General features: G+C 41.4%; 2 protein-coding genes across 3 annotated transcripts; one reads left to right on the top strand and one right to left on the bottom strand.

The window, feature by feature from the left end:
• The first annotated feature begins 39238 nt into the window (after positions 1 to 39238).
• On the top strand, positions 39239 to 90794 carry STK26 (serine/threonine kinase 26). Its single transcript, XM_026520601.4, has 12 exons — positions 39239 to 39389; positions 39489 to 39639; positions 69860 to 70090; positions 77885 to 77941; positions 82206 to 82314; positions 82396 to 82553; positions 84563 to 84748; positions 85898 to 86046; positions 87096 to 87189; positions 87634 to 87696; positions 87779 to 87915; positions 89013 to 90794. The coding sequence occupies exons 2-12, from the start codon at positions 39598 to 39600 to the stop codon at positions 89035 to 89037; spliced, it is 1251 nt and encodes a 416-aa protein (XP_026376386.1). The 5' UTR covers positions 39239 to 39389; positions 39489 to 39597; the 3' UTR covers positions 89038 to 90794.
• Positions 90795 to 92028: 1234 nt separating this feature from the next.
• Positions 92029 to 110092, bottom strand: FRMD7 (FERM domain containing 7). 2 transcript variants are annotated; one of them, XM_044391640.3, is made up of 8 exons: positions 109839 to 110092; positions 101707 to 101821; positions 101375 to 101522; positions 98448 to 98543; positions 96903 to 97066; positions 95240 to 95308; positions 95029 to 95104; positions 92029 to 93956 (listed from the first exon to the last, which is right to left on the bottom strand). In XM_044391640.3, exons 1-8 carry the CDS (start codon positions 109858 to 109860, stop codon positions 92874 to 92876), a joined length of 1773 nt encoding a protein of 590 aa, XP_044247575.2. In that variant the 5' UTR covers positions 109861 to 110092; the 3' UTR covers positions 92029 to 92873. The 2 variants fall into 2 exon arrangements, with proteins under 2 accessions (XP_044247575.2, XP_057171083.1); XM_057315100.1 differs by having other exon boundaries at positions 92057 to 93956; positions 101707 to 101818; positions 109839 to 109920.
• Between the last annotated feature and the right edge of the window lie 13525 nt (positions 110093 to 123617).

Here is a 123617-nt window from a genome sequence, read left to right as displayed (position 1 = left end):
CAGAGCAGTGTTTAGTCTAGAGCTAATTCTTCCCCACTGTTGAGGCAAGATGCTTCTGAGTAATCTACTCAACGCCTTGTGAATTATGCAGTTTTCCAGTCTGATTGGTTGGGAGCAGGCACTATCCTGGCCCTGTATGACAGGCAAGCACCGCTATTTCTAATCGTTTCAGGTGGTTCTTTCCTTGGCCTTGCTATTTTCTGCCCATGCATGTGTTGCTAGGTATTCTACTAAATACATGAAGGAGACCCTCTGAAGATCTCCATGGTTTGTGTTTATGTTCGTGCACACACGCTTGCGCGCTCTCGCTCTCGCTCTCTCTCTCTCTCCAGTACTCTGTCCTGCCACCTTGGTCTCCCAGGACTCTAAGTTCCATTCCCTCAGCTCAGGGAGTCTGCCAGGTTCTGGCTGTAATCCCCCTCCTGGACCTGGAATCTCTCCCCAGGCAGTGAGTTGGGGCTATCCTATGGCTAACCTTGTTCCCCATATCTCAGGGATCCCCGTCCTTTGTTGCCTGAAACTTGGTGCATGAAAAGTATTGTTTCATATATTTTGTATAGTCTCTTAGTTGTTTCTACCAGGAGGGCAAATTTGAACCCCTTTACTCCATGTTGGCCAGAAGTTGAATTCCCAATTGAGTTCAAATTCATAGGTCATGAACTCTAATTTCTTTGGACTTTAACTCACAAAAGCAAGAGAATTTGACGTCTAATTCTAATTCTTCTGGAGTTTTATTTCCTTGTACTTTAGCAAGCAGGTTTGCTTTTTAGACTTGAATCTTCCTAGAATCTTCAAAATGGAAGATTTGCATTCCAGTTCAGACCATCTCTATGATGCTTCATTTTTTTGAAAAGATTTTATTTATTTAAGAGAGAGAGACCACGACTGGGGGGAGAGGAAGGGGGAGAGGGAGAAGCAGACTCCCTTCTGAGCAGAGACCGACAGAGGCTCAATCCCAGGACCCTGAGATCATGACCCGAGCCAAAGGCAGACACTTAACCAACAGAGCCACCCAGGCACCCCTGGACTTTTCATTTTGATGTTAAATCTCATTGCAGAAACTCTAGCGAACTATATTGCTTAAACTGGCTAAACATAAATTTTGAGGGGGGAAAAGAGATTTTAAAGTTTAAAAGTCTTGGGGCTTTAAGTCTTGAGTTCCTTCAAAAACCACATATTTATTAAGTATCTACTATATGTCATATATTAAGGATAGAACAGTGAAGAAACAGATAAAAATCCCTGCTCTGATACCTCAAGTAACTTATATGATGGGAGGAGGAGATGGAGAATGTTAATAAACAAGACAAATGAGTAAAATATATAGTGAGTCAGACTATACTATGTGTTAGGCAGAAATAAGGAATGCAGGAGGGAAGTGGTTACATCTTGGATAGGACAGTCAGGGAAGGCCTCACCGAGTAGGTGACATTTGAGCAAAGATCTGAAGGAGATGAGAAAGCAAGCCGTGAAGATAGCTGGGATAAGAGTGGCCCAGGCAGAGGGAACATTAAGTGCAAAGGCACTGAGGTTAGGCTCAGGGAGTTTGAGGAAAAGCAACATGTCCTGTGTTGTTGGAGAGGCGTGAACAAGGCGAAGAGCAGTGAGAGACAAGGGCAGAGAGGTAACAGGGAACCAGTTCATGCAGGCCTTGAAGTGGACAGATGGCTCTTTTACTCTGAGGGTAATGGAGGTTTGAGCAGAGCAGTGACATGACATCACTGAAGTTCTAAGAAAATCACTTCAGGGGCGCCTAGCTGGCTCAGCCAGTAGAGCATGCGACTCTTGATCGTGGGGTCATGAGTTCAAAACCCCACGTTGGGTGTAGAGCCTACTTAAAAAAAAAGTTGGAGGGGGTGCCTGGGTGGCACAGTCAGTTATGCATCCAGTTCTTGGTTTGGCCTTGGGTTGTGATCTCAGGGTCATGGGATTGAGCCCCAGGTCGTGAGATTGAGCCCCACATCAGGCTCCATACTCAGAACGGAGTCTGCTTGGATTCTCTCTCCTTCTCCCTTTGCCCCTCCCCCCCGCAGAGTCTCTCTCTCTCTCTCTCTCTCTCAAATAAATAATCTTTAAAAAAAGAAAAGAAAATCACTCTGGCTACGATGTGGAAAATAAACTTTGGAGGCAAGATGAGGGGCAAGAGAGAATGCCAGAGACAGCTAATAAGCTGCAATAATGCAGGAAAGAAATAATGGTGCCTTCCACTACAGTAGTGACAGTAGAGGCAGTAAGAAGTGATTAGATTATGGACATCTTTTGAAGGTAGAGAAAATTGGGTTGCTGATGAACTTTTTTTTTTTTTTTGAGATTGTAAGATAAAGACAGAAATTAAAGATGACTTCAAGGTATAAAAGGCCTGAGCAACTGCAAGAATGGAATGGCTATTATTAAGGTAAATAGCTAAGACTAGGAAAAGCAGTTTTAGGGGAGTAGGGCAAGAGTTCTGGACATGCTAAGTCTGAGCTGTCAATCAGACATTCAAGTGGAGATACCTGGTAAGTGGCTGGATATATGAGTGTGGAGTTCCATAAAGAGGTCTAGGCTACAGGTATACATGTAAGAGTTATCAACATGAGTGTAGCACTTACAAAAGAGAAGAGGCCCCGTGATTGAGCCCTATAAATCTCCAGTGTTTAGGTGTCAGGAAAATAAGGTGAGAATAGCAAAGATGCTGGAAAAAGAAGAGCCAGAGAAGTAGAACGTGGTGTCCTGCAACCAAGTGAAAAGAGCATTCGAGGAAGACAAAGTAAGACATTTTGTCAAATGCCGCTGATAGGACAAATGAGATGAGAACTGATAATCAGTGATTGGATTTGGCAATGAGGAAGTCGCTGATGGCTTTGATAAGTGCAATTCTGACAGAGGAATAAGGGCAAAAGGCTAATTAGAATGGGCTCATGCAGGCACCTGGGTGGCTCAGTTAAGTGTCTGCCTTCCGCTCAGGTCGTGATCCCAGGGTCCTGGGATGGAGCCCTACATCGGCTCCCTGCTCAGAGGGGAGTCTGCTTGTCCCTGTTCCTCTGCCCTTCCCCCTGCTTGTGCTTTCTCACTCTTGCTGTCTCAAATAAATAAATAAAATCTTTAAAAACAACAAAAGAATATGCTCTTGAGAAAACAGGAGAAACTGGAGAGAGGGAATATAGATAACTCTTCCAAGGAGTTTTGCTGTAAGCAGGAGAGAGAGACAGAACAGTACATGGAGGAAGTGGAGCGAGGTTTTTGTTTTGTTATGTTTTTAGGATAGAAGAATGTTTCAGTATGGAAAAGCTCCAGTAAACACAGAAAAATTGATGATGTAGGAGCATGAAGAATTGCTTATCCTTATGGAGGGGGGAAGTCACTGGCTCTCACATACAGGGAGAGAGCCTCTCTTAGGAGCAGGGGCAGTGCGTCCATAAACAAGGCACAGTATAACGAGCACAGGTATAATGATTCGAGCCTATAACAAATCTCTGATGAGTGCTTCTATTTTCTCAGTGCGATCGCAAGCAAGGCCATCAGCTGAGAGTGAGAATGGGAAAGGAGATATTGGAGTCTGAGAAGAGAGGAGTATGAAACAGCTGTCTAGGGCGCTTGGGTGGCTCAGTCAGTGAAGCGTCTGCCTTTGGCTCAGGTCATGATCTCAGGGTCCTGGGATGGAGCCCCACATTGGCCTCCCAGCTCAGCAGAGAGTCAGCTTCTCCCTCTTCCTCTCTGTGATCTCTCTCATTCTCTCTCTCTCAAATAAATAAATACAATCTTTGAAAAAAAAAATCTTAAAAAAAAACAGCTGTCTAGGAGAGTGGGAGAATGAAGGGACTAGGGAAATGAATTATAAACTGGCAGCAGCAGTAAGAACCCACTTGAGGTTCATTACCATGAATATAAGGTAAGATAATTCCCCAGGGTTCTGCATTTTTCTCCAGCCATGTTGATCCAGGTTTCAGGCTACCTATAATTAATGTATGATTCTTAACTGTTTCTGGAAGTAAAACAATTGACATTGTCCACCATTAATCCTAGTAGATACCCCCAGTGAAAAGTGTATCGGGAAATGGCTCCATGAAGGAGAGAATCTCAACAGGCCACCGATCGCCTTACCCAAAGGGCAGAGCTATATCCCCAGCTTGTCAGATGTTTAATGGTGAACAGAACAAAAAGCTAGGGAAAGCTGTGGGGAGGGGGACACTTAATCTCCTACCATGCATGTGGAGAGATTTCTTAAACACTCCTAGCTTCTTTCTTCACCTCTTACTCCTTGCTCCCCATTGGAGAAGAGACTAACTTAACTGGTGAGCTTGCATCAATAACCAGGGCATCTTTGCCTTGGCCTCCTCCTTTCTTCTCTTTCGGGACCTGCCTGCCTGCACAGGCTGGTGCTTTCCCATCTGCTTGTTCCACTTTCCCAGAGGCTTAGTGGGGCGGGCGCTGCCCCTGTGGGGCAGACCTGAAATGTCGCAGGGGGTAGTTTCAATTAAACATTGGTAAGGTCCTCAAACCTCAGCTAAGTTCTCCCATCAGCTGTATGATAGTAAAGCTGAATTTTTTGATTTCCATTTACCTGACCCCTGGTTCTATCTCTCCATTGGTTCTAACCTCAGATAGGAGCACCAGGGTATTTATCATTTCCCTCAAACCCCAATAAAAGTGTTCACATTGTTCAAAATAAAACCGATTATTTAAGGGGATGGGAAATAGAACCATATATTGGTAAACTATACAGCTATATGATAAAATAGAAAATTACAGATGTGCCTGAAACACAGTGAGTGCTCAACAAATATATGTTGAATGGATTTTGGACAGAGGTAGGGACAGCAGTCCAACCAGCCCAAGATCGACTACAAGCTTCATTTTGGCTAGAACAAAGATTTTGGTGACTTTTTTTTAAACTTCATTGCTAAAATGTTTATTGCAAACATAAAATATAAAGCATTTCCCCACAACTCCCCTTTATAAAACAGGATGGAATCTAACAGAGAATTAGGTATGCCTTCACAAAGGGCCCTAATAATAATAGTGAGCCTAACGCTAATACTAATCCTGATAAGAGCTAACATTTATTGAATGTTTGCTTTACACCAAGCACGGTTTTCAGTGATTCACACCCATTATCTCATTTAATTCCCACAACAACCACACAAGGCAAGTACTATTATTATCTCTGTTTCAGGCCAAATTAATAACTTGGCTAAGGTCAGACAGCTAGGAAGACGGAAGAACAGGAACTCACACTCAGGAAGTCCAATTCCAGAGCTGCCTTCTTAACCATTAAATGACACTGCTCCAGTCGTCAGTAACTGAGGAGGCAATATATGCTCTCTAGCAAGAGCACCAAAGCAGAGCACCCACGGCGGGGAATTACGGAAATCCACAGAAACAAGCCCTGGTTTTCAATGGCATTCATAATCTACTCTCGCAACAGGAACGTACATTCCATGGATAATGAGGCTATGTGAGCCTATTTGCTGACATTCACTCCATATTTCCTTGTTGAATAGGCCCAGAAATAGAAATTCTTAAGTGGATTTAAAGGGAGACTCTGACCTCTCACCTTGAGTCAAAAAAGTGAGTCCTAATCTCCCAAATTGATAAAACGCCAGTGGTTGACCTCTCAACCTTATGGATTGGATCAGTGCAAAGTTGGGGTCTACCATAGTGTAGGGGAAATGAACGGAGGCAGGAACCCTGCTAATGCAGCCGGATCCATGGCCAGACCCTCTCAGAAGAAAATCTCCTGTGGTCTGGAGCAGGCACTGTTCTTTGCCCTTTCAGCAGCAAACGGCAGCAGCCTTACTCTGTGTCTCCACACGCTGCCCAGGGCAGTGACATCACCACACTTGTTTGTAGCACTCCACTGACAGTAATTTATGGCCGCACAGAGCAGGGGAGAAAGAAAGAAGACGAGAAAGAAACTACTAAGTGCTAAGTTCTAATGCTAGGCTAGGTGTTTTCTTGTATGCTCTCTCATTTAATGAAGCAGGTTTCATCTCCAATTTACAGATGGGGAAACTGAGACGGGGAGCAGTGAACTGATCTTGCTCAGAGTCACAGAGCCACCAAGTAGCAGAGGCATGAATGAAATTTGCGTTGATCTGTTTCAAAGTCTATATGTTTTCAATGTCATCTCTTTGAAGGCACCTGAGTCCTCAACAGGTCCAATTCCCTTATTTTAAAAACGCAGAAATTGAGGCCAAACACATGAATCACCTTGCCCAAGGTCACAGACTTCACTCACTCTCCTGTGGGTATACACTCTAAGGAAGCAGAGTGAGGACATTCCTAATCCCTGCAGGGCCCTAAGTAGTAGGAAATTTTGCTGTCCCCTTCAGAGGGCGCACATCATCCTCCTTGGCCCCTGGGGCACAGTGGAAACAACAGTAATATCTGGACGCCCTTTGGAAATAGTTTTTCTCAGCATCATGATGAACACTTTCCATGTGTGACTCACAGGCCAGTATTATTTTCCCATTTTCTGAGGAGAAAAAGACACTGTGTGGCTTGAATCAAATTTTAACTACAGAGTCCTATTTAAACTGAATCCCAAGCCATGGACAGCTCTGAAAGACCAGGGCAATGAAGGTCTAAGCCAGCTCTCACTAAGACAGGGAATAAAAATGGAGAAGGGCCCCTTCTTATTTCTTACCCCACCCCAAGTCAAGCTGTGTTTTGCACATGCTTGGCATGGGCCTTGCTGGACTATACCTTGGGATTTGCAGAACTCTCTAGAAGTGGATCTAGGGCAAAGATTTTGCGAATTTGGGCCATGAGATTTTTAGGACCTGGTGAGGACCAGGCTGGGTCTCAATGCTGATCAGAATCCATGACTCCTTTTAGAAAATCCTGAGATTTAATAGTTATTTAGGGACCAAGAAGATACCATGAGCCCCATTACATTGAACAGGAAGTGGAACAGTGGGCTTCATAGTTAGTCAGGGACTTAGAATACGTTTACGGAGTGCTCTTTCGGTACCAGGATCTGTGCTTGGAGGATCAGATTAGATGACAGTGAATATTACTGATGTGTCCTTATCCTCATGGAACTTTCTGGAGAGCATGTTTATCACCACTAAGACAACTGAGAAGCCCCCCTTTTTGGGAGGATGATGGAGATAAAATTGTGGAGGTAAGAGTGAACTCACTGGACAGCGTGCCAGAGAGAAAACGTGCTTTGCAGAGAAACTGAGGTCACGTAACACCACCAAGGACTTGATTCAGGCTGGAATGACTGGGGGAAGCGGTGAGTTTAGAAAGGCCTCAGAAGAGGAAGTTGCTTCTGGAGGCAACTTTGGCAGGCTAAGAGGAAGGCTCTAAGGAGAGTCTTGTTAAGAGATGCTAGCAAAAGCTCTGGAAGGACACAGCCGTGGAGTTGAGTTTAGCTGCCAGCCTAACAAGCAATCTGACTGAAACTCAAGGGTTATGGCTGGGGCTGGCCTAAGGAGAAAGGATGGAGAGTCCTCTAAATCAGTAAATGAGTAGGGAACAGCTCACCAGTATGAAGGGGAGGGAAGGAGCTGAAAAAATCTGTGGTTCGAACCTCATTAGCATGACCTGAGCTAAAGTGAGGGAAGTCAGGAGACACACAACTTGTCTTAATGGCTCTCCTCCATGACCTCATCCCTCTGGCCCAGAGGAGCAAAGAAGAGCATCCCTTCCTGTAGCCTCATGATACAGACAAGGCTAGTACTGGAGAGAAAAGAAAGAGGCCAAAGTCCAAAGCTATGTGGTCTTTTGCGGAGAAACCTCTGTGACCTAACATGGTGGCAACGGAACTTTAGCTGCAGGGTGCCCTGGGTGTAGGCCGTCCAGATCCTTCTATATCAGGGGGCAGGGAGGCAGGCCTTGGCTGTCAGGTCATCCCAACACTTCGGATACTAGGCATTGTATTTCACTAGCCCCAAGACTAACTTCAAACCATAGACTATCACAACTGGAGGGGTTGTTACAAACCTTACAGAACCATGGTTCTTAACCTAATGCTTCCTCTCAATAAAAAGTTAACTCCTCCCATTATCCTGAAATGAAAAAACATCAGTGATTCAACCTGCCTACACATGTAATTAAAGAATAAAAAATAACATCCTATGATGTAAATGAGGGGAAAATGGAAAAGTGATTTATTATAAAACAATATTTATTTCTACATGCAAAGGCTTGGGCAGAAATACATGAGAAGACAAACATGCCCCAAGAAATTTCCAAAACCTCTTCTGATGGGCAGTACTAGCCTGCTGAGGACCACTGTTCTGCCCTGTCCTCAGTTCCCACATGGACAGACTGGATCCCAGAGAAAGGAAGCATCACATCACGGGGCCCTTCTTTTGCCGGGTCACTGCAGCCTTTCAGTGGGGCCCACCAGAGTGATCCTTCCGTTTAGTCACTGAGCTGTATGGTAGCAGGAGTAACTAGAAGCAGGCCATCACCTCTCTGATTCTGTTTTCTCGTATGTAAATTGGAGGTAAGCCAGTACCTACTCCATAGGATCAGCACAATGTATGAACGAGGCCGGACACATACTACGCTTCAGTAAGTGGTAGTTATCACTATTAGTACTTGGGGCGCACTGCTAACTGCTCCCTGCGCCCTGTTCATACAACTGTCACCACTTCATTACCACCGTTGTTGCCATTGCAACTGCTACTGGGGTCTCCCCTGGGGAGCATCTCTTCCTTTCAGTAACACTTGCTTGGCCAGCCTAATGTGATCTATTCTTATAGGCATACCACCTTGTATTAGGAGAGGTATCCTGACTATTTTGGTTTTGTTCTTTCCTTTGCTATAGAGTAAGGTCCAAAAGATCAGGCCAAAGGGCATATGAGGGTCACCCTCCAGTGCCCCATTAAATGCAATTCTCAATGCTCCCAGACTAGTGTCACAAAAAATAGCACAGGGACTGCACTTTCTCTCCTACTTTCAAGTGAGTTCCTGTCAACCCCCAGTGCTGGAACAGTCTTTGTCTCCCCTGCTTTGTTCACGTTTTCAATCCTGCTATGGTGAGAGCCTTCACATTTATCCCAGGAGGCCCGTGTCCTTACACAAATAAGACTCCTGGTAGCTTATCCTTCTTATCACAAAGTTCCCAAAATAGAAAATTGGATTTGGTCCCCATTGTGACCTTGTCTCAGTAATTTGGATAAACCCTATGGTTCCTTTCAACAATAATGAACCTCTGACTTGGGGCTTAGCCAGCCTGTAAGCCTGCCAGGCTCACTCTCTGGGGTCTGGAGCCTCACAACAGCAGAGGACGGGGAGGCACAGTTAGATATACCTTGGCAAACAACTGACTTCCACAAGCAAGTATGTTCTTCACACAGCTGCTGAGACACCTGAACACATACTTTTTCTCCTCCAACCATTTCTGCCCCCCATGTGAAAGCACATTTCCCCAACAACTAATGTAAACAAGGGGTCTTGAGAAGTGTTTGCAAGCAGTATGCGTGGAGGAGGGGTGCTGTCTCATCCTCTCTAATGTACACTGGCTAGAGATACCTGCATGAATTTTATATCCATCCATACTATTATATCCTGAAGGCCCAAGTAGATGAAAAATAATTTCTTCAACATGACTTCTCAAGTTTCTTTTTCACAACTCTGAGAGTATCACACTACCAGTAGCCCTCAGGGTACCTGCCAGCTTCCTGGTGGGGGCTACTCTGTGATGTTTCAATCACAGCAAAGCACAGGGGTGGGTAGAAGCAGCCACGCACATGTGTATGCACGCAAGAGCACATGTATGCGTGTACGCACGCACGCACACGTGTACGCACAACTCGGCATAAAGCCATAGTTCGCATTCCATACTCGGAAGCAGCTTCTCTACACCCTTAGAAACTCCCAGACAAAAGAAAAAAAGAACCTGAAAGTCAATTTTTAATGTTTGAAATATGCGAATCATCATTAAAACCCCTCAAGCATGCAATATCACACATATTTGAACTGAGCATGGTTGAATATAATTTCTCTATCAATAGAGATATGAAACCAAAGAGAAATAAGCAGGGACCTGCGTGGGCACCAATACACCCATGCCTCCAAATCATTACCTGAATTTTGTCCCAATGGGACCCAGAACTGCTTGGGAAAATATTTAAAAATGGTGATTTAAGCTTAATGTAAATTGTACTTGGATGACCAGGAGGAGAACAAAACTGGAAAGTCAAGACTGACGGGTTTTGTAAAAATCAGGAAATCAACACAGTATTGAAGAAGATGGCAGCAGGAGATAGAGCAGCTAGCCCCTTTAAACTCACAGAAGCCACAGACCAGAACATGCCACTCCCCATACAGCATCTCCTTCTCAAATGGCATCATTCTCCCATGCTGTCTCCATCATCCTTGTAGTCACTGAACAGGTTCTCCGCCCTCCCTGCAGCACCTCATCACTCAGTACCTTCCACTCCATTTGAATCACGACCACATGATCTAGTCGCAACAGGTCGCACTTCCCGGGTCGCACTCTCTGGTCAGCTCGTTTAATGGTGCCCTCCTCACTACCTTAGACTTGGACTCCCTTTTGTTCATAAGTTTCAGCTGAGCTTGGTGCAACTATTTGACTTCCTTGCTATAAGAAGCTGCAGCCCAGCATGACCGTAAAAAGTTCAGGCTCTGGAATCTGATGGAACTGGTTTTGAAACTACTTGCTAGCTGTATGAGCTTTAGCAAGTTACTTAACTTCTCCAAGTCTCAGCTTCCTTTTCTGAAAAACAGAGAGCATGATAGCACTGAGATCACAGGATTATTGTAAGAATAAATGATATCACCCATGTGCAGTGTCTGGCCCAGAGTAGGCATTTGGTAAATGCCAGCCATTTTCTTTGTCACCCTCGCCATCATCATCATTGCTATCATCATCATTGTCACCATCATCATCATCGTCACCATCATCATCGTCATCAGTCCTGCTCCCAGTGTGATAAACCTGTTCAGGTGACCCTTACACAGAAAGCTCCTTCTGTTTAACTCTGAAATATTCTACTTATAAAACCCATGGAAATAAAGAAATGTCTTCCTTTTCATCCTCTGATCTCATTTCAGTTGCTATTCTATGCCCCAAGTCTTCCATAGTTATGCAAATTAATTCGAGGATTTTTCTGATGATTACATGCCTGCCCCATGGCTGCAAAGAGTTGTGGAGAGCAAGATACTGGCCCTTGAGCTACTGTAATGAAAGGTAAGCACTGCCGCCCACTAGGACTGCACACAATGGAAAATTCCTCAGCGGCAGACTAGAGAACTATTAAGGAGTTCAGTGGTAGATAGCCAAAGCATGGCAAATGTCTACCATACCTAGGACTGCGGTGTACAAACTACTGACCCAGACCTTCTGAAGACAAAGCTTAATAAATGTCGGCCAACTTCTCCATTTTCCTAACACCCACCCATCCACAGGAAGAAGAGTAGCATAGCAAGAGAGTCACTACATTCCAGGACGCTGATCCACTGTGCTAGGACTTTGAGGGTCTGCCTCTTTCTTGGGATCTCCTTTCCAGGCAATCTCTTGCTTCCATGATATTGGGCAGGTAACAGCTCTGTTATCTTTGTCTCCCTCTTCTCACTCTTGGACTTTTGGCTTGATTCCTTGCATGAGGTAAGGCATAAGAGGAGGTCAGGGGTGCAGAAAGATGGGCCAGTATTTCTAGGTATAGAGGAAAACGCCCTTGCTCTGATCCTCTGAATCTCTCTCCAGTTTTTGCCCCCAAGGTCATCTTCCATTGCAAGAAAGTACATGTCAGTCAGTGGCAAGTAGATTAAAAGATTAAGGCAACAGAGTAAGAGAGCCAGAACCAGAGTCAGAGCTTAGCCCAAACCTTAGTCCGGTAGCCTGACATCCTGTAGGATAAAAGCCCATTTGATCTTCTCCTGCTATAACAGGTATTGTCAGAGCTCCCCCAATGTCCCTGATCTCCATGCTGTCTCCATGTGCAGCAATACAAAAAAGGCTAGTGAATTAACCTCCCTGCCACCCCCCAGAGTGGTGAGGTGTGGCTCGTAAGTTGGTGTATAAATACTGCAGCTGCCTTGCACCTAGAGTGGGATAACTTGGAGGCGTGGTGTGTGCTGCACCATTTTCCATAGTTGCCCTGTCTGATTAGGGTCGGTGTACCACAGTGGTGGCTGGCTTAATAGCACCGTCTTTGTTGAGCGCCTTCATTTCCTTTATAATGATCCCATTCCCTTACAGGTGTTACCCGCCATTCCCAAATAAACCACATCCATTCAAATCCTTGTCTCGGAGTGTGATTCCTGGAGAACGCAAGCTAAGATTCCATGATTATCCTTGAGTTAGTCGATAAAGAACCCTCAATGAGACAGTCTTTACCAAAGTATTTTTGCTATTGTGTCTAACAATGATCTAACGAGACTTTGGTTCTTAAATCATAGCCTAATGAGGACTTGATAGCCAAATGCGATACAGAGAGTAACTACAGATCAGATATAGTATAATATACTTAAATAATTTCCTCTTGAGAATATCAATCTTCTAAATGTAAGGGATGTGGAAAATTATCCTTTTTCTATGAGGTAGGAATGTTGGGATCAAGGGTCATTTTCACAAATTGGCAAATTAAGGGGATTAGGAAAAGCCACTCCTGATCACTAAAACATGTAAACTTTCTCTGAATAATCCAAATGCTTGCCAAGATTTGTTTCAAAAAGTTGTTGGAAAAAATTAAGGATAAAGATTTCTGGAACAAGCTGAATCCATTTAAAAAGAAAGTATAAATGGAACAATATCCTATCAGCTTCAACAACAGCCGAATGACAAAATCAACAACAAAAATACAAACTCATTTTTTGAGCACTTATGTATAGACAGTTTGCTAAATGTCTTATGCATAGTATTTCACTTAATCCTCACAATAAACTCTTAAAGGTATTACTTTTTATCCTCATTTTACACATGAGAAAACTAAGGCACAGAAAGGTTGAGTCACACAGCTAGTAAAGGGTATAGATAGGACTTGAAATCATGTTTTTCTACTCCAAAGCGTATGCATATTCTAATTTACTTCTTTGCTTTTCGCTCATATACATTTTTATTACTGTATTTCTCTTCATGTGTGTTTATTATTTTCGATAAAGATCAGTTATACAACGTAGAACTGAATGTGATTTAAAGCTCAAATCTCAGAATAGCTTATAATAACTATGTAAATAAATTCAGTCATGAGGAAAAAAATCCTTAGTTGGATCATGTATCTAACCTGGGATTTGTAAATTATAGTTGCCATATTCATAATGAGTCTACAGCACATCATAGGTCCAACCAGGCCTGGAGATTCCACACACTTGGCTTCTTGACAGAACCCAATCTGGTATGGTTTACACTCTTGATACGGCTTTTGTGCTCCCAATAGTCACATTCTTAATTCAGAACCTAGCAGAGTGCTTTGCACATAGTAGGCTTTTCATAAATGCATTTAATTGAATCCCAAGTCTCCTTTGGACTGGTTTCCAGCCCCAAGGCCCTCAAATAAGATTGCAAGTACAATCAACCTGATGACCAGGATTTGAGGTAACTGCTTTCCCCTTTCTGAAGTCAAGGATGAGAAGCTCTTTGCTTGACCCCACCTCCCCAGCACTGAACAATTTTCAGTTTTCTCCTGGGTCTTGAGGCTCGATTCTCAGGTCCTCAGGTTTCTGTGTCCTCCCATGTTCCTGGGCATGAACAGTACATCCCCCCTCTTCCTCAGAAGTGCTCTGTGCCTTCCTGCCTCTTTGCCTTTGTTTGCAGTATTCCCTGAGCCTGAGATACCCCCTCCCCCATGTCTTGGCTTCTGCCTGGCTCTTGTCTCAGATTCCTGAACCTTGCCTGAACCAGGTACAGATGTAATTCCAGCCCCAGTCTCCAGTCCCAGCTCTCCAGACCAGCTGGGAGTGCTTACTTCAGCCTACTGGGGTCTCCAACCTTGACCTGGCCCCTCAGATCTGGTGGTTGGCCAGCGTGAGCCTGATAAGAGCCCTGAAAAGTCATGACCAGTGTTATGTGTGTGTGTCAGCTGGAGGCCCGGTTTCCAGCTTGCGCCTGCAAATATCTGACTGATGTACGCGTCCTGCCTTTTGTTTGAGTTCTTTGAACACAGCAGGCTCCCCCAAATGATTTCAGACAGCACAGAAAGAAACCTGCCCTCATCAGTCCAGGAGTGAAATGGCAAGTCAGGCCTGTAAATAGGATTCTGGCCTTTTAAATGGCTCCGCTGCCTGTAGAGACATGCAGCCCCGCAGCACACCCCCACAGAGAGGCATGGCCCAGATGGGAGGTGGTAAGATGAATACTGACATGGTTTGTGCACCTTTAGATCGAGGATTTTATTTGAAAGGGACACTAGGCTCAGAGTCCCGTTGACTCCATCAAGGAGAGCAGTGATGTGATGTGTTGTTAATGAGGGTCTCCCTGGCCATTTAGGAAATCCAGTCACTTGGCCTGAACCGTGCCAGCCCTCAGCACACATTGTAAACAAGTTCTCTACTTTCTTCCTTTATTGCCTTTAGACAACTGAGCATGCTTTAGATACATTTCTGGAATAACAGAAAAGCGAAGCACTCCTGTGTTTGCCTGAGATACATTTTCACGCAAGGTTGTGAAAGAGAAGTCTGAGACACCCCCCCCTTCTTGCCACACTTGCACCCTCAGCTGGAAATGAAAGCTCCAGGTGGTTGGAACCCTAACTGTCCCTGCTAATGGGCCAGCCTCGCCCAGCACAGGGGTTCCTTCCCATTACCGTGCCGTGCGGGAGCACAGGTCCCCACTTGCCTGGACGTGTGCTTTGTAATTACCCGACCCTGACCACCATCCCTTCCCCTCCTCACCAGCTCTTCAACCCCCTGCAAGTCCTCATCATCCCCATACTTCCACCCATGCTAGTTAAAATTATTAGAGCACATATATAATGGTTGCTTTCAGCTCTATGAAAACATTTCTACCAGTAAAAAGAGGATCGCCTGTTGATTTTGTTTCCAACGTGTTAGCATATTTTTCCCAAAAGAGTTGAATCCATTTGTTAATGCTATTTACTCTATTGATTGGAAATACCAGGGGGTCACGCTCCCTAAAGCAGTCTTCACACAGTAAAGGGCAACCCAAATTGGATTAGTTTATTTAGCAAGGGTGTCAGCTCTTCTCAGACATCAGTGCCTCTGAGACAACCCCTTCCATTTTAAGTTACTGTTCTTAAGAAAGTTAAGATCCTTTTGAATAATCTGAGATGTGTGAAATAAGGTTAGTCACAGGATTTCCTGCCACCAGAGCTCACAAACAAACTTTCCTCACTTCCTCTTTTTTAAAGTTCAATTTAGACTCACTGATCTAGTTGCTTTTGTTTTAGTGGTTACAGTCTCCACCCTGTTACCAATGGTTAAAAAGGTTGACAGACTCAAGTTCTCTCTTTCTCTCTCTCTCTCTCTCACTTGCTCTCTTGCTCTCCCGCTCTTTCTCACTCTCTTTCTCTCCCTCTCTCTGTCACTCTTTGCCTCTGTTTCACTCTGTCTCTGTCTGTCTTGCACGCAGACACACACACACACACACACACACACACACACACACATACCCTAGAGGCACTGAAACAACAGACATTCTTTCCATCATAAACGTAGACTCAGAAAACTTAGTTTCCTCTAGTTTTGGCTTCTTCCTCTCTCTTCCTTACAGGCTTTGTTATCTGTCTTCCAATCCACAGAACCGGCCATCCTCCCGTGCTAGCCTTTCTCTTGCTAGCGGCCTCTTCCCACCTCCTCAGTTTAGGTTGTCATCCCCCACAGAGCTCCAGGCTCTGAACTTTTTCTAGCCTCCTGCAAATTCTCTCTCTTTCTCTCTCTCTCCTGTGTAACATCATTCCACTTACACCTCCCCCTAAGGCTGACGTTCCTACGCCATTGTCACGTAAAGCCCCGGCTCAGCTGAACTGCGAGCTTATTGAAGGAAGGGATTCGGTTTTATACATGTCTGCATCCACCAGCTTTGCACCAGGCCCTCAATATTTGTTAAATAAACGGAGACAAAAGTTAACAAATCAGATAAGGTGTTATTCCTCCCAGGTAACAATATCTTAGTTCAATTAAAGCATATGTTTCCACAAGGCCATGAAAGATAGAATCTCACGGTGGGAATTTCAGACCCTGAGGTATGGTTACCCCATTTGGACATATATCTCAGGTTTTTAAGACCCTATGTGTGATGAGGCTAGAGATCTCTTTTTCAGAGTTGGAGGTTCCCCATTTTCACCAGACTGTCCAGATTTTCCAGCAGCATTCCTCTCCTTCCACCTTATCCACTGAGGACCAACACAACAAGTAATTCAAGTTATAACTAAGTCTCTCTCTAATGTAAAGAAATTCCAAGCTATGTACTATGTACCAGTAAAGTTTCTCCGTGTACAGTTCACGTGATGCATTTTGCTTGGATGGAAGCCATGGGTGGATTCCATGCAGGATCCATCTGCTGGCATTCCTTATTAATCCACAGGTCTTTTCTCAGAGTGAGGGGATTCTAATTCGTTCACTTTACCTCCGCTCTCCAGTCCAGAGTGGATCTATTATCTTTGGTAATCATTCTGGTTTCTGGAGGAGTAAGGTTCTCTTTTGTTTGAACCCTAGGTGGAACCCATTTGCTCCCGGAAGAACCCATTTCTACGTATGCAGCCTGCATCCTAGTTACCAACACAACTGGTGTGTTCTGACTGCTCTGTACTATGAATTATGCTTCTTTTTACCTCCCTCCCACAGCCGATGATATAGGCCTTGCTCTCTCCATGAACTTTCCTATGTACTTCTCTGTCTCAGGAGGCTCTGCCTGGCATTACCCACTATACCATGCATCTAGAATCCTTTGCTTTGGATCTTCCTTCTTTCCTTTCTTAACTCTTCAGCCAATCCCTGTCCCCCAGCCTACATTTTCCTTCTATAGCTTGCCTGCTCTTTAAGTTTTCTGAAAATGCCTCAGTTAATTCCTCATCACTTGTCAACTGAGGGTCAACTTCTTTCTCCTCCCATCCCTATCCATGTAAAGGGACCCCTCTGCCACCTAATTAAACAATTTAAGAGCAAGGACCATGGCTTATGCTTCCACATGTCCCACACCACAACAAGCACAGGGCTTTGTACATAGCCAACACTCAATAAAGATTTGTTGATTCAGTTTTCTCGAATGACATCCCCCACTTAGCAGCCCCCATAGCACATCCGTGTTGAAAAGACAATTCGGAATTACTTCAACTTTACTGGAAAAATACTTAAGGCCCCACATTTATAAATGAAAACAACTACTTCCAGCTCTCTGGAGTGGTGGTTGGGTAGCAGTTCAAAATCACTTTTGAGGGAAGACACGTAGCTTCCCAGTCAGCTAGCTGAGAGTGGAGAGGAACATTTCTACAGGTTGCGCTATATTATCACAGAGAGTCTAAGCCATAAGCAGGAAAACCACTGGCATCACATTCTGTTTAAGTGTAAGGGGAGACTTGGCAGTGCTGACCTGGGAAAGGCAGCCCAATGGGCAGCACCAAATGTCCACTTTGATTTATTCAAACTTTGACAGGTTAAATGAAAAGCAAGTGTGCTTTCTTCTCCTCAATGAAAATAATGGATATGAATTCCCTTTAAGAAGGTATTCCAACTATGTGACATCCCAGCCAGGTAGAATTCTGCCTCCTAACACTTGGAAGAATTTAGTTTCAGTTTCTAAGTAGTTTCCTTAAGTCAGTCTCCTGGGGGATGATATTTCTCCCTAAATAACAGAAAACACCTTCACCTTTAAAAGGACTTGGGTTTATTAAATCTGATTTACAATGAGTACTGTGACAGTTGCCAGATGGCAAATATTCAATTGCTGTTGGCCCTTCATAAGTAATCATCGTTTCTAAAGAAAAAAGGTGCCTCCCTAGTTTCAAATCTTCTCCTGAACTGCTATAGACTTTCAGTCGTTACAACACAATATCTCAATTATAAAATGTCGTATGTTGCTCCTTAGCAAAATGAATTGCAAAATTCTCCTTTCAGTAAGGCTTGGACCTAGTACCTCTCTACATGTCACAGAGTTGGGCAGATGGCAGATAATGAATCCCTGCTTATGAGTTTCACATCATAAACAGCTTTTACTCCCTACTATGTTGAAAATGCTGTCATAGGCAAAAAAGGCTGGGGATACATTTCATCAGACCAGTCTTTGGCCCTTATCGCAGAGTCCAGTGCATCAGAAATGTAAATGTAAATCAATAATTATAGCCAAACTTGTTAAATGCCATAACAAGAGTTTAAACGAAGATGAATGGGAGCACTACATCAGAGTTGGCATATACCACTGAAGACATTTGGTCAAGGCTGCCCCTACATAATAAGGTAGACAACAGAAGAAAGAAATTTTTCCAATAGAATGAAAAGCACAGAAACAAGATAGGTCCTGAGAGGTTCAAGGAGGAGAAGAGAGCTAGTTCTAGCCAGAGCATACAGTGTATAAGAAAGAAAAGAGGGAAGAGATGAGGCAGGGCCATGCTAAGGAATTAGGATCTCATTCTGAAGGTGCTGAGGAGCCATCGATGGGTGAGTGTTGTGTTCAGATTTGCACTTGTTACACAGCCCACTTTAGCAGCAACAGGTAGGACAGACCAGACAATCATGAGCAGACCAGTTAGGAGACTACTGCCACCATCCAGGTGAGTAACAATGATGCCTTAGGCGAGGGCCATGGCAGTGGGGACGGGAACTCAATAGTGCATAGATTTGAGAAGTACTATGGGGGTAAAATGAACACCATCTCATGACTAGTAGAAGAAAGAGTTTGAAGGAGAGATCAGACGGGGAACCCCGGTAGATAGTGATAGTGTTCATCGAGATTAGCTGTAAAGTCAAGAGCCCAGAATTTGGAGTCAATGCTGGAATGTTCATCACTTAGCTATAAGGAAAACTCGGTTTCCTCACAGGAGAAGTAAAAATAGCTATGACTTACCTCACAGATCTGTTGTAGGAGTTCAGTGAAATCATGCAGGAAAAAGTGCTTTACATGCTGGAAGGGGCTACATACAAATGTTAATTGTTATCCTATTGACTTGAAAACTCTTTGAATCCAGCAGAACCAAACTCTGACCTTTTTCCCTAGAACTAGTTACTGACACTATGTCTCTCATAATTAAAGAAAATGTTGCTTGTGCAGGACAGGTAAGCAGAAGGGCTTATTCAAGTCATAATGACGAGTCAAGATGACAAGTCAATCACACACACTCCCCAGCCCTCTCCCCTATGCTGCCAAGCAGGAAATGGCTGTCAGGGGTTATTGTGCAGGTGACAGTTAACAGCCATACTTTTAACATTCCATCAAACCTAGTGCTTTGGCCTGCTTTTAGTCACATAGGTAAGAACTCATTGTTTATGTCCTGAAAAAGCAACAGTTGTAACTTGGTGATTTGAGATTTGTTTATACCAGCTAATCAGTGGATTCTGAACAAGAAGAATGTCCTCAGGCCCAAGGAGGACACCAACACAAATGTTATTTTCTCTGAACTGTCAATTAAAAGTCTAGATGAATAATAATAAACATGACCTCAGAGCTGGTCACCAGTGACGTCTGGCCCCTAAACTCCTATCTTGAAAAGGGGTTGCACTTTCATTGCCTTCCTCTAAATGGTTTTTGTGAAGGAAACCACAGCTTGTTTGTACAGGTTGACCAGAGATCACACACACAGTTTCTACGTGAATAGGTAACATGCGCTTCTGCCTCTAGCTCTGTTTCACCCGTTGACCTTCCACACTGCTCTGAATTCTCAGGGTACTTATTCAGTTGTCAACTACACACATTTGATTAGACCTCATCTTCCCGAAGTATGGCTTCTGGGTCTCTGTTGGAACACAGGGACCTTCCTGTCCTTGTGTAGTTGTTGGGCTTATTTCTTAGGTTATTTCAGGTTTATTTCTTTCCAGCACCAAAGACATTTGTTAGAGTTTTGATGTTGAGATGGCATAAATCTGAATTCACTGAAGTAGGAGTCCACTAAGAATATATTATATATATTTGGGAATAAACTCACAACCTTAAATTTTTATTTATATAGTAATAGCTAACATTTCTTGATCATTTATGGTGTCCCAGATATTCGACTAAAGGCTTTACATGAATCATTCCATTTAATTCAAGACAACCTTGCATGGTATGTACTATTATTACCTTTAAAGATCAGCAAATCCAGGCTCAGAACAGTTAGAAATTTGCCCAAGTCCACATAGGCAAGAAAGTGGCAGATCTATCATTTGAACCCAAGTCTGTCTGATGCCAGAACTTGGTTTCTTAACTGTTATAGAATGGTCTTTATACGATACCATTTCATGTACTCTTATTACTGCTGGCTGAAAGCCAAAAGGGATGCAAGAGAAGCTTGTCTTCTGGTACTGTTCTGCTTCTCTCTTCTAGGAACTTCCCTACTTCATCCCCACATGTCCCATCCTGTGTCCTTATAGTGCCTCAGCATCTCACCTAAGTCTGTTCTTTGGGAGTATGAACCTTAGCCTCCACTATATTCCCATTGATATATACCAGTCGGATATCTTTCTTAAAGCATCTTCTTCGGTTAAGTGTTCAATGGAAAGGATCTGATAAAATTAATTTATACCTGGAGGCTAATGACTGAGAATGATTGATTATTCCTTTCAGACGTATCTGCATTTTCACAATGGAATCTTGCCTTAACCCAGAGTCAGTAAGAGGGGACCTGAAAATTTCAAGTCAGGGTCTTCTCAGTGCTACCATATTTGTCATGCCATCTGGACACAGGGTAAGCGTGCTGCTCATCACATCTCGGAATGAGAAAGCTAGTGTAAGCTGTACACTATTTTGTTATTCATGCAAGAGAAAATGTAGAAAATCGTATGTGGGATTACTACAGGATTTATCTGAAGCTATGTTAACAATTATTACCCAAGTCATCATTAGAGGTAGCATTAGCATTATTGGACAGGAATTGTATAATTAGGAAACTACTATTGGAATGAGATATTTGCTAAGCGTTCTTTGGGGTCCTCGAAGTACCATTTAGGAGAATCATATTGTCTCTTTGTCTAGATGATTATTACTAAAACTTCTTTGTGTAACTGAATATACAAAACTCTATATAACACTAAGGAGTTAGCATTATATTCAAGTTTTCAAGTAACAGGGATAGAGTCATGGTGTAGATTTATCCATATTCTGTTACCCATGTTCCATTGGGACGTGCAATTGTGAAATAGCTGGCTGAGGTTAGGGTTACAAACTATCTCCTTGAAACCGAATGAGGCTAACTTAAACAAATGGGAATTGACCTCAGTAATTACATGCTCTAAACAACTGAGATTTGCCAGTATCCGAATAAGATTTAAGAAATTCATTCTCTGGAACTGAAAGTTCAACTTTTTTCAGGAGGACTTAACCTACTCACTTAGCCAAATAGATCCAATACATAATTTGTAAATATCTACCCCATACTATGTACCATTCACTATACATAAAAGTTATATTCTCTCTGTAAATATAGAGAAAAAATAATAGCTGAGTCACAGGATTAATGTTTTATAATTATATAATAGCTGTGGAAACACTCTAAAACACATTAGAGATATAGTAGATCAATACTATTGTCATAATTAGAAGAGTCTGTATTCTAGAAAACCAGAATCATATATATAGTAACAATCTGATACATACATGGAAATGAAAAGTATTAAGAGGAAGAGTAACACGATCAAATCTGCTTTAGAAAGATTACTTTGGCAGAGGTGTGAGGAATGGATAGGCAGGGGATGAGAAGCATGGAAAAGTGGGATGGGGAAAAAGAGACACTGTCCATAAGGAGACCAATTATTAGGACACTATTGCAAACAGCTCAGGCAAGAGAGGATGAATTCAAGAGATGTTATAGAGGGTAGACTTAATGAGTCTTGGCAATCAATCAATGGGTGGGCCATTGGGGGCAGGTGGATATGGAGGAGAGGAAAAAATAAATAAGAATTCTTCACATCTGAGAAGCAAGAACTACTAAAGAGTAGCTGCTATAAACCATCACTTTACTTCCTCATTTACTTTAGGCAATATAGAAATTCAGTTGGCTCGTTGGTAGATAGCGGTTGGGCAATCAAATTCCTTCCTTTCCATTTGTTTTCTGTTCCTTCTGAGAGCATTATCAAGGAGCCACAAATCTCTCAAGTCTGAGTTCTGCTCCCAGGACTCAGCATATGGGGCAGGGATATCTTCCACGGGGGCCTGTGTAAAAGTCCCAGGAAGTGGGTTGGTCCCAGTTCAGGGCACTCATCCACGGATGCCACCTGCAGTCTAGCCAAGTGGAGAATCTGATCATTGGCCAAAGAGGACTGCAAAAGGCTCAAGTCGAAGAAGTAATAGCAAGTGCCAGGTCCTAGGGTGAGGCAAGGCGGTAAGAGGAAAAATGAGTCACAAGGTTAGAAATGAGAACAGACTGAGGAAGGGTTAGGAATGAGTGTGAGATAAGCTGGGGTGAATGGTTCAGGACAGAAGCCATGAATTCTGAAAGAATGAGGGAGGCCTGTTTTCATGTAACGTGGGCAGGTTGGTACAGGCAAATACCTGATAGCTTAAAGGCACTGAACAGGCCCAGACACCTTATATGGAATCCCAAATCTAAAGTATCTCTGCCTCAAGAGCTAAAGAAACTTACATTCTTATAATTATAGCAGAGTTTCCTATTTGTGTTTCAGTTTCCGAAGATTTGCACTAGAAATAGACATTCTCAGTAAGTGAGGCCACAAGCTCTTTCGCCCCCTTGGAATTCATGGGACAGATGATTTCTAATCCTGAAATCTAAATGCAAGGCTATCCATCTTTCTTATTCTATTGGGTTACTATTTTGAAAGACAAATCCTCTAATCTATAAACACAGACTGCTTCATTAACTGTGTTTAACAGGTAGCGGAGGCTTAGTTACTGACAACTGCCAGGCGGTGACTTGGAATCCAGCCCTTGGTTTTCGAATTTGCTGTAACATGATACAGAGCACAGAGCACATATTTTGCTTTAAGAGAGAAGTCTAATTTTGTTCAAGTTTGTACTCAGGCTGCCATCATCTGTGCACGCTGCTTTAGGCTCTGCAAGAAGTTCACACTGGCCTTGTGGTTGACAAAGAGTAAAACAAGGAAGTAGGAAAAGTGCAAGAAGAAACTATAGTGAATCCTTCTCCCACCGCCCCCCACCCCCCCACCCCTGGCCCAAATATAGTAGTAGTTATAAAAGGGATAAAAAGCTCAAGTAAGAAAAAGCTTGTGAGGGAAAATCCAAGCTGGGAAAGGCTTCGTAATCACAGCTGTCTCTGACTCTTTCCCATCAGAGTTTTGACCTTTGTTCTACTCTAAGGCTGCTCCCAGCCTTCTAGCCCAGGCCCCCACTGACACCGTCATGCCTGCTTTCCAGCGGTCCTCCTCGACTGGTGATGGGCCACTCCCTTTCTTCTGCCAGAACAGGGGAAGCATTTTTCACATGGATTTTTACTGAGGAGAAAAGAGGAGACAAAAGCAAGGAAACACTGATGCCTAGAACTGGACAGGATTCTTTAAGACAATGATTCTCAAAGTGGGCTCGCTGGGTCTATCAGCAACACCAAGGAACTCAATAGAAATGCACATTCTCAGGCCCCATCCCAGACCTTCTGAATCAACTCTGGGAGTGAGGCCCAGCCATCTGTCGTTTAAGAAAGCCTTCAGGTGATTCTAACCCAGGCTCAAGTTTGAGAACCACTGTTCTAAGGAAACCACAACCTAGTCCTGGGTAGCCTCAACCAGCCCCCTCTGTAGAGTACACAGCCTCCTCCTTCTCTCCATGGCGTCAGCCATGTTTGGTTCTGTTTGCCTACAGCCTGGTCTCTAGTGGCTAACTCTACATTTGGGCCAGTGGACTCCATGTTCTGGGGTAGCATATGAGCCAAGTATTACTACTACTAACCATCATTCCAGGAGCTTCCACATCTTTTGCCTGTTGCTCACGTGCTCTACCCTCTCCTAAGTGTATTACACTCGGTGTTACATTTAATACTCGTAACATTCTTATCTGCATCTTCCAAATGAGGAAATGTGGAGTCAGAGAAGGGAGTTGCCAAAGGGATGCCAGGTCATAAGGGACAGGGCCAGGATTCTTACCTAGGTATCTATGACTCCAAAGCCCATCCGCACAACCTTGATATCACACTGCCTCCACATGGCCACGTGGTTCCTGTGTCAGGCACCACTGTCTGGGCAGCTTACGTAACTGTGTGTCAACTCACTCTCTTGGCCCCCTGAGTCTTCTCCTTATGCACTGACCCTTCACATATTATCCCAGGACAAGCTACTTAACCTCACTGAGCTTCAGTTCCCTTGTCCGTCAAATGGAGAAATAATCTTTACCTCAGAGGGCGGATGAGGATCCAATAGGTAAATGTATGTGAAGTATTGTCAATTATAACAGAAATAAAAGACCTAATTATCTCCTCTCTACAGATGAGGAAACCTATGGTCAGTGTGGTTACCTGGGAGACACAGGCTTTCCACCTGTTATTTGAGGTTGTGAGGAGGGCTCTGCTCCCCGAAGCTCCCTCTACTTGCACTTACAAGTAGAGAGCCATATTTAATAAGTAGTCTCTATTAAGATGAAGATGTTCTCAGGCCAGGGTAACGAAATGGGCAAAACACAGATACATTTGGATCCAGAGAGGTGAGAAAAGCCTAGAACCAGGGCACAGCCTGGGAGAGTACTGGCTCAGCCACTAGCTGCCAAAATGGGCTTTGGGCAGCCAGGGGACACAGGGTCAGGGGAGTGGACAGAGAGCAGAGACTCGGCTGGGAGAAGTAGGAGAGCGCAAAGGATCACACACTTTATCATTTTGCTTATGGCCCAATTATCCATATTAGCATCGAAATCCACATTTCAGGGGTGCCTGGGTGGCTCAGTCATTAAGTGTCTGCCTTCTGCTCAGGTCACGATCCCAGGGTCCTGGGATCGAGCCCCACGTCAGGCTCCCTGCTCAGCGGGAAGCCTGCTTCTCCATCTCCCACTCCCCCTGCTTGTGTTTCCTCTCTCGCTGTCTCTCTGTGTCAAATAAATAAATAAAATCCGTTTTTTAAAAAAAGAAATCCACATTTCATCCTCTCTCACTTTTTACATGATTTCCATTGCCTTCAGAGCAATCCTATCTTTTCATTTGTCCTTTTCCCTTTCTGTGTTTCTCAGCTTTCCAGTTGTTTTCATTGTTCTTTTCATACTTCTTTCCCACAGATGAGGTGAGTTCTCTGTGAACCAGACGTTCACTCTTAGGCTTTCTTCTCTTCCCCATTTCTTTTTCATGGTGTGTCTGTAGCACACCTAGTGTTTCAATAAGGAAGAGGTCACCAAGCCAACGGAGGACGTGGGTGCATTTTGTGGAAACTAACCATGTTACACCATGAAGACAGAAGAAGCCCCGAGCAACCCTGGATGTCTCCATTGTTGGGTTTTGTGAGCACTGATGTGACAGAGGAGATACTATGTATGTTTTCATGGGAGGTTTTTTTTTTTTTTAAGTAATCTCTACACCCAACATGTGGCTTGAACTCACAACCCCGAGATCAAGAATATAGTACACTCCTCCGACTGAGCTAACCAGGTGCCCCTACAGGAGGGTTTTTATACAGGGATATTCTTTAAAGCTATTTTTCTGTTTTTTCCTTGCATGAAATATATTTTCTTTGAAATGGAATTTCTTAAAGAAATATGGGCATGAAATAACCCCAAATGAATGCTGACTGGAGAATGGGTGTTAAAGGAAAACTCTCTACCTACACTCTTTGGGGCAAATTATTCTTCTGCAAGTAATTTTTTTTAAAGATTCCATTTCTACATGGCAAAGCTGCTTTCAACAAGATTCTGTGCATGTTAGGCTATCAATGAAAACAACAGGCTCAAGCATGGGATAAAGTACAACCATCTTGAAATACCCACAAGGAATTCACATGCCATTCCCTACTTAGGTCATAATTAAAAAGGAAAAGCCACACTTGACCAAATTTCTGGTCCATCCAGCCCTGAATTTTTATAGGACGACTCAGAGACATGTTGGCAGTAGGAGCGGAGAGGGTGTGGTTGGCCTCTTTAATGACAACCTGAAAGGTTAAAGACATTTCACAAGATTCTCTTAGTAAGCTATCATGGTTTATCTTCTACAAATATAGCCTAAATCCTTCCTGAATCTGTTTTCACCTCAACTTGTTGCTTGAGGGGGTGAGTTCCCTAGGTTTTACTGCCCACTGCATGGAGTCTCACTTCTTTTCCTTTGTCTTGAACTTGATTCTTTTGAGTTTTAAGGTCTGTGGTGAGTTCTAGCCAATAAACACATTTGATCATTATTTACTCTGTACATATCCTTCATGATGCTTTTATAGTGTAGATAATACGGGGACCCACCTTATAGGGGTAATAGGTATTGAATGACTCAGGACATGTCAAGTCACAGAGTAATTCTAAATAAACGGTTATTAGTAGCACCAATATTAGTATGGACATTGGCCATTGCCTCAAATCTTTTTCTTTTTGGATTAAAAACTACTAATACTTTGTGTCTTCTCATTCCTTTGTTCTGGCTGCCCATCTCTATACCATCTTGGGTTCCGTTTTGCCTTTCTTGATTTATGGCCCCCTGAATTAAACATTGTGCTCCTGCCCCAAGTTTTTTTTTTTTTTTTTCAAAAACAGGATAATGTATCATTCTGTTTCTAGTCTGTTTTCTATGAATGCACAGAATTTTGTTGACCTTTATGGCCCAAACGGTGCAGTGAGCTGAAATTGTTCCAGAAATATCTGCAACTCCTAGATCTCTTTCCTGAGCCATAAATGACAACAATCTTATCATTTCTACGATACAGTTAGGGTTTTTTTTTCTGTAGGTGCTTTACCTTACTGAGATAATCTACTGTTCATTTTTCCCACTCTCCCAATTTTGAAAGACTTTCTTGCCATCTATGCTATGTCAGTTTGGCATTTCACTACTGAGAAGAGCTTAGTGCCAGCTACAAACACAGAAATACCACTGTGTATACCTTATTTTATACCACTTGTAACACTTATATAAATCTGGGACCATAGAGTATTAATGCTGACATTTCTCCATCCACAGAAGCACCCACTTTTTCTTACCCTCCATTTCTTTTTTTTTTGAAGATTTTATTTATTTGTCAGAGCATGAGCACAAGGGGGGGAGCAGCAGGCAGAGGGAGAAGCAGACTCCCCGCTGAGCAGGGAGCCCAATGCAGGACTCAATCCCAGGACCCTGGGATCATAACCTGAGCTAAAGGCAGACACTTAACCGACTGAGCCACCCAGGCGCCCTCTTACCACCCTCCATTTCATTCTGTAAGTTCGCTTGCCTTCCATGACAAAATGTTTCCCCAGATCCCACAGCGACTCATTTAACAACAAAAAAAAAATCAACAGTATGGAAGCTTGTCAAGGTTTTTTTTTTTTTAAGTCTATGTAAATGCTATCCTCTGGTTCCTCCTCGTCCGTCTGTTATTTACTCTCTTGAGGAGCGTTAATAGATTAGTCAGACATGATTTTCCCTCACAGAAACCCTGCTGTCTTCCTTCTGAAAGGTCATGTTTGACTCTGACTTTAGATTTATTATTTGGCTATAAAAAATTGTTCAGAGAGTTCCAGATTTTGTTTTTTAAGAATTTTTAAATATAATCATTAAATGTCAGTGCTTTAAAGAACCTTACAGATGGCTCAATTCTCTTCCTTTTACAACGAGGAAACTGAGGCCTAAAAAAGCTTCTGCCAAATGCATTTTCCATTTCTTGGTCTCTTAACAATTCGAGTAAAATTCTTATTTTGGCTCATGCTAATATGTTTGGGGCTAGATCACATGTGGGGCTCGATCTCACGACTGAAGCCAAAACCAAGAGTCCATCGCTTAACAAACTGCACCATCCAGAAGCCCCTCCACAGCCCATGTTCTGACTAAGCACACTATATGCCACCTGTCAGAATTGAGTGTTTTCAATAGCAACGTTAGCTCTTTCCTAATCTGATGGCAACTTTGTATTTGATCCTAACTGCACTTATTTTTGTATTTTCCCCTCATTATTTATTACCATCCCTTGCTCCAATGCATATGCACACGCACGCATGTATACACAGGAAAATGCTTTAATGACATAATTTCCCTGCCCATGCCATCTCTTTTTCTGCCCCTTTGTGTGCCTCAGAGATGTCCATGGTAAGTTTCCCCATGGACTAAAGTACATAAACCCTAATCTGAAATTAAAAATATTCTCATTGTTAAAGAAAAAAAAACCCTAAAAATTCTTACAATTAATCTCTAAGGGCAGAAATCACACTGTAGGGACGCCTGGGTGGCTCAGTCAGTTGGGTGTCAGACTCTCGATTTTGGCTCAGGTCGTGATCTCAGGGTTGTGGAATGGAGACCTTCTTTGGGCACTGAGATGGCTTGAGATTCTCTCCATCTCCCTCTGCCCCTCCCACAGCTTGTGCCCTCTGTCTCTCTCTGTCTTTCTAAATAAATAACTAAAATCTTTTTAAAAATCACACTGTAATTTTTTGTTGTAACCTAAACATTTTAGGGATTCAAAAAAAAATCACGGAATGAAGGAAAACATTTTAGGCACTCTGGATTCCAACTGATGCAACCCCTGATTGCTATGTAACTTCGGAGCAAGTGAAGATGCTTTTGTAAATAAGCATTAGATTTCCAAAGATTCACAGGGGTTGTTGAGCACAGTGGAGGCTCTGGGGAAGAGGCAAATGGACGGGGGAACAGGAAATACCACTATTCACCAACGGTCAGTTCTGTACCAGATAGCACAGCAGAGCAGTTTATGTTCATCATCTCATTTAATCCTCATGTCAGCATTCGGATGAGGCATTAACAACTCCCATTTTGCAGATAGAGAAAAGGAGGCTCAGACATCAAGTTCACGAAGCTAATAAGGTCTGTCTGGCTCCAAAGCCCAAGTTTTTTTTTCCCCATTAAATTGTACTACTTTTCAAAAAGTAGATGCCCCTTAGCCTGTTTTAGAGTAAAAATTTCAAAGTAAGAAGAAAATGGTGTGAGTATATCCTATATTTTTCTTTTAGAAAGCTCTTACTGAAAGAAAGCCCTTACTCTTTATAAACAGCACAAAGCTGCTTTGTGAAGGAAGAAAAATGTGTTTTGAACAACAGTACTTATCAGTTAATTCCGTTCGTTATAGTGAAGCACACTTTTTCTTTAACCTCTCCTATTGGAGAACAAGGAAGGAAAAATTAGTTCAAAATGTTATAGATCTTATCACCTTTAGAACAAAAGTTCTCACTAAAAATGCTGCACCCAAATGATATTAACAACCAGAGTAAGTTAAAAGAAATTCAAACTTGTAGACCTGTGATCTTGCCCATGAGGTATTCATTAGTCATGATTTTTTTTTCAATATTCCACATAGAGAAAATGAAGCTCTCTACCTTCCATTTCTTATAATTAGTAGAAGCATAGCAGTTAAAAGCATAAATTCTGATGTCACACTCCCTTGGTTCAAATTCCAGCTCTATCCCTTAAGAACTATATGACCTTGGGGGCGCCTGGCTGGCTCAGTCTTTAAGCATCTGCATTTGGCTCAGGGCGTGATCCTGGAGTCCTGGGATCGAGCCCCGCATCGGGCTCCCTGCTACTCTGGGAGCCTGCTTCTTCCTCTCCCACTCCCCCTGCTTGTGTTCCCTCTCTCACTGGCTGTCTCTCTGTCAAATAAATAAATAAAATCTTTAAAAAAAAAAAAAAAGAACTATATGACCTTGGCTTAAAGAGTTGTCAGATTGAGTAAGTAAAAATACAGGATGACCAGTTAAATTGGAATTTTAGATAAATAATGATGTCTTTCAGTATAAGTATGTCTCATGCAGGATTATTCAACACTTACCTAAAATTCAAGTTTAGGGGGTGCCTGGGTGGCTCAGTCGGTTGAGCATCTGCCTTTGGCTCAGGTCATGATCCCAGGGTCCTGGGATCGAGCCCCACATTGGGCTCCCTGCTCAGCGGGAAGCCTGCTTCTCCCCCTGCTTGTGTTCTGTCAAATAAATAAATAAATAAAATCTTTAAAAAAATAAAATAAAATTCAAGTTTAACTGGGCATTGTGTATTTTATCTGGCAATCCTACCTTAGGCGAGTTACTTCATCTCTCTGCGCCTCAGTTTTGTCACCTATAAAATGGGAATGATATTACGATAGTAGTACCAAGCCCATGGAGTTGTGGTGAGAAGGACATGGAAATATATGTAAATTGAAACCATGCCTGACACAGAGCAAGCATTATATGAATGATAGCTCTTATAATTACCTAATTTTCTAGTTACATTAATACAAGTTGGGCTTGGGCTCCTGCTTTAAAAAGGACAACGCAAGAATTGTTTTATATCTCATTTACTAGGTGCAGAACCACAGTGGAAGAGCAATACTGAACTGTATTGTTATGCATACTCACATTGAATACCTTACTTTTTTACTAGGAAACATATTCAATAACTCAGCACTTTACAACCCAGACACTGTTTCTTCTGTTATTGTTCATATAAATGACCTTTCCATACAGCAATAACCTTTTTATGCTTTTAGAGTCTGGAAAAAAAATAAGAAAGTATCTTTTTTTTTTAGTATCTATTTCATTAACTAAATCCATCCTTCACAACATAGTAAGCACTCATTTCTCTATATTTGCATAACAGGAATCTGTATATTGTCAGATGCAAAAGTAACATTAAAATTTAAGAGCTGGTATGCTTCAGTTTCTTGTAGCACCTGAGAAAAACCCAAACACATAATAAAATGCACTGTACAAAACATTTAGAATATAATCTATTTGTATCTGCTTTCATGATTTCAGATTGTAAATGTCTACCACTATTTTCCCAATTTATATGAAAAGCATGATTTATCTATGTTAATTTCAAGTTGGCATTTAGCCACTTGAACGCTTACGTTCACATATGGTAAACTATAGGGATGTGTGAAGTTTCAGAAAAGGTCAATAGCACAGAAAGAATGGAAGAACCAGAATAGTATGAATGATTCTGAAAAATTGGGGAAATATTAACTAAAGTTGCTGTGCACTTTCACAGCAGGCAAATAGCATAGTTTTGCCAGTAATCTGTGCTTTAGATTGCAATAAATTCTTCCTGTTTTTCTTTCCACTGTAGAAGACACTAACTTGGCTTCATGCAACCAGGCATGCATGTCATCTCCCACCTCATTTTCTTTTGAGTGTAGGAGGGGAAATATAATACAAACTGCCCTGGCGCACAATAATCTATTTTACAGTTGCATTCAAGAAAACCATCCCAGAAAACCTGGCAACATAGCATTCAGATCTCTTCACGTCACTCCTGTCCTTTACTCCACTCTTTACTTGGCTGTCATTATCACGCATTCAAAGGGTAATCTATGTATGCAGGGACACAGCAGAACTATTTAGTAATATAATCTTATAGAGATGAAATTAATAATAATTACTTTGACAAAAATAGTATGCTTTCTGCAGATAGATATGATGTCAGTAGGCACAGGCAGCATCTCACTGGACCAAAGTATCGGACAATTATTCAAGAAGTGACTCTCTAAATGGGAAGTGAACAGTTCCAACTTGGTTTCTATTTTTCATGTCCTTTATTGACGACTTGCCATCAGCTTACAAAGGATTCCTCTCTGCAATTCTCAATCTATATTTGCAATCTGACCTCTTGTTATTTTTAACTACCTTCTGGACATCTGCGCTTGGATATCGTACAAGCACTTCAAACTCTGCACCCAAACTGAACTCCTTATCTTTTCCCCAAAGCTGGTCCTCCTCCCATATTCCCTGGCTCAGCTCCAGGCATCAACATTTTACCCATTTCCCTAAGCTAGATGTCTCTGGCATTTTAAACGTCTCCCTCTGGTCTTGGCCACTTCCAATCAATTGAATGCTGTTGATTCCACCCCCAAATTGTTTCTGGAATCTATCCCCTCCTCTTCATTCTCATAGCCATAAATTTAACTCAGTCCTTCTCCTGTACTGTTACAATGGCCTCCTAATGGCCTCTTAATAGGTCCCTCTGCTTCCAGCCTCTCCCATATCGAATCTATCCTTTATGTACTAACCAGAGGGGCGTTTTGTTTTTGTTTTTTGAACATACAAATCTGGAGCAAATTCCTCTCTTCCTTAAAACCACTCAGTACTCCTAGGAGCTTACAGGATCAAGCCCAAAGTCTTTCGCATGGCACACAAAGCTCACCGTCTGCCCCTCACTTCCTTCCTACCTCATTACTAGGATGCTTCACGTACTCTGTATTTTGCCTGTTAAACCAAAGCTAGCTCGTCCTCAAAGAAAGCTTGTCATTTCTCTAAGCTAGTGATTCACAACCAAGAGGACACATTATAATCACCCAAGGAGTTGTGCTTTTTTTTAAGATTTATTTACTTATGGGGGTGAGGGGCAGAGGGAGAGAATCTTTCAAGCAGACTCGTCGTGGGGCTCCAGCCCACAGCCCACGAGATCATGACCTGAGCCGAAACCAAGAGTTGTACGTTCAACCTACTGAGCTACCCAGGTGCCCGGTTTTTGTTCTTTTGTTTTTTTAATAAAATACACATGCCCTTTCTCTACCTCAGATCTACAAAATCAGAATCTCTACAAATGGAGCACAGTATGTAGATTTTAATTAGATCATCAGGTGATGGGGGATACGCATGCCCGGCTTAGGCATTTGTTTGTGCTGTTCTTTCCATCTGGAATGCTCTCTCTACTCCCTCGCCCCGAGACTTTTCCTGGCTATCTCCTATCCATTTTTCAAGGCTTAGTTCATATGTCACCTCTTTTGTGAAACCTTCCAGGATCTACACAGGTAAAATATATTTCTCTCTGGTGTCTGTTGTAGCATGTTTAAATGGAGTGCTACTATTATAATGTAGTGCTTTGAGTACTCCTTGTTTTTTATGGTGTTCTCCTGCAAGAAAGCAAACTCCTTGCATTTCTTTGTATTCCCAGCTCTTAGCACAGTTCCTAGCACTGTGCTCAAGAAATATGTGAGAAAGAAAAGAATGGAGGAGAAAGCAAAGGGAAAAGGGAAAGGTGGTGTGGCCTCGGCTGTCTCTGGACCCCAAGTGCAAGTATAAAAAGACATTCTGTCTTCTATTTCTCAGCAAAACCCCCCTGTTACAGTCTACACTTGGACCCTTGTGGTGGGCCTCATGGGATAAAATTCTGACTTTTTACTAATCTTAAACTTTCAATTTGGCACAGGAAAAAAAAAATGAGTAGGGTGGAAGCTTTGCTTCTCTACAATGTTGAGTTTCTGCCCCCAGAAACTTCTGGTAGTCCCTGATAATAGTCCTGCAAGGGCTGCCTGTTATTCTCCTGCTCTGTTCATGTCCTCTTGAGAACAGCAGTAACAAAACTATGGGAGCTTTTACCACAGGGTGACAGAACCCCAGCAAGCAAGTTGAAGGGTGGTAATTTTACACAACTGCCTTTCTTAGAGGTCCTGGCAACAACTTCCTTTTCCTCAGTGTGAGCTGATGGCATAGTCACTTCCTATTTGGTCTCAACTGCCAGTTTTTTTCCTGTTTTTAACTGCCACCTTTGACTAGAACTGTTTTCTTGAGGAGCCTACAAATTAAAGAACAAGTGGTCAATTCAAACCATCCTAAAAAGTTAATTCAGAGGGGGAAAGAATCACCCTGATTGGTTGTTCAGCATCGTTTCACAGTAACACATGAAGGGTTCTCCTGTGGCTAAAACCTGCACTCTGGAGGGCATAAAGAAGTTACCTGACTTCATTACAAAGAGCCCAATCTCCCAAAGAATCTCTCCTAAGGAACTCCCCAGTCTTCACGTTCCCAATGGCAACACAAAACTATCATTATGGGATGACTGGTGTGGAAAGCAGTGGCCCTGTCACCACTGAGGAGGTTGGGAGGGAAGGCCTGCAGGGTTCTGAGGGCCTTCGCCTTAGGTCCAAGGCCTGTAAAGATCCCCAGGGGAATTCTGTGAGAATTTAGGCAGGCAGCACAACAGAAACTAGGAGGAAACCTCCTACCCTTCCATCTTTTGACTCCTGCCTCGACACAGGCATGACATTATCTGGGCCGCATTTACTGCTCTCAGTTCTCTAACTCATCGGTGAGGGCAAAGAGGCAATGAGCTCAATTCTTTTGCTACCTAAATGCAAATATTTCGAAGTGAGTAAGCATATGTGTAAAGAAATCTTATAAGCAGGAAACCACTTTAAGCAGCATCTGCTTCACCCACGTCCTCTGTGACTCTATTCCCCTCAGCAGCATCAGGAAGCAAAGCTAGCAAGAAAATTCGGCCGGGCTGAGTCTTAGACACTAGTTTTTGTTAAAAATGATACTGTGGTAGAATCCTGTGCAAGCCCCCAAAGGCTTAACGCTCCTTGACCGAGAACTGAGTCTATAGGTTTTTCTCAGGACACTTTGCTGGAACAATAGCGAGGATGCAACATCTGCAAGAACTATTATGTCGTGGTTTCCAATTTGATACCCACAGAGAGTAAAGAGGAGATCTGAGGTATTGCATATGTTTTTACATATTTTTAAAAAGGACCCTTGCACGTCGTGCTTCCAAATATCAGTACAGAGTCTAGCACCTTGAATCAAAATCTTCCTGTCCCTGGATGGTGAGCTTCTGGAATTACCAAAATAATTCCCTTTTGTTCCCAATATTCAGATAATTGAAAGAAATTCAGATAACCGGATCAACTTGTCCTTGTACTTCATACATTTATACACATTAAACATTTCAATGTAGTTATTAAATAAGGCTCAAATTGTAAAAAGTCCAAAATGTGAAACCCTACGTCTAAATTTTGTCAAGCGAGGTAAGAGGTCAAATTTACCTTGACAAGGTCACATATTTGAAGGCTCCTAGGTAATACCTAGTACATTACAACCTGCTCCATGATTAAATATTTTTAAGCCAATCATTAAATTTTTCTTAAAGTTATTCTCTGTTCAATATTATTTTTCATTAGGTAGTAGTCACTCTTTGGAGGAACATGATCTATGGTTTCATACCAAGGTAACAGAAAAATAACTGCCTTGTTTCCAGTATTCCCCTGATGTGGCCCAATATCTTTTGGAGTATTTTTTGTTGGTGGTGGCTTTTTGGGTTGGTTTTTTTGCTTTTGTTTTTGTTTTTTGCCCCGACCACTACACTGAACTGAAATCCTCAGGGAACAGTGTTTCCCAAGTCTGTTGCTTAGTTAGTAACCCTTAATGCAAAGAGTACGGGGCATGGTTTCTCAAACCTAGGCACCATTGACATTTTGGACTGGACAGCCCTTTGTTGTGAGGGCTGTCTTGTGCACTGGAGTATGGGTAGCAGCATCTCTGGCCTCTACCAACTCCCGATAGCATCCTTTCTTCCCCATTTGTGACAACCAAAATATCTCCAGGAGGCAAAATTGCCCCTGTTTGAGAACCAGGACCCTATTACATCATTACCTCACTATGGCCTTCATCAAAGTTTGTCTGGCCATTTCTATCTACCTACACTTTAGCTATGAACCAGTCCACTCAGTAAATATTTATAAACATGGGTAAAGTTAAATGTTTAATATGGAGGGTATGACACATGTCAAGAAATTGAAACCACAGACTGTACATTTAAATTATTAAGTTTTCTTGGGCTCAAAGACAATGTCTAACTTGGAATTCACAGACTTTGCTTAATCTGTATGTGATCTTACTTTTTTAATATGGTTATTAAATATTCATAGCCACTCAGGTCACATCAATCAAGCAGGTACCAAATCCGATCTGAGGCACAATGTTGCACTCAATCGGGCCACCAAAGAGTATAAGATGTGGTATCTCCTCTCAAGGAACTTCTTCCATCAAGTTGTGGGAATATGTGGTAACATATTATTGGACTCTGGGCTGACATTTTGAAGTAAAATATTCAAGTGTCCTTTTTGGTGGGCAGTAACAAAAGCCCACATGAATTTGTCACTTTATTTAAATTAAGAAATATATATATGTATATATGAAAAAGCATAATCAAGCCACAAGGAACTCCATGTCACAACTCAAGTGATCTCTATCAAGTATAATTACAACAGATAGTTTATTTAATATCAGCAGACCAAAATAAGGGTCAGAAAGTTTACTAAGATCTCAAAAGTGGTGTTTTTAAGGAAATGTCTCAATAGTTCAGGTCTCAAAATTTAGCATTCAGTCTTCCACATTCTTACATAGCTCTGGCTCAGAAGGATGTCAGGGAAAGTCACTTCTCAGATAGGCATAATTTACTTATTTATTAAAATTACACAACTCACTCTTAGTTGGGAAATTAAAGTAACTGGAAAGAATTTAGAACACAAAAAGATTAACAGTATAACATATAGTAAAGTGAACAATTTAAAATTCAACAAGAGCAGTGCCCAGGAGTTTAGCCAGGCATCAGTAAAACATACAATGTACCCATTAGTTGCCTAGCACTATACTAACCTCAGTGAGCAACTCAAAGGAAATTCATTCATTCATTCATTCATTCATTCAACAAATACCTATTGAGGGTTTATTATGTGCCACACACTCTTTTAGGCTCCAAGGATACAGCAGTGAACAAACCAGACAAAAATCCTGCCCTCAGAAAGCTGGCGTTCTACCTGAATAATTCCTATGTAAGAGAAGCTGGATCGCTGGCCTCAGAGAGTTAATCATCTTGTTCGGCAGACCGAACAAATGAAATAAGAAGAAAGAACTACAATGTTGAGCACTACTTCCACCAACATTCAAGAGGAGGAGTATCGAAGGAGGGTTTAGAGCAATGAGGAAGGTTCAGTGGGGCTGGGACTTGAGATTTAGACCCTTGCTACTCAAAGTGTCATCTGAGAATCACGAGTATTGGCACCACCTGGGAAACTGTTAGCAATACAGAATCTTGGGCCCATTCCAGACTTGCTAAATCAAACTCTGCACTTTGAAAAGAATCCTACGGAACCTTTTTTTCTTTACGATTTTATTTATTTATTTGAGACAAAGAGAGAGAACACAAGCTGGGGGGGGGGCGCAGAGGAAGAGGGAGAAGCAGACTCCCCGCTGAGCAGGGAGCGGATGGATGCAGGGGCTCGATCCCAGGACCCTGAAATCATGACCTGAGCCAAAGACAGATGCTTAACTGACTGAGCCACCCAGGCGCCCCAGAATTCTAGGGAACGTCTAAGGACATTAAAGTTTAGGTGGTACTGCAGGTTTCTGGCCAGGCACGCATTAAGTATGAGCTGGGCTGGTGGGAAATAAAGACTGGATTGGGGCCTATCATCAGGTTAGGGGTTGTGAGGGCCTGGACGTGGGGAACTAGGAGTAAGGAGAATGCAACTATATCCTTTATCATCTGAATGGATAATGAAATGTGATGGATACACATGCAATGGAATATTATTCAACCATGAAAAAGAAAGAACTCCTCCCATTTGTGACAATATGGATGGACCTTGAGGACACTGTGCTGAGGGAAAGAAGTCAGAGAGAGAGACTAAATACTGTATGATCTAAAAATTACCGAACTTACAGAAACAGAGAGTAGACTGGTGGTTGGCAGGGGCAGGTGAGAGGGGACATAGGTGAAGGTGGTCAAAGGGTATAAACTTCCAGTTAGAAGATGAGTAAGTTCATGGGGCGCCTGGGTGGCACAGCGGTTAAGCGTCTGCCTTCGGCTCAGGGCGTGATCCCGGCGTTATGGGATCGAGCCCCACATCAGGCTCTTCTGCTATGAGCCTGCTTCTTCCTCTCCCACTTCCCCTGCTTGTGCTCCCTCTCTCACTGGCTGTCTCTATCTCTGTCAAATAAATAAATAAAATTAAAAAAAAAAGAAGATGAGTAAGTTCTGGGGATGTAATGTACAGCATGGTGGCTATAGTTCACAATACTGCATTGTATCCTTGACAGTTGCTAAGAGAGTAGATCTTTAAAGTTAGAAGGACTTGGGTTTGGATTCCCAGCTCTACCGCTTCTTAATTGTGTGATATTTGGGTCAAATTTAACCCCACAGAGTCTTTTTCATCACCTGTAAAATGGGGGGTGGGGGAAAGCAATATGACCTCAGCGGGCCCTTGCAAAGATTCAATCAGGTAACATATCTAGCACTTGGCAGCCCCTGGCACGAAGAAAATGACACCCATTAATAATTATATCGATAACTACAAAATGCTATCTTTTGAGAAAGATTCAAAAGCAAAAAAAGAAACTTTTAATGAGTGTCTACCAGAGCCCCAAAACTGTGTTGAGTACAGACCTGTAACAACCTGCAATGTAATGAACTTCATCCTCATCTTAAACTGGCACTTGGATATGACATTTTTAAATGTAATTAACCCCTGTTGGTCCCCAAAGGTGCCTTCATGATGAGATTTTCTGTAATTGTTACGATTATCATTGTTACTGTTGTCATCATTAGGATATTCTCAAAAGGACTTGTTTCCCTGCTGGAGTGGAACTTAACAGAGAGCGGAGGCAGGGAATTGCTGAAACCACTACTGCGTATATGCCAGTTCAATAAGGCTTACTGCTAATGATCCAGTCTCGTTTTCCATGGCTCTATCATCCTCATTAATTTTTCTGCTGATGTACTGTTTTCCAATTTCCCTCTCTCTCTCTTCCACGTGCAAACTTGGAAAGGGAAGCCCCAGTCTGGCCGCTCTCCACCAAGTGACAGCACAAGAGACAGGGGTAGCTTCAGGTTCAATCACCTGAAGCATGTCTGGGGGCGGGGAATCCGGAAAGCAGGCAAGCCGCTACGGATCCGCCCAGAGGCGCGGCCCCACCCAGGGGGGAGCAGACCGCGGGAATGAGTCGGGGTCCACTAACTCGGCGGCTCCCTGTGCCCCACCCTCGACTAGGTCGGGAAACCGAGAGGGACTTCCAACACTTCCCAAGTTTCAACTCAAGTCGTCTCTGAAGCAGCCCCAGCTTCGAACGCCTGCCTGCAACGTGGCCGCGTCTGGGACTCCCTCCTACCCCCAGGGTCACCCAAACTCCTCCGTTCCCTCCCCAGGCCGAGCCGTGTACCGGGTCCCCCAGCCCCCGGCTTCTCCTCTCCGCGTGCGGGGGGAGTCCGCCCCTTCGCCGGCTTGGGCGAACCCAGCCACAGCCCTGCACCGCGAGAAGCCTCAGACCTCCTGACACCGCCCGGCGGCAGGGCGGGGGCAGGGCCAACGGCGGAACCGCCCCCAACCGCCTCCCGGGCCCGGCGGGCGGGCGGGTTGCTGGGGCGCCTCCACCTCCTCTTCCTAAAGCGGCGAGGCGCAGACAAGCGGCATCACTCGAGCCCAGGTCCCAACCACCGCCACACGCTGTGCCCCGCGTTCGGGAGGAGGAGCGGCGGCGGAGGCGGCGGAGGCGGCGGCAACAGCGGCGGGCGGGCGCCAGAAAGGTAGACTGAGTCCCAGGCAGCGGCGCTGCCAACCGCCCACCCCCAGCCTGGGGCGACGCGCCACCAGTCCCGTCACCCCACTTCTGTATGTCCTTCCAGGCCCCGGTCGAAAAGCCTGGGAGGGCCGCCGAGCTACCCCCGGAGGAGGAGCCAGTCCGAGCCCAAGGCGCCACCGCCGCAGGAGCAGTGCGAAGCAGCAGTCGCCTTCATGGCCCACTCACCGGTGGCTGTCCAAGTTCCCGGGATGCAGGTGAGGAAGCCCAGGCCGTCTCCGCCGACCACGTGACTGCCCCGGAGTCCGGAGCGTGGTCCCCCGCGACCAGTGGCGGCCCCGGGACTCCCCTGAAGGCAGGGCTGGGCGCAGGGGCCAGGTGACCCGGGAGTCGGGCTCGAAGCGTCTCCCAGCGTTTAGGCTAGCTGGTGCGCTGCGCGGGGAGGGCGGGGAGAGACCCGGCGCGCGGCGAGGTGCGGGGGGAGGGGGCGGGGGAACGTAAAAATAGGCCAGATCCAGACACCTGCGCCTGCCGAGCGTGGTCCTCGTGGGGATTGGAGGTGGGAGGTCTTAACTTGGGAGAGATGGAGGTGTCCCGGAATTTGTGGGGTAAAGCTCAAGTCGCCCCCCCCCCGCACACACACAAGTTGGGGCGGAGCAAGACAAGGGGGTGTCGGTGGCGGCGGCATTGAATTGGGCTCTTCCTGTGTGCGTAGAGCGAAGAGCGAGGTGGCTTCTTTTCCCCTTTTGGTGTTGCTTCTTAAGGGCGAAGTTCTGTCTCGCTCCCCCCACCTGGCCCAGCCCATAGTGTGGCGTGAGAAATGCAGGGTCCTGTGTCAGAGTGGCGGAGGTGATGACTCCCCAGCCCCCTCCCCCTGCCACAGGACGACTGTTGCATGTGGTTAAAGGAAGCTTTTTGTCCTGGACAAGGGACTACTGATTGGGACCCATCTTCTTACTCCAGATTTACCCAGACCCCTCCCCCCCGTTATATTTTCATTTTATTCAAGAAGAAATAAGCGATGTGTCCCTACACTTTTTAAGCGGTTACGTTTTTAAATCGGTGCATTTCCAGCTATCTACTAAATGTTATACAGGTCTACTAACTTTTTAGCATTCACTTTTTGTTTTCCTTTGCTAGTCTAAACAACCCATTTATGAACAGATCAGAGACTAGAAACACTAAAGCCTCAGTCCCTCATTATCTTCTAAAAATGTGAAAGCAGACTTTTTCAAGTTCAGAAAAAACGTTTAGAGTAGTAAATAGCTTGTTTCTAGTAAAAAAAAAAAAGCGCTGTGGATTGGGGCCTCAATTTACAATTGATGCATGGAATTCATCCTTTTTTTTTTAAGCAGTTGGTCATATTTTATGCACGGTCACAAAAAAGTAATTTTAAAAGTACTTTCCCACAAAAGGACCATTTGTGTGGGACATATATCAATCCTAGGACTCCCGTGTGTACTAAGCATCAGGCCTTGTAGCTGAATATAGGGCACGTCTGTGTTGAGTCCCAGGAAGTCGGTGTGTATTTAATTTAAAAAAAGAGAGGAAGAAAAAGGGAAATGAGAAATATTAGGACTTTTTAAAAGGTTAATCCATTCAGGCTTTACAGAATGCCTCAAACTTTTTTCTCAGACCACCCCCCTCCCTCCCTCACCCACTACCCCATCCACCCCCATTCATTCAGTCTGCCTTTGATTGTAGCAAGAGATTAGTAGTTTGCAATACTAACTCCAATTTTGCTCTGTCTGTTGTGGGAGAAGTGTGAAAAACTTCTCACCGTGCTCTCCTTTTCATTATGTGGAGAGTAGAATGGTACAGATGGAAAGTTTGTCTCTGAGGGTCTCCATGCTTCTGTCTCCATTGTGTGCGCGTGCCTCGGCAGAGAGAGTGCCTCGCGTTCATCAAGTTTGTGATTCTGGGGAACTCTTGTGTGCTGAGGAGAAAATGGTTTCTGGTCCTTATGTGATTTGTCTTTATTTGATTTATATGGTTTCTGGTCTTTATTTGATTTGTCTTTATTTGATTTATATGGTTTAGGACCTGCTTGCTGTTCAGTATTTCTTGTTGCTCCCTGCTTTGTTTAATTATCGGAGTTCCCTATTTCTTGAATTTTTAAAATCCTAATTAAGGTGGTTTAGAATGTGAATCACATCTTTTAATTTACAAGTTCTGCCTTGCAGTGTATGCCTTCCCAAAGTTGTGGTTACTTTGTCCCACATAATTTGGGGAGGGCAATCAGCTCCATATTAGCAAAGAAGAGAGGGATATTTATTTGTCACTTTCACCATCTTAATGAAATGGTAAGTTCTTAACTGCTTATTTCCACTTTATTTGTAGATGTGGTTCTTAAGCATTTGATGCAACACAAAAGTTTTCCACTGTTAAAATTGTCCAGTACCCTAAAAATAAATTTGATGGCATGCAGTGTGACTCTTGAGCCTAGACTACTTTTACTATTCTTTTGTTCAAAAATATTGCAGATGAGATGCAGAAATATATCATGAGCTTGTAAAATTCTCCTAGACTTTTGTTCAAGAGTTAGGAGCAACTTTTAAACCCTTAGAGTAGTAAGAAAACTTGAGTTAACCATGTGTTCTTGAAATTAATGTATAGTATTTCCACAAATCAGGGTGAAGTGGTCGACCGGCCTATAACTTTTTAACAGTTTATTTTAGAGAATTATGAAGATTGATGGAAAAAAATGATTTTTCCAGAAATAAAAACAAAATTACTTTATCCACAGTGTTTTTCTCCCCCTGAGGAGAGACGTGAAGTAGAAGCCGAGCTACCTGTTCTATCACTTAAGACTTCCAGCATTCCTGACTTTCAAACAAAGAAATTTCTGTTGCCACTAGTTTAAAATAGAAAAGAAACTTGTAGTGACGAAAGAAAACCCAGGATTTGGTCCAGTTCAAACTCTTCCCTATGAATTAGTTATTCAAACTCATATTGTTGATGTTTCTTAATATTGTGGGAATGAACATTTTTGCCCTATTACACCAGATGTTGAGGGTATGAATTTGTTTTGTACTTAATTTGTGCTTACTTTGTTAGTGTGTATCTAAAGGAATTTTCCATACCAGGAGCTAAACTCTTGAAAAATGTTTAAAGCACAACTTTAAAAGAAATAATAAACCTATAAACCTGTTTCTTTCCACTCAAATATTTACTCTTTAATGATTTAAAACATATTTTTTCTTTGAAGTTTTCAGTTATAAGTTATACTTAAGTTTAAGATATTTTCCCTTAGAACCTGCATTAGTATTATTAAGACAAGTACTCTAAATTGGTTGTTAAATCTTTCATAAAATGTAGGTGGGAGAATAAAGTTAAATGTTGAATTGGAGTACTAAGTGGTATTATGTTATGCTTTATGTTAGGTCTCTTGTGAAAGTTTTTTTAAGTTTCTATTAAAGAATTTAAAAAGTAGCCATTATGTATCCTTAAATATGATGAAGGTGGTACAGTTTTGGGTTTTGTTTTTTTGTTTTGGGGAGTTTTTTGTTTTAAGTCATCTCCACACCCAGCGTGGAGCCCAGTGCGAAGCTTGAACTCACGACCCTGAGATCAAGAACTGAGCCGAGATCAAGAGTCAGATGCTTAACTGACTGAGCCACCCAGGCACCCCTAGGTGGTACGGTTTTTAAGTGTTTGTTATTTGAGATGTGAAATGGAAATGAAGTTTAAGAATTAATGAACACTTTATTAAAGACTTTTATCTAATGAACACTTTATTAAAGACTTTCATCTAAAGAGATGGAAAACATTGCCTTGCATTGGTGAACCTCATTATTGGATTCTGGGAAGCATACAGAATTCTACTACATGATCTCTAGCCCTTAAAGGTCTTAAAATGTTGGGGAATTAAATTGAGTACATGAAATGTAAAATAATGCAAAACTCTGTAAGGCTTATTCTAGAATAGAACTTTCTGATTGGAGGAGTTGAAGACTTACAGAAGGTAAACTAACCCCTAAGGATTATTTGGGTCCATACTGGGGAGGGCATTTCCAGGCAGGGATGTACCTACCCTGAGCAAAGACACGGGGAAAGGCACACCCTCCACAAGTGCACATGCACACACAATCTTGGAGAGTGAGATGAAATCATTTGGATTATGATGAATTCCTCTGTAGTAATAGTAGTTAAGATTGGAAAACATGATTGGGTCTAGATCTTGGTGGTTCTTGAATGCTAACGAACGACTTTGGCCTTTGGACTAGCCATGAAACATTTCTGAGTAAAGGAGGCTCAATGTACAGTTACATATAGGAAGAGAAATCTCAAGATTGGATGAACCAACAACCCGGAGGATTGAGAGTCTTGAGGCAGTTGGATCTACTGAGGCTATTTCAATGGGATAATCATATCTGTACAGAGGCAGTGGACCTTGCATTGACTAATTGCTTTCCATATGCCCAGTACTGTGAAGAAAAAAAATATTGCTAGACTTAATAATTAGCTAATTACGGAAGGAAGAATCAAAGGTTTTGTGGTGTTGAATATGGGAAACTGGGAGTTATGGTACATATGAAAGAAATTGGAAAATCGAGGGAAGAGCCAGATCTGGTAGGAAGTTAATGCCTTCTGTTCTAGAATTGTGAAGTTTGAGGTTAACAGTGAGATGATGAGGTGAAAATGTGGAACAGTAGTCTATTACCTTGATTGTGGTGATGATTTCACAGGTGTATATATATGTCCAAACTCATCAAATTGTATGCATTAAACATGTATAATTTTTTTGTAGAACAATATGCCTCAATAAGGCTGTTTTAAAAAGTGTCCAGGGGCGCCTGAGTGGCTCAGTTGGTTAAGCAGCCAACTCTTTTTTTTTTTTTTTTAAGGTTTTATTTATTTGACACAGAGAGAGAGGCAGTGAGAGAGGAAACACAAGCAGGGGGAGTGGGAGAGGCTTGCCGTTGAGCCAGGAGCCTAATGCAGGGCTCGATCCCAGAATGCTGGGATCACGACCTGAGCCAAAGGCAGACACCTAACGACTGAGCCACCCAGGCGCCCCTAAGCAGCCGACTCTTGATTTCAGCTCAGGTCATGATCTCGGGGTCCTGCAATTGAACCCCATCTGCAGCTCCATGCTCAGCGGGGAGTCTGCTTGAGATGTTCTCTCTCCCTCTCCCTCTGCTCCCCCCCTCAAAATAAATAAATAAATAAATCTTTTTTTTTAAATGTCCAAAAAATATTTGAAGATATAGATCTGGAGCTTTAGCCATTCATCAGGCATTTTTTGAGCATTTACTTGAAACTGAAGAGGAGCCACCAAGAAGGGAGAAGTTGCTAATGTGGAGGTGTGGGCCCTCAGGAGATAGGAAGTGTAAGTGAAGGACTAGCTTGTAAGAAAAGGAGGGGTGACTTCTAGATGCATGGGAGAATGAGAAAATGTGTCAGCACCAAGAAGGGGTAAACTGGGGACAGTCCTTTAACTAACTCTGATCATGAAAAAAAATTGCTGATCATGAAAAAAATTGGAGAGGGAATTCAGTTTGGTGCCACAATCTAGTATGTGGAGTTCTTACCTCCCTCACATCTTCCGAGGGTGTAATTTGAGCTTTGCAATTTGAGGTGGAAAGAGGTTTGAAAGCATTGCCATGCATTGATAAAGCCGAACCATTGTCCTTATTGGTGAGTGGTTGATACAGGATGTTGAATATGCTAATGATAATGGCAAAAGACCAGGGTGAGCAGAATCATCAGAAACAACTGTTAGCTGGGAGAGTTGGAGGTAATTGAAAGGTATGGGGTTAGAGGGCTGGGGGGTATAGGGAGAGTAAACAAGAATGGGGCATGGTAGGACGTGTGCCTTGAACACTAATGAGGGTCTGGAAATGGCACTTGAGGACAAAGGTCCATCATGTACCTCCCTTGCTTGAGTCATAGAAAATAAGAGAACATAATTTAGCTGGTACTTAGGAACCGATGAACATCATGATAGTGTGGTTTTTTATTCTGCCTTTCATTTATTCAGTGACCTTAAGCAAATCATCTCCAAAATGGGGAATAATAAAAGCTGCATTTCCTTTGCTTCAATGAGATGTTATTAGGATGAATTAACCATCATCTGTGGAGTATATTTTGAGCCCCTTTATAAAAGGTGTTATGATGTATATGGGCAGTTCATCCCTCAAAACAATGCTAGGCTAATCACGTGAAAACACTCTCATTATCTCATCTCTCTCCTGCTTGATAAACTACGTTTTTCTATTGAAATCCTGTCTTCCTCTCCTCTTCCCCACACTACCAGTACCATACCCAAAGTCCTCTACTCAGCTTTCCATACTTTTCTGTTATCTGGCTCCAGTCTACGGATGCAAACTTTGCATTATCGCTATTTCCCAGCAAGAAATTCCTTTTGTTCTACCATGCCAGTTACAATTTGGCAATCACTGGCTGACCAGATCCTACCTGATTTTCAAGGTCTAAAAACATACTTTCTCTGCGAACTTTCCCTGAGTGGTCCAGGCTACAGAAATCTCTGTTATTTCCAAGTGCATATTATATCTCTTGTCAGGAATAGACAGTCCAGTCCTTGATTCATACGCTGCCTTAGATTTTCTCTAACATACTTGTCTTCCAAATGAGGTTGTAAATTTCTTGAAGGTGGGAACCATGTATTTTACTTTTCTTATATCACTAGGCATGAATTATATATAAAAGTGTTGGCTAATGAGTCCCATATAGACTAGACTTTTCTAACTTTTTTTTCCATTCTGTTTCTTTAAATATATTGTGTAATGCTTGAATTCTTACAGATCATGGAGGTTGATTTATGTGTGCATAACGTAGACTTTTTATACTTACTAAAATGATTTTAATACATTATATGTAACATGTCTAACAATCTATACTTGTAACTAATCAGCTGTCCACACAAGGAAGCTCTCATTCTCTTTACCTTCCAGGGCCTTTGAGAGAAAAAGGGGACTCGTTGCTTTCCTTGTAACTAGGGCTGATTGCAGACAAATTTGTGTCTTTGTGAGAAATAACCTCTTGTCCCTTCCCTCTGTTCCCATCCCCACCCCCCCAAAAGCCAAACAAATAAATAAAAGAAACTGTTTTACTTCTCTGTCCCAGCTGTCACATTAGAAAGAATCTGATAAATTTGATTCATATTAAGGTGTTTTTGATTAATGGCTCAGTGAGTGACCTCTCCCACGGATGTTCACATTTTACAGGGAATAATGTCTAAAAAACAAAAAAAGGAAATCCGGTAGTGGAACTTTAGATGGCTTGATGATTGTTTTTGACTGAAATGTGTCTTCTGAATGAGTGGTGGTTTTACTAATTTTATTTGTTTTTAGGAAATGGAGTTAGGAGAATAAAATTAACAGCAACAAACTCCTTTTCATTTCTTGTCATTAAGACCCAAACAGTTTTCACCATACGTACATGTAAAGCAATGTCTCTGGAAGAATGCCATGAGACAACTCTTTTTTAAGAGTACAAAAATCAATAAAATAGGTGCAACCAAAATTTGGACTGCCATCTTATGTTTCTCATTTTGTCATCTGCCATTTTAGACTATGGTGTTACATGGTCAGGAGGGATCACATCTTTGAATTAAGTCTTGTGAAATCAAACATTTTTTAAAAAATATTGACTAATTTGGGGCACCTGGGTGGCTCAGTCAGCTAAGTGTCTGCCTTCAGCTCAGATCATGATCTCAGGGTCCTGGGATAGAGCCCTGCGTCTGGCTCCCTACTCAGTGGGGTGTCTACTTCTCCCTCTCCCTCTGCTTTCCCCCCGCACCCCCGCTTGTGCTCTCTCTGTCTCTCTCTCAAATAAATAAATAAAATCTTTAAAAAGATTTAATATATATCAATGAATTATATATATTAATATATATTAATAATAATTAATTAATATATATTAATATATATACACATAGAGAGAGAGAGACTAATTCCTCTCAACAGTCCTGTGAACTGGGAAGAGCTATCCAATTGGAAAATGCCTTTACATTTGGATTTTAAAACAAAACACATTGCTAGCCAAATCTACCCATCATCCTCTTTGATGTCACTCCCCCAAATCCCATCTAATTCAGGCGGTTTACTTGACATGCCCATTCAGAGAAGCCAGGAAACCTAGTGCAGCCGGTTCCCATCCTTCTCCTCTATTCCTGCCTGTCTGTCCCCACCACCTGTCACCAGTATTTACCTAATTGGAGATGGAGCTACACACCCCCTCAGCCTGTTCTGGACTTGTTCCAGCATTTCCCTGACTGCACCCTGCTGGCTTTCTTTTCTTCATTTATCATACCATCATGGATTAGAATGATGTGTGTCCTAAAATATCAGATTAGTCATTGGTATGGCATAGCTTCGGCTCTTCTAACAGAATCAGAACAGAATTTTGGTTCATACTTCCTGAGAACTAGTGTAAGCAAAATTGTAGACAGCTTTAGGTGAAAGAGTTGAAAATATCCTTTTTTTAAAAAAGATTTTATTTATTCATTTGAGAAAGAGAGAGAGAGCACAAGCGGGGGGAGAGGCAGAGGGAGAAGGAGAAGCAGACGCCCTGCTGAGCTGGGAGCCCAACGCAGGTCTCCATCCTGGGACCTGGAGATCATGACCTGAGCCAAAGGCAGATGCTCAACCATCTGAGCCACCCAGGCACCCCAAAAGATTCTTTTTTTTTTAAGTAGTTACTTTCCTCCTCTTCGGTCAAGTCACTACGAAAATGTGCTGCTAAGAAAATGGAAGACATGTTTTTGTCTTTTTCTCAAGAAAAATGTTTACAGAAAAACTTTTCAGTCTTTCTTTATGATCCTAGTAACAGACTGTGTGTTCTTTGCGGTGTTTTTCTGTCCTCTCCTCCTTTCACCTGTTTAAAAAATAAGTAGGGAAAAGAAATCTGTAAAACCCTATCAATTGAAAATGTAAAGAACAGAGAAAAGTAGTGTTCAAATCAACCACCATTGGAGTTTTCAGTTTGTTCATTACAGAGCAATAGAGTGTCTAGCTGAAGAGTAACAGTTGCTTTGAATTCTAGAAACAGCTTACCAGTATCAACTTAATGAAGTTTTACTGCATTTGAAATCCACACCACACTAGATATGTTAGGGAATTTCTAAGCATACTAGTGAATTACTCTACCAGGTTTCAGTAGTGCCTGGTAACACAATCCTAGGAGTGGATTTTTGGCAGGTGGAGGAAATACTTCAAGGACATCTAGACGCATCCAGATTTTTCTTTGAAAATGCATTTTTGAGTTGCTCTGTTAGTGCCTTTTTATCCCCCTCCCCCCAGCTTTCCATTAAACCTTTGGCTTTGCAACATATCACTTTACAGTATGTTATATTAAGCTAGGACTTAACTGCTTGATGCAGTATAGTATAAATAACAGCAGTGCGTGACAGGGAAGAGGTGAACGATACAGATCATCAGGTGGGGCATAAGTTGTTTTTATAAATGCAAGAAAATTTGGGGGAGCCAAGCCAATAGAACCCGTAAAGTCATTCTTTCTTCCCAAAGCCTCTGCCTCCTCGGTATCACTGCCCACTAGACCTGGGAAAGTTTCTAGACTCCCTGGTCTCAATTTCCTGCTGCCTGCCTTCACTCTGAGCAGAAACACAAAGGAAACCAATCAGCAAAGCATGCACATATGCTACTAAGTATGGTGACAGAAAATAGAACTTTGACCTCTTGTGGTTAAGGAGACTACAGTCAGTGTGTCTGGCAGCCTCAGGGAAAGAAGCATTTTTCAAATGTATGCTTTTAAAGTGCTACCGACCCCATGGGAAGAACAGTTAGCAAGCTCATTAATTAGGGTCCTGTTTGCCTCTGTAGTTTTACTTCAAATCCTTTGTTCTAACTTAACGCTGAGCTTTCCTGTGTGCTAGTCAGTAAATGGTAACATAGTAGATAGACCTTCCCACGTTGGACACTGGCGATCCAGGTTCAGTGTTTTTCCACCCTTAGTTGTCATGAAACAACTGGGTGTGATTTAAATTCATAAACTATCAGCAACAAAGTTTAGAAGACCTCCTTTGCATAGGACATGGTACTTGAAGCCTATCTTTGAGGTACAAAAAGTATAAAAGAGTCCCTGGCCTCAAGAAGTTTTTGCTATACCTGGAGAGACTAGACACCTACAGATGTAGAAATCTAGCAATGCAGAGCAGTGGCAAGGAATCACAAATGAGATAGAAACGGACACAGGAGCATTCCGTGGCAGAGCAGACTAAGGAAGGGAACGGTCATTTATAGGATACCATTAAAGGAGAATGGGAGACGTGCAAGGGAAAAGGTATAAAGGGAGATGTACCAGATTCCCTCTATCACAGAGATTTGATGTAGGTGCTCACTGGCATGAACTCTTAGGGCCAAATTGTGAAAGGCCTTGAATGCCAGACTGAGGCAGTTACTTTTTTTTTTTTTTTAACTCAGTCTACAGCGAGGACTTTTTCAGCAAGGAAGTGAACTGATGAAAGCAGTGGTTATTTTGTTTGTTCTTTGTTCTTGGAAAGTTTCATGAAGCTTCCAACCCAACAGGATGGGTTGGAGAAGGGGAAGGCTGGATATAATAAGCAGATGTTGAAGTAGCCCAGGCTTTCGATTTAGGGCAGTGATGGTCCAACTTGAGCATGCATCAGAACCACCTGGAGGGTTTGCTAGTGTGCCAGGCCCCATCGCCAGAATTTCTGATTCCGTAGGTCTGCACTAGGGCCTGTGTATTTGCATTTCTGATGCATTCCTAGTTGCTCTGTTGATCTGGGGACCACTCTAAGCACCACTCAAGGAAGACTAACAGACCTTGGTGAGTAATTTGGTGTAGAAAGGAGAGAAACATGATGGGAGAAGCTGAATGCAACTTTGTGTTGAAAGTGCTACAACTTCCAAAATCTCACCATCACCCATCACTTCTGTTTCCCTTAATCCAGATAGGTTTGACAACTCAGTAAATGCTCTTATCTTCAAATGCAAATACGTTTACCAAGAACATGAAACCTGTTTATGCCTATAGTTGTGAAAATGCAACTTGGCCGAAGTGAAATAAAATGCCAGTATCCTAAATGCCAGCAAATGGCAATATTTCCCCCCAAATATTGATATTCTTAAAAATTTTGATGCATCGGGGCACCTGGGAGCCTGCTTCTTCCTCTCCCACTGCTTGTGTTCTCTCTCTTGCTGGCTGTCTCTCTCTCTGTCAAATAATAAATAAATAAAATCTTTAAAAAAATTTGATGCATCATATCAACTTTTATTGTTCAGAATCCCCTTTTTTTTTTCCACCCCGCTATTACCCCCTCCCCCGAAAAACCCTGCTGGACTTAATAACTCTGGGTGGCTGTTGTGTCAAAAAATGCCCATTTGTGGTCATGGCAGTCCAAAGCCAACTTGTGTTTACATATGTAAATTCCTGGAGGGGAGAGGAAGGTACTTCTGAATCCTTAAGGAAATATCAATTCCTAAATGGCCTTTCTGGGTCCAGCTATTGCTCTCTAGATTGTTCTCTGTACCTGTCAGATTAATATATTCCCATTTGCCAACAGGTACCATGTAGAAAAGCTCAGAGCTTAGTTCAAACAAAGGATTAGGAATGAAAATAAGAGAAGCAAATAGGGCCTACTTAATGAGTTTGCCAACACCAAACAACGTGAGCAAACTTGATTGTTCACCTCATTCACCGGCCTTGGATCTAAATCACTTTTCAATTTTTAAAATGAACACAAAACCAACAGAAACAAAATTATCCTTCAGAATCAAAGATTTGCCCCCAACAAGCCTGTTCAAAAGCATGTACAGAAGTGTACCTCGGAACACATTTAAAGAAATAATTATGAGGGTAAATTCCTTGGGTCCCTAGGTAACTTGCTCCCCCTTGAGGGAATTCAGTTTGTTTGGGTGTAAAAATTCTGATATTTTTACCTTATACTTCACCTCTTATGTGGTAGCTGTCTCTTTTCCAGAATACTCAGTTACTCTTGTGACCCATTTTCTTCATTATTCTGTTTGGTAGATTTACTTTTTGTTGAAGAAAATTGATAGGGGGTAAATATGCATTCACAATGTGTGTGGTGCACAAAGTATATTTTGTGTTCAAAAACACTTTTATTCTATTCAAGAAGATAAGGCTCAACGTTTGCCATGGAATTTTTAATCAGTGGTATCAATTTTAGATGTACTGTTTTTAGAAAGTAGAAAAGTGGGGCACCTAGGTGGCTCAGTGGGTGAAGCATCTGCCTTTGGCTCAGGTCACGATCTAAGGGTCCTGGGATCAAGCCCTCTGTCAGACTCCCTGCTCAGCGGAAGATCTGCTTGTCCCACTCCCTCTCCCTCGGCCCCTCCCCTGCTCTCTCATATAAATAAATAAAATCTTTTTTAAAAAATAAATAATAAATTTTAAAAAGTAAAAAAAGTATGCTGTTGAAATAAAAATGGGTAAATGACAGGATGGTCACTAAGTTCAAGAAGCAGGAAATTATTATTTGGCAATATCATTTAAGAAGGTCTGTGTATGGGGCAGCGGGCTGGCTCAGTTGGTAGAGTGCACAACTCTTGATCTGAGGGTTGTGAGTTCGAGCCCCACGTTGGGTGTAGAGATTACTTAAATATTTTTATTTTTAGAAAGAAGAAAAAGAAAAAAGAAGGTCTGTGTATAAGGGGAGTTCAGTAAAATATATGTAAAAATTACGTGCTCAGTAAACATGATATCCATGGATTTGCTAAATATTTTTTTAGACAGAAAATATACAGGATTCTTTACCATCTTTAAAAATATTTAAGGTAAATATGTATGTATATATGTGCCTGCGTCTAAATACATAACAGGGTTATCAGGATTTTTATCATGGCCGGTTCTTCTTTCTGCCTTCTTCAACTATTATTATTCCTGAAGAAATTGGGCTCACAGCAGTCTATTCCATACAGACTACAGATCATGGGAAATGACTTTTCATGAAATCCAATGCCAGTGTTAAGCTGTTTTAGTGAATTAGAATTGAATTGAACATTATAAAGGATTCTATTTATCAAGATTCTCAATTGTCTGCTTAATTTCTCCCATAGAGTAGTTTGACAAAGCATCATTGCATCAAAGGCATTGCTTGGGAGAAATATACATTGGTTCACCTGTGAGTAAAATCAGAGGCATGTGGGTAGTTACACAAATGACTTCTGGTTAACAGAAACTTGTGAGCACGGTGTGTAAGCTCTTATTTTGAAGCTCAAATTGCTATAGGTCCTTTGCACTAGACATTCGGAGGTGATAGGGAATGGAGGAGTCGGCATCGGATTGTTTCAGTGACAGACAAAATCTCATACCCAGAGAACTGCTTTTTTTTCTTTTTTTTAAACTATTTATCTCTTCATGAAAAATGTGACTGTCCCTGAAAGATCTTTTTTTCCTCTGTCACAAGCTTTCCAAAGGGCACATAAAATGAAAACGTGGGATTTGACTAGTTAAATAATGAATCAATTTCGAGGCTTTAGCATAGGTGACATCTCCATGGTCGTCTTGTTGGACTGTGATTTCTGGTAATAGCAAGTGAAAAAAACTATCACCGCTGTTGCTATGGCTCTTGTGTCTGCTGAGGTTCGGGCATCGTTTTGGAGGCTGCAGTGTAAACCCTGCTTAGGGAAGGTAGAATTTCATAATACCAGAGGATTACTGCTGCCTCATGAGCAAACCGAAAATGTAGGTGAGGGAAAAGGTGTTGGACTCTGGAAGAAGAGACAGTATTTCCAAGGAAGGGGGAAAAAAAGTAGCCTCCTGCTTTAAAGATTGAGAATTCTGTCTCTATTTTTTAGAATGGGAAATTTCTCTACTTTCTGCAGAGAAGAGAAAAAGCTAACAGAAAAGGAAATTGGGGAGGTAATTGTCATTCATTTCTTTCTTGTTGCTTGTGACTTCTGTGATAAAAGTAGCATTTACATAATTGATTTGCTGTGGCAAGGGACCCTATGTAAAGAGTCTTTTGGGTCGGGAGAAAGCTTGTGAAAGATCTGGGGGGAAGAGCTGACATCATAGTGATGGTGATTTCAGCTGCTTTTCTGTTTAAGATGTGCAGTTTTGATGGCGTGTGTACTGGGCCAGTAAATTGTTTCTAGACACTTGGAGTCATTTTGCGTGGCCTTTAATTTTTTTCCTTCTATAGGCGAAATGATTACCTTTCATTAACAAGGAAAAGCACTAGATTATCACTGGATTTTATTTGGCTAATTTGGACTGTTGTTTGGGTGGGGGCAGGGGAGCGAGGTTAAAGAGAAGGAATCTTCTTTCAAATGACTGGGTTTAATATTGTTACTTTTCCAGTAGGTGCTGGCCTTAAAAGTCTCCTTCAGGGAATGATTAAAACAGTTCTTTGGAGCATTGCAAGGCTGAGTAGCATCTCAGATTTACTTTAAAATAAGTTTGCTTAATGACTTTTTAGCACCACTTGATTTATGTCCTGGCTGAGAGAAGAGTTCTAAGTGGTATGTAGTCCAATTGGTTTTTTCTAAGAACACTTATGGGTACTAAATACTGTGTGTTTCTGTTGTTGGCTTTTAACTTTTCAGGAGTTTAAAAGGTATAACTGTCTTCATACTTGAAAAATCAACAAAGATTGTTTTCTGCCCAGGGATTACAGCCCCCATCTCATGTACCCTTGTTCACCCACATGCCAGGGTTCTTTGGGAGAGTCGATCTGTATATCTAGAAGCATTTTCATTTCTCTTGTGTGTATTTTTTGAGCACAGTGTGTCATGCAGTGATAGTGTAAGTACGATCCTGATTGAAAGACGAAGCACAGTTTTAGACAATTTTTAAAAACTCCTCTAATCAGAAAGATGATCTGTATATTATGAAAGAATATTTTTATTTAATATGGACAAGTGGTTCCAGAACTTGAGAATTTAATAATTTTTTTTTCCTGGTAGGACACTAAATCATTTCTTCCTAGCTACTAGAACGAAGAATGTAGTGTATTCTGTTCCTCTATACTATGAAATCATGCCTACATGCGTCTCCTCAAATGTAAAGTGAGGAGATTGTAGAGGGTAACTCGTAAGCTCTGAAACTGTGAATGTAGGGGATTCTGCTCAGGGCTCTGGACTAGGTTATTATTTATAAAAGGTAAAGCACGTATGACTATGTATATATGGAAGGGATCAGGTCCCTGTTCCAAACAAATTTTGAATTAGATGTAATTAATTTTCTACTGAGGCAATTAATGTGTAATTACTTCTGTACTGTGTGTAATTATAGTGAGGCTGTAATGTTTGGCTTATGCTTTGGACAAAAGTTTCTGGAAATTTTGGATTTTAACTTCTCCGTAGTAAATATTTCTGAATGCCTGTGTTTTTTCAAAATAATAATGATCACCTTCTTCCAGTAGCGTTTTTGGACCTTTGTTAATCTAATGCAGCCTTTCTCAACCACAGTTATGATCTGAACCATAAAACATAGAAAAGGATTTAAGTTAATGTTTTCTCAAACTAAGATCATTCTAGATATATTAGAGCAGAATTTATTTATTATATACAATGGATTCCTTAAAGCAGCCATCAGCACACTATAGCCAAGGGCCAAGCCCTGCCTGCAGCCTGTTTGCATGGAGCCTGCAAGCTAAAAAATATTTTTTATGTTTTTAAAAGAGTCATTGAACAAGAAGAGGAACATATGACAGGGGCCACAAAATGTACCTGGCCCACAAAGCTTAAGACATTTACTATGTGGCCCTTTACAGAATAATTTGCTGACCACTATCTTAAGGTATGGGACTACACTGAGAACTGCTGATCTAAATAAAGGAAACGTTTAATAGTATTTGCTCTGAGGTTAGGGATACAGTAAGATAATAGGAAAGTTGCTCTTTTTGAAAGTAACTGACTTATATATTGGTCCCATTACTGTGATGCTAAATAGGTAGACATTTTTGTTTTCTAGACAGAAATTTTAGTGGTTGAATTATATGGAAAGTTGTATTGGTAATGATACAATGGTAAATTATGTGTATGTGTGTGTATAAAGATACATTTTAATATTTTTCTTAGCTTCTAAAGCAAGAAAATAAAAGTGGGAGAATTTTATATAGGAACACAGTAGAAGGCACTGATTGCTTCTATCACTATTTTAAATTAAAGGGTGATGCCTATTAGAGAAGGAAAGTGAATAGAGTGCTAGTGTCAGACATAATCACATTTGTTTCCTCCTTGTACTGAACGAGTGCCTTCACCCTACAATTAATGTCTCAGGTTTGTCAGCAGTAAAGAGAATAGTACTTAATCAAAAATGCATTAAAATTATTAGATCATAGCATATGAAATAATCAGGCTCTACCAAATGCTGCTTAACTACTTGATTTAGTGGGGGAGGTGCTATCAGCCATAAGATATATATTGGTAAATCACAAAATTATCAAGGAAGAAAAAGACTAGCAGGCATTATTTGTTAATTTGCCGCTGATTTCTTTTATCTCCATATTCAGTTAATCATGAAGATCTATGAGGGTTCTTTTTTTTTCCCCCGGAAAGTGTCAGACATCATCTCTTCTTTTATCATGGCATTCTAGCCTTTGTCACTAAGTAGGCTCAGGGCTAGGTGCCGACAGGAGGGAGCTACCTGAAACACACACTTGATTTTTCCACTCGTCTGCTGAAAGCTTTCAGTGGCTCCCTCCTAGCCTGTCCAGAAATTCCTAGGAAAGATGAGTCAAGCCAGCCTGCTGGGATGGTCAGGAAAGACATCACTGGGTAGCTGAGCCGGCTTTAAGACTGGGTGGGAGGAAGGGAAAGAATTCACCAAGGCAAGAAAAAGAAAGGACAAAGGGATTTCTAAGGTTGTGTTTTTCAGAGTGTTTTCTGGGTCCTTTCGGGGTGGGCAGTGAGGATTTGTTTGGTGAGTGGTACTTTCTCTCTGGTTAGGGCTGTAAAATGATAGGGTACGAGTCAGCTCAAGTTGTAGATCACAGATCTTTTTGGGTAGCACACTGTTCAAAGCATTTTAATTACTTTGAATTGCTCATCAAGCTTGTTTTAGCTATGGCAATTCAAGAACTAATTAAGGAACTTTGTCATTTGTCTCCATCCTGAGGTTATATGTTTGTTATTGCCCCTCCCCACCCCACCCCCAGCTAGAAATCACTCCTTATAAAATTAAAAAAAAACAAATATTTTTAAGGGTTACTCCCAGTTCTAAAATAAAATGACCCCTTAACATTCCTAAAGAGACTATATAGCATATTTTTCGGAGGAAAAAATTAACATTTTGTACATGTATTAAAATTTGGTACTGGATGTTGATTATCCTTATTGGAGAATTGCAGTTTTGTTGATTGGTAAATGAACAAAGACTATAAATTTTAACTAAGAAAATATCCTAGCCACAGCTGTGTCGAGAACACATGAACAACCTTATGTTTATAATGGTGTTTGTTAAAAATTAAAAGATTGAACTCGTATTAGTAGACATCTCATAATGTCAGTAACATTTCCCCCCTTTATTTGAATGTTGAATTTGTCAAACGTTGTGCTTTGGTAACATAAACAGATTTCAGCAATGTCAGCACAAATCAATGGGGGTTCAAACTGGTAAATCTGTACTTTTAGGGATAGGGATTAGGATATTCACATGTGCTGTTGACAGTGGAGTGTAGGGTAGGACGGAGATAGGTTTGAGAAATTTCAGTTCAGGAAAAGTTGGTAAACCCAAGAGGAGATTAATTTACAACAAAAGCTGGAATTATTTGGGGAAATGGAAATATGATCATATTCAGGGCCTTTTTTTCCCAAATAAAGTGGTACGCCCTATGCAACGGGAAAGGAATAACAGTAATAAAATCATCAGTGAGGATGTTGAAATCTAGCCCCTGTTTTGTTAGTGTAACAAATTTGTTCCTGTAAGCTAATTTCTCACACATGTTGGGTGCACCATGGTGCTGAGCGCAGAGCTAACTTTTATGTTCTTGTAGTAGTTGTTCTCACCTTAGGTTTTCAGGTACAACTATTACCCACAGAGATACCCCATTTTACTTGATTCCTGAGTGTATTCTTGTTTATTAATACACTGCTTCAAAACTTTTAAAAAAGTAGATAGGACATAAAAATAACAAGCATTATTTTAGCTCTGCACACACACACACACACACACTCTGATGATATTTTTCACTTCGGGGAACTACAGAGTCGATTGTTGAAAATATTAGAGACCATTCTTTTAGAGTATTCTAGAATCTCCTCTCTAGTCTTTGTATTTGCCAAGATTAAAATTCTTTGCTGTTGACACCATCATGCCATCAGTATCATTTTCTTGGGATCATAGAATTAAAGCCAGCAGGACCTAAGAGGTAATTTTCCTTAGTCCTAAGATTCCATTGGGTAACTCCTTGCAAATACAATTTGATTAAATCCGTTCAAAGTATAGATTTGATTAAAGAGAAAAATGTTGGAGGGAAATTATACTGCAGCCACGTTCTCATTAAGAATGAAAAGGTAAGTCTATGTAAAATTCCACTGTTTCAATCAGTGTTAATTTTCTAAAAGAACTCATGGTGTTAATAATTTAGTGCTGTGCTTACAAGCTTCAAACCTATTGATTTTAATTGGAGTTCCCCATCTAGAAGGAAGATAGGCAGCGAGCAAATCAATTTTGTTTTAATCTGATGCATTTTAATAAGTGTGCTGAAGATTCACGGTAACATTATCTGCGATGGCTCGATATTTGCTATAGATGTCTCTGCCTTACATTCTATCCAAAGATGTTTATTTCTAAAGGTACTTGAATGGCATCCTTTTATTTTACCTCCAGGATGGATAACATAAAATGAGGCTCTCAGCGTCCATCATGTTAAAGCGCCCTGTGTGTGGGTTTGATTAAATAATGGCCTGAATAAATTAGGGTGTCTGTTTTATCATTTCTATATTAGCAGAATCTTTTCTTCCTTTCACTGTATGGCATCATCCCCCTTTCCAAATGAATATTTTATAGTTAGAGCTTGTTATCAATCCCAGGCCATATTTATGTAACATCCTGTCTAGTCAGTAATAATCCCTTTTTTTTTAACATTAATGCTTACGGTTAAACCTGATCCTTGATTGAATTGTGTATTTCTATATGTGTTTAGCCCAAGTAAATTAAAAGAAGTGTACAGCAGAATGATACACCAATTGCCACTCGTTGAGACCTTTAATCTTTGCATTAGAGTATGAAATTGTCCTAGACTCTCCAGGACACACAGTAGTCATGTGGCTCTGGTTAATAGTGATTGCAGATGTGCTTCCAATAATCATATTTGCATAGATTAGTGATATACATCCTTGTGGGTATGGCTACTACCAACTCCCCTTTGGGTTTAGCTCCATATCACGTTAAGAACTGCTATTTTGCAACCTAAAGAGCTCTCCAAGTAGAAAGAAAAAACTCTCAAAGTTTTCACTTTGGAAAGTTTCTGTTATGTGAATCACATGCGAGGATAGGGATTGACTTAGAATTTCCAACCTATTTTAACATCCTTCAGTTTATTGAATGTAATCTCCCTTGCACCAAAAGTCAGAAATCAAACTACAAATGAAAGGATAACCTCAGAGTGAAGATTGCGGGTAAGTTGTAAACACCCTGCAAACATCCCAAGGACTACATACAGTATATACAATGCATTGCACTAGGTGCTTACTGAGACAGAGCCCCATCCTTAATGAGCTTATTCATTTGAGAAAAGAACGATTATGGCAATGAAAGAGAGTGCAAAGGTAATAAAATGTTTGCTGTGCTGGAGGCTCCAGCAAAGAGCTATGGGAGGGCAGGGGATAAAGCAATTGATTCTTTCAGGTGATCAGGTTACCCTGGGGAGTTGGGAAGGTGTTTTGTTTGTTTGTTTGTTTGCTTGCTTGCTTGTTTTTAAGAGATCTGGTATTTCCAGAGATGGGGGAGAGTGAGGGTTTTGTTGACAGAGAAAATGGCATGACTCAAAGGCTCAAAAATAAGAAAGTAAAATTGTTCCCAGTGGAGCATTGCATTCAAGTTTGTATGTCCAAGCCACTACTCACTGAAGTATTGTGTTTGATATATGATAAGATATCCCTGAAGTTTTCCCTTTGGGCACTTAGTTTTGTTCGGTGTTCTAGTTCTGTATATGGGCAAGTATAATTACATTACTTTATGAATAAATTTACAATGAAAGGAGAGGAAGACGAATAGAACCTTAGGTCCTGTATGAGCTAAACTTCTGGCTCCCCTTGACTTCCTTAGAGCAGTCACTTGTATACAATGGGACATGGCCAGTGTGAGGGGCGAGAGGGCAGGCTGGACAGTAACTCACCCTGTTGCTCTTTATCCGTCCTTGGCGTCCGAGCCTGCTGCATTATAGGATCAGGGAGTTGGGACTACAGTGCAGTCTACTAGTGATTCTGAATTGCTTGCTGCAACAATGGGATAGCGTAAGCTTTCCATCTGAGCCATTTTATACCACTACAGAATTGGCCATGTGGCCAGTGCCAATTCATCCCCTACCTTAATGCTTCAAAACTAGAGTTGGCAACTGCCAGGGATACAAGGAGGGGAACAAAGCAACTTGGCTTCTAATACCTCACAAATTCACAGTGTCAAAACAGGAAGGGATTTAGAGATCATTGAGCCCACCTCTTTCCCTCATTTTACAGATGGTGAAGCCGACATCTAATCCCTGAGTTCTTGTAATTTCCGGGATAAGCAAAATGAAGGCAATTTTGCCTGACCTCTCTGCTTTCTTTACCTCTGTAATACTTATAAGAAACCAGACCTCCTTCTGCCTCTGGAATGGCTGTAAGGTCAGACAGAAATGAGCTAAATGATGCAATGGCATTTGCATCCAGCATTTATTGTGATGATAGCCTTAGACTTTTTGGTTTATTGAGAGAAGAATGTGATTGTTTGCAGGATGTCTCCTTCCCCTTTACCCATGGCTATAATTAAAGGTTTAAGGGAACTTCAAATCTAGAAAGTTAGTCAAAAAGACAAAATTAGTTATTTCCTTTCATTTAAGAGGCCTTAGACCTGAAGATGATTTACCTGGCTGACCAAGAAAATCTGACATTTCTACTTCCAATTAAAATGGCAGGAATTTCAAGATCCATCTAGGAAATAGAGCTTAAAAAGGTGCTGCCAGCTAGCATTCTGTTTCTTAGGGATTTCTAAGAGAGGGGAGGTTATGGTTAAATTTCTTCTCGTGCTTTCTGCATTTAATTTTTCTTTAGAAAAACATGGCACATGGAAAAGCGACAATAGAATCAAAGAGATGTTCCATTCTTCTTTACCCGATTGTAAATTGAACTGTCTTACCAACGTGTATGAAGAGCTGCCTTCTTCACATCCCAGAATGTGTCCCGCTCACTCCATTGTTCTTTCCCTCTGCTCTGAGCTTGGGTACAGAGAAGAAAGCACATTAGGAAGGCAGAGGAAGCTCTTCTCTTATCCTCTCTTGAGTAGGAGGAATTCAGATGAAGGAATATTTTCAATTATTCTTTTGTTCTTAAAGGTGAAGTAGACTCAAAATTATTAATCAGGAGAAACTCCTCAAACTGCTATGTTATTCATGCTGCTACGTCAAAACCTTTTGTAATAATTTCAATGAAGTTATCTTTTGCAACAATATTTTCCAAGTATTTTTGCTAATGAGGTACATTTAAAAATAGGAATAATAAACTAAAGGAAAGATGAGAAAGTACTTATAAATTTAATTTTATTTCTGCCTTATGAACACATTTTTCTTCTTGTTGCTGGGCACAAAATTGCTGGAGTTTAAATCGTTGCTTAAGAGTACAAAATAATACTGTATGAGACCTTTGACTTCATGCTCTGCCAGTAAGATCAGAGCTGCCTCATCCATCTCAAAACTGCCTTTTAAGTGGTAAGTAAAGACGGGGACTCCACTGTGAGTTGATAAAATGCTATGTCATGACCACAAGGAAGACCAGGGTTGTCGTAACTACACTTTTGACTACAGTTCATTTATTTCATTGCGTGTACGTGAAACTGGGCGATTTGACATTTTTGCTGTATGTTGCAAAAGCAAATTATAATAACCTTTGAGAGAGAGAGAAAAATGTGAGTGTGGCATAAAAATAGGCAAACTAGGAACATTTTCTTTGCACTTTGATAGTTTGAGCTCTCAAACATGGAAATACAAACTCAGACAACTGACCACCTGAAGGAAATTGAGCTCAAGCCCAACTCTCCACGTTTAATTTGAAACACATACAGACATACCAGCTTTTACCTTAGTTCTTACTCTGTCATACACAAAATATAGTGAGGCTAAATATTTTACTTCAGAAGTCTAAATCACAGAGGTCTCTGAAGAATTCCATCAGCTTGTATCAGATACTTGTAATATGAACCTGAGGTTGTACAGAGGAGAAAAATACTCTAACATCACATCCTTCAAAAGTTTAGAAAAAATTATGAGTTTGTTTTATTCTTCTCGTTGTTAAAGTAATCTGAGTGTTCACATAGTCATGTGAACAATTCTCTGCCCATATAAAACCTAGCACAAAAATATTATTTTTATTCTTGGACAATTTCATCAACTTGAGGGTCTTTTTAAATGAGCAGAACTGAAAGCCTTAGCATTAAGGGTTATGGAAGTGTTAAGGGTTACAATAAATCACTGATAAAGCTGGAATTGGAGCTGTTGGTTTCCAGACGTTGGATCCTATGGGAATCACAGTATGGAATACCATCACTACCTTGCCTCCCACACTCCAGAGGCTAGGCCATTGCAGTTTAGTTACTGACATGGAAAAAATGGGCCAAAATAGTAACCTTGCCAGAAAGTCAAGACTCCCTACAGGTCACTTCTCTGTGGAATTGAAGTATAAAATATTTGGTAATCACGCATATCTGCAGGGATTAGTCAATTGCATAGTGATTCCAAACTTGTAAGAAATCATATCATTTGGAGGAGAGGAAAATTCTATTTTACATTTTTCAAATTTTTAGGTTTCAAAGTTTTCAGATTCTTTAAGTGTAGGGATATTCCTAAGTAGACGTTGGACAGTTATGTGCTCTGTTCGTGGTGGAAAATAATTTTGGTTTTATAGCAAAAGAGTATAATTTAAGTTACAAATTGATCCAAGCTGTAGTGAAAGAACCTTATACTTAGGAGTCAGGGGACCTGGGTTCAAGTGTGAGCTTTGCCACTAGTTATATCCTTGAACAATTTATAACCTCTATAACCTATGGGGTTTTTTTCCCCTATAAAAATGGATTTTGGATCAGATGTTTGCTAAGTTCCTGTCCATCTCAAAGATCCTATAATTCTTTTAATTTCAGGATTTCTGTTTCCCTTCTTAACCTTTCCCTACCTCTGCCATTATTTTGACATAAACAGCCTTAAATTTCATAGCTTCCATTTGGTGGTATTAGCCTGGGACACAGTGGGCATATAATAAATGCTTGTTACTGATGGAGGTGATAAGGAGTTGGTGTAAATGACCTACACGTTTCCTCCCAGCTGGAAAAGACTGTGACTGTTATAGTTCTATCCAGGGAGAAGTCAGTTGAGCTTGGATCATGTATAGCACTTTAAAAAGATGGATAGTGTCCTGTGGTCTTAAACATAAGCAGTGCTAAGAGGTATATGGCTGTTGATTTAAAATTATGTATTTTTTTCTGGCAGTATCTTGATTAGGAAACACTCAACAAACTTTTGAGGCAAGTGTTTATAGAGCAGTTGACAAATCTTAACACAGGCAGTCATAATGGAACTAATTGCATTTGAGGCTCATGGAGCCCCTAGAAAATGATTTCTATGCATTCTACTTGTTAGATGACAGGTAATAGTGTAGATATGGAAGTAATCCAGAAAAGCTTTTCCTCTCTAGCTTCGGAGAACTAATCTGAGCAATTTCAATAGTTAGTTAAGTGGGCATATCTCTAGTCTTTCATATATTGTTAGGCTACAGTTTTTAGTTATTCTCTGTGACTGTCCAGGCATCCTGAGTTCACTGCAGGTCACTCCTGGTGTTACCACTTGAGACTTTGAAGAGAGTAAGAGGTCTTCCTTTCTAAGCCCGATATCATTAGCGCATTCTTTGCTCATCATTTCCTGTATACCCCTCTTCATGAGTGAGTCACTGGCAGGCCTCTATACAGATCAGTCTTTGTAAAGTACAAAAAGTATCATATAGCCAAGAGCCTCCACAGTATGGATTTTATTAATGTAGGGAGGCAAGTGTAAAACCTGTCTTGAGGTCAGCTTTGCTCAGCTGGGTTCTTAGTTCTTGAAGGTTCTTTCACTTGAGCTCAACCCTTTCTGGTCAAATTCTTTGAGAAATCTACCTTCTCTTCCCTAAATCTATTATGTTTTTACTCTCAGCTCTAGACTGGAGGTTTTACTTTGACTACCTCAGATTCAAAGAAGCAGATTTTGTACCTTTGTTTTTTTTTTACCACCTTGGGCTTTCCAGGTCTCCGTTCTGTTAAAACCTCAAGGCTAATTCTAATTCTGTCTACAATTTTCTAGTTTCTCCTGATTCAGTTATTCCTAATGCTCCTGATGGGGCTCAGGATATGCTACCCCAAAATATAGCACCTTGGCATATTGAATATTTTAAGCTAAAGGAGGTTGAGGAAATAGAAGCTGGAAGGTCACTCTGACTGACTCTCTCCCTTCCTCCCTGCCCCTCTCCCCCGAAGCAGGTCATAAGACCCTCATGTGGGAGGTGTTCTCATAGTACTGGAAAGAAAGGAGCATCCTTATCTCCAAAGACAAAAGGATGCCAAGAAGAATCTGAAAAAACAGGCCTTGCTGTGTTTCCCCCAGTTTACTAAATTTAGCTCACAGTCTTTGCCCTTTTCCACAATCTTTTGCTCTTTGTCAAACCTAGCATTAAAACACACCAGTTTAGGGGTGCCTGGGTGGCTCAGTTGGTTGAGCGTCCAACACTTGGTTTTGGCTCAGGTCTTGATCTCAGGGTCATGGGATTGAGCCACGTGTTGGGCTCCCCTCTGCTCCTCTCCTGCTCATGCTCTCTCTCTCTCTCTCTCTCTTAAATAAATAAATAAATTAATTAATTAATTAATAAAATCCTTTTTAAAAGCCCACCAGTTTAACAATTTTTTTGAGTCTTCACTTCCTTATGGAGGGTCCAGTATCATGTAAAACTTATATTAAATAAATGTATATGCCTTTCTTCTGTTAATCCATCTTTGTGAGTTTTATTTTCAGACCCAACTAGGGACCTTAAGAGGGTCAAGGAAAACTTTTTCCTTCCCTCCACCCGCCTCCACAATTTGTACCCATTTTCTACTAGCTAAAAACTTTTACTCTTTGCCAATGTTGGCTGTTAACTCAAAAGTGTCATCAATTAGATCTGAACCTATTATGTACCCTGCTATTACATACACCATATTGTGTTAAAAAATGTGTTCAAAAATACATACACAAAGAGTATGGGAGATTGCACTCTGGGCTATCGTGCCTCGGTTTTGTGGCACTTCCTGGGGTCTTGGCCTCCGGATAGTGAAGGAATAAACTGAAGTAATTACCAAAAAAAAAAAAAAAAAAGAGAGAGAGAGAGTACAGGATACATTGTGTTTTGGTAAATATTACTTTTCTGGTCTTATTTGAGGGTAGGCGCTAATTTTAGAGACGTGTCCTTAGAAGTATTGCAGACTAAATTTTTTAAATACAGCTATGTATATATAAATACCAAAGTCCCTTTGGTTTACTTTTAATCTCCGAGTTGTCTACTTTTAGTGTGCACAGTTAGAAGAGAGCCACAGGCTTGCCTGGGAAAAATAGGGGTGATGAGTTCCCTATAATCAAGGATACAAATTTCAGATGTCTGCTTGGTGGTTCCCGATGCCGATGTCAAGTCTGGTGCCAAAATGACTACATAGGAAGTAGTTTAGAGTACTTTAAAACAAAAACTTACCGCTGGGTCCTAATTTCAGAGATCCCGAATCAGTACTATGGGGATGAGGCATAAGTATCTGCATTTTAAAAGTTGTCCTGGTGACTCCAATGGGTAGCCAGGACTGGAGAGCCCTTAGAGAACCCTTAAGAATCCTTCCAGCCCTCTGATTCTGTGATTTAAGTGTGCAGGAAGCCTTCTTCCCTCTGCCCCCAACTTTCTACAGTAAGATGTCTCTTTTGGATATGCTAAGAGTATTTCCATACTGAAAGCTTGTTGCTGCCGTTACTGTTTTAGTAGTAATGATAACTTCTAAGACTTAAATTTGTATCGGTGTACTTAGAGCCAAAGAGTTCAAATCCAAGCACAGTCCAATGAACGTCCTGAGGTGGACCTGTGAGGTCCCCATGTGCATAGACCTGTTTTTGTGGGGCATGTATAAATCATCTATCTTTAGTTGTAAATCCATTTGAAGTTAATGTAGCCATTCCTCCCATTTGCTGCTATTGAACTTAGAGCTCCGTCCTGCGCCATGGCTTTGAGAAGGCAATGCAAATACAGATCTAGTAGTAAACTGGGATTTTGCATTAGAGGTAGGAAGATTAGGAGATTTTAATTTTCTTTGGAAATTCTTAATATTCTCTAATATTTTAATATTCTTAAAATTTGATCGGGATGTAGAGGGAGCTGACTTGATTTTCTTAGACTGAAGAAGAGTGATGTGAACAAGTGGGCAAATCAGTTTCTTCATATAGGTGGTTTCCTATTGCAGTGCTTGAGATGCTTACCATGTATTTGCTTGATTTTGCCCTTGCACAAAAAACCAGAAAGAATACCTGTCCTAATAAAGATTTGGTATACATTGGCTTAAGAAGCTAGTGAGACAGTGAAGGGAAAGATAGAACTTCGATATTATCTACCCAAGATTCAGGACTTGGTAAACAGGGCAGAGATCTCTATCCTTCCGGAAGTGAGGGAGGTGAGGTTCTACTCGGGAAAAGTTGTTTTCATGATTCCCCCCACTCTAGACATTGGGGTTTTCAGTGACAAGTTTTCGTCCCAAAATAAAGGAGTGGGAAGTGCAAACATTGTGTAAAAGCTTTCTTTTTTCCTTTCTCCAATATGGTATTTCTTGATTTAAAATCAGAAGTTATCATGAGTTAGGATTCACTTCAGAGCTTGTTTAAAATGCGAAATGTGACTTGATGTTTAAATCTTTGTTTACATACTTTCAGGAACCCATTTTATTATAGAACAGCTGTGTTCTCCCAGGGGTTGATTGTTTCAGTGAAATCGTTTTAAAACATGAATTAAAGAGATTAGGATTTAATCTTTGTTGCTTACAACAACAAAAAATCTTGTTATAAAGTTAAGGAATACACTTCCTAGTCCAGAATGTGTTATCAGAGAGTACATACTATGTATTTTTTAATCAATGGTATACTTACAACTTTCAGATTTGTTTTGTGGTTATATCAGAAAAATGGAAAGATTTGTTCCTTTCATTTTCCCAAACCCACTGAATTTAGCAACTTACAGAGAGGTGAACCTATCACCGAGCTTTGGCAAGTATTTTTGCCACAAGGTATTAGGAAGACAAGAACCATCACCAAAAGTAGGAAGAAGTAACTAGTGAGTTAGCTACTATGTGATATTAATCACAACAAAGTATAGTGTCTTGCTAAGGAAACCCCAACGAAATCAATAATGATGGTACTCCAGTTTTAGAGAAGGTATATAATAAAATGTAAGCATTAAAGACCCATTTGCAGCCTCCTGGAAATCTAAATTGTTTTTAAAAGCCCGTATGGGTAGCTCAAGATAGTATTTGTTCAGTGTGGGTACTGGAGATGGGTGCGGCTAACAAGGAACTTGCAGCATCAAAGAAAAAAAATCAATCAAGGAAAATGGGGAAGCTTATAAATTAAGCAGGTCGTGTACAAACTGAATTTTGGGCAAGTTGAAAAAAGAAAAGTTGGTGAAATTCTTCAAAATCGGTCATAAGCTTTTAGTTGCTCAAAGGCAGGCGGTTTAATGGAATTGTTAGTGGATCTATTTGATGCTGCTGCTGTTGCAAACAGCTTGATGAGAAACAAAAATAAACTTTAACGATCTTGTTGTCTAATAACAGAAAATCTAAGGGAACATGCTAACTCTATAATTGTCTCCTGAAATTGTTGATTAGGTAAAATTGTAGTAAATGAACAGATAATGTAGGTCCATTTGACAGATTAAACATATACAGCTCACCAGCCGTAGATAGCATCCTTCTATTTTTTTAAGCATTCAGGTACAAACTAATAACGTGCCTTTTGGGGGGAGGTTTGGAAATCTTGTGTTTCTGTTTGATCAGTAGTACATATTCAGCAATATGAGTTTCAAGTAAGGATATAAATATTGTCTCATGGGAGGAAAGTTTGAATTCAAAATTGTGCTAAGACAAAGGATATTTCTGAATCAGGAAGGGACAGTGAATTTATGAATATCCGAAGCTTTTGTTAACCTAAAAACCTATGCTTTATTCCAGATTTTGTTGTAGCAAAATGTTGACTTATTCTGGATTCCTACTGCGAGATGAGTTGTGGAAGCTCAGCATATTACCATTCCCAGATGAGCACTAGCAATTATGATCAAGGCGGAGGATCTTGTTTCAGCCATTGAGGAGAACATTACATATAGATAGGATCCCAAGGAAAGAAAAACAAGACTCATAGATTCCTGAGTCTTTTGCATTCTGTGTTTACCTGGTGGTTTAGTACAGATGGGGTGATTGGAATGTCAGAATTGGAAAGAGAAGGAGAGTGAAAAGGTAATGTTTTGCTGGCAGAATGTTAGAACTTTAAACAGTTCACCTACTTACAGCTTAGGTTAGGCGTTCTCTCACCATCACTACCCTTGCATTAATATGCAAACTCTGTCTAGTCACCTGCTTTATTCTAAAAAGTGCCTGCCCCCCTTTTTTGGAGTATAATTCACATACAATGTTATATTAGTTTCAGGCTTACAACATAATGATTCATATGTTACTTAGTGCTTACCACAATAAGTGTAGTCACCATCAGTCAGCAAACAATGTTACTGTAATATTGTTGACTATATTCCCTATGCTGACATTTCATCTCTATGACTTAAATAACTGGATGTTTGTATCTCTCAGTCCCCTTTATCTATTTCACCTGCTCCCCAAGCCCCCTCTTCTCTGGCAGCTATCAGTTTGTTCTCTGTATTTAAGAGTCTGTTTTTTGTTTTGTTTTGTTTAGATTCCACATATAAATGAAATCACATGGTATTTGTCTTTCTCTGTCTGACTTAATATCACTTAGCATTATACCCTCTAGTTTCATCCATGTCATCACAAATGGCAAGATCTTGCTTTTTTATGGCTGAGTAATATTATATCATATATATACCGCATGTTCTTTATCCATTCATCTATCAGTGAACACTTGGGCTGCTTCCATATTTTGGCTATTGTAAGTAATGCTGCAATAAACATAGGGGTGCATATATCTTTTAGAATTAACGTTTTCGTTTTCTTTGGGTAAATAACCAGTAGCAGAATTACTGGATCATATAATATTTCTATTTTTAACTTTTTGAGGAACCTCCGTATGTTTTCTACAGTGGCTACACCAATTTCCATTCCCACCAACAGAGCACAAGGGTTCCTTTTTCTCCACATCCTCGCCAACACTTGTTATTTTTTTGGTCAGCCGTTCTGATAGGTGTAAGGTAATATCTCATTACGGTTTTGATTTGCATTTCCCTGATGATGAGTGATGTTGAGCATCTTTTCATGTGTCTGTTGGCCATCTGGATGCCTTTAGAAAAATGTCTATTTGGGGGTCACCTGGGTGACTCAGTCGGTTAAGCATCAGACTCTTGATTTTGACTTGAGTCAACATCTCAGGGTCCTGGGATCGGAGCCCATATTGGGCCCCAAGCTCAGCGGGGAGTCTGCTTCAGATTCTCTACCTCTCCCTCTGCCCCTCCTACCTGCTTGCGTGCATGTGCGTGCATGGTCTCTCTCTCTTTGATAAATAAATCTTAAAAAAGAAAAATGTCTACTCAGGGCTTTTGCCTATTTTTTAATCAGATTATTTGGTTTTTTGGTGTTGAGTTATTTATGTGAGTTTTTTAAATATAAATCATGTATTAACCCCTTATTAGGCATATCATTTGCAAATATCTTCTCCTGTTCAATAGGTTGCCTTTTCGTTTTGTTGATGGTTTCTTTCACTGTGCAAAAGCTTTTTATGTTGGTGTAGTCCCAATAGTTGATTTTTGTTTTTGTTTCCCTTGCCTGAGGAAATATATCTAGAAAAAAATGTTGCTAAGGCCGTTGTCAAAGTAAAAAGTACCTGGCCCTTTGACAGGCAACAGAGACAACATTTGCTATATGGGATTGTTTGTGGTAACAAGATCAGCTAAGCCCAGTTAGTATGGTTATCCGGTAGAATATGGACTAGCTGGCTGTTCGGGATTATAGTTGCTCTAACAAAGTGCATGTGGAGAGTCAAGGGAGTTTGTATGCTTTTAAAAATGTGTTATTGTCTTACGTAATTTATTTTCCTTTCACATAAAAAAAATTTGATGCAAAACATTTGTGTTCTTTTCTTTGTCTCTCTCCCCGGCCCCCCCTTAGAATAACATAGCTGATCCAGAAGAACTGTTTACAAAATTAGAACGCATTGGGAAAGGCTCCTTTGGAGAAGTTTTCAAAGGAATTGATAACCGTACACAGCAAGTGGTTGCTATTAAAATCATAGACCTCGAGGAAGCCGAAGATGAAATTGAAGACATTCAGCAAGAAATAACTGTTTTGAGTCAGTGTGACAGCTCGTATGTAACAAAATACTATGGATCATATTTAAAGGTAATGTGTGTGTTGTATTTAAGTCATAAGGTATTTTCATTATAAGTTTTTCTTTCTTTTTTTTAATTCTATTTTTTGAAAGGCAATGTCTTAAATTAGGATTTGGCAGTCTTTGGCCTCCAGGCAGAATCTAGCTCCATTTATAGTGCCAAATAAACTGTTTTTAGATTTAGCAGCTGTATCCTGAATGCATCCCAGCACTCGGCCGCACCGTTATTCCACACCTGAACTTTGGGTTGATGGGGGAGCAGAAATGCAGCTGGTCCTTGAGACATATCCTTTGTCAGGAAAGAGCTTTCCCCCTGGGCTTTCACACATTATTCTCAGTGGCCCAGTCTGTCTCAACCTCAGAATTGATGGGATATATAAGTATGTCATTTATTCCATTGAGTTACGGTGGTTATTTACACACCTTTCTCTCCCTCCTGATTATGAGCAAATTGATGGCAGGGAGTTTATAGCTCAACCAGTCTTGGTTTTTACATCACTTAGCACAGGACATGGTACATCTTAAGCCCGTGATAAATGTCTGTTGAAGTGGAGTCAAATGGAATATTATCTGTCCTCTCCCCTCCCCCAACAGAAGTTGGGATTTTTGTTTCCAGGATCATGGAATTACCAGACACCTGAGGTCATGGCAGATGGAGATGTGATTGCATAACACAATACTCTTTGGTTAGTAAAACCCAAGAGTTCTTGGGTTCCAGAGTTAGAAGTCAGGTTCTGGGGGCACCTGGGTGGCTCAATCGGTTAAGCGTCTGCCTTCTCCTCAGGTCATGATCTCAGGGTTCTGGGATTGAGTCCCACATCAGGCTCCCTGCTCAGTGGGGAGTCTGCTTCTCCCTCTCCCTCTGCTGCTCCCCCTGCTTTTGCTCTCTCTCTGTCTCAAATAAATAAATAAAATCTTGAAAAAAAAAGTCAGGATCTGTGTCTACTGAAATGTGAAGAATAAATAGAAAAATCCAGCTTAGGTTACAGTTACAATTATTTTAAAATTAAAAACTTTTAGCCCCATGTTGAAATTTTTCAAAGGAAGACAATTTAAGTTAGAGCTTTGCTTTTCAGGGTTTACAAGGAGGGAAAGAGTTTTGGTTGGTTGGTTGGTTGGTTGGTTGGTTGGTTTTTCGTTCATCTATCTCTAGGCCAAAAAGGATGTGTTTATAACTCACCAAGCTATTGGCCTGTGTAAGAATTAATGCTATCTTTTTATATTCTGCTGACCAAATAAACCCTAGGATAATCTATCTATATGCGTTACCACTGATTTAGAAATCATAATTTTCACTGCCTTTTTACAAAGCCTGTTTATTCTAATACTACATGAATTAGATGAATGTGGAATGAATGCGTAGTAGACTAAATCCTTAAACAGCCTGTCACTATGTGTCATACACTGTATTAGGTGCTGGAGATATAAAAATGAATAACCTGGGTGGCTCAGTCGGTTGAGCCTCTGGCTCTTGGTTTCGGCTCAGGTCATGATCTTATGGGTCGTAGGATCGAGCCCCACGTCCGGCTCCACGCTCAGCAGGAGTCTGCTTGGTGATTCTCTTCCTGTGCCCCTTCCTTCTCCCCTCTCAGGAATAAATAAATAAATCTTTTTAAAAAATGAATAACTCACCCCTGCCGTAAAGGAGCTCACAGTCCCACATTGCACTAGAAGGGTGCAGATTTTGTGATTAAGTATGTACAAGGTATGGCTGGGGCACAAATAAGCAAGTAGTCACTTCTGTCGTTTTGAGGGGAGGGTGGTGGTGTGAAGGAAAGGCTTCCAAGAGGAGATGGTAGTTCCTATTCAGTTGGAATTGAATGTTAGCCGTTACTGTCTTTAATTGTACACACAATTGATTCTGTGTGGCATATGTTGCTTTTGAATTCTTTTCTACAAAACTTATTTAGCGGGTCAGACTCTTTTTAAGGAATCCTGAGAGATCATTCAGTCTCAATACATTTAGGTCTCCCTCCTGCTTCCCATAGCAGGCTTGGTTTGAGGCAGCCTCAGGAATTTGTTGTTGATGTTGTTGTTGTTGTGTGTGTGTGTTGTTTAGTCATCTGGTTAACTCTTTCTGGATTGAATCCTGGTAATTCCAGACCTACTCTAGAGCAAACCTTAACCTTTGCTATTCTTAGGCACCTGTAACACATAAGCTCTTTTCGGTAACTGACTAAAAATATTAAATAAGCCCTATTCCAAATGGGTTATTCTGTATTATATTGAAAATGGGTACCAACATGGTATTGAGTGTTTCAGTGGTTGCTTATAGCCTTTGTTAACTCAGACTCGGTACTCATGGAAAATAAATTATAACTGTATTATTTATTCCAAAGATTGCATGTTTTTAAAAAAATTCCCCTCACAGTGTACTTGTACCAGTCACCCAATAAATATTTAACATTTAAATAAATAAAATAGATTGTCTTGTCCAAATCTTGATTATAGAATGTTCTCAGACTTGTCAGTGAATCAGGGCCATTGTCCATGATGTCTTCTTAAAGGATTAAACTGAAGTATTTTTATCCCCTCTGCCATCATTAATTAAAGTCCACGATATGAAAGACTACTTTGAAAAACATGTCACTTCTTGATAAAATTGTAGAAATTCACAGCTGGCTGATATTGATTATTTGTGTCCTGAATCTATTTACATTAGAGTAAATAAATGTATGTGTATTATCTCTATATACATGTGCATATATACACACAGAAATAGCTTATGATATTATAAGCTTTTAATATCATTTATTTAAATTACCAACTTAAATTGACCAACTTGTTTATTTTCCATTTATATTAAAAGAGTGAGACTCTGTAGGCTTGCTTTTTTTTTTTTTTAAACTAAAATCGCATCAAATATAACAGGGTTCTGTTTAATGCAGTCAATATAACTCAAGGCTCCATCCTCTAAGAACCATCAGAGACCTGCATTATCAATCGACTTATGTTTTTATTGTGGCGCATCCTTCCATTTCAGATGACATGGGGGATTTTGTGAGTAAAGTTAATTGAGTATGGTAGGATATGGGTTTTTCTCAGGTTGTCTTTACACAGGATATCATACATACCAAGAGCTCACTGTAAGCTGTAGGAAATGTTACTGCACTTGAGAGAAAATTATATGCTCTCTGAAACTGTATGCAGTTGTAGTGATTTCCTTGAAACATGCAAAAATGTACAAGGTATTCATTTTGACTGAGCTTACTGTATAACTTCATTTTTAAAAACAAGAGTAAAAACCAGACAAACATCAGTATGACCACAGTATTTTCCTTTAATTTTAGTTCACTGCAGATTTTCTTGAGAGACAAAGTTAGTCTTTATGAAGAGTGCTAAAATAAGCAAACCCTTCCCTTCTGATCTCATAATATTGGAAAAATCTTTTATAATCTTTAAATATTTTTCTAGTTCGATGTAAATCTTAAAATGAAGCTTGCTCAGGCATTGAATAGAATTTGAATCATGCCTTTATTTGCTGCTGAAAATCGCCTTTATATTTCTGTTTATGTTAAGAAAATATGCCCCCCCCACATACCACCACCTTGATATTTATCAAAAAAAAAAAAAAGAATTGAATGATAGGAGTAAAATATTCCAGAATAGGGTCTGTAAAGTTCTGTGACCTTCTCACTGTTTTTCCTGAGACTTTTGTGTGTGTTTACTCCCAGCGTATGGTGAATGTTTCTGGAACGTTCCTTAGTTAAAAATCGTGTTTTGGAGTTTTCTTATAAAACTTCAAGGAAATTGAAGAGGGAAAAATTTTCTCCTCCTTACAGTGTTTTTTCCTCAAAACAAATACAGCTTTAAACTTGAGATAACACACCTCTACAGAGCCCCATATTAGATTCAGTTTAGCAGACATTTATTTATTGAGTGCCCTACTATGTATATTCCTTTTCATTCTACATATTTGCCCTGGTCAGTCTTATCCTCTTTCTCATGACAGCTTCTCTTTTTTTTTTAAGGTTGACTGATTGATTTGAAAGGGGGGAGGGGGGAGGGAGAGAATCTCCAGCAGACTCCATGCTGAACGCCAGCCCCACATGGGGCTCAATCCCACAACCCTGAGACATGACCTGAGCTGAAATCACGAGTTGGACGCTTAGCTGACTGAGCCACCCAGGCGCCCCTATCGTGACAACTTCTAAATTCATGTCTCTGGTTCTAGCCTCTCTCCTTAGCCCCACATAGATATATCTAACTTGCTTCATATTACCCGCTTATCTGTGGGTACATCAAGTACAATAACCCTAACAAGGAGGAGTAGCATTTGAACAAGAATTTGAGCATAATTTTGGTGAGGGTCAAGTGTGGAGAAGGTATTCTAGTTTGGAAGAAAATGACTCAAGAGTAGTAAAGCATGTGGCAAGGTGATCTCTCCTGTCCTTGTGGTTCTATAAAATTTTACGTGCTGTTTCCTTTTTATTGTGGTAAAATATACATCATAAAATTTACCATTTTAACCATTTTAAGTGTACAGTTCTGTGGCAGTAAGTACATTCATGTTTTTGTGCAACCATCACCACCATCCATCTCCAGAACTTTGGCATCTTCCTCAACTGAAACTCTGTACCCATTAAACTGTGATTCCCCATTGTCTCCTCTCCACAGTCCTTGGTAACTCCCATTCTACTTCTTGTCGCTATGAATTTGATGACTCTGGGTTCCTTATATAGGTGGAATCAGAGAGCATTTGTCCTTTGGTAACTGGTTGACTTTAGTTGTGCATGTTGGAATATATGGTCAATGTCATGATTGGCTAGGAGATTCATAGGCCAGCCCATTTAATTCAACATGTATTTAATATATAGTACAATAATCTTCTCTCAAATACATATAATGGGTATTTTAAAAATGAACAAATGAATTCCAAATTCCACAGTAGCCTTTCTCCCCGCTTTGGCCAAGCGTCTGTTTAGCAGCAAACAGTGGGGTTCAGTGGCCTTCTTGTGGGGTGACAGAGGTGACACTACAGACACCAGTAATTTGTTGGCACAAGGCTCCAAGTTCTCCCCAGTAAATAGTACAATCTAGAGTCCTTACTCTTGAGGCCTTCTGAATTTTGGAACGGAGAGCCATTTCCTAACCCCTGACCACCCATGTTGATGCAGGACTTTAAACTTACTCCTCCAAGCCGTTGTTAAATTGTGTAGGTCACTTTGTAAGTGGAGAAGTGGAGTTTTTCCTTAAGGGACTTCCTCTGCTTCAATGTGCCGGATGTACGGTTACGGTTTGCAGTCAGTGGCTCTTCTGGAATTTTAAACCGGTATATAGATATCATCTCAGCCTTTTAAATTATTTAAAAGCAAGCCAAACATACTTATTTGCATTCTCCAACACAAACATCTTTGCACCAAAATCAAAGGTAGAAGTTGTAGTCCTCCAAAAGAACATAAACATAGAGTCTAGGCTCTTCGATTTTGTTTTGTTTGCAATTGGTGTTTTCCCTGAGACCTGCTGTGGACAAGGAACCTGTAAGAAGAGTCTCTGTGGGTGAAGCTTCCTTGAGCAGGGAAGAGCTCCACCAGCCTCGCTTCAGCCCCCACACCTGCGTAGCCTTCTTTTGAAGGTCCAGACCTGTGGCCATTTTCCAGTGAGGCTTGTCTGCAGAAGTGGCGATCAGAAGGAAGCAGGCAGAAAATCTGACCTGCAGCTCTGGTTCCTTCCCTGCCCTGTTTCTGAAGAGTCCCGGTCCCACCCAACAGCTTGCTTGCAAGGAGGAAGCTGCCTTTCTCAGATCTGGAAGTTGCTTACGCATAACTTTAATAACATTTTAAGCTTTCCATAAATATGCTTTAGTGGAGAACAGACAGTTGGTAAGTTGCTGTTTTGAGTCGCTAGCCCCCCAAAAAAGGACACACGTTGTTTCAAACTCGGGAAACAGATGCTTTCATTCACGCAGAACTAGAAAACAGATAAACGTGTTTAATAAGATCTTTTCATTTGCTTTTAAATATTAGGGGAATGGGAAGCATTCTGAATTCATAAGGTAGTACATAGGACTTACTAGAAACAAACTTGTGGCAAAAGAAAAAATTCTCAGGCTATGCGGCGTTGTGAGAAACACTTTTTTCTTCTCTTGAAAAAAAGTATAAAGATGCCTCAGGTTGACAATTCTCAGGTTCTGAGGGCCTGATTTCTAGACATAAAAACAAGTTACCTGAAGCACTCCCAGAACTCTTTCCCCTCCCCACTGTTACGAGGACGTATTTCCTCTCTTTCCTGTCCTAGACACCACCACTGGCAGAGACTCTCGGCTCTTCCTTTCTTCAGTTCAGGCTGTGATAGGGGAGTGGATGTTAAGACTGGGGGAAAGGTACATTATCCCCCTCCCCTCTCATTCATCCTGCATAGTGTCATCATCCAGAAAGAAAGGAGGAATCCTTTCATCTTAATTTAACCAAGCCCTTCCTCCCTGGGCCCGAACACTAGGCCACCTCCCAGTCCCTACATGACAGTGTCACCCATCGTCACGTTACTGGGGTCCATTCTCTTGCCATGCTAATGTCCCAGCCTCATGGAGACACATGGACATTTTGATTGGAACTCCTGAGTACTTCCCAGGGAGTGTAGAGTTTGATGGCTCCTGGCAGTAACTGGAGAATCTTCATCCCACAGCCGGGGCTGTAAAGGTAAGAAATGCGTCCCTGGCATCCCAAGTTGAACCATAACACTGAGTGCGTTTATCCCCTGGAAACGTTGTGAGGGTGTAAATAGTAGTTCGTCTCTCTGGCATTCTTCCTGCTACACTGTGGATGCCTTCGTGTTCAGTTATCTTTTGTGGGGGGACTACCCCAGGAACCTCAACTTTATTTTTATGGGAAAAACGCTTGCTTTCCAAATTTGAAACACCTTACTGAAAAATGGACTTTTAGAACACAAGCCATTCACAGCTTGGCTCCTTGCCAAGATAGTAAAATCAACCGATCCACTTACAGTCAAATTTGTGGTCCCACAAAAATGCGGAGAATACCATTCATGAAATGATTTGGGGAGAGAAGTGTCCCTTGTATTTCAAACTACAGCTGAAAGAAGAAAAGATTTAATGGTTTATTCCAATTTTTTGTGTGCATATGTGTGTGTGCCTGATTTGAAATGTATATACATGTACTTACCCAATTTCTTCTTGTACAACTTACAGTGAAGTTAATTCTACCTGGAGTAATCAAGTAATCCTATGCTTTTCAAGCTACACACTCCCTTTCTCTTAGCCATGTACCTCAGCAGTAGGGGTTGGGGGCGAGGAGAGATAATATCCTTTCTAGGCTCCACATGTGTACCAAAATATCCATTAATCATGGCTGATAAAAGTGATATGGTACATGAGAACCAAAGCCAAAAACTGTAATAAGGCAAACTATCCAGTGTACTCAAACTCTAAAATTACATGGGAAGTGCCCAGAAGCCCCATTTAAAATTTCTACAAGTCTCCATATACCTCCTCATTCTTTAATGTAACTATCTTTTCCTTTCAAAATCATCCGAAATAATAATTTAAGGCTATGGTTTCTTTTTTCTGGGTTTTATAAAAACTGCTAATAGTTCAACAGTAAAAAAAAATAATAATTTGTTCTTCACTTAGCTCTATCACAGACTAAATAGGTTGGAAGGAAGGTCAAGACTCAGAACTTTACTTTCATTTATAATGTTCTATGGAAAAGTATATGCTGGGCTTCAAACAAGTAATTTTAAACTTGTATTTTAGAACCAGTACATTAGTATGTCAGATTTAACATTTTATGCTAGTTTGTTATTTGGCTTAGGTTTGTGATTATTAAGTTGTTTCATGGCTTTTACAGGGTTCAAAATTATGGATTATAATGGAATACCTGGGTGGTGGTTCAGCACTGGATCTTGTAAGTATTTTTAAATAATTACACACATGCACGTCTATACTTTAACTTTTTTCTTTTAACTGGAGTAAGCAATGGCTTTTGGGCAAGCTGAGTGGTTGCTCAGTTATGTTCAAATTAAACACTTTATTCAGGACCACTACCCTTATGTAGATTGAGCTAGATTGCAGGATTGGGCATATTACTGACATTCTTAGAGAGTGTATGAAATGTGAATAGCTTAATGAAATAAAGCTCTGCAAATTAGGACTGTATCTGACAACTGCCATCAGTTTAGAGTTTTACTTTGCAAGAATTCCCCTGCAAAGACAGAGTGTTCTTGGATTTTTAAAAATATGTGATTCAGGTAACTGTCACGAAAACTGGTTCTTGGGTTCTCACCAAATAGGCCTACAGACCCAGTTCCCTACAGAATTCTCTCTGCCCCTCTCTAGGCCATTTGGAAATGTGATGGCATTTTTGGTTGTCATAATGACTTGGAAGTGCTAAGGGCATTTTAGTGGGCAAAGACCAGGATGCTAAAATCCTGTCCTGAGCAGAAGTTTCACCCAATGAAGCTGTGATTACACACAAAATCCGTTTGAGAAACACAGGTTGTTTTCCTCAAGTTGGTGTGGTTCTATCATTGCTGTTTTTTCCCCCTTTTACGTCTTTATTAATATGACATTGTATTTAAAATTCAGTATGCATTACTAGAGGCAACTTTGTGTAGTAGGATGGCCAGTGGGCTGGCCTATAGGAGTTTGAGGTTATGGGGCTAGCTGTCTTCATAACTAAATCTGTGGCTGTGAACCAGACACATAAATTCCTTAGACTTGGATATTCTATAAAACAAAGAAATTATTTCTAAGTTCTCTTCTGTCTTTAATATTATATGATTTATATTTCCTTAGCATGCTTCTGCTTTTGAAATTAGAGAGTATGCTGTTTCTAAAAACAAAGTGTTTTGATGATTAAGATCATCAAGTAATATTTTAACTCTTATTTTCAAGTGGAGATGAGTTTTCCCAACCGTGAGTGATTAAATATTTCTAAAAAGATTTAATCCTCCCTGCCAATGACTCCAAAGTTTCAAATAATCCTATGAACAGAAATGACTGTAAGAGATTTTCTTTCCTTTAAACAGAACCATATTTAAAACATTCTAAAGAAATGGTAATTAAACTTGATGGAGAGTCTCATCTCCTTCTAGGAATTCATCTCATTTTAATCAATTGCTGAGTTATGTAATCCTTCCTTGTGTCTAATCTAATTCTTATATCCTAAAACTTGACTTCATTTTTTCTTTCTCTTTCCTCTCTAGTGATAGAACACAACTGGTGTTTCTTTGTATAATAATCTTTCATGCTTATGGAGTCAGATCTCATTCTTCTCTTGAAGTTAAATGACCCCATTTCCATTTGTCTTGTCACATAGTTTTATTCCACAACAGTGTTTTCATTAGCTCCACAAGAAGCCTGCCAATTGCTCCACGATCCTCCTTTTTCTACTTTTTAAATATTAAGAGCCCGTTCCAAATTGATCAATTACCTTACCTGGTCCCCCAAGGTGCTCACCATATCCCTTCCCTAAAAATCAAGAGACCTAAGTCCTAGTCCTGGTTCTGCCATTGACTAGCTGGCTAATATTGGACAAGCCATTGAACCTCCATGCCTTGATTTCCTCAAATGTTGAATGAAGAAATTTGATTAATAATTGTTCAAGGTTTGTTTCTCCAGCTCGCAGATTCAAGAACACTGTGATTGAATGATAAAGTTCATGTAACTGGCCTTTGTAAGGAGGGCCAATGATGAGAAAATGTGCGGTACAAATGAATGCTAGCATTTGGGGAATTTAAGAAAGGATTAGGTTGGAGGGAGGGCACTGCTATTAGGGACAAGAGAAAACAAGAGGGATGCTGGGAAGAAAATATTTCTCACTTTAAACTGGTGCCCAGCTAAAGGAGTGTGATTATTACTTGTAACTGACATCAGCATTTTAGAGTGTATACCTCAAGATTCTCTCCCATTCTTGAAAAAAAACTTAGTTGTATATGAACAGACTTTGTGCATATTGTAGGTTATTTTATGGAATTGATCATACCTGACTTCCTTCCAGGAAGAATTGCGATAGCTTACAACAAAAACTCATACAATAAAGCTAATAGAATAAAATAGGAGCACCAAAGAAAAAAGTTGGAAACAATTTGCTAATAAGAGAAGGCATAACGTAATGTGCTGCATTAGGACCAGCTGAAAGTCAAAGGAGTGGGGGACAGCCCTAGGCCCACAAGTATAGTCTGTGAAAGAGCAGATGTCCCTCTCTTGCATGCGCTCAGTGGACAATAGAGGCAGATTACCCAAGGCCAGTATGCGGCGCCGGAGGCAGAGATATTAGCTATTAGAGACATTGGAGTGGTCTTCAGTCATTGAGGAGAAGTTCAATTATGCACTCCAAGGCCAGTGGACCAAGATTTCAGCATTATCTCTCCCAAGGTTGTACTGCAAATAAAAAACCAGTCTCTGTTCCATCGACTTTACCTTCATTCTCATTCCAACTCCCTTTTTTCCTCCTTTACTCATTGTTGTCAACATGGCTAAGGAAACATTTTAACCACAAGCCTTGAAATAGTTTTCTGTCTGATAATGAACCAGAAAAACCCAGCTGTAGCACCCCATTCCCATTGCCCTGCCATGGAGTCTGCCCCTCCCAGCCTCCCCCAGTACCCCCTTCATTGAGATTGTACTTCTCCTGAATTTTAAACTGGACCTAAATATACCCGATAAGCTAGTGGGTCTATAAGACCCCTTTTTTGTTTGTTTTTATGAAAATGTATTTTTTAAAAAATTCTGTATTACGTAATTCACTGGCTTATCCAGACCACTTTTGGAAGTCCTTGAGAATGACAAGTAGTATCTCTTACAGACCTTGCCCTATTTCTTAAGTAACTGAGGCTATACCGCCTCTGCCCCTGTCAACATGTTACGATCAGTGATACTAACTACGAATCCTTAGTATGACCTTTGTCTCTCAGTTATTTGTTAGTCCCTCAGAATTTCATTGCCAGCAATCAATAAAATGCCATTTTCGTCTCTGAGAATAACTTTAATCACTCCTGTTTAAATAGAAGCTTTTGGGATGGAAGTTGATAGATTTATAAGTAAATAGATAATGTTACCTAGGAAAGGCACCTATTGAACTATGGACATCCCCGGAGTATACTATATATCCAGACCGCAGTTAATATTCAATGGTGAGACTGAAGTACGGGTTCTATTTTAAGCTGTTAAATTTCAACATGAAAGTGCCCTTTATTCAGAATAAATATGGCATTCATGAAAGATGAAATACACAAGGTGCCAAAGAGCTGTGAATCCCTCCCAGTGTGAGGCAGAGTGGGCGATGTTTGATTTTCACCACCTCTTCCCTCCTTCCAGCAAACAGAACTCTACCTCAGCGCTGACTTTAGATTCCCACCCTTTCCTGTAATAATACTGTACAGTCCACTGTTTGTGCTTTATGAGGTACCAGAATTTTAAAATAACCATTTATTTTAAAGAGAGATTTTCAGATATTCCATTACAAGTTCTCCTGAAACCTAATCATTGCTTTCCTTGTATTCCAGTTGGAACTATTGGCTTTGGTACAGGGATGGGGAAAGAAAAGGAAATGTGTTATATTTATTTGAAAACTGTATCCCTTCACGATTTATCTTTTTTTTTCTTTTTTTACAATGTAAGTCTGAATAGATTAATTATCATATTCCTGGCTAACTTGTAAAATTCAGTCTCAAAAAGGCTCTCGGCTTTCCAAAGTGATTGAGAGACCCAAATGCTAAGAACTGTGCTGTGGGCTGACTGATCTCAAAATCAGTTTAGTGTAAATAGTTAATCATTTAAATAGCCAACACCAAAATTTAAGTAGCTGATTTCTTTTTTTCCTAGCCAAAAAAGAAAAGAAAGCTAGTTCTGTCATTGTTTAAGCATATTTCTTAAATCTTGGACGAAAATATTTAGGAACCTCCAGACTTGGAACTGGTACAGAGGTCACACTGCTTGTATTATCTGTCGAGATTAAATCTAATCATTTAAAAACTCTTTCAGCCCTTTGACTTAACTTGTTTACTCTCTTCCCTCACCTTTTAAATTGTTTTCCCCTTTGTTTCAATATTGTCTTCATAAGCAGAATTGCTTCGTATATCTAAGTGATTCCTTATTTCAAAGGTAATATCAAGTTTGAACTAGATTGTTTGGATGTGTATAAAAGTGTGTGTGTTTTCCCCCCTCAGCTTCGAGCTGGTCCATTTGATGAGTTCCAGATCGCTACTATGCTAAAGGAAATTTTGAAAGGTCTGGACTATCTGCATTCAGAAAAGAAAATTCACCGAGACATAAAAGGTATACAAAAATCTTATATGAACCTGAGAAACATAGCTGCATTCTGAGGAAGCTGAGGGGTTTTGTTTCTTTTTTCCCCAGCTGCCAACGTCTTGCTGTCAGAACAAGGAGATGTTAAACTGGCTGACTTTGGAGTTGCTGGCCAGCTGACAGACACACAAATCAAAAGAAATACCTTTGTGGGAACACCATTCTGGATGGCTCCTGAAGTTATTCAACAGTCAGCTTATGACTCAAAAGTAAAGTGTTACCTGTACAAAACTGTTCTGTTTTTAATAATAGGTTTTATATAGCATGCTATTTTATGTGAAAAAAAACTGCCCTGATTTTCCTTCTTTTAAAAGTATTTCGAAAGCTAGTGTTATGTCAAGTGTTGCTGCTAAATCGTAAGTTCTCAGGATGCTGATAATATTCGGACCCTATTCCCTTCAGTAGCCTTCCCTCCCACTTAGAATAAAATCCAAGGTCCTTACTATCACCTACACAGCTGTCCATGATCTGGCCTCCAGCCTCATCTCCTTTTACTCTCCTCTGTATTCTGTCTCCTTGGACCACAGGGGCCTCACTGCTGTTCCTCAAACATATCAAGGACCCCTCTGGCCTCAGGACGTTTGCACTCACCCTTCCCTCTATCTGGAATAACCTTTCTTCCAATCAGGTCTCTGCTTAAACATTACCTCAGCGTAGGGGTGCTTGGGTGGCACAGTCAGTGAGGCATCCAACTCTGGGTTTCGACTCAGGTCATGATCTTGGGGTTGTGGGATCAGCCTCATGTCGGGCTCGGTGCTCGGCGTGGAGTCTGCTTGAGATTCTCTCCCTCTCTCTCTGTCCCTCCCCCCCCCCTAAAATAAATAAATAAATAAATAAATAAATAAATAAATAAATAAGTGAGAGAGAGAGAGAAAGAGAGAGAAAGAGATTTAAGTTGTTTTCATGTCTTGCTATTATAAATAATGCTGCAATAGAGATGGGGTCAGCTCTCTTTTCAAGTGAGTGTTTTTGTTCTCCTTGGAAAAATGTCTATTCTGATTTTCTGCCTATTTTTTATTATTTTATTTTATTTTATTTTTTTATTTTATAATGTTACATTAGTGACCATACAGCACATCATTAGTTTTTGATGTAGTGCTCCATGCTTCATTGTTTGCGCATAACACCCAGTGCACCATGCAATACGTGCCCTCCTTAATACCCATCACCGAGCTAGCCCATCCCCCCCACCCCCCTCCCCTCTAAAACCCTCAGTTTGTTTCCCGGAGTCCATAGTCTCTCATGGTTCGTCTCCCCCTCTGATTTCCGCCCCCTTCAGTTTTCCCTTCCTTCTCCTACCGATCTCCCTGCTATTTCTTATGTTCCATAAATGAGTGAAACCATATAATAGTTGTCTTTCTCTGCTTGACTTATTTCGCTTAGCATTATCTCCTCCAGTCCCATCCATGTTGCTGCAAATGTTGGGTAATCGTTCTTTCTGATGGCTGAGTAATATTCCATCGTATATATGGACCACATCTTCTTTATCCATTCGTCTGTCGAAGGGCATTTCGGCTCCTTCCAGTTTGGCTATTGTGGACAATGCTGCTGTGAACATTGGGGTACATGTGCCCCTTCTTTTCACTACATCTATATCTTTGGGGTAAATACCCAGTAGTGCAATTGCTGGGTCATAAGCCTAAAATAAATAAATAAATCTTAAAAAAAGAAAAACATTACCTCACAGAGTAGTCTTCCCTAGCCATCCTGTGTAAATTTGCAGCCCCCCCATCAGTCATTATTCCCTCATCCTGATTTTATTCTTTTCTTCACAGAACTTAGCACCATCTGACATCATATTATTTATTTACTTACCTGTCTCTTTTGTTGGAGCACAAGCCCCTTGAGAGCAGGAATTTTTGTCTGCTTTATTCACCACCTGAATCCTCAGTGCCTAGAATGTGGTGCCTGGCAAAATGTTAGGGAATTTGATAGTTTTTTTTTAAATAAATGAATTCAATTAATAAAAATTTATTACATTCACATAACATTTCTTGAGGCACTTTATTTTTTTTAAGATTGATTGATTGATTGATTGATTTCCTCTCTACCCCCAATGTGGGCTTGAACTTGTGAGCCCAAGATCAAGAGTCACATGCTCGTCTGAGCCAGGCACCCCTCTTGAGACACTTGAATATCATGTGACCCACAGGCTATTTCATGGCAGTCTGTTGGAATGGAATTTCGAGCTAATACTTTTTCCTCTCTCTTATGTCAGGCTGACATTTGGTCATTGGGAATCACTGCTATTGAGCTAGCCAAAGGAGAGCCACCTAACTCTGATATGCATCCGATGAGAGTTCTGTTCCTTATTCCAAAAAACAATCCTCCAACTCTTGTTGGAGACTTTACTAAGTCCTTTAAGGAGTTTATTGACGCTTGCCTGAACAAAGATCCATCATTTGTGAGTATATATTGCTATTACTACTGTTTGGTTTTGATTATTAAGTCTGTATAAGCGAATGTGGTTTTTCTACAGTGAGGAATACAGTGCATGTGAAAATTGTCTAAGATCCGTCTAGGAACTTGGTTCTTCCTTCTCTCTTGCTAATTCTGTTCAGTTCTTAACAAGATCCTTACTTCCTTTTCTCCTTCCCCTGTATCTTTTTCTCTTTCTCGTGGTCGCTAGCTCCTTCCTTATTCTGTTGATCATTTCTTATTTCAGAGGGCAAGAATGTGAGAAATAAAGTTCCTGCTATAGGAAGTCATTATTAAAGAACATGTGTAACTATCCACAGGGATTTTTATTCAACTGTGTTTTCATTTTTCATGAAAAGTGATGTGTGTGTTTCACTTTTTTAAAATTTAATGTTGAGAAATTCCAGCATATGAAGTTGTATGCTTTTACTGAAGTCTAGTGAACTCCACTCATTTACCTGACAGATTTGATCACAGTTGCTTTACTGTTTCTAAAATAAAGCTGCCTGGTGACTTCTAGAAGCTAGAAGTATACAAGAACTAAGCTTTAATGTAACTGTTTTTAAACTGAGAATGAATATTCTGATATTAATCAAACCCTAGGGGAGAAATAGCCCCCCACAGCACCTGGTGTTTGCATTTAGATGCACCATGAATTAATGTGTGATGAAGAAAGGATTGATGTGGGGATCATATGATGTGTGCAGATGATAGTAAAGCTACAGCCTTGCTAGTTGTCATCCATTTTTTCAACTTACAGTAAATATAAGAAGAGTATTTGAAAGCACTATGTTGAAATGTTTTTAAATTTTTAACTGATTTTCAAAATCCTGCCATGTGTTTCTCTGCTTTTGTGAGGGTCCTGCCTGCCAGTTTGGGGTAGGTAGGCCACCTTTTTGCCCACTGGGCTTGAACAAATTGGTACCAAGGTAGTAAATTTAACTGGGTTGCCTTGAGCCACTTTAAAAAGTAGAATTAGCTGTGTGTTGCCCTACAGCATTTTAGTTGTCCTCATGTTTGTAGACCTACTTTTCAGATGTACCTTTTCTGCTTAATAATTGAAATAATTTTTTACCACCCCTTGCAATCATAAAGAGCCTAGAAGTATTCATGCGTTCTTCATATTTCTCCCTAGCGTCCTACAGCTAAAGAACTTCTGAAACACAAATTCATTGTAAAAAATTCAAAGAAGACTTCTTATCTGACCGAACTGATAGATCGATTTAAGAGATGGAAGGCAGAAGGGCACAGTGATGATGAATCTGATTCCGAGGGCTCTGATTCGTACGTACAAATCATTTAATTTTTATGTAGGCAGCCCATTCTAATGTTGCCTGTCTTTTAACTACTATCCACTATGCTTTCTCTAGCATAAAATATAAACCTCATTTTAAAATTTTACTGTAAAAACCGTGGAAGTCTTTTAAAATCACAGTTTGTGGAGTATAATGAATTTGGAAACGGTTTTTCTTAGAAGTGAATTGCTCTAGTTGTAGATGGTCTCGGTCTAACCCCTAGTGGATACTTGAGTATATTACAAAATTTTGGAACAAGATTCAGTTAAAAGTTAAGTTTGCCCAGAGTGGTAAGGGGCTATGTCTTCTCATACTTTGGGGAAAACCTGAAAAATCCTTCTGGAGAACTGACCTCCAGGTCTTTCCTACCCCTTGGCCACGTACTAAACTGGGATCAGACTGATAGATTTAAATATTCATCTATGTATGATTTCCACCCCCCTAAAAAAGTTCCACTGTTTTTCTAACTGCAGCATTCGCCTTTACATCTTAGATTCTAAGTCCATAACTTAATGTAGACCAAGGAAGTCTGTAGGTTACACCAGAATTTACTCTTCCACTGGCCGAATTGGCACAAAGGCAACACGAAATTTCTTTCACTAATACTCTCAGAGTCCTGCATTTATGAGAAATTGCCCCACTTTTGAAAAGAATCAAAAATACCAGGATGATTTTTGTGCCCTGTTGTAATGGTTTGTTGGCCATGGCTGCCCGTGAAAGTAGCCCGTGGAACTTTAAAAAAAAGAATCAAAAGCCACACTTGAGGAGATCCTGATGCGGTCAGTGGGGAGGGTGGGGGCAGGCCTTTATTTATGTGGTAAGAGGTCTCCACATGCGATTCTGATGCACACTTAGGAGTTGAGGACCACTGCTCTTCTTCTTCAGTAGATTGTAGTATCCACCTGAAACTGAGATCGAATGCTTTTTTATACTATGATTTTTTATATATTGGAATAACTCTTCAGAGTCTGGCTGCATTGATTTGGTATTTTCACCAAGCTTAATTACTTAGGAATGTATTTTGAACCATCTCTTTAGGGAACCCACCAGCAGAGAAAATAATACTCATCCTGAATGGAGCTTTACCACCGTGCGAAAGAAGCCTGATCCAAAGAAACTACAGAATGGGGCAGTATGTGCATGGCGATGATCACTTCCTCTCAATAGACTCTTCAGACTAATGTAGTGAGATTATGATGGCCAAAAATTATTAGAATTTAATACCCCTAAATGCCCACCTACCTCACTGTATCCACAGTATGCTTCATTAGTCATTAATTTTGAGCCAATTAAGTAAAGGTCTATGGAGGTCGTTTAAGTGGCCATCGGCATGTTTTTAAATGCAAGTTACCTAGACATGCATAAACCCAGTGTAATTGTGGATATCTATCTGTTGTAATCCTAGAGGTTAGAGACCTTCTGGATAATGGATGGGTGGGAAGGAAGCATGGAGACGTGCCTTATATTGGCTCTTTTGGGAGGGAGGTTTCAAATTAGTGCTCGCTTGTTACAGAATAAGAAAACCATGACTTACTGTGTTAATTTCATGTGCATAATCTGTATTATTTGTTCCAAGGAGCAAGATCTTGTGCAAACCCTGAGCTGTTTGTCTATGATAATCACACCTGCGTTTGCTGAAGTAAGTATGGATTCATTAGCTTTCAATATCTATGTTAAGAAGTCTAGTAATTTTAAATGTTATTGCTATTGATCTTTCTCAGCTTAAACAGCAGGATGAGAATAACGCTAGCAGGAATCAGGCAATTGAAGAACTTGAGAAAAGTATTGCTGTGGCCGAAGCCGCCTGTCCTGGCATCACGGATAAAATGGTGAAGAAATTAATTGAAAAATTTCAAAAGTAAGCTTGAAATGTCATGTAAGAAATTATTTTGACATTTTCTGTGGGATGTTTATGATACAATGTGATCACCTTGATTCAGTCATTTCAACTATTCACTTCTTAATAGTTGTATGTTTAAAACTGTTTTGTTTGTTGCCCATCTTTAAACACGAGCTTTTGGAATTGTTATCTTCGAGCATTACAAAGTACTTTTCCCGCTGCAAGAAATGGCCTGTTTTGTTTATTTCTCCTTTGCCTGCTAGTAGGGGTATAGACGAAAGGTCTCGGAGTTTATTTTTATTTGGGCCCTTGTAAATACCATTTAGGAATGCTTTCATTCTTGCCACTACCCTCATCACACCACTGTTCACATAGTTTCCATTGCTAAAGTTCTTAGATTTAGCCCCTGTAAGAAAAGTTAAGGGAGGGATTTTAGGTAGGTCCTTATGATTGACTTCAGTTTCCACACTGTCTCAAATTGTTGGTTTAACTTTGTTAAGTCATACAGTTAATGTTTAAGTTCTCTTTTGAAACCAGACTTTTGTATGCGTGCACAAGCATACACACAACTCCTTAGCTCCAGCAGAATAAAGCAATACTAATTCTAGTCTCAATCCCATTATATCGCTTCTCGGTGCATCTTTCTACTTGTTTGTATTTGTGATGGCACTGGGATCAAGTTGGAGCAAACTACATACTCTTCTATCTGATGAAGCCTATTTGTCCTCATACACTAAAGCTCCTCTTCAAAATCCCTTAGATTTTCATGGACAACTTCCCGCTCTTTTCCAATTTGCAAACAAATCAATTGGAGGTTGTCAAATCAGATATGGAAGGGATTTTGTTTTTAAGTGGGCCCCACACGGAGCCTGAACTCACCACCCTGAGATCAAGACCTGAGCTGAGATCAAGAGTCAGACGCTTAACCGACTGAGCCACCCAGGCGCCCCTACAGAAGAGATTTTTGAACTTCTTTATATTTTAACGTCTACCTGATGAGATTCAGTAAAAGAGTTTAGTTTGCTGAATCAGTACCTTTACTGCAGAGTTCATACAGATGAGGAATATAAATATGTGTAGTTGTATATCGGTTTAAGTTTTTCTTCATTTTATAGGTGTTCAGCAGATGAATCTCCCTAAGCAACTCCTTATTATTGGCTTCTGTTTCATACGGACCCAGAGAAACCCACCAAAGCTACTTCAAGCTTAACGATGCTTAACTCATGAGCTCCATGTGCCTTTTGGATCTTTGCAACATTGAAGATTTGGAAGAAGCTCTTCAACTATTTTGTGATGGTGTTTATCATTTTATATTTTAAAGAGATTATTTTGTAAGGAATATCTTTTAATACTATAGTTTCACCTGTATTCTACTAAATGTTGAGATACAGTTTTGCTTTTAGGTATCATTATTACTTAAGTTACTGGGATGAATACCTCTCATGTTTTGATCTTTAGTTAAATGTACACTCATGAAACATACAGGTCTTTCAAAGTCATCCTAAGTACTCAACGTACTCAAAACACTTTAAAAAAAAAAACACGAGCATATTCTAAAAATGACTATTGGTGGGGAGGTGAAAACAAGTCATATCTTCTTAAAAGGGAAGTTTTTAATAAGCTCTTGGAAACGAAACCTGAAAAGTATTGACTCCCTCTACCGAGTTGGGATGATTTTCCGGGTAGCTCAATGACGATCTCATTTGAGAGCCCTGTGTTTGAAGCATTTATAGGCAACATGTAGCAACAGAGGTACCTCTTGGTGTGCAGTATTGACCTTCTCTTGCAGAAGAGGCAGTTAACCCTTATTTAACGTGGTTGGAAATTTAAAGCAATACTAACTAGCCAAGTATGGATTTTTGGTGATACTGGAGGAATTAGTCAGGCTTTGTTTTTAAAATCTTCAACTCATAGCGCATATTATATGCTTGGATTTGGGGAGCTTAAGTAAAAGCTGATAATCATGTGATTAAGTACCTGATCAACAGGTATGAATATAACTTACACCAGCATATTTTCGTCATGGTAGTGAGATGTCCTATAAACTATTTATACATTTTTGTTCTTCATAATTATCCAGTACATAAACATCATATGTTCATTTTTGAAAGGGTATTTAAGTAAGCATTTTCTAGTTCCTATGAAAATAACCATAGTACAGGATGATCTGTGTCCGTACAAAAGTTAAGTTAGACTGTACAGTTAATTTTCAGTTATATTTATGGTACTGTTACATGGGTAATACCTTTTTTCTTTTAAGCCCAGTATATATATTATGCCTGCCTAAGTTCTGAACTGAGGCTATATTTCAGTAGTTGTAGAATTATTGATATTAATTAGTTTTGGTAGTTAACGTTTTATTGTTTGGATCTGCACAGTTTGGTTTTTGCACAGAAGTCATTTCTAAAAATCGGAATAATTGCCAAATATTAGAAGAAAGGTGTTCTTCAAGTAAAGAATACAGTTTTTAGTCAAAGTGGCCATTACCTCTTCTCTTTCTGTAATAATACAGACACTTGAATAAGTTGTGGTCATGTCATATGCCAAGAAAGTTCTTTTCATTGGTGCCTATACTGTAACAATTACTTTTAACGCATTGTATTTTGAAGTAATGGTTCAGTTGAAATTTTCTCCTGCTATGTGACTGAAACGCAATTACAGTTTATAATCTGTAGAGGTCTAGAACTAATTTTGCAACTCATATCATGGTTTGAATGAGTATTTTTGTAAAAGCAAAAGCAACGAATTTATAAATGGGTTATTTGGAACTTTACAACACAGCTGTATCATTGGTAGGAATTATATTGCTTATTCATTAGAGTTATTAGTCCTGTAAACTGTTTCTAGCATACTCCAGTGTTGTGGGGGGTTTAAAAATAAATATTTAAATTTCATGGTCCTCAGCATTTGTTTTCTTGAGGTGGGGGTATGGGGCGGAATTTTAATTGTTTCAGATTTTGTCTCCTCTGCCCTTTAATTTGTTGTTGGAACTTTAACACCAACGTCTCCATTGGAAACTAGAAGGTATTCTTCAGATTTAAGCATTGATTATAGCTACAGTGCATATCTGTGCCCGTCCCAACAAAATTACTGATAGAGTCCTCTTTCATTCAGAAATGCCGTAGGTTAGACAGTATGTTGTGTGGTCATCCTAACTATAGTTTTATTAGGAAATCATATACAGATTTGAACCCTGTAGTTCTCTGGGGAAAATAAATTTCACAAAGACTTCCAGAAATCGAGATGAGAAAGAGCATATAAGCCTAAAGGATTTTGAGATTTTCCTAGAGAAAAGGTCAAGGATGAACTTAGTATAGCTCTGAGGATCTATAGGATTAACATATAGGTCACTGGGCTTCAATATATTCTTATTATTAAATTGCTTTTTTACATTCATGTTACTGGGTAGGATTCTAGGAGCAGGGAAGAATGTGCTAGAATGTGGGAAAGGGCTATAGAAAGGTATATTAAAAGGAATTTTTCTGATGTAAGGACTAGGAAAATAAGAACGATGCAAGCTATATATACATTTATACATTTTATATATGTATGTATAGCTTGCTTATGGGGTGCCTGGGTGGCTCAGTCAGTTAAGTGTCTGCCTTTGGCTCAAGTCATGATCCCAGAGTCCTGGGATCAAGCCCCCTGTCATTGGGCTCCCTGCTCAATGGGGAATCTGCTTCTCCCTCTCCCTCTGCCCTTCCCCCTCTGCTCCTGCTCTCTCACTCATTCTCTCTCTCAAATAAATAAAATCTTTAAAAAAATAGCTTGCTTATATAATTGCATCATTTCTTTGAAGTCAGTAGCTACCATTATCTTGTAAATATGTTGTACTTAACATTAAAATCAATAAACAAAGTGCTGAAATGGAATACAGTACCTTCCAGGGGGAATAGTGGGGAAATTCTGAATGGGTCAAGAGTAGAATCTTGGTTCATGAACACAGTCTGGTTTTAGCACTATCCTTTTTCTCATCAGCCACCCCAATTCTACCACTTCTCCCTCCCTGACTCTACATTTTCACCAGCCTCCTTCCTTTTTCTTGTTCTCTGTCGCTTCCCTTAGTAATAGACCAGAACCAATCATTTCTGAAACTGACTAAAACAAAATGAAGATCATACTTGCAACTTATTTTTTTTTAATAAATGGATTTCCATCACTCTTTATTAAAATACCATCCATCTCATTTCCTTACCTACATACATGCAATAAGAGATGGCAAAAAATAAAGTCTTGCAGGAGAAAGTAGATAAACCAACATGTTAACTTTTATCTGTCATGACATATAATAGTAGAGTAGAGAAGTTAGAGGTCAAACGTCATAATATCTTCATCGGGCATATACTGGCTTTAGAAATAGATTAATTCATGAATTTCCAGGGTGTAGAATTCTTCCAAATCCTAGATGCGTTATAAGCTTGTATTCTGATGAGAGGATCTATGCCACCATCTTGTTCCTGAGGTACAGGAGGGCCATGCTCCCCCTAATATATGTTATAAAAATTGAAGTCTTTAACACATAACGGGACCATTTTTACTAGAACCTTTAGTCATAGTATGGTTTAGGAACAAAATGACCAACACAGTCACAATCTACTAAATCACTAAAGGACATCAGGGGCCAATGATATGCCAGCCCATACTGTCACCATTATTCAGTGTTGAAGAGCCTGAACTTTATCGATAATGTCTCTGTGGGGAAATGTAAAGCAGAGATGACAAATAGCCACCTCGCCCCACCATGGCTCTGGTGAGGAGAGGGTATATTCCAGAGTCCCTTCAGAGGAAACTGAAGAGGGGAGCTTGAGGAACGAGGCAGCCGCTGGATCTTTCATAAGCTAGGTGCCCAAATGTAGGCAATCCCCTTAATAGCAATGAATGGTAACTAAGAAAATGGTTTGTGCAGAAGATTCCTTATTTTTTACCTAAGTTGGCAACATGGACCTGGCCCAGAAATGTTCAGTGAGTTCACACTTTTAAGCTAAAAAGTAATTACATGGTTTTAGCAAAGTCCTGTCTTCAGCAGTTGGCGTATTGAAAGAAACACCTTCATCCTCTTCATCAAGCTGCAGACTACCAGAAGATAAGCGGATTCTGGCCATGGGTGACCTTATTCCTTTGCCATACAAAGAGTAGTAGTCTGGTTTAAGAATTTCTGATTCCGAATCACTGGATTCACTAGCTACGTACCTTTCTGCTGCTCCCTGATCCATCAAAACTGTTGGAAACTCCTGCTCTGCAAACATATATGTAAAAAGGTCAGCTTTACGACTCAGAGTAGGACAAGGCCCTAAAGGTCTAAATTCGGACCCAAAAGGAAAACGGATCGTTTTCATGTCTGATTGGCTCTGGGATCGTTTCGGGGTGTGCTCTTGAATGCTATATGCAAACGCATCTTCTAAATTTGGGTCTTCCGCTTCCAGATCTATGTTGATGTTGCTCCTACCACTAGTCCTGGCCATAGCTTCTTGGAGTTCTTGACACTCTTGCTGAAAGCTCTTCATTCTGACATTCCTTGGGCTTCTTTTGGCTGGCTTCATTGCAGTGGGCTCTAGACAGCTGTCTGGCCTTTCCCTTTCCTCTGCCATGACTGGAGACCGTTTGGGCACCTGGGGTGGTCTGTCCACATAAAAAAAGACTTGGGGAGGCATAATATCGACCTGCTGACCAGTACAAGGAATATAGGGCACATCTGTGTAAGTTAGCTGCCTTGCTGGACTCACTTTGCTTGCAAGGCCAGAAGATGTACTCCTGTGATTGTCAGCAAACTTACAGCTCGGTTGGAAGGAGCTCAGAGGACCCCTTTCCTCAAAGTAGTCTCTGGGATCCGGGTCAGTACTAAAGACAGGGTCTGTATAAATAAAAGGGAAAGAGGAACTGCTTTGGGACTGATGTAACAGTGTGGGATCTGCCTCTGGTTTGGAACGCTCCAGCTCAGCTGCAAACGTCACCTCCACTGCTGAGTTTCTCCTCCTACTGTCTAGCACCGGCTCTGATGCGTGCACTCCATTCACATTTCGGTAATACCCACCGCCGTACGCCAGTCTCAAATCTTCCACCTTGAGAGAGAGGATATGTTGGTGAAAGAAGAGAAAAGCCATTTGGTTGGGGTGGGGGTAGGGACCTAAACTCGCCTTGAATTTCACAAAGGTATTTTTCACAAGGTCATTTCGATCCATGTTCTATTCCAAGGTTGATGAATGTATACAGAAAGGGAAATACCTTGTACCATGTCCCAATCCATGTGCTAAAAAGTATACACGACAGTCTTTCTCACTGCCATTCCACTCCCTGCCTCTGAGTTCCCCATGCACTTCAGCTGACGTGGTACTTCAGGCAGGATGGTTTAGTGGCTCATTTATAAATGAGCCAGGGGTTCTGCCTTCTGGCCCTGGCTCTGCTGTGTGATCTTAAGGCAGGTCTCCTCACCTCCCCGCTCCGGCCTCCTCCCTATTCTCTGTAAAATGGTGGGAAGGAGCGTATGAATGGCACGAGAGGGTCATATGTTAGATGGCACCTTCCATCATTATACCTCCGTGAAGCCTTTGAGATAAAAACTGCCTATGATTTGAATGAAGACGTGAGAGTTTGTGAGACCTATAATTTTTTAGGGAAAGCAAAAGAAAAATAATTAACGTGGTTAATGCTTATAAAACTCAAATGAAGCCATTATCTCTCACGGTTCCAGGAGAACAGCACTTTGTTCTTAAATTAAGTGACAAAATTACACAGCAAGAGTACTTTAAAACGTTAACCCAAGACCTTAGAGTTTCCTCTAAGCCTTAAAATTTTTCATTAGGTAAAAAAAAAAAAAAGAAGAGCTTTTAGTTTTAAAAATTCAAAGCCATAGAAATGCATTTGGAGCCTCATTTTGCATGATGTTAGCAATACAAGTTGCAATTTAGAGATGTGCCGGATCCTTTCAGTCCATAAGGTACACACGAGTGGTAATTTATTAAATGGTCTTCTATTGGCTGGAAAGACTGAGCTGACAGACCTCCTGGGGAGGCTAGCCTACTCAGAGTCGCCTTTTTACACACTGGGAGATGCTGGCAGAATCAATGCTTAAAAGCATTTGACATGCAGATGCAGTCCACTTATCTAAGAAGAAGGGATTTTCAGGAATCTTACTTGTTTTGACACATCAGAGAGGAGGTCCGGTGAGGACCTGCATTGTCGCTCATGGTACTGAGATGGGTAATGTTTCCTGCAATCCGCAAACAGAGAAGGAATTGAAATGGCCTGCAGGCACATACAGAATACACAGAAATCTCTACATTCAGCTTGAAACCAACATGAGTGAGAGAGAGAGAGAGAGAGAGAGAGAGAGAGAACTGTGTACCTCTCAAATGGCAAGCTCCTCAACCTCCCTTTCTTTCCATATTCCAAAAGCTGCCGTTGGGTTCTTCCGCTGTGATAAAGAATGATACAAACATTTTATTAACACCACTCATAAGCCAGTAGGCTACTAAAACTCCAAAGCTACATTTACTGTTGAAGTCAAGAGTCCCAATGAATGGCATCCGCCATGAATCTTTGACCATCACAGTAATGATACTACCCGCTTTTCCAACTATCAGGACTAGAGCAACCTCCACTACTCAGAACCCAGAAGATTTTTAAAAGCTTCGGAACAGGACTATATCACAGTTAAAAATTCTGGCCTTGAAAAAGAACTTTCCTATAAAGTTTTTTCCTATAAAGGCCTTTTCCCCACCTGCAAATTTACACACAATTTCTTTTTTTTTTAAGATTTTATTTATTTATTTGACAGAGATAGAGACAGCCAGCGAGAGAGGGAACACAAGCAGGGGGAGTGGGAGAAGAAGAAGCAGGCTCATAGTGGAGGAGCCTGATGTGGGGCTCGATCCCAGAACGCCGGGATCACGCCCTGAGCCGAAGGCAGACGTTTAACCGCTGTGCCACCCAGGCGCCCCTACACACAATTTCTAATAAGGCTATTTATCTGGTTTCCCAATTCCTGACAGAAGAAAAACAACTAACTAAACAGTAGAAGGGGTTTGCTCCAGCCAGACAGACACCAGCAAAGAAAGCCAGCTGACGGCTGGGAGAAACACAAGAGCCAAAAAAGAAATCAGGAAAAATAATAAAACCCAAAAAGTCTGAGCCATTTATCACTGAGGTGCAGGGACTGACGTGCCTCCCCCTCCCTCACCCAGGCCATGCCTCGCCCTCCCCCCAGGCCATCACTGTACCACAGCTGCCTGCAGAGGGTAAGTGATGTTTATAATAGCTCCAGTCATCAAGAAAAGGGCAAAATATGCTCAGTATCATCTGTTTAAGAAGGCGGGGATTTGTAAAATACATTTTGGAAAAAGTCCATCAAAAATATATATGTTTTTACAATCTCAGTGCTTACTGAGGCGGGCTTCCACTATTTGAAAATCCCCTATGGGAAACATTTAGAAGGTGTTTTTTGTTTTTGTTTTTGTTTTTTAAATCTTAGCTAAGAGTTTTGAAGCCTTCTTCCAAGAAATTCCTAGGCTGGTGTGTTCGCGTAAAAACGAGATCTTATTTTGACCTTGCTTCCATTCCTCTAAAGTGTCACCTGCCGGGAGGAGCCTCTACTGCCGTATTGCTCAGCGTTCTGCCTCCCTTAGCTCCTCCAAGGCTGTCTCCCCAACTATCTCTCACGCAACCACCACCAAAGCTGAGCTTTCCTTTCCATGGCTTGCATATAAGTTGTGATGTAAGGAAAACAATAGGTTCATGAAATATATCTTCTCAAACAGCATAAGTGACCCCCCCATCCTTGCTGATATTCTGATCTGGCCCCTTAACTAGGGTGCTTCCCTCCTCCGCATCTCCCTGTTAGGAAATATTGACCTCATGTGTCATACAGAGAAGGAGCAGTAAAGGGGATCACCCTTTAAGTGACTGAGATGGATTCTTCATTGCTTCTAGAATTCAACGCCTTCCACTGCCTGCCATGTTACTGAAAAGAAGTTGTGTGTACAGTTTGCCTACGTGCAATATTTCATTACCTATAGCGGAAACTGGAACCCTTGCTGCACAGTAGGGTTTTGGGCTTGGATTTGGGCTCTTCAGAAAGTCTGAAGAAAGCATGGTACTCCACACAGGTCTTCCAGAAAGCCTTGCAGGCATCTCGGCTGGCCATGGTGAACTCCAAGGTGTCCTTGCACAACACCTGTGTAAACCAATTTCCATCAAACCAAACATCGTTCAAGACTATCAAAGAACTTCGAATTTCAATGCTTTCCAAACTATTGGTCCAGGGGCCCATGCAGCTTCTGATTTTCCACTTGGCTCCCTATGGACTTCACACCTACTAAAACCAAATGATTGGCAACCTTCCGAGGAATAGACAGGGCCACTGCTCAAAAACAGAGCCTTCTCTGAGAAACCAATCTCGCTCTGCAGCCCCCACACCTCAAACGCTTTTTTACCTCCTCTTCTCTGCCAGGAACATTTTTATGAAGTTGTAAATTAGGTTAAAATGAACATCAAAGGACATCCTTTCAAGGTGACAAGAAGTTATAAATGACCAACAGGAGACGGGGGGGGGGTGTGGGAGGCGATTTCCTTACAGATGGTAGGCTTTATAGGATGATTACATGTATGGGAGTCTTTCTAACATACCAGCTAGAAACACTTTGTCCTCCCTCTGCTGCCTTGTTCTACGATGCTCTGTATTGCTCATTTGGAATACCCTAATCTGCTCTAGGGGAGCTTACTTAACCTTCCAGACCTAAAGTTCAAGTTTTCCCCATCCCCCACCCATTCTATGACTGCCATTCGCGCATGCGTGCATGCAGCCCTGTTTTCTGCTGAGCCACTCTTCCCTCCTTCCTTTCCAGGTTCCTGCATGCAGCCCTGGGATGCTCCCCGAGCGTCACACTGGAGACAGTCTCCTGAACTGCTCAAACGAACACTTTTGTGTAAGGCTAAGATCCAGAGAATGAAGCCCACACTACTGCATCTTCTGTAGGTTAAAAAATGAGTAGATGCACATGTTTCACTTCCTTTAGAGTCACAAAAGAACGTCCTTTCTAGGACCTTTGTCTTACTCTGTACAATGCAGCCTTGACCAATAAGAGCTGCTTTTGCCTAATCTATGCCCACCCCCGACCCCCCCAACCTGCTTTGCAAATAGTAGGTGTTCAATTATTTGGCATGTACTCAGTGTTCAGTTATTTTTGCTTAAGGAAAAGAGATGAAAATATAAAATGGGGCAGGTAACAGCAAATAAACATATCCATAGTCCTAGATCTCGTCACTTCCATTTGACTTATCAAATCCCTGAAAAACAAATGGTTTTTAAGGAGACTTGTCTTTCATTCCAGCCACCCCGTTTTCCTACTAGTTAATTCATTCTGAACTGCCAATAGGGTTTCTTGGTGTTTTGCCTCGAGCAAAAATATGACTAACGCTCTGGTTTATTTATGTAGAGGCAAAAGAGGGAGTACATCACCCATAGCTTTCACCACTCACATTCAGACCATTTGCTGAAACAACCAAGAAATCCCAAGTGAACAGAAAGCAAAAGAATTTATTAGAAAGCTACTTACCAAGATGTTGGCATGAAGTTTGATGAGAAAATGCTTTCTCTTAAAACTCAACTTGCGGATTTTTGCCCAGTTGAAAGTATTGATCTTTGTATTTCCCTGTAATGACACGCATGGCAGATTTCAAGGTGAATGTCAGCACAAGCTGGTTTGGAAGACAATGAGAACCTGTTAGAAAATGTGCTTCATGCATGGGACCATCCTACCTCTTGCACAGACTGGTCCTGCCGTACTAGGTAGAAGCTGCGGCCAAAGAAGGTATTCCAGGGGGACATAAGACTGCTCCAAAATGCAAGCAAGAAGGGGTATGCCTGGGAGAGGTTTCCAGCCAGGATAGAGAGGTCACGGGAGGAAGGGATGACTACTGTAGCTTCTCTAACTGCACCCCCTTCCAATGTTTCCCGATTCAACTGCCACCCCATTTACTCAAACACCCTCCAGAACTCCTCACTGCATGCACCATCAAGTCTAAACACGTTTGGCTGGGGTGTCCTGCCTCAGCTTGTATTGAACACTCAGCCTTCTTTCCCACTGATTCTAGAAAACACCCTTCTGTCCAACCCTATACCTTCCCTCATTCTCCTTACCCAGAATTGCCTTCCCCACAGTCAAGCTGTCTTGCCAGTCTGGTAGCATCCCCTCTAAAATATTCTGTATAACTATCCATTTCTAACTCCTCTGAACTCCTTGGGCTCTTCTGGACTGCCCAAACCATTTAGCTCTTTTGGGTGGTTGGCTGGTTGGTTGGTCGGTCGGTTGCTTGATATTTGTTTGTTCACATGGTCCAAAAATCAAAGGTATACAAAAAATATATACATCGAGAGGTCTCGCTCCCAACACCATCACTCCTATCTCTGTCCCTCTGTACCCATCTACCCATTCTCTATGGGTACCCACATTTATTAGTTTGTTATGTATACTTGTCACGCAACTTCAGGTAGATAGGATATATTAGCTTTTGATTACTTACTGACTGATATTGATCACTAGTGCTCTGGTCTCTCCAAATAAATTATATCTTAATGACCTTAGCCATAGGTCGTGCTTAATGTTAGTTTTTTTTTTTTAAAGATTTTATTTAATTTGACAGAGACAGCCAGCGAGAGAGGGAATGCAAGCAGGGGGAGTGGGAGAGGAAGAAGCAGGCTCCTAGCGGAGGAGCCTGATGTAGGGCTCGATCCCAGAGTGCCGGGATCACGCCCTGAGCCAAAGGCAGATGCTTAACGACTGCGCCACCCAGGCAGCCCTTAATGTTAGTTTGTTGATTGTTTCATCTGTGTGCCCTTTGTCTGGAATCCCTTCCCTCACCTGCCAACCCTATCTCTTTGTTTTTGGGTTTTTTTTTTTTTGAGACCCCTTTATTTTATTTTATTTTATTTTATTTTATTTTATTTTATTTTTAACCCTATCTCTTTGATCTGGACAACTTCCTCAGGTCTTGGCTTAAATTTTTTAACTTTATTTATTTACTTATTTTTAGTAATCTCTACACCCAGCATGGGGCCCGAATTCATGACCCTGAGATCAAAAGTTGTAAGCTCTTCCAGCTGAGCCAGCCAGGCACCCCCTTAGCTTAAATGTTAAACCCCTTTCACACATGTTACCTTAGCACCCCATATTTCTTAGAGCACAAATACATGGCATTTGTTTAAAATTACTTGTTTCATTGTCTGTCTTCCCCCTATTAGAATGCAAGGTCTGTGGGGCACCCGGGTGGCTCAGCCAGTTGAGCGTCAGACTCTTGATTTCGGCTCAGGTCATGATCTCAGGGTGCTGAGATGGAGCCCTGCATCAGGCTCTGCACTCAGCAGGGAGTCTGCTTGAGGATTCTCTCTTCCTCTCCCTCTGCCTCTGCCTCTCCCCCTGCCTGTGTTCTCTCTCTCTCAAATAAATAAATAAATCTTTTTTTAAAAAAGGAAAGACTTTGTAGAATACAAGGTCCGTGAAGTCAGGATCCCTCCTGCCTCCCTGTGCAGCTCTAGCGTCTGGCACAGGGTGGCTGTACTGTAACTACACTGACGGAAGGACACGTGAATGAATAGTTGCTGCCCGACTCTGTAAATACGCTGAAACCCAATGAACTGAACAGGTAAGCCAGATGAATTGCATAGTATGCAAATCATATCTCAATAAAGCTGGTTTTGTTTTTTTTAGAAAAAGAATAATGCAATACTGAACCCCATACAAAGTACTCAGTATGCAAGTATTATTCGACTGGGTTTGGGGAGGGACAAAATAGACTGGCTACGTCATTCCACACAGTCCACAGAAGTACTCACCCTGGAAGAGCTCACAACTCATGCGATGGCCTTGCTCCCCTCTCCTTCCCCATTTTCTCCCACGCAGTAGGAAATGGCAAGGACCGATGGGGGCTGGGGGGGGTGGGCAGTGGTTAGAGTGGAATGGGTTAAATTGCTTCCTGGGGGAAGACCTATGCCTGTGACCCATTGGGTCTTTTGCCCACCTGTGTGACTCGTGTTGCAAAGTTTACAACCCGAAACATGAGAAGGCCGAGATTCTTCGAGGCAACTCTACACCTGACCTGTTTATGACTTAACTTCAGTGTTCTAATTTGGTCCTTTTGGGTTGTTTCTGGTGGATTCGGACAAGGTGAGTGCACTTGGTGTCACAGCCTAAGCTTTTAGGATGCCAAAATCCATATTCGTATTTAGGGTCTAAAAGTTCCAAAGGGCCTCTTGACTTTCTCTTTCCACCATGCCGGCCCGATCGAATGTGTGAGCTCCTCAGAGTCAAAACAGTCAGTCAGAGACCACAAATGGAAGGAAGCAAAGCACATTGAGGGGAGAAGACTGACCCTCCCTTTCTGGCTGGTGGTGAGACTGAGGGGTGAGGTCACATCAGGAACCGACACCAAGTTTGAGCCAAGATAACGCCCAAAGCTGCAGGACGTGAAAGGAAAGAGTTGTTACCCGTAACACCAGTACTCCCATGTGAGCGACAGCCAGGTGGATCTGCGTGCCTTCGCCGTCACTGGCGGGGTGAGGCCTGATGCCGTACATATCCAGCTTCCTCGCTATATCCAGTAGCAGAATGTCAGATTCAGCTGGGCTCCTGCCACTGCAAAGAATTTATGAGCCTAATAAATGCAGAAAGAATGACACCTCCACCCTAAGGGCTCCGTAAGGAGCTCAGCGTTTTCCTGAGCCCAAAGCTTCTCTGACTTAAGGACTTGCTTTTAAGAGCCTGTCCCCAGCTTTCGTGTTCCCTGCTGGTGGAAGCAGGTGCTAGCTGAGGTACTCACACGTGCTTCTGATGAAAGTGCATGATCTTGCTCTCTAAACAGTCTTGGTTCGGTAAGTAGCGGGTCTGTTCCAGATGTTTCTTATCTGTTTCTTCATGAAAGTCTCCCAGTTCTGCTGCATGGCAGAGAAGTGACATTTTTCACATCAGCATTGAGGAGTTTTAGCAATGAAGCACTCAGCAGACCCTCTGACCTCCCCCACACAGCCCTTTCTTTGCAGCCAGTGTGGCCCTAGGCCCCCCACTCCATGCTTTATATGTATGTATGTTTCAGGATGGGGGAACTAACTGGGTCTTTTATCAAATCAGAACCAGTGGGTTGCTATAAAGCCTCAGTATAGTAAATCACAGGCACAGTGTAGGTCTTAAAGACTCCAGGATCACCGAGGAATATTTCATTAGTTCCTTCTTTCACACTCTGTTTATGATCTTTTTCTTCTCACCAGTCCCTATGATGGGTTGAATTGGGTGTCCCCCCACACCCCGCTCAAATTCGTATGTGGAAGTCCCAAACCCTGTACCTCAGAATGTGACTGTATTTAGAGATAGGGCCTATAAAGAAGGGATTGAGTTAAAATGAGTCAGTAGGGTGGGTCCCAATCCAATCTGACTAGTGTCCTTCTAAGAAGAGGAAATTTGACCCTGCAAAGGGACACCAGGATTGCAGGCACGCAGAGGAAAGAGCAGGTGAGGAAGCAACCAGAGGGCAACAATCTGCAAGCCAAGCAGAGAGGCCTCAGAAGAAACCGAAGCTGCCGACACTTCAGTCTTGGATTTCCAGCCTGCAGAACTGTGAGAAAATGCATTGCTGCCATTTAAGCCACCTAGTTTCCTGTATTTTGGTAGAGCAAACTAGCAAACTCAGGCGGGCCCCTAATCTCACTCCACCCAGATTGTACATTATCAGAAAAGGAGACTGTAAGCGCCAAGGACAATGCAAGCCAGCCACAGCCATTCATCACTCTGGACGAAACGAGTGTAAAACCCCAGCTATCTGGAATCCCCAGTAAATGAATCACTCTGGAAATCATTCTGGCTTTTCCGAATCACTGGCAGCTTAGCCCTGATCATAATCTGCTCTTTTCTAGATGTCTCCAGTTTACTGTTATAACATCTGTCATAGCACGATGTCGCAGAGGTGATTGGGGTATACAGGATTATCTGCCCCTGCAGTTAATGGCTTCAAAATGTCTTGAGTTTTGAATTATTGTGTCTTCTTTATAATTTTTACGCCCTTTTCCTCTCTGTCAGATTGATATGAATCACTTCCTGGTTACTGACTTCTCCTGAAAAGGTCTCCCCACTTGGTTGTAATTATGACTTCTAACTGAGAACCTAGATAGCCAAAACTATTAGCATTTTATGTATTGTAATAGTAAATACATTCTCCATGGAATCCTGTGACTAAAATATATGGACATGAGACACTGATTTTGAGTGCTGGAAACTTACTTCCTCTTTTCTCTTGATTTTTCTATTACATTTTAGACAGATGACATGCTCATTGACATGCTCATGACAGATGAGGTATGTACATATATTTTTAAAAAGTCACATTATAATGAAAATCCTCATACAACAAGCTTTTTTTTAGGGGCGCCTGGGTGGCTCAGTCGTTAAGCATTTGCCTTCAGCTCAGGTCACGATCCCAGGGTCCTGGGATGGAGCCCTGCATCGAGCCCTGCATCGGGCTCCCTGCTCAGCAGGAAGCCTGCTTCTCCCTCTCCCACTCCCCCTGCTTCTGTTCCCTCTCTCACTGTGTCTCTCTCTATCAAATAAATAAAATCTTTTAAAAAAAACAAGCTTTTTTTTTAAAAAAAGGCCAAATCAATGGCTTTTTAACTTATTTTTCGCTAAAATTGATAAACATACAAATCTCATTAAAACACACTCAGGCCCATATGATTTCACTGATTAATTCTATCAAATATTCAAAGATATGAAGACAAATTCTTCACAAACTCTTCCAGAAAATAGAAGAAGAAATACTTACCAATTCATTCTATGAGGCCAGTATTACTCTGATACCCAAACCAGACAAATTCATCACAAGGAAATTACAGATCAATACACCTCATGAATACAGAGGCAAAAATCCTCAACAAAATACTAGTAAACTGAATCCAGCAACATAAAAAAAGGATTATACATCATGACATAGCAGGATTTATCCCACGATTGCAAGATCAGTTCAACACGTGAAGATTAATTAATGTGATATACTATGTCAATAGAATAAGGGACAACAAAAAACATTATCATTTCAAATGATGCAGAAAAACTTTGGAAAAAATCCAACACCATTTCATGATTTAAAAAAAATAAACATGCAGGGGCACCTGGGTGGCTCAGTCGGTTAAGTGTCTGACTCTTGATTTCAGCTCAGGTCATGATTTCAGGGTCATGAGATCGAGCCTCGTCCAGCTCCACACTGGGCGTGGAGCCTGTTTAAGATTCTCTCTTTCCTCATCTCTCTCTCTCTGTCCCTCACCTATCCCCCTGCTCTCTCTCTCTCTCTTTCTCTAATTCAAAACAAAAATATAATAATAAAATTTTTTTTTTAATCCAAGAAACAAGGAATAGAGGGGAACTTCTTCAACCTGATAAAGGTTATCTATGAAAAACCGACAGCTGGGGCGCCTGGGTGGCTCAGTCGTTAAGCGTCTGCCTTCGGCTCAGGGCGTGATCCCGGCGTTATGGGATCGAGCCCCACATCAGGCTCCTCCGCTGGGAGCCTGCTTCTTCCTCTCCCACTCCCCCTACTTGTGTTCCCTCTCTCTCTGGCTGTCTCTCTCTGTCAAATAAATAAATAAAATCTTAAAAAAAAAAGAAAAAGAAAAACCGACAGCTAACATCATAATCATACTAAATGGTGAGAAACTGAATACTTTCTCTTATGACCAGAAACAAGACAAGGATGTCTGTTCTTGCCACTTCTATCCACCATTATACTAGTAGTCCTAGTCAGTGCAATTAGTCAACAAGAAAAAAATATCAGAAATTCGCACTGAAAAGGAAGAGATAAAACTGTCTTGTAGTCAACATGATCGTGTGTGTGGAAAATCCTAAGGAATCCACAAAAACCTCCTAAAATATAGGAGTTCTTCAAGGTAGCAAAATAGAAGATCAATATACCAAAAGTACTTGTATCTGCATACACTAGCAATGAACAATTCAAAAATGAAACTAAGAAAGTTCCATTTACAATAGCATCTAAAAAAACATAAAATGCTCAGGAATAAATTTAACAAAAAGATGTATAAGGCGTGTATACTGATGATTACAAAACATTGCCGACAGAAATTTTTTACAGATCTGTATAAATGGAGAGACATTTTGGGTTCACGCATTATAAGACTCAATATTGTTAAGCTCGTAGTTCTGCCAAAATTGTTCTATAAATTCAATGCAATTCCCACCACATCTTTTACTAGAAATTGATAGATGATCTGAAAACTGACATGGAAACACACAGGAAATAACCAAAGCGAATTTGAAAAAGAAGAATGAAGTTGGAAAATACATACTTCCCTATTTCAAAACTTAATACAAAGCCACAATAAATAAGACAGTGTAATAATTGCATAAGGGCATATAGATCAATGGAACATAATTAAGAATCCAGAAATAAGCCCTTACATTAATGGTCAATTGTTTTTTTAAAAAGAAGCCAAGACAATTCAATGGGGGAAATGATAGTCTTTTCAAAACATGGGGAAAATGGACAACCACATGGGAAAAAAGATGAAGTCGGGTCCATACTTCACAACATACACCATATGAGCAGACAAAAAAATAACTCAAAATGGGTCATATAACTAAATCTAAGAGGCAAACATGCAAAGGCTCTAGAAGAAAACAGGAGAAAATCTTTGTGACCTTAGGTTAGGCAAAGAGTTCTTAGGTACACCGAAAGCACGATCCACTAAAACATATTGAGAAAGGGGAATTCTGCCAAAATTAAAGACTGTTCCACTCCGAAAGCCAGGATTAAGAAACAGAAAGTCAGGCCACCAAGCTGGGGGGAAATTTTTCAAATTACATATCTCATAAATGATTTTTAATCAGAATATATAAAAATCTGAAGCGCCTGGCTGGCTCCGTTGGAACAGAATGCAACTCGATCTCAGGGTCGTGAGTTTGAGCCCCACGTAGAGATTACTTAAATAAATAAACTTCAAAAAAGAATATATAAAAAATATCTCAAAATTCAATAAGAAGACAACAATCCATTTGAAAATGGGCAAAACAGCTGAAAGGCATTTTGCCAACAAAAACGTAGGGACTGTTAATAAAGAGATGAGAAGGTGCACCACATCATTACTAAGTGCAAATTACAATTGCCGCGAGATAGCTCTTTATACCCACTAGAATGGCCACAACCAAAAAAAAAAAAAAAAAAGATAATACCAACTATTGGTGAAGATGTGGAGAAACTGGAAATGTGATACATTTCTGGTTTTATTGTTACAATTTGGAAAACAGTTGGGCAGTTTCTTAACATTTTCAACATAAATTTACCTTAAGATGAGGCAATTACCCTCCTAGGAATCTATTCAATAGATACTAGAACATGTCCAAACAAAGACTTGTACATGAATGTTCATAACATCATTCATATTAGCTAAGCTGGAAACAATCCAAATGTCCACAATCAAGTACATAGATGAACCAACTGTGGTATGTCCATAAAATGGAATATTACCCAGCAAGAGAAAGGAACAAACTGCTGCGATTCATGCTAGAACATGCATGAATGTCAAAACTATTATGCTGAGTGAAACGAAGCCACACAGATGCAAAAGACTATGCATTTTATCATTCTGACCGAAATGTCTAGAAAGGGCAAATCTATAGAAACAGAAAGTAAATTAGTGGTTACTGGGGCTGAGTGTGGGAACAGAGAGTCACTGCAAATGGGCCCGAGAAGTCTCTTGGCGTGATGGGAATGTTCTAAAACTGGATTGTGGTAATGGTTGCACAATTCTGTAAATTTACAAAAAAACTGTTGAGTTGTAGTCTTTAAAAGGGTGAATTTTATAAGTAAATTATACCTCAATAGAACTGTTTTTAAAAATAAATTAGAGGGGTGCCTGAGTGATGCAATCGGTTAAGTATCTGACTCTTGATTTTGGCTCAGGTCATGATCTCAGGGTCCTGAGATCCAGCCCTGCATCGGGCTCCCTGCTAAGCTGGGAGTCTGCTTCTCCCTCTCCCTCTTCCTCTACCCCTCCCTGCCCCCACTCATGCCCTCTCCCTCTCTCTCTCTCAATTAAATAAAATCTTTAAAAAAATAGACACATACACACACACACACACACACATCAACCCTACTGTTTATTAAGCACAAGACCCTGACCCTATGTTGACTCTAAGAAAACACAAGAACACATAAGACTGTGCTGGTTTTTCACTCCATGCAAGACTATGACAATTTAGGAAGAGACCTACAAAACACAAATGAGTAAATATCAGCAGTAAAAGAAGGTAGCAAATGTTATGAGCATCTTCACTGTTACCACGCTGGCTCAAATTACCAACATCTCTCTCTACTGTAACAGCCTCATCTCTGGTGTCCCCTCATTAGGTTTTCATCCTGGCAGCCAACATGTTCCCATTAAAACCTAATTCAGATCGGGGCGCCCGGGTGGCTTAGTCGCTAAGCGTCTGCCTCCGGCTCAGGGCCTGATCCCGGGGTCCCAGGATCGAGCCCCGCATCGGGCTCCCTGCCCTACTGGGAGCCTGCTTCTACCTCTCCCACTCCCCCTGCTTGTGTTCCCTCTCTCACTGGCTGTCTCTCTCTCTGTCAAATAAATAAATAAAACCTTTAACAAAAAAAAAACAAAAACAAAAACAAAAAACCCAATTCGGATCATCTCATACCTCTGCTTAAAATGCATCAATGGTCTCCCATTTCATGTAATGTTCTAGGCCTTTAATAGGCTTCTAAGGACCTCCACGATTACTGTCCCCCACCTCCCAGTTCCAGCCAGCCACAAAGCCTGCTTAAATGTTTCTTGAATACTCCTGGCACACTCCCACCACAGGCCCTTTGCACAGGATGTTCTCTCTACCTGGAACAACCTTACAGCAGATTTCTGCAAGGCTTGCCCTCTCGCCTCCTCCAAGTCTTTGTTCACCTGTCATGTTCACAGTGAAGCCTACCCTGACTACCTTATTGAAAAATTCAGTACCCCCCCCCAGGATTCCCCATCTTCCTTCCATATGTGATTTTCTCTGATGCACTTATCACCTTCTAACATACGTTATAAATTTCCTTATTTCGGTTATTATCTGATTGTCCTCCACCGCCAACATGTGAGCTGCAGGAGAGCAAGGCATTGTGTCTGTTCAGTTCGCTGCCACGTTCCCTGTGCCTCTAACAGCACCTGCCATGTGGTAGGGCGAATGACAAAGAAGTTACTAAGAGCGTTCATAAAAGGGATGTGTAGGAGAGACAGGCAGATGAGGTCAGCGTATGGAGATTCTTGAGTGCCTACGACATAAATAGCGGATGAATGAATACATGAGCAAACGAACGAGCCGCCTGCTGGTGCTCTGCACACTGCCTTAGCACCCAGTGACGGGCATGGTGAGGCGTGGGACTCACTGAAACTTTAGATTTTTCCCTACGGAGAGAACTTGTATTGACAAAAGAGCCTCTAGAAAAGCTCAAGTCCTCTGTGCTATGCCTGAAACGGCCACTAGGGAATGCCCAAATCCATAATGCTCAGCTGTTAGCAATGACACTGGGCTCCCCAACAGGCATGAGAGGCTGTTGGGGAGCCCCCGTCATTAACAGGCTGATAATAAAAAAGGATAAGTCTTCCCACATTGTTTCGTCTATCCGCCTTCCCCCGTGCCCCCCACCAGCCAAGCATTCAAATCCCATCAGTATGATGTGTAGCTTTCTGCCCCTCTTCTAAACAGACCCTATGCTTGAGCTGCATCTCTGCCTATCACTGCCTATCCAATTCCTATGTGCCCCTTTAAGGTCCAGCACAAAAGCCACCTCCAGAAGCCTTTTCCGATTACTATTGCTCTCACTCCCCGCTGCATTCGTTATATCCCAGGGGCTGTCATCACCTGTCCCAGTCAGGTGTCCATTGGTAAACACTGATTGAGACACTGTCCCTATCCAAGCACTTCATTCTGGTGTTCCCAGTGAAATCAGAAATCGACCAGCTCTGGCCTGTCAGGAAGGTCAGGGACAGAGGTCAACACCGAACTTGTGAAACAAGCTAAAAAATGACGTTATAATCCCGCAAAAGTGGTAAATAACAGCCTATTCTTGGAAGACCCCTCTAGAAAAGAGAGAGAGAGTCCACTGGCCATAGGAGACGAAATACTATCTCCAGCTGCCTGGACCCCGGCCTTAGGGGTGCAGGAGAAGCCTGGCCTGCCCAGCTTCACCCCCTCCCAAGCAGGCTCCCACCATTCCCGGGGTCTCCTTCTCCCTGCCTTCATGATTCAGCCTAGTCCAACTACTTGGCTGTCAGCAAATGGGGAACTCTAATAGACGCCTGGGGCCTTTTTCCCTTTTAGCCTCTTTCACCTGCTGTACTCTGTGTTTTGTTCTCCAAACTCATGATAAAGAGCAATGCAATAATCCCATCAAACATGACAGTGTGCTGCAGAAAGCCCGTACCAGAAATATATCCTGCGGCAAGCAGAGAATGGAGCTGGCCCCGCAAAATCCATGCCTGGACAAATGAGTCCAACCCAGCCCCTGGACAGCAAGCCCCTAGCGGGAGGGGGGGGGAGGGGGGGCACATTCACACGATGATAGAAGAAAATCGGCATTTACTTTTAGTCTACATAACCACTCCGTGAAAAGGTACTCTTGTCACTATTCTAAAGACTAGGAAACTGAAGCACAGACAGGTGATGGGACGCAAGCCTACAACAGCTAGAACATAGCAGGGACTGGATTTGGAATCCAAAGCTGAGAGACTATAATGTCCAGCCTCTTTCTACTGGCCCATGAGGATTCCATACACCTTAAGCAGGCTTTCTCTCCTCTGGAAGTCCTAACACAGGATGGGCACAAGCGGGGGGGGGGGGGGGTGCTCTGCTCCTTTGCTCGGTTCTCTATCTGCCTAACAGGCCCCGAAGCCGACGTCTGCTACTTACATTGTAGGATGTGAGATACCATCAACGCTGTACAGTTCTCACTGCATGGAAGCCTTCCTACAGCCAAATCCTTCTTTATTTGAAGAGTAAAAAGATACCTGAAAAGAAGTTGGGGGAAAATCTCTTGAGAAAGCAACAGGAACAAGAGAGAATCATTTCCCTTCTCCCCGATCCAAGAAGTTTCAAGAAAGAAACGGCGCCCCCAGACAGTGAGATGCCTTTTTGGAATGGTGACTAAGGCATAGGCTTTGCTTCAGCCCCAAGCCAGCACCAGACCACAGCTCAGCTGATCCAGCATTTTGGCAGGCCTCACAGCCATTAGGAATCACCCCGGTGAAATCCTCCCGCCAACTTGAGGGAGTTGGCCAATCATCCTCTCGTGGTTTCTGCCACGTAGCAAAGCCACATACCCAGCCCGAGAGAAAGGGAGATTCAGCAAGACCAAGCCCACTCGGGCCGCTCTGTTTACCAAATGCTATCAAGCACTCCCTATCAAAACAACTTAGGTTGGTGGGGCAGGAACAATCACCCCCATTTTACAATTACAGAAAGTCAGAGTTTAGGTGATTTTGGCAAGGTCATTTTGCCCAAAGATAGTGAAACTGTGGCTACACGTCAGGTCACCCACTGAATTGAGGCCTTCTCCTATCTAAAAGATTGTGTTGCAGAAACCAAGAACGTGAGGCCATGCTTCACCCGGACCACCTTCTCTGTATCATCAGAGCCCGGCCCAGCACTTGGCACAGAGCAGGTAGGAAATTCTTATGTCCTGAATGGAACAAAACCACACTACCCTTTTACCCACCAAAGGCTCGTCAGGGACCCAGAAAGTGCAGGTAGGTATCCAGAGCTTTGCCAAAGAGACAGCATTTGTCCTATACTTTCAAGCCCTTATCAGAAGAGAATCAACTTTTGAAAAGATGTGTATAAAAAGAGGATTCTATCATTGACTGCTTTCTTCCATGGTCCAAAATTGGTTCCAGTATTTTATTTTATACACTCAAACATTCATATTCATTAAGTATCTACTGTTGGCATTTCCCAATATAAGATGTGCCTTTCTAAATAACATTTTATCTGGACTTTTTTATTTAAATCAATTAAGCCTTGAAGGCAATGTGGTAAATCAAAATTAATTGCAGGTGATAGATAAAAATCTAGATTAGAAAAAACAGGTAAAATTAGTAAGTGATTATTCAATTTATAAACGCATTCATCATTATAATCCTTCAAATTATGAGCTCTCCTAATGGGCTAGAAATGACTCAATTAGAAAATTTGTATTTGCATACCACTCTTAGAAACTCATGGATTGGCCCCCAAACAAGGCATCTTTGTGAGGTCAACTATGGTTAAGTATCTTCAACAGACCACTGAGGAAAAAATAAAGGAAGTCTGAACTTCGCCATTGCCTGCTTTCAAATATAGATGTAAATGAGAATAATAGACCTCAATTGCTAAAGGGAAAGAGAATCTCATTTTGCTCCTAGCAAGCAAGAAAGGAAACTTCTTGTCATTTGACACGTTCCTTGCTATTAAGAGGGCAGCTGCCTGCTACAAATACCAAATCCTCACTCTGAGCAGCTGATGAATCATTTATCATCACATTGATTTTTTCATTCTTTTTTTTGGCGGTGGGGAGAGAAAGTTTATCTCCATTAAAATTGGTCACAATTTGAGACTCAACTGAAATGGGTTAGCAAGTGCAAACTGATACAGATACCAAGATATCGGGTTATCTGGGAAAGTGGCCTACAACTCACAAATGTGGAGAGAGGGGGAGAGCCAGTGACAGACTTGTGAAAAGTGACGTCTGTCTGCAGAGACCCCTCAAGCAAACAAGGCCCCCTGTACCAAAGGAGTGAAGAAGAACTGGCTGCAAGCTGTGTCATTGTGGGGGAAGGCCGGGCCAAGTCACTCTAGCTCCCCGGACCGTTTCCTCCGCTGTAAGCCAGGAGGGCTGGGCTGGATGATCACACATAGCCCCTGTAGGGTGAGATTCTCGGGTCTAGCAAGCATGCTCGCGTTTGGAGGAGTGTTAGGTTGACAATGCATTTTTGGAGAAGTAGGTTTACGTTGTAATTTTTAAGGGCATTGTATATAAGTATAAATATACTTTTTAAAAAATGTTTTATACTGGTGACTTTTTAACTTTTTTATTTTTATGAGTATAAAATATTTTACCTATCTAAAATTATGAATAATGTATAATTATAAATGGTTGTTAAAATTATATAAAATTATGAATAATTTATAATTATTAAAGAATTATAATAAAATTATCAATGATTTATATTATACATGATAAATAATTTATTTAAATCATTTTTTAGACTTTTTATTTTTTTACTTTTTAAATTTTTTATAAGCATACGTCATCATCACTCTCTACCTATGGGATGCGCACACACACACACACACACACACACACACGCTCGGTTTTCAATATCCACAGAAATTAGCTGGTACCACACTTGGGCCATCAAGCAGCCCTCTGATTGGAACACAGATGCAACGAAGGCAAGTGCTCTTATTGCTGTAGCAGTTAATGGCAGAACCCCCAAGTGGGCACCCAGGCTGGCTGCCCTGCTAGAATGCCACCCTTCCTTCTCCCTGAGGTCCCCACCCTTTGGAAGATTAACACTTTGGGGACCAGCCAGGCCCACCTTCTCTCTAGCTCCTCACCATCTCCCAGAGAGTGACTGAGAGCCACGCTTGCCAAAGGAGGCTAGAAGCCCATTCTCTGATAAACGGAGAGTAATGATTCTTAAGTAACATCATGCAGCAGACATACAGGGAAGTTACTCTACCTTGTAAGCTCTTCTCGAAGATGTCCCGGGTCCACTGGGAAAAATTTCACCATAAATTTGAAAACAACCTCCTTAGGATCTTAAAACATAATATCTCCATAAGTTTTATTTAAATGTCCATCACAACAGTTACAGGTCTTTACACACACACACACACACACACACACACACACACACACTTCCCCCTGTCCTCTTCCCCCCTCTCTCCAACACTCCCTCCCTCAGACGTTTCTTTCAAATTTCAATTTTTCATATTTCTAAGATGGTGCTACATCTGGATTGTGTCTTTATGTGGACAGCAATCGGGAAAGTTCTCCTGCCCCTCTTTCTACCCTCTCTCCCTCTGAGTTTCTTTTTGTAAAGCTGTGCCTCTTTCTGGGCCCTACTGGGTCCTCTAAGAAGTATCCCATTTAAAAAAATATATACCATTTGCCACTTGGGATTCTGCATTCCTGGCTGTGAGAAGAGCCCAGCTTTAGAAGCAAGCAATTATCATCTGGCATCAAGCATCTCATAAGGGGAACTAGAAGTGGATGGACTGCTGCTTCTTTGTTGCTTAAAATCTGCTTTAAGAAAACACATCTACTTGCCTTCACTCCTACTTGCATTTGAAAAGAAAAAAAGAAACTCTTTGCATCAAAAGCAAACACATCCGTGCACCATTAGCACCATTCGTTCAGCAAATATTTGTCAAGTGCCTATTATAGGCCAAGCATTGTACTAGACTAGAGTCCAGGGAATGGAAAGACAATTAAGCGCTCATAGCCCGGTAGAAGAGGCAGCACTACGGCTGCTTGCGAGCCCTGAGTGCCGGGGATGCACAAGAGGGAGGACAGAGGGCTCCGGTTAGATCGGAATTGTAGATAAACGACAATAACACAAGGAAAGACTTACACAAAGAAAGTATTTCTTTCTTAATTTGAAATTCTGATTTAGGTGCACATCTTTTCTTTTCTTGGAGAGCCCTACACTTGAAGTTACTTCTGCCACAGTCAGGAGAGAGAGGAATATGAAGGGGTCAGTGGCAGAGGGAAAACTAGACAGGCAGGTGTGCTTCGCGGATCGTGCTAACGAGGTCGGACTTCATTCCAAGGGCAATAAGGAGCCACGGAGGCATGTTAAGCTGGAGCGTGATAAGGAGCCACAGAGGCATGTTAAGCTGGAGCGTGATAGGGAGCCATGCAGGCATGTTAAGCTGGAGCGTGATGTGGTCTCCTTTGTATTTTCAGTAGTTCCCTTTAGAAGTAGGGTAGATGACGGAATCAGTTACGGGAATCAGCTAGGAAGCCGTTGAAATAATGTGACAGATGATTAAAATACGGTGGGAGCAGACAAAATCAGCGCAGAGAGGGCAGGTGAGCGAAGACACACCATAAGACAGCGTTTCTCAAAGTGTTGGCTGAAATCCCCCTGCATCAGAAATACCTCTGGAATTTAACACGCAGGCTGCTGGCGCCCCAACCAGGGAATGAGGCTCCATTATCTGCATTTGAACAAGTGATCCTAATACACACTGCAATTTCAGAACCGCCATACTAGGTGGCGAAATACGGGGGGGGGGGGGGGGGGGGATTCTGTTCGTAGCAGTCACTCAAATGTGAACCGAAACAAATGGACAGTGTCTGTCACATGACAAAACTAAAACATCATCAGGCAGAAGGTGAAGGGCATTATAAGTAACAAGGTCAGGCTGCCTAAGATGGGCCAGTTGGGCATTAAGATTATTTTGAGTTAAGGGGCGCCTGGGTGGCTCGGTCACTTAAGTGCCTGTCTTTGGCTCAGGTCATAATCTCGGGGTCCTGGGCTCGAGCCCCGCGTCAGGCTCCAGGCTCCCGGCTCCCTGCTCCGTGGGAAGTCAGCTTGTCCATTTCCCTCTGCTCCCCCTTCCTGCTCATTCTCTCTCTCCCTCTCAAATAAATAAATAAATTTTTTTAAAAAAAAGATTAGTTTGAATTAAAAGCAATCAGATCCCAGTCAATTCAGGAAATGCGCTTTACCTCCCCCTCAACTGGCTAAACTCAACATTGGAAAGGAGAGTCTGTACCAGGAAGAGAGCTATCATCTTAGATAACTACATTATAATATGAACTAGGTGTGGTAGACAGGGAGGGACCTCCCAAGGCCTGTTTGATCAAAGTCCTCTATGTCCCATTGTTTCTGAGTGGCCCAGCAAACATTTGTTTACCAAACATTTACTTTTTCTTCTTTCTGTGAATTGCTTTCTTTCCCTTTGAAGTCCCAGACCTCTACTCCCTTCTCCCTCGTTCAGGATGACACATAAGCCTCATTTTGTCTGACTGTCTTCGTAATTTCCATGTCTGTGTGGCCTCCCCATACTTACAAGATTCAATTTGAATTTTCCCTGTTCCTCTGTCTCGTGTCCATTTGATTCTTAGTCTGGCTAGAAGGACCCTGAAGGGCAGAGGAAGTTCTTCCTTCCCCGGGAATATCAAGGATTCTCCGAGACTTGAGCCAATCCCCAGAGTGCTGTCATTACCAGTGTTCTTCATTCTACACGAAGAACCAGCAGCATGTTTTTTTCTCATCTTGGGCAAAATTAAAATGATTTTTAATCACTAAATTCACTGGACCTGTGAAGGTTTAAAATAATACATCGAAGCCCTTTTCTCCCCTTATATTTGGTGAGGAATAGCATGGTGTCATTGAAACCTTTTCAAGTTGTAACTGGGAATTACATCTCTTCAGTGATTTCCCATACTTACTTTTTACTTGCTTTGTAATGGGCTTCAGCAGTTCCAACCAGACCTGTGATAACATTAATGAAAAAAACTTGGTAGAACATGGCATTGAGTACAGCTTTTTTTTTTTTTTGGTAACAAATAAAAGTCAACACAAAATAAACAAATACCAAGACTACGTGGACCCCCTTCTAAAGACAGTTAGAAACAGCAGTGCCAAAGAGGTGACGTACCTCCACCACACTCAATCAGCCCCCTTGTATTTTTCCAGGGACAGTGAACGTTGATCTATCAACTCCTTGTTGACATTTGAATCACTGCTCCTCTGCCTAAGTACGGTGGCAAAGGTGTCACATCCAAAGCTCGTTCGTTACTACAAAGACTAATGAAGGCATTTGGCTGTGCATTTGAACCCTACAGCCCCCAAATGCCAGCTTAATAGATCTAATGAGCCTTTCTGGGAAGGTGCCAGATAACAGATATGCCAAAGCAGGACACAGCGGGAAGAGCATAGAGAATGTTGGGAGCTGAGAGAGGGGAAAGAGGAGTCCCCCGAATCATTGGTGAGGTTAGGAGTCTTCATTGTGGAGGCTGAGGTCCAGCCTCCGGAAAATCGGAACAGATAACGCAGAAGTTGCTGTTCTTGGGGTGACAAAAGAGGAGCAGAGGAGAGAAGGGTTTGTTTGGTAAACTGAGGTGATTTTAGACAGGCAAGGAGGGAGGAGGGAAACTTGTTATTAAATCCAGGCATTTTGCAAGGGTTTCAATGCTTCATTTTTCAGTCAGGTTTGAGCCCTGCGTACCTAGCCGCAAACTGCATTTTAGAGGCAATTCTAGACATAAAGAACCCTGTAATGAAACCAACTTACATTATTTCCAGAATGGCTACAGAATTCTAATCCGAAATACTCCTTTTCAGCAAGATTTAAGTGGCTGCAGCTCAGGTTAAACAGCGCCTTCCCGGATGACTTTTGCTAAACAAAACAGAGAGATGAGAGCACAGTTTGCAAGGTTCCTAACCTGCTATTGTTAGACAGTGTGGAAGAAAGGGTAGGAGCCACCCAGCTCTCCCCAAACACTGTTTCCCGTAAGCACCGTAAGCACCGTTTAGTGGTCCTGCCTTCTCTCAAACGTGGACGTTTTACAGATAAATACATGCATCTACCTGGAGATTGTTTTAGGCATCCCCCGCCCGAAGCCTCAGACTCACGACAAACCCTCTTGGAAAAAGAAAGCCTTGCACTTAACTATGGCGAGATCTGCAAATCTACCCTTTCAATGGAAGTCCTTAATCAGTTCATCCCGCAGGCAATTTGAATGCTTTCCCCAAAATTGACAGATAGTTTAATCAAGATGCAAATCTGACCTGCTTAAAAATCCTTCTGTGGCTCCCCTCAGGATAAAGTCTATACTCTCGGTCGGGAGGCTGGGCCCTCTCTCCCTCATGTGGCCCTGCCTGCCCCTCCAGCCTCTTCTCTTGCCCCTCCCCCTTGCTGGCATTTTCCTTTCTAATAATCGCAGCCCTCTCACAGTTCCTCGCACCTGTCAAGTGGTTTCAAGCCTCTTGCTTCTGCTCCTGTCATTCCTTCTCCACAGACCGCCCTTCCCACTTTTCTTTGGTTTGGCTTACTCCTACTCAGTTCAGATGCCGTCTTCCCTGGAGAGCTTTCCCTGATCCCTATCAGCAACAGGTTGAGTCAAGGGCAACCTCGGTGCTCCCAAGCAGCCTCGCTTACCTCACACTTGGTACTCTTAACCCGGGATGTCTGTCTTGCCCATTCGACCGAGTCCCTTCATAGCAGGGACCTCGCTTCATTTTTCTTGTGACTCACCACGTCTAACTCAGAGCCGGGCACCTAGCAGGGACTCTTGAAAGTCTGTTGCGCTGACATGAAACTGGCCCAATGACTCACACGAGCTCCTTGAGTAGACTTCACTTTGCAGCCCTTCCCACCAAATCTGTGCACGGCATCATTCGTTCACATAAGGCCACACATCATTTTTTCCCCCTAAAGCCCACGTACACGGTGAGCACAAGACAGCCCCTTTCTTAGGCTTCTCTGAGAAGAGGAAGAGCTTTGAAGATCTCTCTGGAAACCTCTTCGAGCGGAGCGCGGCTGGGGCTGCTCTCCAGCCGCCACCATGGCTGAGCCCGAGGGTGGCTACAGGCAGGACTGTGATGGGAAAATTGGGCCCTGGCGGATAGGCCCAGAGACACGCCGCTGAAAACCCCTAGTTAAAGCCAAGTCACACGGTGCCCATGGTGCGGCTCAGGAAGCCGGGCGAGGGGAACTGGAGCTGGAAATCACCGACCCATAGAATTTACGGCCACCTTGAGAGGTCAGAGAGTCCAGCCACCCTCCTCCCACCCCCTACCCTCTCCCTCAAGGCAGTGGCACGCTGAACGGGGGCCCACATCTGGGATTTAATAGCTTCCAGGAAGGCGGCCTACCCCACCCCCTTCCCCCAGCGACCAAAAATCCTCTCCTCTTCCCTGGACCCCGATCCACTTGGTTACACCGTCCAAAGCTCTACCAACTCCAGACGCACACGGGTTAACCAGGGTCCTATTTTAAAATGCAAATAGGCCGCTAGGGTGACACCTACTGCATCCCCAGTACCTGGAGAGAGCCAGGGGAAAGGGGTTTGGATTTTATGTGCGAGGTCACATTGAAGCTGTGGTCCTGGAGAAGGGGGTCAGCCCACACAGAGTTGGGGGTGGGTGCACAAGGACATGAAGGGCATTGGGGGGCAGTGGAGGAGGGGGCGTCTGGGAGGGAGGAGGGAAGGGGGAGTTTTTGCCTATGTGGCAACCTTGCCTAGGGCAAGTGCTGACACAGACCATTCCAGACAGATGAAATCGCTCCTATTTTTAAAGTCCTCCAGACAAGGAGCTGCCACGGGATTTTTATTATGAGAAAAAAAAAAAAGAGAAGAATTTCTAAAGAGAGATACGACAGCAGTACTTTTTCCGACACCAAAGAAACATTTCAGTCATGAGGACCAAATTCCGTCATAGACTCCAGTTTCTTTGCAAACAATTTAAGAAACTCAAGATTTTCCTTTCTCCTCCTCATTTTTGGATTCTTTTTTTCCATCGGAGTATTTAATCCTCCCCATCAAGGCTGCCACATTCCATGTGTTTGTATATTTAAAGGTTTCTGCTGTCACAAAGAATATATAGCCGTTCTTGTAAGGATTCCAATCAAGGGTTCCTTTTTGCTCCCTTCTGTAAGACCCCATACCATGTTTATAAGAATAATCTCCTGATTCTTCTATCCCTGCACATGTTGCCAACTGGCTCTAACAGCCTTTGGCATTTATGCATTTGGAGGTCAGGCGCTCACGTGGCTGGGGCTCTCCACCCCCATCTCGGGAGAGGCCTTTCCCTTCAGCCCTCCATAATGTACGTCGAAATTGGCCAGCCTTGTGGAACGTGTTGCATAATAGGCAAGGTCTTGGTTCTGTCTCAGTGTGCAGGCTTTCATGTTTTTTAACCATTATAATCCAATTCCGCGATTTTTACGTTGCAATTATTTTTCTCATAATAACTCTTTACATGCAACTTTTCTAGACTTTTTTTTCCCCTTTCTGGACTTTTGATTCTCTTTTCCATTGCAAGTTCTTGTTCAAGCTGACACTTTGAGCTTTCTAATCAAGCTCTTTAGTGGGTCTAAATTCTTTACGACTCAAGGAACTGGAACTACAATCCTGAATCTTGTCTTACCTTTTCCCTTGGATTACGGTAGAACAGCGTTTGCCTGAAAAAAATATTTATCTACACACACATACACAGTTGACCCTCGAGCAACACGGGTTTGAACTACATGGAAACACTTACATGTGGATTTGTTTTGACAAATACAGTCTAGTACTGCAGTATCTCACTACACATGTATTGTCTCTTTTTTATGATTTTCTTAAAAACATTTTCTTTTCGCCAGCTTTATTGTAAGAACACGGTATAGAATACACAGAACATACAAAATACGTATTAATCAATTGTGTTATTGGTAAGGCTTCCAGTCAACAGTAGACTATTAGTCGTTAAGTTTTGGAGGAGTCAAAAGTTAAACATGGCTTTTTGACCATGGAAAGGATCAGCACCCTTAACTCTTGTGTTGTTCAAAGACTATATATATATATATACACACACACATATAATTTAGAACTTCTTAGAACTTCTATTTATAATCTCCAATTCACAAACTGTGTTTTAATCATAACATTGATTTCTGGGGGCTCCAAACTCCTCTCTCATGGGAACAACAAATAGTCAAGGTGGTTACCTGTACATAACAAGCCTCTAGGCAGCTAAAGCTGTCATACAACAATTTGTTAAATCAAACCTGAATTGTAATCCTGCTCTAGCCCCTTACTAACTAGGTGAATTGGGGAAAATCTTTTAGCTCACAGATTGACCTGCGTCTTTTCCAAGTACCTGAAGACAGAGACCATGTGTTTGAATACCTGGCAGTATGTACAGTGCCCGATAAAGAGTGGACATACAATAAATGTTTGCTGAATAAATAAATGGATGGATCCAAACAATTGACTTGATTCCTGTGCGTTAGTAAGACTGTTCTCTCAGGAGGAAGAACAAATTAGTCGCTATGTGACCTAGGGCAAATTACTGAATCTTTCTGAGCCTCAGTTTACTCATCTGGAAAATGGAGATAATAGTAGTATTATCTCAAGAGTTGTGAGAATTAAACAAGATAATTAGCATCAAAGCCTTTAGTACAGTGCCTGGCACATCATATGACTTACGCAATGCACATATATACATAAACGCGTAGAAGAGTCTAGAAAGATACACGGCAAATGTTAACAGCATTCTGGAGGGAGGATAGATTAAGGGGGAACTTTAACTTTTTACTTTGTGAATATCTGGATATGTTTTTAATGAGCAAGGACAGTAGAAACTCTCTTAACCAAATTCCACTCGATGCACAGAGGATGCTTTACATTCCTTCTTTATTTGTTCATTTTTAAGCTTTTATTTTTGAGTCATCTCTACATTCAACATGGGGCTCGAGCCCATGACTCTGAGATCAAGAGTCCCACGCTCCACTGACTGAGCCAGCCAGGCGCTCCTACATTCTCTCTTTAAAACCCTGGCAGGAGCCAATATCACGATGAAAGCTCATGACCAGTGGGCTACTCTAATGGTTGTGTACTTCTACACCCATCAATTGAGTTCCATGTTCAGTAATAATTACTTTCTTGAACATTTTTTTGATAATTCTTGTTATTGTAATCGCACAATTAAATTGTATGTATACCAAAGAATCATAAACGCTAAAAGCAAGAATTTTTTCTATGAAAACTAAGTTCATCAGTTGGTGAAAACTCAGTAGGGGGGAGTCCCCAAAACTGTGCTGTCAAATTAGTTTTGGATATGACAGCAGTAAAATATGTGCGGGGTGGGGGGGGAGAAAACTCCGGAAGGATTCTGTACTCAAATTGCTTTGCAAGCATCCACATTAAGTAAGCAAATGCTAGAAATCACAGAGGATGTATTTTATGGTGTGGTTTATGGAAGAAAGACAAAAGGAATCAGAAGTCCTTACTCAAAAAAGCTTTGACCCTATAGAAAAAGATTGGCATATGAATAACAATGTATATGTTTTATGTCAAAATTAGAAGTTTAAGGGGCACCTAGCTGGCTTGATAGGTAGAACATGAGACTCTTGATCTCAGGGTTATGGGTTCGAGCCCCACGTTGTATGTAGAGATTACTTTAAAAAAATAAAATCTTAAAAAAATAGAAGTTTAAGCTGTCTGTGTGTGTGTACTTATTATAATTTTCTGCTTTTTTAAAAAAAATTTATTTATTCATTAGAAAGAGAGAGAGACAGTGAGAGAGAGCATGAGCAGGGAAGAGAGGGAGAAGCAGGCTCCCCGTGAGCAGGGAACCCAACATGGGGCTCCATCCCAGGACCCTGGGACCACGACCTGAGCCAAGGGCAGACGCTCAACAGACTGAGCCACCCAGGTGCTCCATGATTTTCTGCTTTAACAAATATTATTGATTAACTGACCAACAACCACCTTTGACCACATTAGAGAAAGGAGATTTTAATGTATTTACACCTTGATTGTGTACTTAAAAAAAATATAGACTGTGTCATTAAGGTTTCGGAAAAGGATGAACTGGAGCCAAATACAGCACATTATTAACAATAGCATAATTGATTATTTTCACCTTTTCCTTCTAATTGTTATATTTTTCAGAGAAATGCAATAGACTCTATACAATCTAAAAGCGTAGCGCCATACGAAAAGTCTAACAGATGCTTTTCCTGTTGCCAGTGCTGATTCCCGCATTCAAAATATTTCTTATGTTCCCTGCAGGAAATTGTTCTTGAAGTCACAGATGGTTATCACTTGTTCTCCTGACTTTATGGTTATGTCTTATTTTTATCCCAAAATATGACTGGATAAGCTCCGGCTGCCATCACAAAATGCCATAGACTGTGTGGCTTCAACCACAAACATTTATTTCTCACTTGGTTCTGAAGGCTGGAAGTTTGAGATCAGGGTACCAGCACGGTCGGGTTCTGTGAGATCTCTCTTCGACCACCAGACCTATTGGATCGAGGCTCCACCCTTATGATCCCATTTAACCTTGATTACTTCCTAAAAGCCCTATCTCCAAACACAACCACAGCAGTCCCATTGGGGGTTAGAGACTCAACAGACAAATTTGGGTGGGACACGATTCGGTCCACAGCATTGACCCAGCTGGATGACCCACTTTAGTTACCATATCTGGTCTTTATGACTTTGGCGCTTTCCAAACATTAAATCCAGTCTCAAATAATGAAGATTTATGAGGCATTTTGGAAAGAATGTGCCCAGTTACAGAAGGCCAAAACAGAGTTCCAAGACTGTGCCGAATACCTGTAATAAATATGAGGACGTGGCGAAGAATGAGGGCCCTGGAGCGGGACACAGCCAGGGTCTGCCCTCTACCTGCTGGAGGGGTGATCTTGGACGGGCTATTTCATCTGAGTTTCAGGTTCCTTAATTGTAAAATAAGATTGTCAGAAGCCAAACACAAAAGGTCATATGTTCTATGATTCCACTTATAGGAAATGTCCAGAACAGGCAAATCCATAGAGACTTGGGGGTGTGGAATGGGGAGTGACTGCTAATTAGGATGGGGCTTCTTTTGGGAAGGATGGAAATATTCCAGAATTAGATAGTTGTGATGTTTGCACAGCACAGTGAGTATACTAAAAACCACCGAATTTACACTTTAAAAGGATGAATCTTACAGTATGTGAATAGTGTCTCAATTTTTAAAAATTCATAGAGAGCATCTAATGAGAATATTGATGTTGAGGGCTTTACATAGTGTCGGGGCTATAGGAAGAGCTCAAAAAGAAGTGTTGACTGTAGGCTGACCATCATCCAAACTGGCACACTTTCGAGGGTTGACAGGGGTACTAATAATTATTATCTTGTCACGGCAGGTGTAAAGCAGGACCGTCCTGGACAAACCCTGATGTGTGGTCATCTAGCCGTTAGCATCTGGATCACCCAAAGGGTCTGTTTTGATGAGGATAGCTTTCATTTGAATATTCAGGATCTGGAATATTAAAGATCACACACGTAACTGTAAGTGTCCCCTCATAGAAACCAGTGCCTGTGGATCATTCCTTCATTGGCAAGTAAATGAGTTGCCTTTGGGGCAAGTTAACACTCTGACTCCACATTTTCACAGGTCAAGCTCCACATAACAGCCACACAAAAAAACCGGAGGAGAACGCCTTCATCAGTCTTAGCCTTCTCTTTAATAAACCCTTCAAAAGCTAATCCCTCACCTCCCCTTTAGCAAGTTTTCCTCCATTCTTTATTCTCTTTACCCAATTCTTTTTGTTTTTCTCTTCTAATTCCTGCCCCACTCTTTCCCTAGCCCAAACTCCAGGCTTACTTCTGATGCCCTTGCCTTCGTCCTTCTATGTACGCACGCCTTTACTCTTTTGTGACCTTTCTCCCATCTTTTCGATGCAATGCACATTACTGAGCACCTACTCTGTGCCAGGTACTTTCCCGGGCTCCGGGGATACTGGGGGGAACTGGACACAGGAATTACCATGAAGGAATACATAACAGGCTGGCAGGTTAGGCAGGCCCATCAACAGGTAATCGCAGTAGCTGGGCCTAAGGGGCCTTGTGGAAGCATGTGAGCAGGGGTAATACGAGACCACATCCAACAGGCCCCTAACCCAGAAAGATGGAAAAGGGCATAGCGCAACGGA

The sequence above is a fragment of the Ursus arctos genome, chromosome X (assembly GCF_023065955.2).
Source record: "Ursus arctos isolate Adak ecotype North America chromosome X, UrsArc2.0, whole genome shotgun sequence".
NCBI lineage: Eukaryota > Metazoa > Chordata > Mammalia > Carnivora > Ursidae > Ursus > Ursus arctos.
The sequence above is the reverse complement of the archived record's forward strand: the minus strand, read 5'-3'. Positions and strand labels throughout refer to the sequence as shown.

What these genes read in the sequence shown, in the direction of transcription:
- STK26 (XM_026520601.4), top strand. Translation starts at nt 39,598, where the DNA reads ATGGCCCACTCACCGGTGGCTGTCCAAGTTCCCGGGATGCAG. An exon ending in ACTATGGATCATATTTAAAG is followed by an intron (nt 70,091 to 77,884) that starts GTAATGTGTGTG and finishes TGGCTTTTACAG; the next exon opens with GGTTCAAAATTATGGATTAT. An exon ending in GTGGTTCAGCACTGGATCTT is followed by an intron (nt 77,942 to 82,205) that starts GTAAGTATTTTT and finishes TTCCCCCCTCAG; the next exon opens with CTTCGAGCTGGTCCATTTGA.
- FRMD7 (XM_044391640.3), bottom strand. Translation starts at nt 109,860, where the DNA reads ATGGTATCTCACATCCTACAAT. An exon ending in GGTATCTCACATCCTACAAT is followed by an intron (nt 101,822 to 109,838) that starts GTAAGTAGCAGA and finishes TCTGCCATGCAG; the next exon opens with CAGAACTGGGAGACTTTCAT. An exon ending in TGGGAGTACTGGTGTTACGG is followed by an intron (nt 98,544 to 101,374) that starts GTAACAACTCTT and finishes GTGTCATTACAG; the next exon opens with GGAAATACAAAGATCAATAC.